This window comes from Lampetra planeri, chromosome 6, assembly GCF_965212315.1.
Source record: "Lampetra planeri chromosome 6, kcLamPlan1.2.h2, whole genome shotgun sequence".
Lineage (NCBI taxonomy): Eukaryota > Metazoa > Chordata > Hyperoartia > Petromyzontiformes > Petromyzontidae > Lampetra > Lampetra planeri.
Genome location: NC_136112.1, coordinates 13,040,996 through 13,175,241, shown reverse-complemented (window position 1 = coordinate 13,175,241; position 134,246 = coordinate 13,040,996). Strand labels below are relative to the sequence as shown.

At 47.6% G+C, this 134,246-nt stretch overlaps 2 protein-coding genes across 4 annotated transcripts; both read right to left on the bottom strand.

Annotated features, from left to right (window-relative positions):
• Positions 1 to 72,088: 72,088 nt before the first annotated feature.
• On the bottom strand, positions 72,089 to 102,273 carry SLC35E2B (solute carrier family 35 member E2B). 3 transcript variants are annotated; one of them, XM_078595582.1, is made up of 10 exons: positions 101,975 to 102,273; positions 85,254 to 85,322; positions 82,281 to 82,449; positions 80,904 to 81,024; positions 79,830 to 79,957; positions 79,115 to 79,235; positions 78,579 to 78,632; positions 76,988 to 77,060; positions 76,315 to 76,445; positions 72,089 to 75,755 (listed from the first exon to the last, which is right to left on the bottom strand). In XM_078595582.1, exons 2-10 carry the CDS (start codon positions 85,317 to 85,319, stop codon positions 75,494 to 75,496), a joined length of 1,125 nt encoding a protein of 374 aa, XP_078451708.1. In that variant the 5' UTR covers positions 85,320 to 85,322; positions 101,975 to 102,273; the 3' UTR covers positions 72,089 to 75,493. The 3 variants fall into 3 exon arrangements, with proteins under 3 accessions (XP_078451708.1, XP_078451709.1, XP_078451706.1); XM_078595583.1 differs by having other exon boundaries at positions 101,994 to 102,273; XM_078595580.1 differs by lacking the exon at positions 101,975 to 102,273 and adding an exon at positions 87,152 to 87,935.
• Positions 102,274 to 108,047: 5,774 nt separating this feature from the next.
• On the bottom strand, positions 108,048 to 133,057 carry LOC144719548 (uncharacterized). The gene is made up of 14 exons (XM_078595579.1): positions 132,740 to 133,057; positions 130,205 to 130,285; positions 129,324 to 129,435; positions 128,428 to 128,543; positions 127,029 to 127,145; positions 125,884 to 126,005; positions 122,544 to 122,889; positions 121,811 to 121,951; positions 119,586 to 119,756; positions 118,031 to 118,153; positions 114,374 to 114,535; positions 113,844 to 113,908; positions 112,525 to 112,666; positions 108,048 to 111,230 (listed from the first exon to the last, which is right to left on the bottom strand). The coding sequence occupies exons 1-14, from the start codon at positions 132,791 to 132,793 to the stop codon at positions 110,934 to 110,936; spliced, it is 2,049 nt and encodes a 682-aa protein (XP_078451705.1). The 5' UTR covers positions 132,794 to 133,057; the 3' UTR covers positions 108,048 to 110,933.
• Between the last annotated feature and the right edge of the window lie 1,189 nt (positions 133,058 to 134,246).

Genomic DNA, 134,246 nt, shown 5'->3' with positions numbered 1-134,246 from the left:
TGCGCGACCTGGTGTGGAAGATATCGGGGAGATGTGCGAGTGTGTGGGAAGTGTTGGAACGGGTTTCGCTTCTCTCACACATTCGTGTCTCTGTGTCGTGAGCTCTCTAACTGGTGCTGCAGGTTCTCTTGCTGGTGGCTGTCCTGTACGTGGCAAATAACCCAGTACTGTTATGGTCACTCAAACTTTGTTACTACCTCGTCTGCTGTGCAATATTCATTAAGCACCCTGAACTCGTTCTCTGCGATACTGATGATGTTGCTGTGTTTACGTACCACGGACCTTCCCTTGTAAAGTATCCGGTAAGTTGGCTACACGGAATCATTTGTGCAACATGAAATAAAATGATAACTCAAACAAAATTGGCTTGTATCAGAGTTACTTCCTGTTATGATAGTCTCGAGTTGATTTTCACGTGTCTCTGTTGCTGTTTGTGGTTCTGTTGTGTTGTGGTGGTTTTTTTGTATTCGGGGCATTTGAGGCTTGGTGGTGTTCATTCGGTGGTGGTGTGGTGCTGGTCTTGTTTGTGGTGGTCTAATTGTGGAACGAGTGCTGTGGTGATGTATTCGGTTTTGTGTTTCTTGTATTGGTGGTGTTGTGTAGGTGGTGATCGTTTTATATGTATGTGTCGTTCGTAGAACAGGCTGCCCGCATTCAGAGCTTTCAAATATCAGGACCCATGCCAACCATGCTAAGCTAATTCATTTGTAGTGACTTAACTCGTAGATGCTTAGACTTGGAGGCATTTCTTTTATTTAACCGAGCACCCTTTGCACAATACACATCCTACACTGGTCCACACTCTTCTGTCGCTCGCTTATACACAACTCTGTCGGTTACTAGCCTATACACAACACTAGCCATCAAACACTGACAGTGCTGAAGAACCGAGACTGCCAACTACTGTCTAGCAGCGCAATATCGAGTGAAGACGACAGCGACCATGGCGACGATCTTCAACAGCACGACGGGTATCCCACTCCAAATGACAGCCCCGAGCTCTTGCTCATGGCCCCCTTTTATGCTCCCAGCATGGCCTCGCTCTGCCCCGGCCACGCCCCCTGTCTAGAACCTACCAGCGGGTTCCCGGGGCTTCCCCCTGTGCCCCTTCTGTAACCTTTCCCCCAGATATCCCCCTCTGGTGTATCGCCTAGCCTGTTGTAAACCAAATATCCCCTTCACCGCCAGCAGCTAGCGCTGTACTGCTAAATTAATTATTCTATGCCACTACACATTGATGTCAGTATTTTGATATTTGTATTCACCTGCATACACCGATTGTACCACAATTACATTGGTGTGTGTGTGTACCTGTGCATATGCAGGTATGTTAACCAGCATTTGTATATTTTACATATTACAAATGCATGATCACAGACTTGTACAGGAATGCTTTAACAAAATAAATTAATTTAGATCCATTTGGAAATCCACTGTTGTATGAAGACCTCCCCACGCTATGTCGGCCCTAGATCACTATTCTTCACCTCGCTGGTCAATGCAGATTGAGAAAGGGTTCCCAAAGACCAGTTCAGATAACCGCTTGCCTCTGATGTCAGCCATGGCCAGAAATCGAACCAAGGTCACCAAATTAATTGCGAAGTGAACTAACCAATTTAGCATTGCCCAACTCCTTACATTTTTATATGACGTAGATACATTCATTTATCCAATGTGAGATCAAAGTGCGCAAAGAGGCATGGGGAGGCGACAGACAAATAGGAATAGATGGATCAAAGACCGACAGAAAAAGAGGCGTTTACTTTTTCGTTTTAAAGCTTTCGTGACTGCAGGGATTCATCTTCTTGGTTCTTTCGGTAAAGTCACATAGAAGGGAAGTAATAAAATAATAAAAATAAAACAATTCTCACGACACTATGGGAACCTCATTTGCCAGTAAAAATATGATAATTGTTTTTTTACCCTTCTATCTTGTTGCCAGATAGAAGGGTAAAAAACCAATTATCAATTCTCATGACGTTTCGGCCACAACGCAAGCAGCCGTCCTCAGGTGAAAACCAGGTCTGTCGAGGCGACAGCGTCTGAATGAAACAGCACACGTGCTTGGAGCATATGTAATAAAGGACTCTTCCACAGTGTCGATCTCCGTTATCCTTTATTTGGGTTTGTGTAAATCTCGCTCCCACGGCGTCCTCGCTCAGGCCCGCGTCTCCTCCGTCGAGCACTCCGCAGCCACACTGCTGCTCCGCCCTGCAGCCACCCTGCTGCGCCGCCCTGCAGCCACACTGCTGCTCCGCTCTGCAGCCACACTGCTGCTCCGCTCTGCAGCCACACTGCTGCTCCGCTCTGCAGCCACACTGCTGCTCTGCTCTGCAGCCACCCTGCTGCTCCGCTCTGCAGCCACACTGCTGCTCCGCTCCTCCTCGCTCACGGCCAGCCTTCCACAGCCCGCTAGCCCCCCTGCGCCCGGACACCGATGGCCGACGGTGCCGAGGTCTCCCAACACGTGGCGATCGCGCCACCCTCCCAATACTGCCCAGCGTGGCCTCCTCCCGTTTCACTCCGTCTTAACTCCCCGATCCCTTCCGGTTCTCTCCCTAAATCCTCTCCTCCACGTGACCCTAACTCCTCCCTCTCCTCACGTGACGCAGACTCCGCCCCTCTCAATCCTTGCTCGGATTACACATATATATAAGCTGGGTTGTAAGGGGGGAAAAGGGCGCCTTGACAAAAGAATATGCATATCAATAAGAATTTAGCATATTTATGAAAAATGCAGGTATGTGATTAGTACTACTTATGACCATGCATTATGCAGGATTAGCAGCATAAAAGGGAAGGGATATGGGAAATGCAGGTATGTGATTAGTACTACTTATGCCCGTGCATTATGCAGGATTAGCAGCATCAAAGGAAGGGGATATGGGAAATGCAGATATGTAAATAGTACTACTTATGCCCGTGCATTATGCAGGATTAGCAGCATCAAAGGGAGGGGATAGGGGTAGCATTGATAAAGGGAAGGAGTGTTAATAGTATGTAGCTGCAGTAACTAAAACCACCACGTAAACAACTAAAGTATAAACTAGACTCGTGTGATGTAAGAGAATAAAGTTTAGATGGAAGCATATATTTTTTTACGACATAGAATTGTAATGTATTCCTTACTGTTAGTAACTCAGCTTATTGTAGAGTATATTTAGTATACTGATGATACTATGTAGTTGTTTACGTGGTGGTTTTAGTTACTGCAGCTACATACTATTAACACTCCTTCCTTTTATTAATGCTACCCCTATCCCCTCCCTTTGATGCTGCTAATCCTGCATAATGCACGGGCATAAGTAGTACTATTCACATACCTGCATTTCCCATAAATATGCTAAATTCCTCTTGATATGCATATTCTTTTGTCAAGGCGCCCTTTTCCCCCCTTCCAACCCACCTTATATATATGCTCCAAGCACGTGTGCTGTTTCATTCAGACGCTGTCGCCCCGACAGACCTGGTTTTCACCTGAGGACTGCTGCTTGCGTTGTGGCCGAAACGTCGTGAGAATTGTTTTATTATGTTTTATGTTTATTATTTTATTACTTCCCTTCTACGTGACTTTACCGAAAGAACCAAGAAGGCGTTTACTTGTCAATAATAGAGTTTTGTTTATCATACCAGTTATATTCCACTTGCTTTTATCTTTATCACGTCATGAAATTAATGTACTCTCACAGAGAGCAGTGTACTCTGTTGTGTCAGAGAATAGCTGTGGAAGATGTCAAAATTTGTTCAGAATTTCCTTGAATAATGATGATCCCGTTTAGCCAGTTTCCTGGCTATTTTCCAAGGGAGATCCAGAGAGCAGTGCACAAGCACAGCAACAACAAAAACAAATACGTCAACATTAGAGAATAAGTACAGGATCCTTAAGGAATATTGCACAACTAACAATCGAGCTATTTGACTTTGGTACGCAAATCAGACGTGAATAAAAACAGTGCAACTGTAATATCACCAGTTTGATACAGGTGTAGTGTTGTACAGACGGACTCTTCAACGTCTTTTGTAGCACACACCTTTATTTGTCTTATGAACACAGTCTCTATGCACTGAGGAGTATACGGTCCCCTCACCCGTTACACTCAGAAGGTACAAGCCTCCGCACCCTACAGGCTACTTAATATCCTGCTCTTTCAGTGTCCTCTGACTGGACCTAGGGGTTGTCTCCCCGACCACTGGTTACACTGAACCCTAGCCCTTATAAGGGCTGGAGGGCTTGGTCCAGGGTCCTAGCTTCTTCCGCCGTCTTGGGTCTTCGTGTAGCCGAACTCCCTGAGAGCTCTGAGCACTCTGGCTTTATACTTGTTCGTGGCCGGGTTGTCCAATCCCCGGCCACCTTGTGGAACCCTGCGGATTGGTCGTTCCCAATCTGCTTTTGGATCCCAATTCACCCTATCTGACCCTGACCGTTTGGTCGCGCGGGAAAACCTTGTTTACGGTCAGCTCTCACAGCTTGTGAGACCCTGACCGTTAGTTTGAGCGGGAAAACCTTGTTAACGATTTGCTCCCTCAGTTTGTGAACATCGAGTAGTTAACTCTACTACATCACCCTCCCCTTCGGAAGCCTCAGCCGTCCCGGCTGTTACAAGCAGAAAAATCCCAATCAACGAACCTAATTGTGTGCCAAAACCAACAAGAACAGGAACACCCACTATAAATACCCCCCCCCCCATCAACAACGCAACATATGTACATGGTCAGAACCAATCACAAATAACGACATTCGCGACGCACAACGCATGCAGCATTCAGCTGCCGCAAAAAAATGATGGACAATCAAGAAAACCGACGCAATCTAGCCCGTGTGTATTTCGCGGGCCCGTCGTAGGGGGTGGGTGCCCTTTTCCAGGCTGCAGGCTGACCAGGTATCCTGGCAAAAATGTCAGCAGGGGCAGGAGGCCTCTCTGCGGAGACCCTTGGAGCAGACGGGTCGGGCAGCCTGGCAAACATGTTGGGCGGGTCAGGCATCCTGGCAAACATGTTGGGTGGGTCAGAAGGTCTCTTTGCAGAGACTCTTGGTGTAGACGTGTCAGGCATCCTGGCAAACATGTTGGGTGGGCCCAGAGGCCTTTTTGCAGAGACTCGTGGCTCGCCCGGCTCCCTCAGTCCCGCATCATCTGCGGGAGGAATGACACGTCTGCGCTGTGGGTTAGGTACTAACGGTGCGACATCCGGCTCGTTGGGCATATCACACGCTCGGCCCTCGTGTTTTGAGTGTGACGCAGAGCCGTGCAGAGCAACAAATGGCTTCAGACGAGAGGGGTGCACGAACCAGCGACGTCGTCCCCAACGGATTTTAACACATTGTGGGCGCATTATCTCGACCACCTCAACCGGACCCCGCCATGGTTTAAGGAGTTTAGCCGATGTGGACACTGGCACCTGGGGGCAATGAAGCCACGCCATATCACCTGGAGCCCACTGATGCACGGACGTGCGAGTGGCTTGCAACCTTGAATTAGCCCGCTGGCGGGAGGCGGAATTTTCGATCGCCGCATCACGAGCCTCAGACAGCTTTTGTAGGTTGAACCGCAAATGGTCAGTGAGCTTCGATGACCGTGGAAGCTGCTCTATCCCAAGCCGCACGTCAGCGGGTGGAATGGCCTCCCTGCCATACATTAGGAAAAATGGGGAGAACCCTGTCGCTGCATGTGGCGCCATGCGGTAAGCAGCGAGGACCCCTGGGATCTGCAGGTCCCAGTCTACGTGGGATTCGTCAACCTGATGGCATAGCATATAGGTGAGGGTTCTATGTAACCGTTCCACCATGCCATCTGTTTGGGGGTGATAGGGCGAAGTGCGCACCTTCTTAGTGCCCAACAGGCGGCATACCTCACTCAGCAGGGTACTTCAAAAAATTCTTCCCTGATCGGTCAGCAACCGTTCTGGAGCGCCCTTGTCCAGCACATAGCCTTGAACAAAGGCGTCCACCACGGCTGCTGCCGACTGGTTGGGGAGGGCCCAGGCCATAGGCCACCGTGTAAAATACTCCACCCCAACCAGAAGGTACTTGTTACCACGAGGCGTTGTAGGGAAAGGCCCCAAAATGTCGAGAGCAACCAGCTCGTTCACACGGGATACCGTGATGGGCTGCAGCGGTGGGCATGCCGGCTTCGCTGGAGGTTTACGTTGCGCACATTGGGTGCAGCCCGTCAAAATATCAGTTACGTCGCGAAGCATGCCCGGCCAGTAAAATTGTAATCTTAGCAACCCAATGGTTTTGTGCACACCCAGGTGCGACAATCGCTCGTGTGCCGTGCACACAGCCATACACCGCAAAGCCGATGGCACTACAATTTTGTACTTGCAAGAATCAGCATCCCAATGCATGAGTAGACCGCGGCGCATGGCAAAAGAGTTCGATTTACTTGAACGTGAGGACGAATCACATGCGCGACGACGCAGAGGCAACAATGACGCATCATTCATTTGGTGCCGACCCCATTCGTCCAATGTTATCCCCAGCAAGTCGTCACTCGCTGGCGGATTTTCGTGGTCCGCACCCGGCGCAGGATCGAAAGGAAGGGCAGCAGAAACCGTTTCAGGAGGTGCAACCGGGCATACTATTTGCGGTTTGCACCGGCCAGAACCCATAAAACAGGCGCATTCTTCTGACGGGAGGCGAGATAGCGCATCCGTATTATTGTGCTGTGTACCCTTACGGTAAATCACCATAAAATTGTAGTCCTGGAGGACTTCAAGCCATCGGGAGAGCTGGCCAGACGGTTGGTCAATGCGCAAAGCGTATTGTAACGCAGAGTGATCGGAGCGCACGGTAAACCGTTGACCGTACAGGTATTGTTGTATAAAGTAAACAATGGCCAGCAGCTCGCGTCGGGTTACGCAATAACGTTGCTCTGCAGGGGACAAAACCCTGCTTCCATAGGCAACCACCCTCTCAACGCCATCAACGATTTGGAACAGCACCCCGCCGATCCCGGTGTTACTGGCATCGGTGTCCAGAATAAACGGCTTTGCGAAATCGGGGTAAGCCAGGGGCGGTGCTGCTACTAGAGCGTTCCGTAAGGAGTCAAATGCGGCCTGTTCCGCGTCTCCCCAATGAAATTTCATCCCTTTCGCTGTAAGAGCGTGTAGTGGCTTGGCGATTGTAGCGAAACCAGCCACAAAGCGTCGGTAATACGACGCGAACCCGATAAAACTGCGAACATCCCCAGCAGAGGTGGGGGTAGGCCATTGGCTGACACATTTAGTCTTTTCAGGGTCTGTGGAAATACCCGAGCGGCTGACTATGTGGCCTAGATAGCGCACAAACTCACGCAGAAGGTAGCACTTCTGCGGTTTGAATTTGAGGTCCGCAGCTCGCATCTTTTCGAAAACAGCGCTCAACCGTTCAATGTGTTCGTTGAACGTGCAGCCAAAGACGATAATGTCATCAAGGTAGATAAGGCATGAGTCCCACTGGAGCCCAGCGAGGACCAGCTCCATGAGCCTCTGAAACGTCGCTGGAGCCGAGTGGAGCCCCATGGGCAATCTATTAAACTCGAAAAGGCCCTGTGGTGTCCGAAAAGCAGTTTTTGGCTTTGACGCTTCGTCGAGGGGGAGTTACCAAAACCCCGACAGAAGGTCCAAAGTGGAAAAATAACGTGCCCCTGCCAGAGCATCCAATGACTCATCCATACGTGGAAGAGGATATGCGTCAGCCACGGAAATTTTATTTAGGCGCCGAAAATCTACACAGAATCGAAGACTGCCATCGTGCTTTTTGACCAGTACTATCGGAGCACTCCAGGGGCTGTTGGAAGGAGAAATGATATCAGCCGCCAGCATGTCGTCAACTGCCCATTTAACATGCTGTTTCTCCGCAGGGCTGAGCCGAAACGGGTTTTGGCGGATAGGGGCAGCGTCACCAGTGTCAATGTGGTGACGCAGCAGCTTGGTGCAGCCAATATCAAATTGTGATTTGCTGAACACATCCGATAATTCTCGCAAAAGAGCTCGCAATTTACTCTGCTGTAACACGGATAAATCGCCGGCATCCGCGCAAAGAGCGTCAATCCATCCCTCGTCTACGTTATGAGGGCGAGGCTGTTGACTGTTCGCTACGTGTCCAACAACCCCGGTCCCCAGGGGCGCCACCGTCGCATGAGCGAGCACTGTCCCCAGACCGACATTCAAAACTTGCATAAATGGCTCCCTGTCGCCCGCTACAAGAGTCTGTGCGGCCACCAACGATAGGCTCTTAACTGCTATGTTGGAGGGTCCCAATAAAATGCCATTTACCGAGGCGGTGAGAGCGAGCGGTTTCTTTAACCACAAGGGTACGAGCATTTGTGCCCCTGGCGGAATGCGTACGGCGCAAGCCGCAAAAGCCTGTACGGAGGCATTTTCCGTCCGTGAATGTGTGGTTGCGGGTAAAAATGCCATCCGCCGGCCCGACGGAAGTTCAATACATCCCTGATCGATAAGGATTTTAATGGGCATTTTGGCAAGAAAATCGGTTCCCAGAAGGCACGGCACCGCAAGGGAAGAAGACACAAAAACAGGGCCGGCCAATTTAATATCACCAATGGCAATTTGCGCCCGAATTTGCCCGAGAATCCCTAGCGAACTTCCATTTGCGGCAAAAAACGGAACGGAAACCTTTTCCAATGATCGACATCGCACGGGCAGTATGTTGTAAATTCACTCGGAGATGATAGTGGCCGATGCACCGGTATCGACAAGCACGCGCACTTCTACCCCCTCGATCGAACCAACAACCACCGAGGAACCCGCCGTCGCTGCAACCACTCTATGGGCCAGCTCTGACCACTGCCCGGGTCGTAGTGGTCGCGAAAAGTCGCCCGAACGCCGCGCGTCATACGCCATATTCCGAGCAAAGTCAATGGTGTGTTGTGGTGTGTATGAGGACCGAGCGTGAGGGGTGGCGCGACTCGCCTGGTTATGCTGCGCCGCTCTGGAAGCTCTGTAGTCCCGGTCTCGGGATCCGGAGAAGCGGCGGCGAGGTGCACGGCAGTCGGAAGAAACGTGGCCTCGGCGGCCACAGTTGAAGCACGTCACGTCGCCGCGGGGGAAGGACCGTCCCCGCTCCCGGTCGTCGCGGCGTCCGATGCGATCCGGTGATCGATGGAGCGTCGTTTTGAACGTCGAGAAGACTCAATCTGGAGAGCGAGCGTTGTCCCTGCTGGCAAGCCCCACTGTCGTATCTGATGCGGTGATGGTCTCGTCCTGGTCGAGCATCAAGTGAGCATGAATGCTCCGGGCAGCTCGCAGTGAGCACATATCCTCATCATCCACGGCCTGGATGACAAGGCGCAGTCCCCTCGCCATCTCCAACAGCTTCTGTAGGACGAGTGCGTCGATAATCTCATCGTCCATGGGGGGGTAAGCCGCTCTTGCCATGGCGAGTAGCGCGGTGCGGAACGCCAATGGCGACTCCCTTGGCTTGCACCGTCTCTCGTAGAACTGGTGGTGAGTGGCGGAAGGAGGTCCGTAGACATCGGACAGCCGCCGAAGTGCTGCTTGTAGTGTCGCTCTTTGTCGCTTGGGAATGGAGATGAGTGCAGCGAGAGAGTCGTCGTCCAAGGTGGCTGGCAGTGCACAAAGGGCTTGTGCATCCGACCAGCCCACCATCTCCTGGTGGCTGAGGAAGCGACGCTGAAATGCCGCCCAGTCGCCCCCTGTGGACGAGAATTCGTGAAAGACAGGCAGTCGTTGCTGTAGAGCAGCTGTGTCGTCGTCTTCATCAAGGTCGGACTCGGTCCCGAACGCGGCGATCGCTTGGTCGATGACATGTACTGTACGGCGTCGCAGCCGGGATGACGTGGCGTTGCTGGAGGGTCCTGCAGAGGCAGCGTCGCGCTCTGATGACGCGGTGTGTCGTGATTGGCCCCCGGAGGTCCCAGCATGCACTTGGCTTCCGCCTCCGGCGAAACCACGTGACCCATCGGCGGGAAGGCCGACCTCCGGGCTTGCGATGGCGGAAACGCTGTCGGCCGCTCCTCTCCGCCCGCAGCCCCCAGGGTAATTTCCTCCAGGATGCCTGCTGCAGCATGCAGTAGCTGGGCGATACGGGCGTGAGCAGCCTGGATGCCGTCGTTCGCGGCGGTCGGCTGCACTGCTGGTGGTGGGACGGCTGGAGACACGCCAGCGTCTTCAGTGCCGCCCTCAGCACCCACGGATGAGTCGGAGCTTGCATCGTCGGGACTTCGCGTGCGGTTCGTTCGTCTTGTTTCCAACTTCTGACACCAAATGTAGTGTTGTACAGACGGACTCTTCAATGTCTTTTGTAGCACACACCTTTATTTGTCTTATGAACACAGTCCCTATGCACTGAGGGGTATACGGTCCCCTCACCCGTTACACTCAGAAGGTACAAGCCTCCGCACCCTACAGGCTACTTAATATCCCGCTCTTTCAGTGTCCTCTGACTGGACCTAGGGGATGTCTCCCCGACCACTGGTTACACTGAACCCTAGCCCTTATAAGGGCTGGAGGGCTTGGTCCAGGGTCCTAGGCTTCTTCCGCCGTCTTGGGTCTTCGTGTAGCCGAACTCCCTCAGAGCTCTGAGCGCTCTGGCTTTATACTTGTTCGTGGCCGGGTTGTCCAATCCCCGGCCACTTTGTAGAACCCTGCGATTGGTCGTTCCCAATCTGCTTTTGGATCCCAATTCACCCTATCTGACCCTGACCGTTTGGTCGCGTGGGAAAACCTTGTTTACGGTCAGCTCTCACAGCTTGTGAGACCCTGACCGTTAGTTTCAGCGGGAAAACCTTGTTAACGATTTGCTCTCCCAGTTTGTGAACATCGAGTAGTTAACTCTACTACACAGGTGCACACGAGCTGTATATTTTTTATTTAACAGTGATATAAACACAAATCGAAAAGAATTTATCCACATTTAATGTTTATTTTTTCGCAGTCATTGGTGACCAGGCTGATTATATTAACTCCCTAAACTCGAGGATCTAATTGAACAGTAATATCTTAATAGCTCACTCTTGAAGAGAGAACTACTCGGAGGTGCAAAGAACCACAACTGGGCAAATCAGCCACAGGGGGCGCCTCACGCCCTGCTGACACGTCTCTTCAAGGCCGCCATCCTCCGCTTCATGCGACCCCAGGGCCACGTCTTCCACCCGCTGCTTACGATGGACCGTCGACCAGGACCCGGTCGAAATCTAAAACTTTTTCATGAACGCTGCCCTGCTCATTCGGCGTCCGCTGTTCTCGACCGGTTTGCGTGTTGTGTTTATTTGTGTACATAGTGTTTATTTGTACAGGTGGGTTGGGTTATTTATTGGGGGATGTTCTGTTCGTGTTTTTGTTGTGTTATTGAGGCACACGTACTCGGTTTCGTTTTTGCAAGGTTTTTTTTATTGTTGTTATTGACAGCCGAGACGGCTGTGTGCTACGTGGGGGGGAGACGTAGCATCGGAAATACGTATGCACACACCAACCTGTGCACTTACTTGCAGTTACGGCCAGGGGTCTGTAGGGGGTGCCAGCCTGTACAAGGGGATAGAGAAAGAGCCGGGCCACAGAGAGGCCGGGGGAGGGGATGGGGGGGGGGGCCTTTCCAGGACCCCCTGGAAGGTTCCAGAAAGGGGGCGGTACCGGGGGCGGAGAGTCCCCGGGATGTGTATAAAAGGCGGCTCTCAGGTCGGCTCGGGGGAGTGCTACGAAGACTGAAGACCAGCTCTGCTAGGACCCTGGGACCCCAGGACCCGACGTCCTTATAAGGGCCGGGGCCGAGCGTGGACCAGTGGTCAGGACCCGTACCTTGGCTGGGTCGGGTCAGCCAGTCTCCCCTAGGTCACCCCTAGCCAGAGGGCTCTAGATTACCCCAAGTGATATAGGGCACGTTAGCCCAGAGGCTGTACCTCCTTAATAGCGGGGTAAAGGGGGTATCGTGTTACATTGTTATAAATAAAGTGTTGCCTCTAAGTTATGTCGCAAGTTTCCTGGAAAGCTTCAAATCAAGTTTGAACCACCTCTACGGGGAGGATATAAGTTTGTCTTCTCTCTCTGTGTGTCAATGTCAAATTTCACACTTAACTTCTGATTTATCCATCTCCGGAGAACGTAATCAACCAGGCTACGTGTTAACTGTGTATTAGCCGACTCTCTGCGTTGCATTGCATTGCATTACATTTCAAAAAAATTGCTGAGTTTGTTTTCTCAAACTGCCTATTTCTCAATCAAATTACCCAGGCTCTCATAGGTCCATTCGCTCTTTCTCTCCCCCGGCCGCTTCAGGGTGGATTTCCACACAACTCTCTCTAAAATATACCAGTCTTGACCAGACTTGCTGGGTCTTTCTCTCCCCCTGCCGCTGCGGGGTGGATTTCCACACAGCTCTCTCATTGACATGCTAATTCCTCTGCTCCAGGAGACCCACATCTCTCTGCCCCCCCCTCTCTCTATTTAAGGCCACGACACAGAGGCATTGGGTCTCTGTGTGTCTATGTTGTGTCTCTCTCTCTGTGTGTCTCGGTGTCTGTGTTTTGTCTCTCTCTCAAGTTTAGTTCTACCTGATGACGGTTGCTTGTGTTGTAATCGAAACGTATTCTATTATTTAATTTATTTTCTTTCCACGTGGCTTTACCGAAAGAACCAGAGTAATTCCTGTAGTCACGAAAGCTTCAAATAAAGTTTAATCACACTTAACTACAAATATTAACACATTTTACTTAAATGTTCACATTTTTATATTTAATATTTACGTTTTTTTATCACAAGATATACAACAATTCCCACTCACAACCAACATCAGCGTCATCGGGAATCAAGGTAAGTGAAGTTAAAACTGATTTTTCTTTCTATTTACCAGCATTTTTTTGGTATGTTATGTACAATACAATATTTATCTATATATATACAAGGGAAATTTGTGAATATATGTGTCTGTTCGAAATGTTTAGCATACTTCCCGACATGCAAATGTACAATATTTCCTATGAGTTTAACAATGTTTCCCTTTTTAAAACGGTAAAACAATTTATAGCAATGAGTTATGTGCATTTAAATATAATACATTTTTGACGACCGGCTTATAAAACCGTTCGACTTATGAACAGGTCCCAGGAATGAAATCTGTTTATAAGTCGAGGGCTGTCCATATATTTTACAATATTAAAACATTTAATCCACCTCTCCACTTCTCCCACAACCACAGACCAACTTAATAAGAGCACGCCCGAACCGACGCAATCTCTTGCGGATGGTTAGTGATTTGGATTTGGGGATCTGCATTTTTTCTGCACTGTTCATGTCACTCTGCACCATGGGTTGCTTTTGTTCAGCATCGTCAGGCTTAGAGTCTGCCTTGACCGTGCTCTCGGACTCCAGGAGAGGGTTAACAGTATAGTCTGCGTTTATAGGCAGAGACAATATGGAGCCCATGCTCGTCTCGGCTTCATTTTGGGTCGTCTCGGCTCCATTTTGGGTCGTCTCGGCTACATTTTCGGTCGTCTCGGCTCCATTTTGGGTCATCTCGGCTCCATTTTGGGTCGTCACGGCTCCATTTTGGGTCGTCTCGGCTCCATTTTGGGTCGTCTCGGCTCCATTTTGGGTCGCCTCGGCTCCATTTTGGGTCGTCTCATCGATTGCCTCAATTGAAATAGGAGATTCCTCAACATCCAGAGGCTTGATGTCCACATTCATTATGGTCTCCGACTCTGGGAGAGAGTCAGCAATTGATGCTGTAAGAGACGCAGCAGTGTTAAAATCTTCCACCTGAATGCTGCATTTTGTTGTGGATGTTGAGCTAGTGGCTGTAGGCATCTCCCATTCCAAAATGGTTTCGATCAATGACCCAATAGAGATAGAAACCAGGAAGGCGTCAGTGCTTGGCTGAATGAAGGGGATTGGAACGGCGGCTGGAGGTGGAAGGGAAATGACACTGGACACCTTAGGAGCCAAAATCGGAATTGCCACTCCGGAAAAGCTGCTGCAAAATGATGAGACTGGAATTTGTCCAGGAGAAGTAAGTTGTGGAATTGAGGGAAGGTGGCAAGGTGCTGGAGCCAGGATGGAGGAGTTATTGGGGTCCGAATCCAGGAAGCATAATTTGTAGGGGTCCATTGTCGTGGAAGTGAAGTTGTTGCAGTCCAAATTTGCGAAGGCCTTGGTTGACGGAGCCAGATGGGAATTGATCTTGCATGCTGGTGCCAGGTGAAATCCAGGTGGTGGAGCTGGAGCTGCACTCATCCATGGTTGCTTGAGAGCACTTTCCGGAGTTAGGCGGTCATCTGGGTTCCAGCTGAAAACAAAGAGACAAGTACCGATGAGAAGATCATCAAAATATACATACCCATATTACACATTATAGTGATACAATAAACTGACATCCACTTGACAAAGTAAGGGTTTGCAGGTGAGTGAAGTTTGGTATGGTAAGTCCGCGCTCAAAGTGTGCTTACACAACGCGTTATCGCTAAAATACATTGCTTCCATTTGGGAACGGGCTTTCCGAGTGGTTCACGGCAAATTACTTTCTTCAGCTGCGTGGCTGCAGCGAGATGCAGACTTGCTATACTTTGCAAAGGGGATGCGTATTTCCTTATGATATAGAAACTGACTTGAATTTGTTAAAGTTGAGGGAAAGTCAAGGAGTGGGATACTCACCATAGGATGGAGCTGATGAAGTCCAGAAACAATGGGTCTCTTGTTTTCAGAAACTCCTTGAGCGGGCAACACTGACGCGTCTCCTGCAGACATTCCTCGGTGAGTTGCCCAAAGAAGTCTGCAGTGGGTACAATCGCAAACGATGTCATGCATTAGAATATTATTCATGTGTACAAGGCTGTGTTGTATAATTAAGGCTGTGTTGTATAATTAAGGCTGTGAAGGACGTGGGGAAACAACCCAACTTTCACGTCATTGTGCAGCCAGATGAGTGATGTTATAACACCTAATCACATATTAAAAATAAAATTTTCATTACTCACGGAAATACCGATGACCGTCTGGTGCAGCGTGCAGCATCTTTAAGGGTGGTCTTCCCACAATCTGAAAATAAACGATACATTTGCTCTTATGTCACTGGAGAGTTCAGGAGTTTTTCTTTACGTATTTACATGCATGGTTTGTATCCTATTGATTCAATTATTCATAATTGAGTAAACACTTGAAGTCACGTAAAACTAAGCAGTAAGTTAACTCAAAGTAAAACGATCACTGAGGCAGTGATCATCGCCTGGCTGCGCCCTGAGTGAATAGAAAAACTCTGCATTCCTACGGCAACGGCGAATCTACTTCTATTTCAACCAATGTCGACTTCCCCAAAAAGTGGCACTCATTTTATCGACACTGGAGGGCTGAATGAACTTACAACGTTGCGATTGCGAGCCAATTACTCAACTGCTGAGCCAACATCGAACTGCAACAACCAATCAAACATGAAACACTTTCCGTAATAAAATAGTTAAATCAATTAATTACGAAACGAATCTTACCTTTGTGATCCCAGCGACCTCCTGAATCCTGTTGGTTCTTGGCAGCAGTCGTTTCCCAACAGAGATCTCGGCCAGTATGCAGCCTGCAGCCCACATGTCAACTGCTGTTCCGAACGGCAGGGCCAGCAAGACCTCGGGAGCCTGGTATCCGGCCGTCCCAAAGATATGGTCGGCTGGAGAAAAATAGGAATACAGTACAGGTCTTTCATAGCTAATGCAACTTTTAAGTCTATGTCACTCTGCAGCACAGACACTTTTTAAATGAATTCTGTCAACTTTCTCAGTTTCATTATTGGCAAAAAAACGTACATTCAGTCGTTTAAAATATCAGGTCCCGCCATAGGTGGGCATTACTAGGTCCCAAGAATAAATTGACCAGCTCTAAAGGGTTAAGTGGACGATCGGAGTCACAGTTTTACTGCAAGAATCTCCAATGTGTTCTCGCCCTGTCCTGCATGATATGTGAAAGGACGTGATTTTACACGGAAGTGGACATTCCCAATGCGCTGTTGTGAAACGGAGATCGCAAGGCATTGTAATCATACCTCGTGTGGAGCTACCATGCACAGGCAGCACTGAGTTCAGCTCTTGTAATATCACATATGTTAATTTAACATTATCATCGTTCACGCAATTTGCATGAACGATGCTATAGAAAAGAAAACATTGTTATTCCATATAACAGGATCTGTAGGAAGATTTAGAAATGCTACGGTATGTATAAATGTATATAAAGTGTAACTTACGAGGTTCATTGTCAAAAAAACTTCCTCCGAAGTCGGCCAATCGGATGGCTGCCGTGTGGTGATCTTTCACCAAGATGTTTTCCTGAAAGAAATATAAGAATGGAAGCATTTTATATATATGTTATTTAACCAGATGAGGATCCGTTAAAATGATCACTGTCTGCATAGAAAATGGCGTTCATTTTTGCACTGTCCATCTAACGTTAAAAGTGTTTATGCATTATCTATGTCTGTTTGTAATGGAGAGGGAAGCAGGGGGATCAATAACTCTCGTAAAAATGATCCAATATGAAATCTTGCAATGAAGTTGTTCATGAAAACAAGACGCTTATAATTAGAAGAATTGCCAAACGACTCTTCTCATCAGCAATAACAGAGTTTTTCCACAATGCAGGATGGTAAAAAAACTCAAATATTACTTATAAGAAGAAAAATAGGGCCACGGATCATTAGTGGTTTTATAGACTCGACAGTTCCCCATGGATAATGGGAGTCATGGGTAATATTGTCACGGATAAGAGCTCTACTGTGTGAGGCAGCTGTGATGGGAATTAAACTGGCCAGTGTATGTGCATCATGCAGTGTATGTGCATGAGGCACATAAACTGCTAACTCTGCTTAAAATATCACAGTGAAGGTGCAGCCCTGCAATTACTTGCTCGCCCCTCTACTTATAGAAAGGCCTCCGCCATAGGTAATTGAAGTGAGCCCCTCTAGATGGTTTTGGGCTACTGTTACACAGCATCAAATGTCTCGGAAGAAGGGGAAGTACCCACACTTCACCCCGCCACTCGTGACATGATTAACTGTGAAGTACCTATTTATACTGATGGGTGTACAGAGGTGGTGGGTGGGTGGAGTTGGGATTTGAGAACCTGTCCACTGTTATAATTGCCAAGCAAGAGGATCAATTTAACCAATTCCCTCTGGGTTTAAAGTCTCGTGTGAGATCCAGACACCATGACAGCGTCCCTTAGACCTGTTTAATTCCTCTAAGAGATATTAATGATAATTGGTTTTTTACCCTTCTATCTGGCAACAAAACTGACGCCTTTTTTTACAAGGAGTAAAAAAAAAGGTGTCAGTTTTGTTGCCAGATAGAAAGGTAAAAAAACAATTATCATATGTTTTTACTGGCAAATGAGGTTCCAATGGAGATATTAATGATAAACCCTTACCAGCTTGAGGTCCCCGTGGACTAAGCCGTTCTTCTTCAGGAAGGCCAGCACTTCCATCAGGGACTGGGCATATCTCTTGACGTAGGACAGAGTAAATGCTCCGTTTGCTTTCAGAACGTCAAAGAGGCTGCCCATGCTGATAACAGAAAACGAACACAGTGCAACATGGTTAAACAGCATGAAGCACAAAGGCACCAGCTCATCCACACATGCAAGTACTGGAACACTGACGGTGAGGTAAGGCATTCGACGGGTAACAATTACTTGAATACGTGCTGACTGCAGAGTTTTTTACCACTGGGCATGACTGGGTCCCGAGAATTGACAAACCAGCTATGAAATGGTTAATGCAGCTACTTGTTAACAATGCAGTGTAGCATAGCTAAGGATTGAGTACTGATGTGGATCAATCAGCTGCCAAGCTTATATTTGTATACATCCTGCAAGTGCCACGGTTGTAATGGACTTGGTGTTATTACCTGATGTAGTCCAACACGAGATAATGGTAATCTCCCACGACAAAGTCTTCCTCGAACCGGATGATGCTATTGTGCCTCAGCAGTTTGAGGAAGACAGCCTCACGATATGCTTGCACTTCCTTGATGCTGCGTGAAGAAATACAAACACTTATGAGAATGTTGGAAATTGCATCATCATTAAAACGGAAAAGTATTGCGTCTTGTCTAGGTAGGCACACGTGAGTTTCTCTGACAGGAAACTACTTTTCAGTGAAGATTGTGAAGCACATCATTACTTGGTCTCTCTCTCACCTTAATGTGATGTCAATCTTCTTGAAGGCCATCTCCTTGTGGTTCCTGTGGTCCCAGCATTTGTACACCTCGCCAAATCCTCCTTCGTCTAGTTTTTCCAAAACCGCATAACGATTGTTGAGGAGATTAGTCGCCATCTGGTCAAGAGAGAGTGTTGCAGTAAGAGCAAGATCAATAAGTACAGTGACAGTTTCGATAGTAGCTTCCTAACCCCTACTTACTCTGAGTGATACAGCAGAAGGCCTACCTCAAAATCAGTTTCAATTCATAATCAATATGAGGTTTACTCAGCCAAGCATTCCCGTAGAATTGATAAAATAGGAACCACTTTGTGAGTCGAGAGAGGTTGCCTAATGGAGAGACTGGTCTTGGCCAGAAAAATGTGGATTTGACGGCACTTGCTCATGGCCACACGTGGGGGTTTGTGAGTTTATGTGAACAGACACTTTGATTATTTAAAATAATCAAGGCCTATTAACGGGTTATGACATTAAATTGGCCAAATAAGTGCTCAAATGGTCCTGAGCAATTGTTGCACCCAGTCTAATCAATTGTAAGCAAGCACAGCCCTTCAATTGCTTGCTCAAATAGCGTATGGTGAAAGGGGCTCCACGGGAGGGATCTCTATTGGGTAGTCTATCTGCTCTTTCACGCTAATGAGACGTATTGATAAAGGTGGGAGTGGCCACATTCTACCACATCACACACGACATGCTGCCAAGCTACGAACTGTGGTGTAACATTTTCACTTCTGGGTGAACATTAAATACACCCAAGAGGAGGGCTTCCATGGAGATGGAGCAATGCAATCAGCTCGTTAGTAGATACTAGGTGGATTGTTGCATCGAATGAATTTAGGGAGATAGTAAAGGCTTATCAGACCTTCATCCACCAGTAGATTAATCATGTCTGATGATAACCTTTATTTCCTTCTTGCAAACATTCCACAAGTTCATGACATTTATCTCCCTTATCTACTTCTCTCATATCGCTAAATAGGTATATCTTACTCTTTGTTTCTTTCGGTAAAGTCACGTAGGTAGAAAAATAATAGATCACGACGTTTCGAACCAGTGGGCTTGCAAAGTACCATCGTCTTAGAGATACCAATTTCGTGTGAGCCAGCAACATTGAAATAATGAACAGCCGCGGCAGAAGTATTGGTCCTACCGTGGTTCAGATCTGCCTTATGCTCATGAAAATGGTCCGAGACATGTCGCTTAGTTTCTCCAATGTAACTGCTGCTGCAGACACAGCTTAGTTTGTAGACATATGTCAGGGATCTTGTCCTTCGAAGATGGGATAAGATCATGAATTTCATGTACTGTGTTAAAACAGACTTGGATCTTGTGTTTGTTCATGATTTTGGAAAAATGTTTGGCTACCCCTGCTATGCATGGTAAGGTGATGGTTTTGCTTTGATCCTCAGATGGCTCCTTCCTCATGGTAGGGGTGATGGCTTTGCGGATTGTGTAGTCATAGTATCCATTCGCCTTGAGAGCTTGGTGTACGTGTTTGAGTTCACTTGCTAGGTGTTCATAGTCGGAGAAACATTGAGCTCTATGGTGTAGAGTTTTGATGAGGGAATTCTTCTGGGATGGATAGTGGTGGGAGTCAGGTTTTAGGAAGGCATCAGTTTGGGTTGCTTTCCTGGAGACAGAATGGCTCATTGAGCCATCTGGTCTCTTTTTGATTAGGACATCCAAGAAAGGTAGCTTGCCATCCTTTTCTACCTCCATGGTGAATTTGATGGCTGGGTGTAGGAATTTATGTGTTTGAGGAATTGGTTCAGAGCCGATCGGCCATGTGGCCAGATGACAAACGTGTCATCCACGTACCTCTTCCGCAAGGACAGGCGTGGAGTGGATGCCTGGATGGCGTCCGTCTCAAATTTTTCCATGAAAACATTGGCTACAACTGGAGATATTTGAGAACCCATTGGGGTGCCTTCAGTTTGTTTGTAGACTGTTCCATTCCCGGTAAAGTATGTATTGGTGAGGCAGTGTCTCACCAGAGCCAGTACATCAGCATTACATTCTGGTTGGACCAAATCTTCAATATTTGCAATGGTATCAGGCACAGGAACTTTGGTGACTACATCGAAACTACATCGAAACTGACGAGCAAATCACCTGGGGACAGTGAAATGTTCTTAATTGACGATATGAGGTGAGCTGAGTTAAGTACAGAAAAGGTGGTCTAACCAGTAAATGACTGTAAGGTCTCAGACAGATATCGACCCAGTTTGTAGGTGGGTGAGCCAATGGCGGAGACGATGGGACGAAGGGGTGTAAATTCTTTATGTTTTGGTAAGCCATATAATCTGGGTGGTCTAGCAGCAGAAGGTTTTAAGGAAAAATTTTTGTTTTGTTCAACTAATGAATCTAAATCAGTGATTATACTGTTCATTTTTGTAACGAGGCTGTTGGTGAGATCTTTTAAGTTTTTGTGTAGCTTCCATCATTAAGTCATGAATTTTGTTGTTGTACACGGTTTTGTCCACTTGACTTTTTTTATATCTTCGTGACTTTACCGAAAGTACGAAAGAATATGAATTCCTGCAGTCATTAAAGTTTTAAGTCAAAAGATTCTGATAAAGTCATACCTCGGTATACGACCGCTTTGGAATAAGTTGAATTTGGTACACGTCGTGTTTTGACGAAAACAAAATGTCTTGGGATACGTCGCCTTGCTTGGGATACGACGTCTTGCTTGGGATACGACGTGCTTGCTAGAACTTGTATGGGTCGGGATGAGTCACCGCGTACCCGCGTAGACCACGTTCACGACTGAAACAAAGCGCCGCTCCTCAGTCTGCATGTACAGTAGATCTCGTTCAGTGCACAATTCTTGCTATAACTCTCTGTGAATTTTCACGTGTTTTTTGTAATTTTAACTCCACTCAGCAAGGTAAAGTGACGTAAAAAAATGATTTTTATTCCAATTTATTTGAATTTATTTATGCATTTTAGTACTAAGTAGTGTCTAAAGTATTTTATACAACCCCATTAATGTATAATATGCCATATAAAATATCATTTCATATACTCTGGAGCGGATTATTTCCTTTCCCTTTATTTCTTATGGGAAAAATTCGTTTGGTGTACGTCATTTTAGGTATAAGTCCTACCTTCTGGGACGAATTAACGACGTATACCGCGGTACCACTGTACTTGTAATTTTGGTTTATATCATAGCTTTATGTTTTCCTTAATAAATAAATACAAATATATAGTTTATTACCTTGCGTTGAGAATAAAAAATATCTTGAAGTTTGGGAGACTCGATTTTGCTGCTCGCAGCCGTCGTGGGGACCCAAACGCTCTCCAGGTTGTCGTCACCAATCAGGTTATTGACGTCAGCTGCACAGCCCCTCCCCCTTCTTGTGTAGCCCCGCCCCTCCAGCGTTAGCCCCGCCCCTCTCACGCCACTCCCCCAACACGGGCCCCGCCTCTATGGTGGCCACTGTCTCTCTCACGGGCACGGCTGCTGTACATTGGAGCCCACGTTCTCTATCCGTGTCCTCCCCACATCTATTCCATCTCCACGGAGAAGCCGGAGCCGTGCAAGAATGCTCGAGATGTCCCGTGGCGGGGTCCGTCTTCCCCCGCCTCAGCATCGCGTCCGCGGGAATCGCGTGTCCGCGCGGCCTAGTATTCCGCGGTGCCTACCGCCTTGCCTGGACTCTGCGGCCGGCCAAGGCGCGCAACCTAGTGTGGAAGATATCGGGGAGATGTGCGAGTGTGTGGGAAGTGTTGGAACGGGTTTCGCTTCTCTCACACATTCGTGTCTCTGTGTCGTGAGCTCTCTAACTGGTGCTGCAGGTTCTCTTGCTGGTGGCTGTCCTGTACGTGGCAAATAACCCAGTACTGTTATGGTCACTCAAACTTTGTTACTACCTCGTCTGCTGTGCAATATTCATTAAGCACCCTGAACTCGTTCTCTGCGATACTGATGATGTTGCTGTGTTTACGTACCACGGACCTTCCCTTGTAAAGTATCCGGTAAGTTGGCTACACGGAATCATTTGTGCAACATGAAATAAAATGATAACTCAAACAAAATTGGCTTGTATCAGAGTTACTTCCTGACAGTGATCTGTTATGATAGTCTCGAGTTGATTTTCACGTGTCTCTGTGTTGCTGTTTGTGGTTCTGTTGTGTTGTGATGGTTTTTTTTGTATTCGGGGCATTTGAGGCTTGGTGGTGTTCATTCGGTGGTGGTGTGGTGCTGGTCTTGTTCGTGGTGGTCTAATTGTGGAACGAGTGCTGTGGTGATGTATTCGGTTTTGTGTTTCTTGTATTGGTGGCGTTGTGTAGGTGGTGATCGTTTTATATGTATGTGTCGTTCGTAGAACAGGCTGCCCGCATTCAGAGCTTTCAAATATCAGGACCCATGCCAACCATGCTAAGCTAATTCATTTGTAGTGACTTAACTCGTAGATGCTTAGACTTGGAGGCATTTATTTTATTTAACCGAGCACCCTTTGCACAATACACACCCTACACTGGTCCACACTCTTCTGTCGCTCGCTTATACACAACTCTGTCGGTTGCTAGCCTATACACAACACTAGCCATCAAACATTGACAGTGCTGAACCGAGACTGCCAACTACTGTCTAGCAGCGCAATATCGAGTGAAGACGACAGCGACCATGGCGACGATCTTCAACAGCACGACGGGTATCCCACTCCAAATGACAGCCTCGAGCTCTTGCTCAGGGCCCCCTTTTATGCTCCCAGCGTGGCCTCGCTCTGCCCCGGTTACGCCCCCTGTCTAGAACCTACCAGCGGGTTCCCGGGGCTTCCCCCTGTGCCCCTTCTGTAACCTTTCCCCCAGATATCCCCCTCTGGTGTATCGCCTAGCCTGTTGTAAACCAAATATCCCCTTCACCGCCAGCAGCTAGCGCTATACTGCTAAATTAATTATTCCATGCCACTACACATTGATGTCAGTATTTTGATATTTGTATTCACCTGCATACACCGATTGTACCACAATTACATTGGTGTGTGTGTGTACCTGTGCATATGCAGGTATGTTAACCAGCATTTGTATATTTTACATATTACAAATGCATGATCACAGACTTGTACAGGAATGCTTTAACAAAATAAATTAATTTAGATCCATTTGGAATTCCACTGTTGTATGAAGACCTCCCCACGCTATGTCGGTCCTAGATCACTATTCTTCACCTCGCTGGTCAATGCAGATTGAGAAAGGGTTCCCAAAGACCAGTTCAGATAACCGCTTGCCTCTGATGTCAGCCATGGCCAGAAATCGAACCAAGGTCACCAAATTAATTGCGAAGTGAACTAACCAATTTAGCATTGCCCAACTCCTTACATTTTTATATGACGTAGATAAATTTATTTATCCAATGTGAGATCAAAGTGCGCAAAGAGGCATGTGGAGGCGACAGACAAATAGGAATAGATGGATCAAAGACCGACAGAAAAAGAGGCGTTTACTTTTTCGTTTTAAAGCTTTCGTGACTGCAGGGATTCATCTTCTTGGTTCTTTCGGTAAAGTCACATAGAAGGGAAGTAATACAATAATAAAAATGAAACATAATAAAACAATTCTCACGACGTTTCGGCCACAACGCAAGCAGCCGTCCTCAGGTGAAAACCAGGTCTGTCGAGGCGACAGCGTCTGAATGAAACAGCACATGTGCTTGGAGCATATGTAATAAAGGACTCTTCCACAGTGTCGATCTCCGTTATCTTTTATTTGGGTTCGTGTAAATCTCGCTCCCACGGCGTCCTCGCTCAGGCCCGCGTCTCCTCCGTCGAGCACTCCGCTGCCACACTGCTGCTCCGCCCTGCAGCCACACTGCTGCTCCGCTCTGCAGCCACACTGCTGCTCCGCTCTGCTGCTCCGCCCTGCAGCCACACTGCTGCTCCGCTCTGCAGCCACACTGCTGCTCTGCTCTGCAGCCACACTGCTGCTCCGCTCTACAGCCACCCTGCTGCTCCGCTCTGCAGCCACACTGCTGCTCCGCTCCACCTCGCTCACGGCCAGCCTTCCACAGCCCGCTAGCCCCCCTGCGCCCGGACACCGATGGCCGACGGTGCCGAGGTCTCCCAACACGTGGCGATCGCGCCACCCTCCCAATACTGCCCAGCGTGGCCTCCTCCCGTTTCACTCCGTCTTAACTCCCCGATCCCTTCCGGTTCTCTCCCTAAATCCTCTCCCCCACGTGACCCTAACTCCTCCCTCTCCTCACGTGACGCAGACTCCGCCCCCCTCAATCCTTGCTCGGATTACACATATAAGCTGGGTTGTAAGGGGGGAAAAGGGCGCCTTGACAAAAGAATATGCATATCAATAGGAATTTAGCATATTTATGGGAAATGCAGGTATGTGATTAGTACTACTTATGACCATGCATTATGCAGGATTAGCAGCATCAAAGGGAAGGGATATGGGAAATGCAGGTATGTGATTAGTACTACTTATGCCCGTGCATTATGCAGGATTAGCAGCATCAAAGGGAGGGGATATGGGAAATGCAGATATGTAGATAGTTCTACTTATGCCCGTGCATTATGCAGGATTAGCAGCATCAAAGGGAGGGGATAGGGGTAGCATTAATAAAGGGAAGGAGTGTTAATAGTATGTAGCTGCAGTAACTAAAACCACCACGTAAACAACTAAAGTATAAACTAGACTCGTGTGATGTAAGAGAATAAAGTTTAGATGGAAGCATATATTTTTTTTACGACGTAGAATTGTAATGTATTCCTTACTGTTAGTAACTCAGCTTATTGTAGAGTATATTTAGTATACTGATGATACTATGTAGTTGTTTACGTGGTGGTTTTAGTTACTGCAGCTACATACTATTAACACTCCTTCCTTTTATTAATGCTACCCCTATCCCCTCCCTTTGATGCTGCTAATCCTGCATAATGCACGGGCATAAGTAGTACTATTCACATACCTGCATTTCCCATAAATATGCTAAATTCCTCTTGATATGCATATTCTTTTGTCAAGGCGCCCTTTTCCCCCCTTCCAACCCACCTTATATATATGCTCCAAGCACGTGTGCTGTTTCATTCAGACGCTGTCGCCCCGACAGAACTGGTTTTCACCTGAGGACGGCAGCTTGCGTTGTGGCCGAAACGTCGTGAGAATTGTTTTATTATGTTTTATGTTTATTATTTTATTACTTCCCTTCTACGTGACTTTACCGAAAGAACCAAGAAGGCGTTTACTTGTCAATAATAGAGTTTTGTTTTTTATACCAGTTATATTCCACTTGCTTTTATCTTTATCACGTCATGAAATTAATGTACTCTCACAGAGAGCAGTGTACTCTGTTGTGTCAGAGAATAGCTGTGGAAGATGTCAAAATTTGTTCAGAATTTCCTTGAATAATGATGATCCCGTTTAGCCAGTTTCCTGGCTATTTTCCAAGGAAGATCCGTAGAGCAGTGCGCAAGCACAGCAACAACAACATGCAGCATTCAGCTGCCGCAAAAAAATGATGGACAATCAAGAAAACCGACGCGATCTAGCCCGTGTGTATTTCGCGGGCCCGTCGTAGGGGGTGGGTGCCCTTTTCCGGGCTGCAGGCTGACCAGGCATCCTGGAAAAAATGTCAGCAGGGGCAGGAGGCCTCTCTGCGGAAACCCTTGGAGCAGACGGGTCGGGCAGCCTGGCAAACATGTTGGGCGGGTCAGGCATCCTGGCAAACATGTTGGGTGGGTCAGAAGGTCTCTTTGCAGAGACTCTTGGTGTAGACGTGTCAGGCATCCTGGCAAACATGTTGGGTGGGCCCAGAGGCCTTTTTGCAGAGACTCGTGGCTCGCCCGGCTCCCTCAGTCCCGCATCATCTGCGGGAGGAATGACACGTCTGCGCTGTGGGTTAGGTACTAACGGTGCGACATCCGGCTCGTCGGGCATATCACACGCTCGGCCCTCGTGTTTTGAGTGTGACGCAGAGCTGTGCAGAGCAACAAATGGCTTCAGACGAGAGGGGTGCACGAACCAGCGACGTCGTCCCCAACGGATTTTAACACATTGTGGGCGCATTATCTCGACCACCTCAACCGGACCCCGCCATGGTTTAAGGAGTTTAGCCGATGTGGACACTGGCACCTGGGGGCAATGAAGCCACGCCATATCACCTGGAGCCCACTGATGCACGGACGTGCGAGTGGCTTGCAACCTTGAATTAGCCCGCTGGCGGGAGGCGGAATTTTCGATCGCCGCATCACGAGCCTCAGACAGCTTTTGTAGGTTGAACGGCAAATGGTCAGTGAGCTTCGATGACCGTGGAAGCTGCTCTATCCCAAGCCGCACGTCAGAGGGGGGAATGGCCTCCCTGCCATACATTAGGAAAAATGGGGAGAACCCTGTCGCTGCATGTGGCGCCATGCGGTAAGCAGCGAGGACCCCTGGGATCTGCAGGTCCCAGTCTACGTGGGATTCGTCAACCTGATGGCATAGCATAGAGGTGAGGGTTCTATGTAAACGTTCCACCATGCCATCTGTTTGGGGGTGATAGGGCGAAGTGCGCACCTTCTTAGTGCCCAACAGGCGGCATACCTCACTCAGCAGGGTACTTGAAAAATTTCTTCCCTGATCGGTCAGCAACCGTTCTGGAGCGCCCTTGTCCAGCACATAGCCTTGAACAAAGGCGTCCACCATGGCTGCTGCCGACTGGTTGGGGAGGGCCCAGGCCATAGGCCACCGTGTAAAATACTCCACCCCAACCAGAAGGTACTTGTTACCACGAGGCGTTGTAGGGAAAGGCCCCAAAATGTCGAGAGCAACCAGCTCGTTCACACGGGATACCGTGATGGGCTGCAGCGGTGGGCATGCCGGCTTCGCTGGAGGTTTACGTTGCGCACATTGGGTGCAGCCCGTCAAAATATCAGTTACGTCGCGAAGCATGCCCGGCCAGTAAAATTGTAATCTTAGCAACCCAATGGTTTTGTGCACACCCAGGTGCGACAATCGCTCGTGTGCCGTGCACACAGCCATACACCGCGAAGCCGATGGCACTACAATTTTGTACTGGCAAGAATCAGCATCCCAATGCATGAGCAGACCGCGGCGCATGGCAAAAGAGTTCGATTTACTTGAACGTGAGGACGAATCACATGCGCGACGACGCAGAGGCAACAATGACGCATCGTTCATTTGGTGCCGACCCCATTCGTCCAATGTTATCCCCAGCAAGTCGTCACTCGCTGGCGGATTTTCGTGGTCCGCACCCGGCGCAGGATCGGAAGGAAGGGCAGCAGAAACCGTTTCAGGAGGTGCAACCGGGCATACTATTTGCGGTTTGCACCGGCCAGAACCCGTAAAACAGGCGCATTCTTCTGACGGGAGGCGAGATAGCGCATCCGTATTATTGTGCTGTGTACCCTTACGGTAAATCAACAAAAAATTGTAGTCCTGGAGGACTTCAAGCCATCGGGAGAGCTGGCCAGACGGTTGGTCAATGCGCAAAGCGTATTGTAACGCAGAGTGATCGGAGCGCACGGTAAACCGTTGACCGTACAGGTATGGCCTGTATTGTTGTATAAAGTAAACAATGGCCAGCAGCTCGCGTCGGGTTATGCAATAACGTTGCTCTGCAGGGGACAAAGCCCTGCTTCCATAGGCAACCACCCTCTCAACGCCATCAACGATTTGGGACAGCACCCCGCCGATCCCGGTGTTACTGGCATCGGTGTCCAGAATAAACGGCTTTGCGAAATCGGGGTAAGCCAGGGGCGGTGCTGCTACTAGAGCGTTCCGTAAGGAGTCAAATGCGGCCTGTTCCGCGTCTCCCCAATGAAATTTCATCCCTTTCGCTGTAAGAGCGTGTAGTGGCTTGGCGATTGTAGCGAAACCAGCTACAAAGCGTCGGTAATACGACGCGAACCCGATAAAACTGCGAACATCCCCAGCAGAGGTGGGGGTAGGCCATTCGCTGACACATTTAGTCTTTTCAGGGTCTGTGGAAATACCCGAGCGGCTGACTATGTGGCCTAGATAGCGCACAGACTCACGCAGAAGGTAGCACTTCTGCAGTTTGAATTTGAGGTCCGCAGCTCGCATCTTTTCGAAAACAGCGCGCAACCGTTCAATGTGTTCGTTGAACGTGCAGCCAAAGACGATAACGTCATCAAGATAGATAAGGCATGAGTCCCACTGGAGTCCAGCGAGGACCAGCTCCATGAGCCTCTGAAACGTCGCTGGAGCCGAGTGGAGCCCCATGGGCAATTTTTTTAACTCGATAAGGCCCTGTGGTGTCCGAAAAGCAGTCTTTGGCTTTGACGCTTCGTCGAGGGGGAGTTGCCAAAACCCCGACAGAAGGTCCAAAGTGGAAAAATAACGTGCCCCTGCCAGAGCATCCAATGACTCATCCATACGTGGAAGAGGATATGCGTCAGCCACGGAAATTTTAATTAGGCGCCGAAAATCTACACAGAATCGAAAACTGCCATCGTGCTTTTTGACCAGCACTATCGGAGCACTCCAGGGGCTGTTGGAAGGAGAAATGATATCAGCCGCCAGCATGTCGTCAACTGCCCATTTAACATGCTGTTTCTCCGCAGTGCTGAGCCGAAACAGGTTTTGGCGGATAGGGGCAGCGTCACCAGTGTCAATGTGGTGACGCAGCAGCTTGGTGCAGCCAATATCAAATTGTGATTTGCTGAACACATCCGATAATTCCCGCAAAAGAGCTCGCAATTTACTCTGCTGTAACACGGATAAATCGCCGGCATCCGCGCAAAGAGCGTCAATCCATCCCTCGTCTACGTTATGAGGGTGAGGCTGTTGACTGTTCGCTACGTGTCCAACAACCCCGGTCCCCAGGGGCGCCACCGTCGCATGAGCGAGCACTGTCCCCTGCGGAATGACGGTGTCGGACAGACCGACATTCAAAACTTGCATAAATGGCTCCCTGTCGCCCGCTACAAGAGTCTGTGCGGCCACCAACGATAGGCTCTTAACTGCTGTGTTGGAGGGTCCCAATAAAATGCCATTTACCGAGGCGGTGAGAGCGAGCGGTTTCTTTAACCACAAGGGTACGAGCATTTGTGCCCCTGGCGGAATGCGTACGGCGCAAGCCGCAAAAGCCTGTACGGAGGCATTTTCCGTCCGTGAATGCGTGGTTGCGGGTAAAAATGCCATCCGCCGGCTCGACGGAAGTTCAATACATCCCTGATCTATAAGGATTTTAATGGGCATTTTGGCAAGAAAATCGGTTCCCAGAAGGCACGGCACCGCAAGGGAAGAAGACACAAAAACAGGGCCGGCCAATTTAATATCACCAATGGCAATTTGCGCCCGAATTTGCCCGAGAATCCCTAGCGAACTTCCATTTGCGGCAAAAAACGGAACGGAAACCTTTTCCAATGATCGACATCGCACGGGCAGTATGTTGTAAATTCACTCGGAGATGATAGGGGCCGATGCACCGGTATCGACAAGCACGCGCACTTCTACCCCCTCGATCGAACCAACAACCACCGAGGAACCCGCCGTCGCTGCAACCACTCTATGGGCCAGCTCTGACCACTGCCCGGGTCGTAGTGGTCGCGAAAAGTCGCCCGAACGCCGCGCGTCAAACGCCGTATTCCGAGCAAAGTCAATGGTGTGTTGTGGTGTGTATGAGGACCGAGCGTGAGGGGTGGCGCGACTCGCCTGGTTATGCTGCGCCGCTCTGGAAGCTCTGTAGTCCCGGTCTCGGGATCCGGAGAAGCGGCAGCGAGGTGCACGGCAGTCGGAAGAAACGTGGCCTCGGCGGCCACAGTTGAAGCACGTCACGTCGCCGCGGGGGAAGGACCGTCCCCGCTCCCGGTCGTCGCGGCGTCCGATGCGATCCGGTGATCGATGGAGCGTCGTTTTGAACGTCGAGAAGACTCAATCTGGAGAGCGAGCGTTGTCCCTGCTGGCAGGCCCCACTGTCGTATCTGATGCGGTGATGGTCTCGTCCTGGTCAAGCATCAAGTGAGCATGAATGCTCCGGGCAGCTCGCAGTGAGCACATATCCTCATCATCCACGGCCTGGATGACAAGGCGCAGTCCCCTCGCCATCTCCAACAGCTTCTGTAGTACGAGTGCGTCGATAGCCTCATCGTCCATGCGGGGGTAAGCCGCTCTTGCCATGGCGAGTAGCGCGGTGGGGAACGCCAATGGCGACTCCCTTGGCTTGCACCGTCTCTCGTAGAACTGGTGGCGAGTGGCGGAAGGAGGTCCGTAGACATCGGACAGCCGCCGAAGTGCTGCTTGTAGTGTCGCTCTTTGTCGCTTGGGAATGGAGATGAGTGCAGCGAGAGAGTCGTCGTCCAAGGTGGCTGGCAGTGCACTAAGGGCTTGTGCATCCGACCAGCCCACCATCTCCTGGTGGCTGAGGAAGCGACGCTGAAATGCCGCCCAGTCGCCCCCTGTGGACGAGAATTCGTGAAAGACAGGCAGTCGTTGCTGTAGCGCAGCTGTGTCGTCGTCTTCATCAACGTCGGACTCGGTCCAACGCGGCGATCGCTTGGTCGATGACATGTACTGTACGGCGTCGCAGCCATGATGACGTGGCGTTGCTGGAGGGTCCTGCAGAGGCAGCGTCGCGCTCTGATGACGCGGTGTGTCGTGATTGGCCCCCGGAGGTCCCAGCATGCACTTGGCTTCCGCCTCCGGCGAAACCACGTGACCCATTGGCGGGAAGGCCGACCTCCTCCGGGCTTGCGATGGCGGAAGCGTTCGCTGTCGACCGCTCCTCTCCGCCCGCAGCCCCCAGGGTAATTTCCTCCAGGATGCCTGCTGCAGCATGCAGTAGCTGGGCGATACGGGCGTGAGCAGCCTGGATGCCGTCGTTCGCGGCGGTCGGCTGCACTGCTGGTGGTGGGACGGCTGGAGACACGCCAGCGTCTTCAGCGCCGCCCTCAGCACCCACGGATGAGTCGGAGCTTGCATCGTCGGGACTTCGCGTGCGGTTCGTTCGTCTTGTTTCCATCTTCTGACACCAAATGTAGTTTGTACAGACGGACTCTTCAACGTCTTTTGTAGCACACACCTTTATTTGTCTTATGAACACAGTCCCTATGCACTGAGGGGTATACGGTCCCCTCATCCGTTACACTCAGAAGGTACAAGCCTCCGCACCCTACAGGCTACTTAATATCCCGCTCTTTCAGTGTCCTCTGACTGGACCTAGGGGATGTCTCCCCGACCACTGGTTACACTGAACCCTAGCCCTTATAAGGGCTGGAGGGCTTGGTCCAGGGTCCTAGGCTTCTTCCGCCGTCTTGGGTCTTCGTGTAGCCGAACTCCCTCAGAGCTCTGAGCGCTCTGGCTTTATACTTGTTCGTGGCCGGGTTGTCCAATCCCCGGCCACCTTGTGGAACCCTGCGATTGGTCGATCCCAATCTGCTTTTGGATCCCAATTCACCCTATCTGACCCTGACCGTTTGGTCGCATGGGAAAACCTTGTTTACGGTCAGCTCTCACAGCTTGTGAGACCCTGACCGTTAGTTTGAGCGGGAAAACCTTGTTAACGATTTGCTCTCCCAGTTTGTGAACATCGAGTAGTTAACTCTACTACACAGGTGCACATGAGCTGTATATTTTTTTATTTAACAGTGATATAAACACAAATCGAAAAGAATTTATCCACATTTAATGTTTATTTTTTCGCAGTCATTGGTGACCAGGCTGATTATATTAACTCCCTAAACTCGAGGATCTAATTGAACAGTAACATCTTAATAGCTCACTCTTGAAGAGAGAACTACTCGGAGGTGCGAAGAACCACAACTGGGCAAATCAGCCACAAGGGGCGCCTCACGCCCTGCTGACACGTCTCTTCAAGGCCGCCATCCTCCGCTTCATGCGACCCCAGGGCCACGTCTTCCATCCGCTGCTTACGATGGACCGTCGACCAGGACCCGGTCGAAATCTAAAACTTTTTCATGAACGCTGCCCTGCTCATTCGGCGTCCGCTGTTCTCGACCGGTTTGCGTGTTGTGTTTATTTGTGTACATAGTGTTTATTTGTACAGGTGGGTTGGGTTATTTATTGGGGGATGTTCTGTTCGTGTTTTTGTTGTGTTATTGAGGCACACGTACTCGGTTTCGTTTTTGCAAGGTTTTTTTTATTGTTGTTATTGACAGCCGAGACGGCTGTGTGCTACGTGGGGGGGAGACGTAGCATCGGAAATACGTATGCACACACCAACCTGTGCACTTACTTGCAGTTACGGCCAGGGGTCTGTAGGGGGTGCCAGCCTGTACAAGGGGATAGAGAAAGAGCCGGGCCACAGAGAGGCCGGGTGAGGGGATGGGGGGGGGCCTTTCCAGGACCCCCTGGAAGGTTCCAGAAAGGGGGCGGTAGCGGGGGCAGAGAGTCCCCGGGATGTGTATAAAAGGCGGCTCTCAGGTCGGCTCGGGGGAGTGCTACGAAGACTGAAGACCAGCTCTGCTAGGACCCTGGGACCCCGGGACCCGACGTCCTTATAAGGGCCGGGGCCGAGCGTGGACCAGTGGTCAGGACCCGTACCTTGGCTGGGTCGGGTCAGCCAGTCTCCCCTAGGTCACCCCTAGCCAGAGGGCTTTAGATTACCCCAAGTGATATAGGGCACGTTAGCCCAGAGGCTGTACCTCCTTAATAGCGGGGTAAAGGGGGTATCGTGTTACATTGTTATAAATAAAGTGTTGCCTCTAAGTTACGTCGCAAGTTTCCTGGAAAGCTTCAAATCAAGTTTGAACCACCTCTACGGGGAGGATATAAGTTTGTCTTCTCTCTCTGTGTGTCATTGTCAAATTTCACACTTAACTTCTGATTTATCCATCTCCGGAGAACGTAATCAACCAGGCTACGTGTTAACTGTGTATTAGCCGACTCTCTGCGTTGCATTGCATTACATTTCCAAAAAAATTGCTGAGTTTGTTTTCTCAAACTGCCTATTTCTCAATCAAATTACCCAGGCTCTCATAGGTCAATTCGCTCTTTCTCTCCCCCGGCCGCTTCAGGGTGGATTTCCACACAACTCTCTCTAAAATATACCAGTCTTGACCAGACTTGCTGGGTCTTTCTCTCCCCCTGCCGCTGCGGGGTGGATTTCCACACAGCTCTCTCATTGACATGCTAATTCCTCTGCTCCAGGAGACCCACATCTCTCTGCCCCCCCTCTCTCTATTTAAGGCCACGACACAGAGGCATTGGGTCTCTGTGTGTCTATGTTGTGTCTCTCTCTCTGTGTGTCTCGGTGTCTGTGTTTTGTCTCTCTCTCAAGTTTAGTTCTACCTGATGACGGTTGCTTGTGTTGTAATCAAAACGTATTCTATTATTTAATTTATTTTCTTTCTACGTGGCTTTACCGAAAGAACCAGAGTAATTCCTGTAGTCACGAAAGCTTCAAATAAAGTTTAATCACACTTAACTACAAAAATTAACACATTTTACTTAAATGTTCACATTTTTATATTTAATATTTACGTTTTTTTATCACAAAATATACAACAATTCCCACTCACAACCAACATCAGCGTCATCGGGAATCAAGGTAAGTGAAGTTAAAACTGATTTTTCTTTCTATTTACCAGCATTTTTTTGGTATGTTATGTACAATACAATATTTATCTATATATATACAAGGGAAATTTGTGAATATATGTGTCTGTTCGAAATGTTTAGCATACTTCCCGACATGCAAATGTACAATATTTCCTATGAGTTTAACAATGTTTCCCTTTTTAAAACGGTAAAACAATTTACAGCAATGAGTTATGTGCATTTAAATATAATACATTTTTGACGACCGGCTTATACAACCGTTCGACTTATGAACAGGTCCCAGGAATGAAATCTGTTTATAAGTCGAGGGCTGTCCATATATTTTACAATATTAAAACATTTAATCCACCTCTCCACTTCTCCCACAACCACAGACCAACTTAATAAGAGCACGTCCGAACCGACGCAATCTCTTGCGGATGGTTAGTGATTTGGATTTGGGGATCTGCATTTTTTCTGCACTGTTCATGTCACTCTGCACCATGGGTTGCTTTTGTTCAGCATCGTCAGGCTTAGAGTCTGCCTTGACCGTGCTCTCGGACTCCAGGAGAGGGTTAACAGTATAGTCTGCGTTTATAGGCAGAGACAATATGGAGCCCATGCTCGTCTCGGCTTCATTTTGGGTCGTCTCGGCTCCATTTTGGGTCGTCTCGGCTACATTTTGGGTCGTCTCGGCTCCATTTTGGGTCATCTCGGCTCCATTTTGGGTCGTCTCAGCTCCATTTTGGGTCGTCTCGGCTCCATTTTGGGTCGTCTCGGCTCCATTTTGGGTCGCCTCGGCTCCATTTTGGGTCGTCTCATCGATTGCCTCAATTGAAATAGGAGATTCCTCAACATCCAGAGGCTTGATGTCCACATTCATTATGGTCTTCGAATCTGGGAGAGAGTCAGCAATTGATGCTGTAAGAGACACAGCAGTGTTAAAATCTTCCACCTGAATGCTGCATTTTGTTGTGGATGTTGAGCTAGTGGCTGTAGGCATCTCCCATTCCAAAATGGTTTCGATCAATGACCCAATAGAGATAGAAACCAGGAAGGCGTCAGTGCTTGGCTGAATGAAGGGGATTGGAACGGCGGCTGGAGGTGGAAGGGAAATGACACTGGACACCTTAGGAGCCAAAATCAGAATTGCCACTCCGGAAAAGCTGCTGCAAAATGATGAGACTGGAATTTGTCCAGGAGAAGTAAGTTGTGGAATTGAGGGAAGGTGGCAAGGTGCTGGAGCCAGGATGGAGGAGTTATTGGGGTCCGAATCCAGGAAGCATAATTTGTAGGGGTCCATTGTCGTGGAAGTGAAGTTGTTGCAGTCCAAAGTTGCGAAGGCCTTGGTTGACGGAGCCAGATGGGAATTGATCTTGCATGCTGGTGCCAGGTGAAATCCAGGTGGTGGAGCTGGAGCTGCACTCATCCATGGTTGCTTGAGAGCACTTTCCGGAGTTAGGCGGTCATCTGGGTTCCAGCTGAAAACAAAGAGACAAGTACCGATGAGAAGATCAGCAAAATATACATACCCATATTACACATTATAGTGATACAATAAACTGACATCCACTTGACAAAGTAAGGGTTTGCAGGTGAGTGAAGTTAGGTATGGTAAGTCCGCGCTCAAAGTGTGCTTACACAACGCGTTATCGCAAAATACATTGCTTCCATTTGGGAACGGGCTTTCCGAGTGGTTCACGGCAAATTACTTTCTTCAGCTGCGTGGCTGCAGCGAGATGCAGACTTGCTATACTTTGCAAAGGGGATGCGTATTTCCTTATGATATAGAAACTGACTTGAATTTGTTAAAGTTGAGGGAAAGTCAAAGAGTGGGATACTCACCATAGGATGGAGCTGATGAAGTCCAGAAACAATGGGTCTCTTGTTTTCAGAAACTCCTTGAGCGGGCAACACTGACGCGTCTCCTGCAGACATTCCTCGGTGAGTTGCCCAAAGAAGTCTGCAGTGGGTACAATCGCAAACGATGTCATGCATTAGAATATTATTCATGTGTACATGGCTGTGTTGTATAATTAAGGCTGTGTTGTATAATTAAGGCTGTGAAGGACGTGGGGAAACAACCCAACTTTCACGTCATTGTGCAGCCAGATGAGTGATGTTATAACACCTAATCACATATTAAAAATAAAATTTGCATTACTCACGGAAATACCGATGACCGTCTGGTGCAGCGTGCAGCATCTTTAAGGGTGGTCTTCCCACAATCTGAAAATAAACGATACATTTGCTCTTATGTCGCTGGAGAGTTCAGGAGTTTTTCTTTACGTATTTACATGCATGGTTTGTATCCTATTGATTCAATTATTCATAATTGAGTAAACACTTGAAGTCACGTAAAACTAAGCAGTAAGTTAACTCAAAGTAAAACGATCGCTGAGGCAGTGATCATCGCCTGGCTGCGCCCTGAGTGAATAGTAAAACTCTGCATTCCTACGGCAACGGCGAATCTACTTCTATTTCAACCAATGTCGACTTCCCCAAAAAGTGGCACTCATTTTATCGACACTGGAGGGCTGAATGAACTTACAACGTTGCGATTGCGAGCCAATTACTCAACCGCTGAGCCAACATCGAACTGCAACAACCAATCAAACATGAAACACTTTCCGTAATAAAATAGTTAAATCAATTAATTACGAAACGAATCTTACCTTTGTGATCCCAGCGACCTCCTGAATCCTGTTGGTTCTTGGCAGCAGTCGTTTCCCAACAGAGATCTCGGCCAGTATGCAGCCTGCAGCCCACATGTCAACTGCTGTTCCGAACGGCAGGGCCAGCAAGACCTCGGGAGCCTGGTATCCGGCCGTCCCAAAGATATGGTCGGCTGGAGAAAAATAAGAATACAGTACAGGTCTTTCATAGCTAATGCAACTTTTAAGTCTATGTCACTCTGCAGCACAGACACTTTTTAAATGAATTCTGTCAACTTTCTCAGTTTCATTATTGGCAAAAAAACGTACATTCAGTCGTTTGAAATATCAGGTCCCGCCATAGGTGGGCATTACTAGGTCCCAAGAATAAATTGACCAGCTCTAAAGGGTTAAGTGGACGATCGGAGTCACAGTTTTACTGCAAGAATCTCCAATGTGTTCTCGCCCTGTCCTGCATGATATGTGAAAGGACGTGATTTTACACGGAAGTGGACATTCCCAATGCGCTGTTGTGAAACGGAGATCGCAAGGCATTGTAATCATACCTCGTGTGGAGCTACCATGCACAGGCAGCACTGAGTTCAGCTCTTGTAATATCACAAATGTTAATTTAACATTATCATCGTTCACGCAATTTGCATGAACGATGCTATAGAAAAGAAAACATTGTTATTCCATATAACAGGATCTGTAGGAAGATTTAGAAATGCTACGGTATGTATAAATGTATATAAAGTGTAACTTACGAGGTTCATTGTCAAAAAAACTTCCTCCGAAGTCGGCCAATCGGATGGCTGCCGTGTGGTGATCTTTCACCAAGATGTTTTCCTGAAAGAAATATAAGAATGGAAGCATTTTATATATATGTTATTTAACCAGATGAGGATCCGTTAAAATGATCACTGTCTGCATAGAAAATGGCGTTCATTTTTGCACTGTCCATCTAACGTTAAAAGTGTTTTTGCAATATCTATGTCTGTTTGTAATGGAGAGGGAAGCAGGGGGATCAATAACTCTCGTAAAAATGATCCAATATGAAATCTTGCAATGAAGTTGTTCATGAAAACAAGACGCTTATAATTAGAAGAATTGCCAAACGACTCTTCTCATCAGCAATAACAGAGTTGTTCCACAATGCAGGATGGTAAAAAAACTCTCAAATAGGGCCACGGATCATTAGTGGTTTTATAGACTAGATAGTTCCCCATGGATAATGGGAGTCATGGGTTATATTGTCACGGATAAGAGCTCCACTGTGTGAGGCAGCTGTCATGGGAATTAAACTGGCCAGTGTATGTGCATCATGCAGTGTATGTGCATGAGGCACATAAACTGCTAACTCTGCTTAAAATATCACAGTGAAGGTGCAGCCCTGCAATTACTTGCTCGCCCCTCTACTTATAGAAAGGCCTCCGCCATAGGTAATTGAAGTGAGCCCCTCTAGATGGTTTTGGGCTACTGTTACACAGCATCAAATGTCTCGGAAGAAGGGGAAGTACCCACACTTCACCCCGCCACTCGTGACATGATTAACTGTGGAGTACCTATTTATACTGATGGGTGTAGAGAGGTGGTGGGTGGGTGGAGTTGGGATTTGAGAACCTGTCCACTGTTATAATTGCCAAGCCAGAGGATCAATTTAACCAATTCCCTCTGGGTTTCAAGTCTCGTGTGAGATCCAGACACCATGACAGCGTCCCTTAGACCTGTTTAATTCCTCTAAAAGAGATATTAATGATAATTGTTTTTTTACCCTTCTATCTGGCAACAAAACTGACGCCTTTTTTTACAAGGAGTAAAAAAAAAGGTGTCAGTTTTGTTGCCAGATAGAAAGGTAAAAAAACAATTATCATATGTTTTTACTGGCAAATGAGGTTCCAATGGAGATATTAATGATAAACCCTTACCAGTTTGAGGTCCCCGTGGACTAAGCCGTTCTTCTTCAGGAAGGCCAGCACTTCCATCAGGGACTGGGCATATCTCTTGACGGAGGACAGAGTAAATGCTCCGTTCGCTTTCAGAACGTCAAAGAGGCTGCCCATGCTGATAACAGAAAACGAACACAGTGCAACATGGTTAAACAGCATGAAGCACAAAGGCACCAGCTCATCCACACATGCAAGTACTGGAACACTGACGGTGAGGTAAGGCATTCGACGGGTAACAATTACTTGAATACGTGCTGACTGCAGAGTTTTTTACCACTGGGCATGACTGGGTCCCGAGAATTGACAAACCAGCTATGAAATGGTTAATGCAGCTACTTGTTAACAATGCAGTGTAGCATAGCTAAGGATTGAGTACTGATGTGGATCAATCAGCTGCCAAGCTTATATTTGTATACATCCTGCAAGTGCCACGGTTGTAATGGACTTGGTGTTATTACCTGATGTAGTCCAACACGAGATAATGGTAATCTCCCACGACAAAGTCTTCCTCGAACCGGATGATGCTATTGTGCCTCAGCAGTTTGAGGAAGACAGCCTCACGATATGCTTGCACTTCCTTGATGCTGCGTGAAGAAATACAAACACTTATGAGAATGTTGGAAATTGCATCATCATTAAAACGGAAAAGTATTGCGTCTTGTCTAGGTAGGCACACGTGAGTTTCTCTGACAGGAAACTACTTTTCAGTGAAGATTGTGAAGCACATCATTACTTGGTCTCTCTCTCACCTTAATGTGATGTCAATCTTCTTGAAGGCCATCTCCTTGTGGTTCCTGTGGTCCCAGCATTTGTACACCTCGCCAAATCCTCCTTCGTCTAGTTTTTCCAAAACCGCATAACGATTGTTGAGGAGATTAGTCGCCATCTGGTCAAGAGAGAGTGTTGCAGTAAGAGCAAGATCAATAAGTACAGTGACAGTTTCGATAGTAGCTTCCTAACCCCTCCTTACTCTGAGTGATACAGCAGAAGGCCTACCTCAAAATCAGTTTCAATTCATAATCAATATGAGGTTTACTCAGCCAAGCATTCCCCTAGGATTGATAAAATAGGAACCACTTTGTGAGTCGAGAGAGGTTGCCTAATGGAGAGACTGGTCTTGGCCAGAAAAATGTGGATTTGACGGCACTTGCTCATGGCCACACGTGGGGGTTTGTGAGTTTATGTGAACAGACACTTTGATTATTTAAAATAATCAAGGCCTATTAACGGGTTATGACATTAAATTGGCCAAATAAGTGCTCAAATGGTCCTGAGCAATTGTTGCACCCAGTCTAATCAATTGTAAGCAAGCACAGTCCTTCAATTGCTTGCTCAAACAGCTTATGGTGAAAGGGGCTCCACGGGAGGGATCTCTATCGGGTAGTCTATCTGCTCTTTCACGCTAATGAGACGTATTGATAAAGGTGGGAGTGGCCACATTCTACCACATCACACACGACATGCTGCCAAACTACGAACTGTGGTGTAACATTTTCACTTCTGGGTGAACATTAAATACACCCAAGAGGAGGCCTTCCATGGAGATGGAGCAATGAAATCAGCTCGTTAGTAGATACTAGGTGGATTGTTGCATCGAATGACTTTAGGGAGATAGTAAAGGCTTATCAGACCTTCATCCACCAGTAGATTAATCATGTCTGATGATAACCTTTATTTCCTTCTTGCAAACATTCCACAAGTTCATGACATTTATCTCCCTTATCTACTTCTCTCATATCGCTAAATAGGTATATCTTACTCTTTGTTTCTTTCGGTAAAGTCACGTAGGTAGAAAAATAATAGATCACGACGTTTCGAACCAGTGGGCTTGCAAAGTACCATCGTCTTAGAGATACCAATTTCGTGTGAGCCAGCAACATTGAAATAATGAACAGCCGCGGCAGAAGTATTGGTCCTACCGTGGTTCAGATCTGCCTTATGCTCATGAAAATGGTCCGAGACATGTCGCTTAGTTTCTCCAATGTAACTGCTGCTGCAGACACAGCTTAGTTTGTAGACATATGTCAGGGATCTTGTCCTTCGAAGATGGGATAAGATCATGAATTTCATGTACTGTGTTAAAACAGACTTGGATCTTGTGTTTGTTCATGATTTTGGAAAAATGTTTGGCTACCCCTGCTATGTATGGTAAGGTGATGGTTTTGCTTTGATCCTAAGATGGCTCCTTCCTCATGGTAGGGGTGATGGCTTTGCGGATTGTGTAGTCATAGTATCCATTCGCCTTGAGAGCTTGGTGTACGTGTTTGAGTTCACTTGCTAGGTGTTCATAGTTGGAGAAACATTGAGCTCTATGGTGTAGAGTTTTGATGAGGGAATTCTTCTGGGATGGATAGTGGTTGGAGTCAGGTTTTAGGAAGGCATCAGTTTGGGTTGCTTTCCTGGAGACAGAATGGCTCATTGAGCCATCTGGTCTCTTTTGGATTAGGACATCCAAGAAAGGTAGCTTGCCATCCTTTTCTACCTCCATGGTGAATTTGATGGCTGGGTGTAGGAATTTATGTGTTTGAGGAATTGGTTCAGAGCCGATCGGCCATGTGGCCAGATGACAAACGTGTCATCCACGTACCTCTTCCGCAAGGACAGGCGTGGAGTGGATGCCTGGATGGCGTCCGTCTCAAATTTTTCCATGAAAACATTGGCTACAACTGGAGATATTTGAGAACCCATTGGGGTGCCTTCAGTTTGTTTGTAGAATGTTCCATTCCCGGTAAAGTATGTATTGGTGAGGCAGTGTCTCACCAGAGCCAGTACATCAGCATTACATTCTGGTTGGACCAAATCTTCAATATTTGCAATGGTATCAGGCACAGGAACTTTGGTGACTACATCGAAACTACATCGAAACTGACGAGCAAATCACCTGGGGACAGTGAAATGTTCTTAATTGACGATATGAGGTGAGCTGAGTTAAGTACAGAAGAGGTGGTCTAACCAGTAAATGACTGTAAGGTCTCAGAAAGATATCGACCCAGTTTGTAGGTGGGTGAGCCAATGGTGGAGACGATGGGACGAAGGGGTGTAAATTCTTTATGGATTTTGGTAAGCCATATAATCTGGGTGGTCTAGCAGCAGAAGGTTTTAAGGAAAAATTTTTGTTTTGTTCAACTAATGAATCTGAATCAGTGATTATACTGTTCATTTTTGTAACGAGGCTGTTGGTGAGATCTTTTAAGTTTTTGTGTAGCTTCCATCATTAAGTCATGAATTTTGTTGTTGTACACGGTTTTGTCCACTTGACTTTTTTTCTATCTTCGTGACTTTACCGAAAGTACGAAAGAATATGAATTCCTGCAGTCATTAAAGTTTTAAGTCAAAAGATTCTGATAAAGTCATACCTCGGTATACGACCGCTTTGGAATAAGTTGAATTTGGTACACGTCGTGTTTTGACGAAAACAAAATGTCTTGGGATACGACGTCTTGCTTGGGATACGACGTGCTTGCTAGAACTTGTATGGGTCGGGATGAGTCACCGCGTACCCGCGTAGACCACGTTCACGACTGAAACAAAGCGCCGCTCCTCAGTCTGCATGTACAGTAGATCTCGTTCAGTGCACAATTCTTGCTATAACTCTCTGTGAATTTTCACGTGTTTTTTGTAATTTTAACTCCACTCAGCAAGGTAAAGTGACGTAAAAAAATGATTTTTATTCCAATTTATTTGAATTTATTTATGCATTTTAGTACTAAGTAGTGTCTAAAGTATTTTATACAACCCCATTAATGTATAATATGCCATATAAAATATCATTTCATATACTCTGGAGCGGATTATTTCCTTTCCCTTTATTTCTTATGGGAAAAATTCGTTTGGTGTACGTCATTTTAGGTATAAGTCCTACCTTCTGGGACGAATTAACGACGTATACCGCGGTACCACTGTACTTGTAATTTTGGTTTATATCATAGCTTTATGTTTTCCTTAATAAATAAATACAAATATATAGTTTATTACCTTGCGTTGAGAATAAAAAATATCTTGAAGTTTGGGAGACTCGATTTTGCTGCTCGCAGCCGTCGTGGGGACCCAAACGCTCTCCAGGTTGTCGTCACCAATCAGGTTATTGACGTCAGCTGCACAGCCCCTCCCCCTTCTTGTGTAGCCCCGCCCCTCCAGCGTTAGCCCCGCCCCTCTCACGCCACTCCCCCAACACGGGCCCCGCCTCTATGGTGGCCACTGTCTCTCTCACGGGCACGGCTGCTGTACATTGGAGCCCACGTTCTCTATCCGTGTCCTCCCCACATCTATTCCATCTCCACGGAGAAGCCGGAGCCGTGCAAGAATGCTCGAGATGTCCCGTGGCGGGGTCCGTCTTCCCCCGCCTCAGCATCGCGTCCGCGGGAATCGCGTGTCCGCGCGGCCTAGTATTCCGCGGTGCCTACCGCCTTGCCTGGACTCTGCGGCCGGCCAAGGCGCGCAACCTAGTGTGGAAGATATCGGGGAGATGTGCGAGTGTGTGGGAAGTGTTGGAACGGGTTTCGCTTCTCTCACACATTCGTGTCTCTGTGTCGTGAGCTCTCTAACTGGTGCTGCAGGTTCTGTTGCTGGTGGCTGTCCTGTACGTGGCAAATAACCCAGTACTGTTATGGTCACTCAAACTTTGTTACTACCTCGTCTGCTGTGCAATATTCATTAAGCACCCTGAACTCGTTCTCTGCGATACTGATGATGTTGCTGTGTTTACGTACCACGGACCTTCCCTTGTAAAGTATCCGGTAAGTTGGCTACACGGAATCATTTGTGCAACATGAAATAAAATGATAACTCAAACAAAATTGGCTTGTATCAGAGTTACTTCCTGACAGTGATCTGTTATGATAATCTCGAGTTGATTTTCACGTGTCTCTGTGTTGCTGTTTGTGGTTCTGTTGTGTTGTGGTGGTTTTCTTGTATTCGGGGCATTTGACGCTTGGTGGTGTTCATTCGGTGGTGGTGTGCTGGTCTTGTTCGTGGTGGTCTAATTGTGGAACGAGTGCTGTGGTGATGTATTCGGTTTTGTGTTTCTTGTATTGGTGGTGTTGTGTAGGTGGTGATCGTTTTATATGTATGTGTCGTTCGTAGAACAGGCTGCCCGCATTCAGAGCTTTCAAATATCAGGACCCATGCCAACCATGCTAAGCTAATTCATTTGTAGTGACTTAACTCGTAGATGCTTAGACTTGGAGGCATTTCTTTTATTTAACCGAGCACCCTTTGCACAATACACACCCTACACTGGTCCACACTCTTCTGTCGCTCGCTTATACACAACTCTGTCGGTTGCTAGCCTATACACAACACTAGCCATCAAACACTGACAGTGCTGAACCGAGACTGCCAACTACTGTCTAGCAGCGCAATATCGAGTGAAGACGACAGCGACCATGGCGACGATCTTCAACAGCACGACGGGTATCCCACTCCAAATGACAGCCCCGAGCTCTTGCTCAGGGCCCCCTTTTATGCTCCCAGCGTGGCCTCGCTCTGCCCCGGCCACGCCCCCTGTCTAGAACCTACCAGCGGGTTCCCGGGGCTTCCCCCTGTGCCCCTTCTGTAACCTTTCCCCCAGATATCCCCCTCTTGTGTATCCCCTTCACCGCCAGCAGCTAGCGCTATACTGCTAAATTAATTTTTCCATGCAACTACACATTGATGTCAGTATTTTGTTATTTGTTTTCACCTGCATACACCGATTGTACCACAATTACATTGGTGTATGTGTACCTGTGCATATGCAGGTATGTTAACCAGCATTTGTATATTTTACATATTACAAATGCATGATCACAGACTTGTACAGGAATGCTTTAACAAAATAAACTAATTAAGATCCATTTGGAAATCCACTGTTGTATGAAGACCTCCCCACGCTATGTCTGCCCTAGATCACTATACTTCACCTCGCTGGTCAATGCAGATTGAGAAAGGGTTCCCAAAGACCAGTTCAGATAACCGCTTGCCTCTGATGTCAGCCATGGCCAGAAATCGAACCAAGGTCACCAAATTAATTGCGAAGTGAACTAACCAATTTAGCACAGCCCAACTCCTTACATTTCTATATGACGTAGATAACTTTATTTATCCAATGTGAGATCAAAGTGCGCAAATAGGCACGGGGAGGCGACAGACAAATAGGAATAGATGGATCAAAGACCGACATAGAAAAAGAGGCGTGTACTTTTCGATTTAAAGCTTTCGTGACTGCAGGGATTCATCTTCTTGGTTCTTTCGGTAAAGTCACGTAGAAGGGAAGTAATAAAATAATAAAAATAAAACATAATAAAACAATTCTCACGACGTTTCGGCCATAACGCACCCAGCCGTCCTCAGGTGAAAACCAGGTCTGTCGAGGCGACAGCGTCTGAATGAAACAGCACACGTGCTTGGAGCATATGTAATAAAGGACTCTTCCACAGTGTCGATCTCCGTTGTCCTTTATTTGGGTTCGTGTAAATCTCGCTCCCATGGCGTCCTCGCTCAGGCCCGCGTCTCCTCCGTCGAGCACTCCGCAGCCACACTGCTGCTCCGCCCTGCAGCCACCCTGCTGCTCCGCTCTGCAGCCACACTGCTGCTCCGCTCTGCAGCCACCCTGCTGCTCCGCTCTGCAGCCACACTGCTGCTCCGCTCCTCCTCGCTCACGGCCAGCCTTCCACAGCCCGCTAGCCCCCCTGCGCCCGGACACCGATGGCCGACGGTGCCGAGGTCTCCCAACACGTGGCGATCGCGCCACCCTCCCAGTACTTCCCAGCGTGGCCTCCCGTTTCACTCCTTCTTAACTCCCCGATCCCTTCCGGTTCTCTCCCTAAATCCTCTCCCCCAGTGACCCTAACTCCTCCCTCTCCTCACGTGACCCAGACTCCGCCCCCCTCAATCCTTGCTCGCATTACATGACCCCCCCCCCCCCCCCGATGAAAAACCCAGCCGTCCCCGGCTGCAACAGAACAAAATAATGCGAGCAACTTTCAATCATCGGGCATCACCGGACAACGGAGATTATAACAAGACGATAACAAAGAACAACAAGAACAAGGAAAACAATCAACGAAAGGAAAGGGATTTGGAACGCGTGCGGGTCGCCGGCCCGTCCCAAACGGGCGGCGGCCCCCCCACAGGCCGAGAACGCAACGGGGTTTTAAGAGCGACGGGATTAGAACCGCCCGCCGCTGTTGGAGGCCCGTCAACGCCAAGGTCCCATTCCCCAGAGAGACCCGAGTCCTGGGTCTCCCGCAACCGTGTCTTTGGTGGAGTTGGAGGGGCAGCGGGGTCAAGTGTCCCCGTCGCCGTGGTAGGCCCACCCAGAGCAGGATTCGCAGCATCCGCCTGTGTCACGGCCGGTTCGTCTGTAGAAGGCACGACAGGCGCGCTTGCAGGGTTAACATGCAAAGGCAGAGGTGCGTCGGATGCAACAGACACCGGCAAGGCAACATCAGTAGATGACGTATCCGTCAGCGGGGCCACGTCGGGTTTCAACCGAGACGTATGGACGTACCAGCACCGCGATCCGAACCGAACACGCGCGGACTGCGGGTTAGGAACCTCAATAAGCTTAACCGGCCCCTGCCATGGTTTGTGCAGCTTAGGGGAGGTCCCCGCCCGCACCTGCGGGCAGTGCAGCCAGGCCATGTCCCCCACTCGCCAGGGGCATTTCCCATTCGAGCGCCGAGCGCAGCGTTCGTTCCGGGCCTGGGTCTTGGCAGTAGCCAATCGGGCCCCCTCCCGTGCCTAGGTGATGCGTCGAACAGTGTCTTGAATGTACTCGGGGAGAGGCTTAACAGGACCCTTCACCCCCGTACCCAGCTGTACGTCCACCGGCGGCACATTCTCGCGGCCGAATGTGTCCGACGACATCCGTCGTCATGCCGTGCCAGAAGTAGTCTCGCTGCAACGTCAACAAGGTCTTCTGCACCCCGAGATGTAATAGAGTGTCGGAGTGCAGAGTCCGAACCAATTCGTACCGTAACGACGACGGTACAACCAGACGCCCGTGATCGTGCAACCCCTCCCTCCACATCAGCAACCCATCCCGGAGAGCGGCTCCCGGCGTCCCACTGGACAGCAGTCCCCCCGTACCCTTCGCAGCCCGACTCCGCAAGGCCCCCAGTGAGTCATCAAGCAATTGCTCGTGAATCCATACCGAGCGCGGCAGGTTCAGAACCCCATCGGCCGGTCCTGAGCACACGGGAGCCTCGGGCCCCTCGACAGCTGACACGACAGGCCGAGGGGGTTGCAGAACCGGCGTACACCTATTCGTACCCGAAGCGCAAGCGCAAGGGGACCCCTGCGGCAATCTGGAGAGCGCGTCGGCGTTCGCGTGACGCGACCCCTTCCGATACTGAATTTCGAAGGAAAATTGCTGCAGGGTTTCCAACCATCGTGCCAGTTGGCCAGATGGTTGGTCAACTCTCAGGGCATATTGCAAAACCGCATGGTCCGTGTGCACAATAAATGAACGGCCGTATAGATACGGCCGATATTGGCGGAGAAAGTAGACAATAGCCAGTAGTTCGCGGCGAGTAACGCAGTAGCGGGTCTCTGCCGGAGACAGCACGCGGCTACCGTAGGCTACCACGCGTTCCACGCCGCCCTTGGACTGTGGCAGAACGGCCCCGATCCCAGTGTCACTAGCATCCGTATCCAGAATAAAAGGGCGATCAAAATCCGGATAGTCCAATGTCAGCGCCGTCGCCAAACGATTGCGTAGGCCTTCAAACGCTGCTTCCTCCGGCGGGCCCCAACTGAACCTCCGACCCTTCCCCGTAAGGAGGTGCAGGGGCCTAGCAATCGTAGCAAAGTTCGGAACGAACCTGCGATAATATGAAGCAAACCCAAGGAAGCGACGTACGTCCCCTGCTGAGGCCGGGGTTGGCCAGTTGCGAACGCACGCCGTCTTCTCCGGGTCCGTGGCCACCCCGTCCGCATTGACTGTGTCCCAAGTAGCGCACGGATCGTTGCAGTAGGTGACACTTTTTGGGTTTAAATTTCAAATTGGCGGAGCGCATCCTAGCAAACACCGCTTCAAATCTCTGTAGATGTTCATCAAACGTGCGGCTAAAGACGATAACATCGTCTAAATATATCAAACATGTCTCCCACTGCAGACCCGGTAACACCAGCTCCATCAACCGCTGAAAAGTGGCGGGGGCAGCATTCAAGCCCATAGGAAGACAATTAAACTGAAATAAGCCCTGCGGCGTACGGAAAGCCGTCTTTTCCCTCGAGGACTCATCCAGGGGAAGCTGCCAGAATCTCGTGGAGAGATCAAGCGTAGAAAAAAATTTCGCCCCGGACAAGGCATCGAGGGAATCATCCATACGCGGCAGGGGGTACGCGTCTGCCACGGACACTTTGTTTAATTTGCGAAAATCGACACAAAACCGCAATTTCCCATCCTTTATCTTCACAAGGACCACCGGCGCGCCCCACGGACTGTTAGACGGGGAAATTATGTCAGCAGCCAGCATGTCCTCCACTGCGCCACGAACATGATCCCGCTCCGTCGGGCTCAACCGATGCGGGTTCATCCGAATTGGAGCGGCATCCCCCGTATCAATGTGGTGGGAAAGCAAGGAGGTGCGTCCCAAGTCAAAATCATCCGAGCTGAAAACGTCGGAATAGCTTAGCAACAGCGCGCGAAGCGCGGACCGTTGTTCCCCACTCGGCAACCCAGCGATCATCCTGCCCCGTGGGGCCCGAAACCCCCCCTACCAGGTCCCGGCAGCCCAGGTCATCATGGGCCGTGAAAGCAGTCGTGGCGTGAGCCAAAACCGTTCCGGCCGGTATGCTAACATTATCCACACTCCCATTCAGCACTTGTAAAAACGGTGGCTGACCCGGCCGGACAATCGTCTGTGCCCCGACCAGCGCCAAGCCGGCCGTTATAGCCGTGGACGGCGATAACAAAACACCCGCCGCTCCCTCAACGCCAAGCACTGGTTTCCGATACCTCAACAGAATAAGCATCTGCGAACCAGGTGGAATATCAACAGATACCTTGGACAGCACCTGCACCTGGCAGACAGGGGCAGATTGGCCCCAGGGCGACGGCAAGAACGAAATATTCCTACCCCCCGGCAATTCAATGCCATTTTGATTCACCCTTATTTGAATGGGCATTTTTGCCAGGATATCGGTCCCCAACAAACAGGGCACCGCGAGGGACCTGGAAATCAACACGGTTCCTGAAGCCGACACCCCCCCGATCGATATGTTGGCATCCACCTGGCCCACAATGCCCATACTTCCCCCGTTCGCCGCTATGCAAGAGTCATAAACCGGTCGCACCCTTCCTGGCGGAATGCCTAAGAGATAAAAAATGACGTCTGAGATAATGGTCGCGGACGCACCTGAGTCCACCAAAATGCGCACCTCGACCCTCTTTGATGCTGCTAATCCTGCATAATGCACGGGCATAAGTAGTACTATTCACATACCTGCATTTCCCATATCCCCTCCCTTTGATGCTGCTAATCCTGCATAATGCACGGGCATAAGTAGTACTAATCACATACCTGCATTTCCCATATCCCTTCCCTTTGATGCTGCTAATCCTGCATAATGCACGGTCATAAGTAGTACTAATCACATACCTGCATTTCCCATAAATATGTAATAAAGGACTCTTTCACTGGGTCTGTCTCCGTTGTCCTTTATTGGGTTCTTTACACTTGTCCCACACGGCCCTCGCTCAGAGCCTCCCCGCTTGGCAGCTCGACAGCTGCCGTCGCTCCCGTAGCCTTTCTCCACTCCGATGCAGCTCCGCTGCAGCTTCCCTTTGTGCAGTCCTCCGGCTGCTCTCACTGCAGCTCCACCGCTGCTCCCCGTTCCTCCGTGCTCGGTCACCGCTGGCCGACGGTGCCGAGTCTCACTGTGTGGCGATCTCGCCACTCTCCACTCTTTGCCCTGCGTGGCCTCTCTCTGTCTCTATTCCCATACTCTCTCCCGTTTCTTCCGGTTCTCTCCCTTAAGACCTCACCCCTCTCTCTCACGTGACCTAACCCCTCCCCCCGTGACGTCATATCTGCGAGGCCGTTTACGCCCGCATTACACCACCCTCCCCCGTAGAGAAAATTCCAGCCGACCTCGGCTGAACAACAACAACAACAAGTAATGCGAGCGAAACACAACCATCACACATGCAAGGACAACGAAGCATACAATAAATATAACAATAACAACAAGAATACAACAGTAAAAATCAACGAAATGTAAGGGACTTCGACTGCGTGCGGGTCGCCGGTCCGTCCCGGACGGGCGGCGGCCCTCCTGCAGACCGGGAACGTGACGGGGTTTTAAGAGCGACAGGATGAAGTCCTCCTGTCGCTATTGGAGGCCCGCCAACGTCCCGGTCCCGTATCCCTGAAGGCCCAGAGTCGGGGGTGTCCCGCAATCGTGTCTGCAGCGGGGTCGGAAGGGCGGCGGGGCTCGGAGTCCCCGCAGCCGTGGTAGGCACACCCCGAGCAGAGTCCCCTGTCTCCTGCAGTGTCACGGCCGGCTTGTCTGTAAAAGGCACGACAGGCGCTCTTGCAGGGTCAACAGGCACAGGCAAGGGTGAGTCGGCAGCAACAGACCCCGGCAAGGCAACATCAGGAGATGACGCATCAGTTCGAGGGGCCACATATGGTTTCAAGCGAGACGTGTGAACGAACCAACGCCGAGATCCAAACCGAACACGTGCAGACTGTGGGTTAGGAACCTCGATGAGGCGAACCGGCCCTTGCCATGGTTTATGTAATTTAGGAGAGGTACCTGGCTGCACCTGTGGGCAATGGAGCCAGGCCATGTCCCCCACCTTCCAGGGCCACTCCCCCTTAGAGCGTCGAGCACGCGTTCGTTCCGGGCCTGGGCTTTGGCCGTAGCCATGCGGGCCCCTTCCCGCGCCTCAGTAACACGGCGAACGGTATCCTGAATGTAATCAGGAAGAGGCTTAGCAGGTCCTCTCACTCCTGTTCCCAACTGCACATCCATCGGCGGCACGTTTTCGCGACCGTACATAAGGAAAAACGGCGAATATCCTGTAGCCACATGCGGCGTCATCCGGTATGCCGAAAGTACCCCAGGGATATGCAAATCCCAATCTGATTGTTTTTCACTCACCGTGTGACACAGCATGGCGGACAAAGTCCGATTTAGCCGTTCGACCATACCATCTGTTTGTGGGTGGTAGGGAGATGTCCGTATCTTTTTAGTTCCAAGAGCCGCGCACACTTCCCCCAACAATTTAGAAGAAAAATTCCGGCCTTGATCTGTGAGGAGCCTCTCCGGCGCCCCCTTGTCCATAACGTACCCAAATAGAAAGGCGTCTGTAATGGACGCCGCTGACTGGTCGGGTAACGGCCAGGCCATCGGCCAGTGGGAGAGGTACTCCACCCCAACCAGCAAGTATTAATTACCTTTAGCGGATGGCGGGAAGGGTCCCAAAATATCTAACGCCACCAATTCATTAACTTGAGACACCTGAATAGACTGTATCGGCGGCACATATGGGGGCTTAGGTGGCTTCCGCCGGGCACAATCGGGACACGCGCGAACGTGACCGACGACATCTGTTGTCATGCCGTGCCAAAAGTAATCTCGCTGCAACGTCAATAGGGTCTTCTGCACCCCCAGATGTAAGAGCGTGTCGCAATGCAGAGTCCTAATCAATTCGTACCGCAAGGATGCCGGTACAACCAGACGCCAGCGTTCCTGTAACCCTTCCCTCCACATCAGCAGACCATCGCGGAGAGCGGTTTCTGCTTCGCAGGCCGATTCCGTAAGGTCAACAATGAATCGTCCAGCATTTGTTCCCGAATCCACACAGCCCTTGGAAGATTCAAAATCCCATCAGCCGGTCCCGGCTCCATTGGAGCTTCAGGCACCTCGACCACCAACGCAACAGGCTGAGGGGGATGCTGGATCGGCGCACATCTATGCGTCCCAGACGCGCACGCGCAAGGGGATCGCTGCGGCAACCTAGAAAGCGCGTCCGCATTCGCGTGACGCACTCCCTTCCGATGGTGAATTTGAAAGGAAAATTCTTGCAGCGTGTCCAACCATCGCGCCAGCTGGCCGGATGGTTGGTCCATCTTGAGAGCATACTGCAAGGCCGCATGATCCGTGCGTACAATAAACGAACGACCGTAGAGATACGGTCGAAATTGGCGGAGAAAGTAAACAATAGCCACAAGTTCCCTGCGAGTGACGCAGTAGCGGGTTTCTGCGGGAGACAAAACCCGGCTACCGTACGCCACCACGCGCTCCACACCACCTTTGGACTGAGACAACACGGCCCCATGCCCGTGTCACTCGCGTCCATATCCAGAATGAAGGGGTGATCAAAATCTGGATAATCCAACGTCGGCGCCGTAGCCAACCGATCGCGCAGGCCTTGAAACGCCGCTTCTTCTGGCGGTCCCCAAGCAAATTTTCCGTCCTTTACCCGTAAGGAGGTGCAAGGGCCTCGCGATCGTCGCAAAATTCAGAACAAATCTGCGATAATGAGGCAAACCCCAAAAACCGACGCACATCCCCCACCGTGGCCGGGGTTGGCCAGTCACGGACGCACGCTGTCTTGTCCGGATCCGTGGCCACCCCGACCGCACTAACGATATGCCCCAAACAGCGCACGGACCGTTGCAGTAGGTGACATTTCTTAGGCTTGAATTTCAAATTAGCGGAACGCATCCTGGCGAACACAGCCTCCAACCTCAGTAAATGCTCGTCAAATGTGCGGCTGAAGACGATAATATCGTCTAAATATATCAGACATGTCTCCCACTGCAACCCCGTTAATACCAGCTCCATCAACCTTTGAAATGTGGCAGGGGCAGCATTCAACCCCATCGGAAGACAATTAAATTGAAATAACCCCTGCGGCGTACGGAAAGCAGTCTTTTCCCGCATGGGCTCGTCAAGGGGAAGCTGCCAGAATCCCGAAGAGAGATCTAGCGTTGAAAAGAACTTCGTCCCCGACAAGGCATCGAGGGAGTCGTCCATACGCGGCAGGGGGTACGCATCTGCCACGGACACTTTATTTAATTTCCGAAAATCTACACAAAATCGCAATTTGCCGTCTTTCTTTTTAACCAAAACAACAGGTGCGCCCCATGGGCTGTTAGATGGAGATATTATGTCCGCAGCCAACATGTCATCCACTGCCCCTCGAACATGATCTTTGCTCCGCCGGACTCATCCGATGCGAGTTTAACCGAATAGGGGCAGCGTCCCCTGTGTCAATATGATGGGAAAGCAATGAGGTGCGTCCCAAGTCCAAATCATTGGAGCTAAACACGTCAGAATAACTCAACAATAACTTACGAAGTGCGCAACATTGTTCCCCGGAAAGGGAAGGATTTTCCCCACACAATTCGGCGATCCAGCGATTATCTGCGGCCCCAGGGCCCGAAACACCACCAACCATGACCTGGCTGCCCAGATAATCCTGTGCCGTAAACGCCGTAGCGGCATGTGCCACAACCGTACCAGCCGGCACACACACATTTTCGGTACTTCCATTAAGCACCTGCAGAAATGGCTGCTGGTCCGGCCGAACAATAGTTTGCGCCCCGACGAGCGCCGATCCGCCCGTTATGGTGGCGGACGGCGACAACAAAACCCCAATTGCACCTTGACGACCAGGCACAGGTTTCCGATATCGCAAGGGGATAAGCATCTGTGAGCCAGGTGGAATGTCCACAGATACCTCGGACAGCGCCTGCACTTGGCCGACCGGAGCAGGTCGCCCCCAGGGCGACGGCAGAAATGTAATTTTACGACCCCCCGGTAATTCAATGCAGTTTTCATTAATTCTAATTAGAATGGGCATCTTGGCCAGAAAATCAGTTCCCAACAAACAAGGAACTGCAAGGGACCTCGAAATTAACACAATTCCCAAGGCCGACACTCCCCCGATAGATATATTGGCGTCCACCTGGCCCACAATGCCCATGCTACCCCCGTTCGCAGCGACGCAGGAATCGTAAACCGGACGCACGGCCTCTGGAGGGATGCCCAACAGATGGAAAATTACATCCGATATAATGGTCGCGGACGCTCCGGAATCCACTAAAATACGCACGTCAACCCCCTGTATAGAACCAGGTACAGTGGACGAACCAGTAGCGCCGCGACGACCCGCCGTGCCAATTTACGCCACTGCGTTACCGAGCGACATGGCCCAGTCGATGGCCTTTCGTTATTAACAACACCCGGATCGCACGACAACGGTGATGAGTGAGGTGTCAAGCCTTGCCGGGTGTCTGGTGCGCACCGACTTGCCTGTCCTGGAGGATCCTTCCGCGGCGCGTCTGCTGTCGAGGCCTCCTGCTGGGGCGGACCTGGGACACGGGCCCAGCAGTCCCTGGCGTAATGGCCCTTACGACCGCAGCGGAAGCAGTCGATGTCGTTGCGCCGCACCGCAGGCCCCCCGTCCCGACGCTCCCGTGTCAGCGGCGCAGATCGCGGCCCCGGCCTACTGCGGGCCAACCACTGAGCAGAGGCGGCTGTCAGCTCCTGCGGGCCCCCCCCATCAGGAACGTACACCGCCTTCTTGGGATCCCAACCCACGGCACCTCCTTCGACGATGGGCCCCCCCGTCCACGCCGTGACTTGCTTCCAACGGCGCAGGTTGAACTGGGCATCCAGACATTTAGCAGCTGCCCGGGATGTCAGCTTTTCGTGGCCACACACCGGCATAGGGATCCCCAAATCCCGGGACAACTAGAGCATTTTTCCCAAAATGAGAGGTTCGAGCAGGTCAGGCTCCGTCTCCGGGTATGCGGCCATGGCCAACTCCAAGACAGCACCCCTGTATGCCACCGGCGACTCCTCGGGTGCTCGCTGGCGTTGAACAAACCGGTGATGAGCATCATCCGGTGGCTCGTATGCATCTGCCATCTCGTCGAAAACTCCTCTCAACGTTTTCTTCTTCTCGGCCTTTATAGAACGGAAGAATCTCACCGACTCGTCGTCGAGAAGAGTCGGTAGAACCTCCAATGCCTCAGCGTCAGTCCACCTTGCAGAGCGTACCGCCGCCAAAAATCTGCAGGCGAAAGCACTCCAATCGCCACCGATGGAGAATTCTTTAACGGTTGTGAGATGACGACTGCGACTCCTTGTTGCGCCGTCCTCAGCCGATGACTCATCACGCGGCATATTCAAAATGGCGTCGCATCGCAACGTGTCCAAGATGGCAGCCTCCCGCCGCGGAGAGCGCAAGATGGCGGCTTCCCGCCGATCTTCCCCTGCCACGCCCAAGATGGCGTCTTCGTGCCGCATGGCAGATGGCGCCGACAGCGCAGGCAAGGCGGCGGCCTGCAGACCACTATCGGCCCTCCCCAACGCCGTCCTCGGCGTGACGAGCTCGCACAATTGCGCCAGCACAATTTTCAAGGTCTCCAGCTGTGCCGCCATCTGTCTCCATCGTAAGTCCGCGTCCTCCGGCGCAGACGGGTCCACCAACGCAGCGACATCTTGGACTCCCGGACCCGTACTCGTTCCCGCACGGACCTCCTCCTCCATCACAGGCAGGTCCACCGCCTGAGGAAGGTCGTCGTCGTCGGATGATGTAGCAGATGATGGCGCAGGAATATTATTTCTTCTGAGCTGTTTTGACATGCCGTTTCACTTCTGACACCAGTGTAATAAAGCACTATTTCACTGGGTCTGTCTCCGTTGTCTTTTATTGGGTTCTTTACACTTGTCCCACACGGCCCTCGTTCAGAGCCTCCCCGCTTGGCAGCTCGACAGCTGCCGTCGCTCCCGTAGCCTTTCTCCACTCCGATGCAGCTCCGCTGCAGCTTCCCTTTGTGCAGTCCTCCGGCTGCTCTCACTGCAGCTCCACCGCTGCTCCCCGTTCCTCCGTGCTCGGTCACCGCTGGCCGACGGTGCCGAGTCTCACTGTGTGGCGATCTCGCCACTCTCCACTCTTTGCCCTGCGTGGCCTCTCTCTGTCTCTATTCCCATACTCTCTCCCGTTTCTTCCGGTTCTCTCCCTTAAGACCTCACCCCTCTCTCTCACGTGACCTAACCCCTCCCCCCGTGACGTCATATCTGCGAGGCCGTTTACGCCCGCATTACAAATATGCTAAATTCCTCTTGATATGCATGTTCTTTTGTCAAGGCGCCCTTTTCTCCCCTTCCAACCCAGCTTATATATATATGCTCCAAGCACGTGTGCTGTTTCATTCAGACGCTGTCGCCCCGACAGACCTGGTTTTCACCTGAGGACGGCTGCTTGCGTTGTGGCCGAAACGTCGTGAGAATTGTTTTATTATGTTTTATTTTTATTATTTTATTACTTCCCTTCTACGTGACTTTACCGAAAGAACCAAGAAGGCGTTTACTTGTCAATAATAGAGTTTTGTTTTTCATACCAGTTATATTCCACTTGCTTTTATCTTTATCACGTCATAAAATTAATGTACTCTCACAGAGAGCAGTGTACTCTGTTGTGTCAGAGAATAGCTGTGGAAGATGTCAAAATTTGTTCAGAATTTCCTTGAATAATGATGATCCCGTTTAGCCAGTTTCCTGGCTAATTTCCAAGGGAGATCCATAGAGCAGTGCGCAAGCACAGCAACAACAAAAACAAATACGTTAACATTACAGAGAATAAGTACAGGATCCTTAAGGAATATTGCACAACTAACAATTCGAGCTATTTGACTTTGGTACGCAAATCAGACGTGACTGTAATATCACAAGTTTGATACAGGTGCACATAACCTCTATATCTTCTTGGTTCTTTCGGTAAAGTCACGTAGAAGGGAAGTAATAAAATAATAAAAATAAAACAATAAAATTATTCTCACGACGTTTCGGCCACAACGCTAGCAGCCGTCCTCAGATGAAAACCAGGTCCGTCGAGGCGACAGAGTCTGAATGAAACAGCACACGAGCTTGGAGCATATATATAAGCTGGGCGCCTTGACAAAGGAATTTGCATATCAAGAGGAATTTAGCATATTTATGGGAAATGCAGGAATGTGATTAGTAATGCATATGCATGTGCATTATGCAGGATTAACAGCATCAAAGGGAGCTGCAGTTGCTGCTGCTGCAGTTGCTGCTGCTGCAATTGCTGCTGCTGCAGTTGCTGCTGCTGCAGTTGCTGCTGCTGCAGTTGCTGCTGCTGCAGTTGCTGCTGCTGCTGCTGCAGTTGCTGCTGCTGCTGCAGTTGCTGCTGCTGCAGTTGCTGCTGCTGCTGCAGTTGCTGCTGCTGCTGCAGTTGCTGCCTTATCCATTTTAATATAACACTATGTATTATTCTACCTACCCTAATGTGTATCACACTGCTATATATTTACTATACAATTACGACACCATGCATTACTCTGCACACTGCACCATGCCAGTGAGTGGAACGCGGTCTGAAAGTCACCGTAAACGTGAACACAATCAGTTAAGATCCGAAATGGTTTATTACGTTCTTCCAATGATTGCTAAGCCAGAATCCATCTTCTCGATTGAAATTGTCTCTGTGTTTGTATATGTGGATCGCCTCATGAAAGAATCTCTCATGATAGCCAGATGGCTTGCAGAGAACCTCTGTCTTGGAGAAGTCAATGTCATGTGAGCCCACTGAATTGTAACAGTGATCTGCCACGGCTGAGGTGTTTGTCCTACCGTGTTTCAGGTCTGCTTTATGTTCACGGATGCCGTCTGAGACATGTCGTTTGGTTTCTCCAATTTAACTGCTACCACAGAGGCAACTTAGTTTGTAGACGCCAGGGTACTGTATGTCTGGAACCACATCTTTTACAGACGGGACCAGATCACGGATTTTATGTACTGTGTTGAATCGGACCTGGATCTTGTGTTTAATCAGGATTTTGGAGATCTTTTTTGTGACCCCAGCAATGTAGGGTAAGGTGATGATGGTCTTGAAAGGCTCCTCAACAGGATCCTTCTTGATGGTTGGAGTGATGGCCTTGCGGATTGTGTAGTCGGAGTAACCATTAGCCTTAAGAGCTTGGCGTACGTGTTTGAGTTCACTGCCAATGTGTTCCTGGTCGGAAATGCATTGGGCTCTATGGTATAGAGTCTTGATGAGGGAATTCTTCTGGGATGGATGGTGGTGGGAATCCGGTTTTAGGTAAGCATGGAGAAACCAAACGACATGGACCGCATCCGTGAACATAAAGCAGACCTGAAACACGGTAGGACAAACACCTCAGCCGTGGCAGATCACTGTTACAATTCAGTGGGCTCACATGACATTGACTTCTCAAAGACAGAGGTTCTCTGCAAGCCATCTGGCTATCATGAGAGATTCGTTCATGAGGCGATCCACATATACAAACACAGAGACAATTTCAACCGAGAAGATGAATTCTGGCTTAGCAATAATTGGAAGGACGTAATAAACCATTTCGGATCTTAACTGATTGTGTTCACGTTTATGGTGACTTTCAGACCGCATTCCACTCACTGGCATGGTGCAGTGTGCAGAGTAATGTATGGTGTCGTAATTGTATAGTAAATATATAGCAGTGTGATACACATTAGGGTGGGTAGTGTTATATTAAAATGGATAAGGCAGCAACTGCAGCAGCAGCAGCAACTGCAGCAGCAGCAGCAACTGCAGCAGCAACTGCAGCAGCAGCAGCAACTGCAGCAGCAGCAGCAACTGCAGCAGCAGCAGCAACTGCAGCAGCAGCAGCAGCAACTGCAGCAGCAGCAGCAACTGCAGCAGCAGCAGCAGCAACTGCAGCAGCAGCAGCAGCAACTGCAGCAGCAGCAGCAGCAGCAACTGCAGCAGCAGCAGCAGCAACTGCAGCAGCAGCAGCAACTGCAGCAGCAGCAGCAACTGCAGCAGCAGCAGCAACTGCAGCAGCAGCAGCAACTGCAGCAGCAGCAACTGCAGCAGCAGCAACTGCAGCAGCAGCAACTGCAGCAGCAGCAACTGCAGCAGCAGCAACTGCAGCAGCAGCAGCAACTGCAGCTCCCTTTGATGCTGTTAATACTGCATAATTCACATGCATATGTAGTACTAATCACATTCCTGCATTTCCCATAAATATGCTAAATTCCTCTTGATATGCAAATTCCTTTGTCAAGGCGCCCAGCTTATATATATGCTCCAAGCTCGTGTGCTGTTTCATTCAGACTCTGTCGCCTCGACGGACCTGGTTTTCACCTGAGGACGGCTGCTTGCGTTGTGGCCGAAACGTCGTGAGAATAATTTTATTATGTTTTATTTTTATTATTTTATTACTTCCCTTCTACGTGACTTTACCGAAAGAACCAAGAAGATGAATCCCTGCAGTCACGAAAGCTTTTAATCAAAATATAACCTCTATATTTTCATTTAACAGTGATATAAACACAAATCGAAAAGGGTTTATCCACATTTAATGTTTATTTTTTCGCAGTCATTGGTGACCATGCTGATTATATTAACTCCCTAAACTCGAGGATCTAATTGAACAGTAATATCTTAATAGCTCACTCTTGAAGAGAGAACTACTCGGAGATGCGAAGAACCACAACTGGGCAAATCAGCCACAGGGGGCACCTCTCGCCCTGCTGACACGTCTCTTCAAGGCCGCCATCCTCCGCTTCATGCGACCCCAGGGCCACGTCTTCCACCCGCTGCTTACGATGGACCGTCGACCAGGACCCGGTAGAAATCTAAAACTTTTTCATGAACGCTGCCCTGCTCATTCGGCGTCTGCTCTTCTCGGCCGGTTTGCGTGTTGTGTATATTTGTGTCAATAGTGAAAATTTGTACAGGTGGGTTTGGGTTATTTATTGGGGGGTGTTCTGTTCGTGTTCTTGTTGTTGTGTTATTGAGGCACACGTACTCGGTTTCGTTCTTGCAAGTATATTTTTTATTGTTGTTATTGACTGCCGAGTTGGCTGTGTGCTACGGGGGGGGGGGGGGGCGGGTGATGTAGTATCGGAAATAAGTATGCACACACCGCCTGTACACTTACTTGCAGTTACGGCCAGGGGTCTGTAGGGGGTGCCAGCCTGTACAAGGGGATAGAGAGAGAGGACCACAGATAGGCTGGGTTCCCCCCAGGTGAGGGGATGGGGGGGGGGCTTTCCAGGACCCCCTGGAAGGTTCCAGAAAGGGGGCGGTACCGGGGGCGGAGAGTCCCCGGGATGTGTATAAAAGGCGGCTCTCAGGTCAGCTCGGGGGAGTGCTACGAAGACTGAAGACCAGCTCTGCTAGGACCCTGGAACCCCGGTACCCAACGTGGACCAGTGGTCAGGACCCGTACCTTGGCTGGGTCGGGTCAGTCAGTCTCCCCTAGGTCACCCCTAGCCAGAGGGCTCTATATTACCCCAAGTGATATAGGGCACGTTAGCCCGGAGGCTGTACCTCCTTAATGAGCGGGGTAAAGGGGGTATTGTGTTACATTGTTATAAATAAAGTGTTGCCTCTAAGTTACGTCGCAAGTCTCCTGGAAAGCTTCAAATCAAGTTTGAACCACCTCTACGGGGAGGATATAAGTTTGTCTTCTCTCTCTGTGTCAATGTCAAATTTCACACTTAACTTCTGATTTATCCATCTCCGGAGAACGTAATCAACCAGGCTACGTGTTAACTGTGTGTTAGCCGACTGTCTGCGTTGCATTACATTACATTTCCAAAAAAATTGCTGAGTTTGTTTTCTCAAACTGCCTATTTCTCAATCAAATTACCCAGGCTCTCATAGGTTCATTCGCTCTTTCTCTCCCCCGGCCGCTTCGGGGTGGATTTCCACACAACTCTCTCTAAAATATACCAGTCTTGACCAGACTTGCTGGGTCTTTCTCTCCCTCTGCCGCTGCGGGGTGGATTTCCACACAGCTCTCTCATTGACATGCTAATTCCTCTGCTCCAGGAGACCCACATCTCTCTGCCCCCCCTCTCTCTATTTAAGGCCACGACACAGAGGCATTGGGTCTCTGTGTGTCTATGTTGTGTCTCTCTCTGTGTCTCGGTGTCTGTGTTTTGTCTCTCTCTCAAGTTTAGTTCTACATGATGACGGTTGCTTGTGTTGTAATCGAAACGTATTCTATTATTTAATTTATTTTCTTTCTACGTGGCTTTACCGATAGAACCAGAGTAATTCCTGCAGTCACGAAAGCTTCAAATCAAGTTTAATCACATTTTATTACAAATATTAACACATTTTACATAAATGTTCACATTTTTATATTTAATATTTACGTTTTTTTATCACAAGATATACAACAATTCCCACTCACAACCAACATCAGCGTCATCTGGTATCAAGGCAATTGAAGTTAAAACTAATGTTTCTTTCTATTTACCAGCATTTTTTTGGTATGTTATGTACAATACAATATTATCTATATATATAAAAGGGAAAGTTGTGAATATGTGTCTGTTCGAAATGTTTAGCATACTTACCGACATGCAAATGTACAATATTTCCTATGAGTTTAACAATGTTTCCCTTTTTAAAACGGTAAAACAATTTATAGCAATGAGTTATGTGCATTTAAATATAATACATTTTTGACGACCGACTTATAAAACCGTTCGACTTATGAACAGGTCCCAGGAATGAAATCTGTTTATAAGTCGAGGGCTGCCCATATATTTTACAATATTAAAACATTTAATCCACCTCTCCACTTCTCCCACAACCACAGACCAACTCAATAAGAGCACGTCCGAACCGACGCAATCTCTTGCGGATGGTTAGTGATTTGGATTTAGGGATCTGCATTTTTTCTGCACTGTTCATGTCACTCTGCACCATGGCTTGCTTTTGTTCAGCATCGTGAGGCTTAAAGTCTGCCTTGACCGTGCTCTCGGACTCCAGGAGAGGGTTAACAGTGTAGTCTGCGTTTATAGGCGGAGACAATATGGAGCCCATGCTCGTCTCGGCTTCATTTTGGGTCGTCTCGGCTCCATTTTGGGTCGTCTCATCGATTGCCTCAATTGAAATAGGAAATTCCTCAACATCCTGAGGCTTGATGTCCATATTAATTATGGTCTCCGACTCTGGGAGAGAGTCAGCAATTGATGCTGTAAGAGACACAGCAGTGTTCAAATCTTCCACCTGAATGCTGCATTTTGTGGTGGATGTTGAGCTAGTGGCTGTAGGCATCTCCCGTTCCAAAATGGTTTCGATGAATGACCCAATAGAGACAGAAGCCAGGAAGGCGTCAGTGCTTGGCTGAATGAAGGGGATTGGAATGGCGGCTGGAGGTGGAAGTGAAATGACACTGGACACCTTTGGAGCCAAAATGGGAATTGCCACTCCGGAAGAGCTGCTGCTCTTCCGGACTGGCAATGGATGAGCTGCACTCATCCATGGTTGCTTGAGAGCACTTTCCGGAGTTAGGCGGTCATCTGGGTTCCAGCTGAAAACAAAGAGACAAGTACCGATGAGAAGATCAGCAAAATATACATACCCATATTACACATTATGGTGATGCAATGAACTGACATCCACTTGACAAAGTAAGGGTTTGCAGGTAAGTGAAGTTAGGTATGGTAAGTCCTCGCTCAAAGTGTGCTTACACAACGCGTTATCGCGAAAATACATTGCTTCCATTTGGAAACGGGCTTTCCGAGTGGTTCACGGCAAATCACTTTCTTCAGCTGCGTGGCTGCAGAGAGATGCAGACTTGCTATACTTTGCAAAGGGGATGCGTATTTCCTTATGATATAGAAACTGACTTGAATTTGTTAAAGTTGAGGGAAAGTCAAAGAGTGGGATACTCACCATAGGATGGAGCTGATGAAGTCCAGGAACAATGGGTCTCTTGTTTTCAGAAACTCCTTGAGCGGGCAACACTGAGGGGTCTCCTGCAGACATTCCTCGGTGAGTTGCCCAAAGAAGTCTGCAATGGGTACAATCGCAAACGATGTCATGCATTAGAATATTATTCATGTGTACAAGGCTGTGTTGTATAATTAAGGCTGTGAAGGACGTGGGGAAACAACCCAACTTTCACGTCATTGTGCAGCCAGATGAATGATGTTATAACACCTAATCACATATTAAAAATAAATTTGCATTACTCACGGAAATACCGATGACCGTCTGGTGCAGCGTGCAGCATCTTTAAGGGTGGTGTTCCCAGAATCTGAAAATAAGCGATACATTTGCTCTTATGTCACTGGATAGTTGAGGAGTTTTTCTTTACGTATTTACATGCATGGTTTGTATCCTATTGATTCAATTATTCATAATTGAGTAAACACTTGAAGTCACGTAAAACTAAGCAGTAAGTTATCTCAAAGTAAAACGATCACCGAGGCAGTGATCATCGCCTGGCTGCGCCCTGAGTCAATAGCAAAACTCTGCATTCCTACGGCAACGGCGAATCTACTTCTATGTCAACCAATGTCGACTTCCCCAAAAAGTGGCACTCATTTTATCGACACTGGAGGGCTGAATAAACCCCCAATCAGATGTAAACTCACAACGTTGCGATTGCGAGCAAATTACTCAACCGCTGAGCAAACATAGAACTGCAACAACCAATCAAACATGAAACACTTTCCGTAATAAAATAGTTAAATCAATTAATTTCGAAACGAATCTTACCTTTGTGATCCCAGCGACCTCCTGAATCGTGCTGGTTATTGGCAGGAGTCGTTTCCCAACAGAGATCTCGGCCAGTAAGCAGCCAGCAGCCCACATGTCAACTGCTGTTCCGAACGGCAGGGCCAGCAAGACCTCAGGAGCCTGGTATCCGGCCGTCCCAAAGAAATGGTCCGCTGGAGAAAAATAAGAATACAGTACAGGTCTTTCATAGCTAATGCAATTTTTAAGTCTATGTCACTCTGCAGCACAGACACTTGAAATTAATTGTCAACCTTCTCAGTTTTATTATTGGCAACAAAAAAACGAAAATTCAGTCATTTGAAATATCAGGTCCCGCCATAGGTGGGCATTACTAGGTCCCAAGAATAAATGGACCAGCTCTAAAGGGTTAAGTGGACGATCGGAGTCACAGTTTTACTGCAAGAATCTCCAATGTGTTCTCGCCCTGTCCTGCATGATATGTGAAAGGACGTGATTTTACACGGAAGTGAACATTCCCAATGCGCTGTTGTGAAACGGAGATCGCAAGGTGTTGTAATCATACCTCGTGTAGAGCTACCATTCACACTGAGCACTGTGTTAAGCTCTTGTAATATCACATATGTTAATTTAACATTATCATCGTTTACGCAATTTGCATGAACGATGCTATAGAAAGCAAAATGTTATTGTTCCATATAACAGGATCTATAGGAAGATTTAGAAATGCTACGGTATGTATAAATGCATATAAAGTGAAACTTACGAGGTTCATTGTCAAAAAAACTTCCTCCGAAGTCGGCCAATCGGATAGCTGCCGTGTGGTGACCTTGCACCAAGATGTTTTCCTGAAAGAAATATAAGAATGGAAGCATTTTATATATATGTTATTTAACCAGACGAGGATCTGTTAAAATGATCACTGTCTGCATAGAAAATGGCGTTCATTTTTGCACTGTCCATCTAACGTTATAAGTGTTTATGCATTATCTATGTCCATTTGTAATGGAGAGGGAAGCAGGGGGATCAATAACTCTCCTAAAAATGATCCAATATGAAATCTTGCAATGAAGTTGTTCATGAAAACAAGACGCTTATAATGAGAAGAATTGCCAAAGCGACTCTTCTCATCAGCAATAACAGAGTTGTTCCACAATGCAGGATGGTAAAAAAAACCTCAATAATTATGTATAAAAAGAAAAATAGGGCCACAGAACATTGGTGGTTTTATAGACTCGACAGTTCCCATGGATAATGGGAGTCATGGGTAATATTGTCACGGATAAGAGCTCCACTGTATGAGGCAGCTGCTGTGATGGGAATTAAACTGGCCAGTGTATGTGCATCATGCAGTGTATGTGCATGAGGCACATACACTGCTAAATCTGCTTAAAAGATCACGGTGAAGGTGCAGCCCTGCAATTACTTGCTCACCCCTCTACTTCTAGAAAGGCCTCCACCATAGAGAGCTGAAGAGAGCCCCTCTAGATGGTTTTGGGCTACTGTTACACAGCGTCAAATGTCTCGGAAGAAGGAGAAGTACCCACACTTCACCCCGCCACTCGTGACATGATTAACTGTGGCGTACCTGTTTATACTGATGGGTGTACAGAGGTGGTGGGTGGGTGGGGTTGGGATTTGAGAACCTGTCCACTGTTATAATTGCCAAGACGGAGGATCAATTTAACCAATTCCCTCTGGGTTTCAAGTCTAGTGTGCGATCCATGACACCATATGAGCGTCCCTTAGACCTGTTTAATTCCTCAAAGAGATATTAATGATAAACCCTTACCAGCTTGAGGTCCCCGTGGACTATGCCGTTCGTCTTCAGGAAGGCCAGCACTTCCATCAGGGACTGGGCATATCTCTTGACGGAGGACAGAATAAATGCTCCGTTCGCTTTCAGAACGTCAAAGAGGCTGCCCATGCTGATAACAGAAAACGAACACAGTGCAACATGGTTAAACAGCATGAAGCACAAAGGCACCAGCTCATCCACACATGCAAGTACTGGAACACTGAGGGTGAGGTAAGGCATTCGACGGGTAACAATTACTTGAATACGTGCTGACTGCAGAGTTTTTTACCACTGGGCCATGACTGGGTCCCGAGAATTGACAAACCAGCTATGAAATGGTTAATGCAGCTACTTGTTAACAATGCAGTGTAGCATAGCTAAGGATTGTGTACTGATGTGGATCAATCAGCTGCCAAGCTTATATTTGTATACATCCTGCAAGTGCCACGGTTGTAATGGACTTGGTGTTATTACCTGATGTAGTCCAACACGAGATAATGGTAATCTCCCACGACAAAGTCTTCCTCGAACCGGATGATGCTATTGTGTCTCAGCACTTTGAGGAAGACAGCCTCGCGATATGCTTGCACTTCCTTGATGCTGCGTGAAGAAATACAAACACTTATGAGAATGTTGGAAATTGCATCATCATTAAAATAGAAAACGTATTGCGTCTTGTCTAGGTAAGCACACGTCAGTTTCTCTGACAGGAAGCTACTTTTCAGTGAAGATTGTGAAGCACATCATTACTTGGTCTCTCACCTTAATGTGATGTCAGTCTTCTTGAAGGCCATCTCCTTGTGGTCCCTGTGGTCCCAGCATTTGTACACCTCGCCAAATCCTCCATCGTCTAGTTTTTCCAAAACCGTATAACGATTGTTGAGGAGATTAGTCGCCATCTGGTCAAGAGAGAGTGTTGCAGTAACAGCAAGATCAATAAGTACAGTGACAGTTTCGATAGTAGCTTCCTAACCCATCATTACTCTGAGTGATACAGCAGAAGGCCTACCTCAAAATCAGTTTTAATTTATAATCAATATGAGGTTTGCTCAGCCAAGCATTCCCCTAGGGTTGATCAAATAGGAACCACTTTATGAGTCGAGAGAGGTTGCCTAATGGAGAGACTGGTCCTGGCTAGAGAAATGTGGATTTGACGGCACTTGCTCATGGCCACACGTGGGGGTTTGTGAGTTTATTTGAACAAACACTTTGATTATTTAAAATAATCAGGGCCTATTAACGGGCTATGACATTAATTTGGCGAAATAAGTGCTCAAATAGTCCTGAGCAATTGTTGCACCCAGTCTGATCAATTGTAAGCAAGCACAGCCCTTCAATTGCATGCTCAAATAGCTTATGGTGAAAGGGGCTCCACGGGAGGGATCTCTATCGAGTAGTCTACCTGCTCTTTCACGCTAATGAGACGTATTGATAAAGGTGGGAGTGGCCACATTCTACCACATCACACACAACTTGCCAAACTCCGAACTGTGGTGTAACATTTTCACTTCTGGGTGAACATTAAATACACCCAAGATGAGGGCCTCCGTGGAGATGGATCAATGAAATCAGCTCGTTTGTAGTTACTAGATGGATCATTGCATCGAAGGACTTGTGGGAGATGGTAAAGGCTTATCAGACCTTCATCCACCAGTGAATTGATCATGTTTGATTATAACCTTTATTTCCTTCTTGCATACATTCCGTAAGTTCATGACATTTCTCTCCCTTATCTACTTCTCTCATATCGCTAAATAGGTATCTCTTACTCTTTGGTTATTTCGGTAAAGTCACGTAGGTATAAAAATAATAGATCACGACGTTTCAATCGCAACACAAGCAATTGTCATCAGGTGGGACAACCACAGCAAGAAAAAGGTATCTCTTGTTTGTATGTTTTGTCAACTCCCTTTTCATTTGTTTCGTGCCTATTTATCTCATTCATACTATGTATCTTTTCTACAACTCATATGTAGGCTCTAAATCTTATTTGTATCTCGTTTATCTAATTTCACGACTTATTTTTGTCTGCATCTCATATCATATCCCTACATGTCTATCTCTTGCATGTGTTTAATTTCATGTCACTGCATCACTGAATTTGTATCAGGATGGTGCTGCTGCATTGGGATGTTTGAGAAAATTCCATTAGTGAGAGGTTCACTTCGTATTGGGATGAAACCAGACAATCCATAGAAAAAGCACATCGTGGGTATAACACGAACAAGCTCTACACTGATGGATTAATTCCACGAGTCTCTGAACCAAAATCTCTCCCATTTTCCTATCTACTGGCAAAGCACAGACCTCCCTGCAAATATGTGCCTGTGCATATATCAAATTGCTTGCTCATATCGCTTATGGTGAAATGGGCTCCATGAGACGTATTGATAGAGGTGGGAGTCGCCACACTCTACCACATCACACACAACATTCTGCCAAACTATGACCTGTGGTGTAATATTTTCACTGCTGGGTGAAAATTAAATACACTCAAAGGGAGGGCATCCGTGGAGATGGAGCAATGAAATCAGATCGTTTTTAGATACTACATTGGAGTGTTACATCGAAGGACTTCTGGGAGATGGTAAAGGCTTATCAGGCCTTCATCCACCAGTGAATTGATCATGTCTGATGATAGCCTTTATTTCCAGCTTGCATACATTCCACAAGTTTCTAGACATTTCTCTCCCTTATCTACTTCTCTCATATCGCTAAATAGGTATCTTAAGTTTGGATATTTTGTCAACTCTCTTTTTAGTTATTTCTTGCCTATATATCTCATTCATGCTATGTCTCTTGTCTACAACTCGTATGTAGGATCCTTACACCTCTAAATCTTATTTGTATCTCGTTTATCTATTTTTACGACTTAATTTTGTCTGTATCTCATATATCCCTACATGTCTTTCTCTTGTTTGTGTCTAATTTCATCTCACTGCGTCACCCATGTAGGTGTGATACACACGTGATAAAGCTAAAGCACAGGCATAGGAATGCAGTACAGACAGGACATGAATACATCTGTCCACCATCTCCACTCTTCAGTTTTCTCTTCCCCTCTTCGTCATCCCAGTTATTTCACCCAGGAAAGCATCACTGACTTTTTCTCAGGATTGTGCTGCTGCATTGGGATGTTTGAGCAAATTCTATGAATGAGACTCTTAGGTCTTTTCGGTAAAGTCACGTAGGTAACAATAAAAATAAATAATAATAAAATACAAATAATAGAAATAATAATAGAAATAAAATAATAAATCACGACGTTTTGGGAGCAACACAAGCGTCTGTCATCAGGTGGGACAACCACAGCAAGAAACAAATGCTGAAGTGGGCAAAAGAGCTGCTGTAACAAGAGGCTATAATATAGGTAAGAGACGGGGTAGGGGGAGCGCTGCTCTAGCCTAGAGCAGCGTTCCCCCTACCCCACACCTCCTCCTCTATTTCTCCTCCCTGGCTCCTCCCCCGTCTCTTACCTATATAGCCTCTTGTTACAGCAGCTCTTTTGCCCACTTCAGCATTTGTTTCTTGCTGTGGTTGTCCCACCTGATGACGGACGCTTGTGTTGCGCCCGAAACGTCGTGATTTATTATTTTATTTCTATATATTTTTATTAATTTATATTTATTTTTACCTACGCGACTTTACCGAAAAAACCTAAGAGTATGAATCCTTACAGTCATGAAAGCTTCAAATCTAGAATCCATTATTGAAAGTTTTGCTTCGTATTGGAATGAAACCAGAGACTCGAGAGAAAAAACACATCGTGGAGATAACATTTACAAGCTCCACACTGATGGGTTAATTCCCCGAGTCTCTGAACCAAACTCTGTCCGGCGTTCCTATCCACTGGCAAAGCGCAGACCTCCCGTGCATATGTGTGCCCGTGCATATTTCAAATTGCGGTCTATATCATTTGCTAGATGTTTTCATAAAAAAAACGTTAGTTTAGTTTTTATTTATTTATTGAGAGTGATTTATTATCTTTCCTATAATTTGCACTCCGATCGTTGCTTTTGCACCGCGTGTTGTTGTAACTTTCTGACCCGCCCCTACTGGACGGCTGCGAAAAAGAGCTTCATAGCTCATCGGATTTCTCCAGCGTAAATAAAGATTCTGATACATGTAATTTTGGTATAAATCAAAGCTTTTTGTTTTCCTTAATAAATAAATAAATCGGTTATTACCTTGCGTTGAGAAGAAACAATCTCTTGTGAAGTTTGGGAGACTCGATACTGCTGCTCGCAGCCGTCGTGTGGATCCAAACGCTTTCAAGGTTGTCGTCACCAATCAGGTTAGTGACGTCAGCTGCACAGCCCCTCCCCCTTCTGGCGTAGCCACGCCCCTCCAGCTGTAGCCCCGCCCCTCCAACTGTAGCCCCGCCCCTCCAGCTGTAGCCCCGCCCCTCCAACTGTAGCCCCGCTAGGCCTCGGCAAGGTAAGCTAATTTACCCTATTCTTAGGTTTTTTTCGGTAAAGTCAAGTAGGTAAAAAATTAAAATTAATCAAAGTAAAATAAAAAAATATTTTTTTATTTTAATTTTTTACCTACGTGACTTTACCGAAAAAACCTAAGAATATGAATCCTTGCAGTCACGAAAGCTTCAAACCTAGAATTAATTTACCCTTTTTACCGAGTAAAAGGGTAAAGGTAAAGGGTAAAGGTGTCGACATGCCAAGGGGTAAGGTAAAGGGTAGGTAGGGTAAAGGTATCTCGGAAGAATTACCCGGTAGGGTAAAGCTATCGCAAAGCATTACCCGGTAAATACGGTACCTTGTTTACCGCTAAAAGCTCCGTGGCGCAGTCCGTGGCCTCCATTTAGCAAGTAATATTTAAACAAACTTTATTAAAAACATTCCTTTATAAAATGTATTAGTAATGGAAGAACTCCACGACTCCAGCAAGTGGCCCCCAAGCTTGCCATAACGTAAGGGGCCGTGGCCAATTACAGCCAACGTCAGTTGACGGTGGACAACTAGACCCAAGCCGAAACATTACATATAAAAATAATGTTTAAAACATATATTTTTTTATGATATAATATAGTGAGTGTTGTCATCTGTATGACCTAAGTATAACAAGTTTGCAGTCGATACCACATTAGGAAGTGGGTAAAAATCGAGTTTCAAGATTAGAGGATACAACAACAATAACACAACAACGACAACAATGACGACAACAATAACGACAATAACGACAACAACAACAGACAGAGTGAGTTTAAAGAAAGCGTGTAAAATTGGAATCATCGAGAGTATTCTATATGATTAAAGCGCTCTACCCAGCATTTACCGTTATAAACCTTGTTCATGTGTAGTAGTTCCCTAGTAATTACCCTGTAATCGGGTAATTTGTATGGGGTAAGGGTAAAAGGTAGGGTAAAGGTAAGCTCGTTGCTTTTTATCTTTTAACTTTTACCTTGCAGAGGCCTAAGCCCCGCCCCTCTCAGGCCACTCCCCCAACACGGGCCCCGCCTCTATGGTGGCCACTGTCTCTCCCACGGGCACGGCTGCTGTACATTGACGCCCACGTTCTCTATCCGTGTCCTCCCCACATCTATTCCATCTCCATGGAGAAGCCGGAGCCGTGCAAGAAAGCTCGAGGTGGCCCGTGGCGGGGTACGTCTCCCCCCGCCTCAGCATCGCGTCCGCGGGAATCGCGTGCGCGCGGCCTAGTATTCCGCGGTGCCTACCGCCTTGCCTGGACTCTGCTGCCGGCCAAGGCGCGCGACCTGGTGTGGAAGATATCGGGGAGATGTGCGAGTGTGTGGGGAAGTGTTGGAACAACAAAAACAAAGACGTCAATATTACTTAGAATAAGTACAGGGTCATTAAGTAATATTGCACAACAAACGATCGAGGTATTTGACTTTGGTACGCGAAACAGACGTGAATAAATACTGCAACTGTAATATGACAAGTTTGATACAGGTGCACATAAGCTCTATATTTTCATTTAACAGTGATATAAACACACATCTAAAAAGGTTTATCCATATAAGGGATACTGTGTTAATACCGAAAAAAGTAGTAATTGCTTGTCGGTAATATTGTTTAAATTTGTCTGTTCAATTAAAATGGATTAAGTGAACATTTAATGTTTATTTTTGCGCAGTCATTGGTGACCAGGCTGATTATATTAACTCCCTAAACTTGAGGATCTAATTGAACAGTAATATCTTAATAGCTCACTCTTGAAGAGAGAACTACTTGGAGGTGCGACGAACCACAACTGGGCCAATCAGCCAGCTGGTCAGCCAGTGGGAAATCCCTTCCCCCCCCATCCAAGCTCTGCAGTCCCCTATATATGAAGGTGTTATCGTCCAATTCATGAGTCGTTACGTAAGAAAACCCATACGTGGGAGCCAAGCCTGGTGTCTCGAACGCAGCACCCAACCCCATGGTCCATTAAACCACATTGTCTGTGTAACAACTCCAGGAGACTGACTTTTGATGGTTCTTTATTGAAGACACATTCACTTGACAGCGAAGACCCCGACTCCAGCAGCAGCCCCGAGCCTCTCCTGTCGACCTCTTTTATCCTCAGCGTGGCCATCCCTTGACCCTTGGCCACGCACCTACTCTTGAACCCTCTCGCTGGCTCTCGATCCTTCTCGTAGACCCCAGATCATTCCCTTGCCTGTCCCTTAACCTGTCATTACCCCCTGTAGCCCCGAGTCTCATCCTTTGCGAATTCCCCTGTCATTACCCCCTGTGACTGCTCGTCCCCTGTACTGCCTTTACACCTGTAAAATAAACTCATGTCATGAACAGAATCTTTGTCTCTATCTTCCCTCTCTTTACCTCTCACTCTTTTTGTCTCTTGCTCATATACATTTCTTAGTTTTCCTGTATTTTTCTCACCCCGTCTCTCCCTCTGACTCACCACTTTCTTTTCCCCTTTGTCTCTCACCTTCCTTAAGTTACGTGTCTTCTCTCGTGTTGTGTCTCACCCTCTCTGAGTGTGTATCTTGCTGTGTTCTGTTCTATTCTGATTAATCTCACTCTTTCACTCTGTTCTTAGATGGCAGAAGATAATGTGTGGCCCACACTAAAAAACCTACAGCTACGTGAAATATCAGGATCGGCCACAAGAGGGCATTGCCAGGTCTTAAGACTAAATAGACCAGCTCTAAGCGTTAAGTGCATTGTCGGAGTTGATTTCACTGTAAAAGATAGAAATTTCCAATGGGATATTGAGAGATCACAAGAAGTTGTAATAATATCCTTACCTCACGTAGAGTTACCATGCACATGTATCACTGAGCACAGGTAATATTACGTATGTTAATTTAATTAGCACAACACATTCCTGGAATTTTATTGTGAATATAGCTTACATTTGGCTTATGCATGAGGTTGGTGATGGAATGGCAGCCTAAGAAGAGAACGTGTTCAAAATTGACCACTGTGGAGATGCAGCAATGACATCGGTTGATGTGGAGTGAGATGGAAGGTAGCAGGGTTGGACCATGTGGGATGGTGATGTGGACAATGGATGATGCAAAAATGTAATTTCGCATGTATTCTCTATCACCACAATGCAGAACCCCATAGACCATTCAAGGAAACTCGGGAATTATTTATAATAAAACAAGCTTTTATTTCAACTCAAACATTGCAGTTTTACAGACATTACAAAACCACTACTGCCAATACATGTAGTGAAGACTGCCCATCTCTACAGGCTCACTCCTCAACCTTCAAACCTAGAGGTTGGGTTAACGGACCACACAGGGATGGGAGTCTGAATGACGAGGTCTAGCATCAAGAGCTGCGGTGATGCTGGTGTATGTGCATCAGATGCCCATAATCTGTGGACGTGCAATCCAGCGAGTGGGTGCTGAATCTGGGTCCCATGTAAGCAGGTGCGCATACCATCCTAGTTTCTTTGTTTCATGAACCTTAAACCAAAGTGAGAAACTACATGGGTGCTTGTCATTACTTGTAAACTCTTTAGATTTATACAATACAGATTTATGAAACAGCAAAGAAATCTGTGCCCATTTTCTCATGATATCCAGCTACATGGCACGATTGCCAGAGGATATCACTCACAATATATCCAGGTTTGAAATCAACCCAGCCGTTCATCATATCTCCAGGGCCAACAAAATGAGGACTCATTTTGTGGGAAGTTATAGTGGTCATTCTACAAGGAAACTGGTCTCCACCATGGGAATGTGTAATTTCCACAACTCATTCAAGGATGTCAAATGAGATTATATTATCACCACAAACATGCTTATTTGGGAGTGCCTCATATAACCTTGCAGGTGCCTGACCATATTTATATTCTGTAAGATTGACACTGCACAACATATCATCTGTAAAATATGGTACTGTACACCGCACGCTTGAATAAATTCTGCTTAACATAGGACACGATGGCCCATCTGCTTTGTGCCCTTTTGATTCATCAGCCATAACAAAAAAACACAATAATCACTTTATACATTTGTAACGTAATAAACCAACATTGTAATGCAAAACATGTTTTGGCATTATCAAATAATTACAATTCGTACACCCACGTTGGCAATGTAATGAAGCAATTGCAAACAATAGGATATTTGAAAAGAACGCAGCTTGGAAAATTATTGGATTATGTTTTTACACCTTTACTTGCATGTGTATGTTTTTCTTCTTCAAATCAAGTTCCTGCATTTTTCGTTTTAACACGTGGTCCCACAAAGCACAGGTTGATATTAAAATTAACGTTCAGTATGTGACTGGGCGGCTTTGAATGGCTGCGGCCAAAGGCACTCAACCAATATCGTTTCAGCCACCAGTTATTGAAGCAGGTTGTTACCAGGTTGTTACCGGGGGTATCAAGTTTTCTGTTGGTCTGTGTCTCAAGTGTAGGGAGCAATACAAGCAATCGTCATCAGTTATGATCTAAACGTGATATTTTGATTATTTTTTATTCACTTTATTTAAATTTTGATTATTTTATTGTTCTATCTACACAACTTTACCGAAAGACCCAAAGAATATGAATTCCTGCAGTCACGAAAGCTTTAAGTCAAGATTTTGTATGGAGTTGGTCTAAGTCTGGTTACCAGTTATTGCACACACAAATAAAATTCAGCTTTGTAACACATGAAAAAGCTATTACACGTTCACCAGAAAAGTATGAACACAACTAAAATTATAGAATTAAGAAAGACAAGTTTGTCGCAAAGTTACAACAGGAAACGTGGATGCATTTCTGAAGAAGCTAGTCCCTGAATTAAGATTGATGCTTAATTGAGATGTTAAAGTGGTGTAGCTGTAATGCAGCAAGCACACAGTTCAGACAAAGTTGTGTTAACGTAACACAATATTCTATTTCCTTAAGACTTGTTTTTTTAATTCTCTTCACACCTTAACGAGACTTGTGCATAAGTACTTTGTGATTATATATATTACATTTTAGAATAAGTGACAGCTAAACGCACTTGCCCCGACTGCAAGGTAAAATCTTTACAATGTATGATATATTCATATTAATATATGCAATCACACACACACAGACAGCTCGGGTTCAATTCCTGGCAGTTTCACACATCAGTGGAGAATTGGTATGTGAATACGGGATGGACCACCCCTTCCCTAGGTCACCACAGCCTGAAATGAAAAGCAACTCTTTGTTGCTGATGTTGATGATCCCAACACCACAGCAGGTACAGTACTCGTTAAAGACTGAGTCAACCTAGAGGAAGCCAAGGACAGTTTTCAAATCCCCATGCCACTGGTGTCAATTATGGCTCGGATTCAAATTCGAGTTGCAAGGATTAGGGTGTGGTGAGCGAACCACGATGTTACTACTTCCCATGCACACACGCACGCACACACACATTAATACTGACATTTACAACAAAGGTGCCGATTCTACAGGGTGGGGCGTTATATCATTCCACAAGGCCAAGGCTCTTAAACCACATTAGCACCGATGTATAACTCACATTTACTGTCATGAAGACACATATACAAACACATACATTGGGGGATGTTAGTTTTGACAGGTACAGTATATACTTTCCCATGACCTTCAGTTTTTTTTACTGCTAAAGCTGCAGTATTTCTTTCAATCTCAGGGATGTAGGTGAATTGTTTGAACCCTGTTCTCAAACTCATGATTGTGTGAAGTTGCCACTCGTGAAGACCATCTGTAAAATGTCACTGCCAGGTCCTAAGAATCGTACCCCACACTTTTTCTGGCGTGGTGTTTTGACATGTGCTCACAAACCATATAGAGGTATCTTCAAATTATGTACTAAAAAAAATCGCTATTGTATGTACATCAATCAGCCAGCACAGTAGTTAGTGTGTCCAATTCACAAGCAGGTTTCCGAGCTAGAATCGTGTGGTAAAGTGTCAAGTCAATCCATCATCCTGCCATGGTCAGTAAACTTCGTACAATCCTGCAGGAACTCAACAGTGGTGGTTGTCCCATGAGAACGCGACTTGCGTAACAGAAATGTGAAATTTCCACCAACAACCCAGGGTCATCAGAGACGAGGGTGGCTCCAAATTACTCCAAGAGATATTTTGATTCGCTGACGTATCAATATTATACACATGACACGGATGGATAGCCTACCAGTGAATCAGACTCCTGGGATTTAATGACTTGTGTCTCACTGTGACACAATAACTGGAAGGAAAATGGTCAAACTTCCAGGCACTTCCATTCATTCAAACACTCTGTTGTGTTCCACAATAGGGACCCAAGTATTAAAGACTTGTGGGAGCCCCTCCTTGCTTAGCCAATAGCTGTGTCGTCGGCAGAGGCGTGGCTACTATAGGTAGATATGGCCACTAGCAAAAAGGCTTTTGCCTCCAGCGCGTGGCCAGTAAAAGCGAGGTGTCCATAACCTTCTCTCTGCCTACGCCTGACCAAAATTTCCCATCGTCTTATCGTGTTGATCCCCAAGCTCACCGTGGGATCATAAGGAGGGCATCACTGCCAGGAAATGGAAGGGCCTACTGCTGGCCCCGATCACAACGCGTGTGTGTGTGTTTGCGTCTGCACGTTAATCTGCTTGCAAGCGTTGCTGGGAGTGCCGTGCGTTCCTTGCGTCCCGTGTGTCGCGTGCGTGGCCGCCGTGGCACCGTGCCCCCCGTGAGCACGAGCGTGGCTGTAGAGCGCGACCCCACCCACGACGAGGGCGCTGCCCGCGGCGGAGACGACGCTCACGGGGTTCCCGAACACGAGCACGCTGAGCCAGATGGAAAGCGCGTGCTTCGTGGTGCTCGCAACGCTGCTCGCGGGAACATGCGTGGATGCACGGGGAAAACACAGGGAGACGCGATCAACGACAGGCATACGTACACATGGCTAAACAGGGGCACACCGATTACACACATCTACACATTGATGTACACGGAAACACGCGTATATTGATACACAGGGAAACACGCGTATATTGATACACAGAGTACACAGATACACTTCGACACACATGGTTACACACGGATGTACCCATATAAAAACAGGTACACAAAGACGCATTTGCAAGGGCACACAGATCCACACAGGTACACAATTAGGTACACAAATAAATGAGTGCATGGACATGCAGATACAACACGGGCATGGGCAAACGCATTGACATGGGTGGATGTGCTTTTGCGAATTGTGTGTTGGTGGTCAGGGAAGGTCTGTGTATCGTGTGGGCAGTGTGTTGTGTCGTGTTGTGTGCTTTATGTGTGTGGTGTGCGTTGTATGTGAGTTACGTGGCATGTGTGGTGTGTGATGTATGTGTTGGTGCAGTACGGTGTGTGATGCATGTGTGCGGGGTATGTCCATGTTGAGCCTACCTGAACGTGACGGGGGAGATGTATCCCATGAGAGCGAACGCGCACACGCTCTGTGCATGGAAGAGAGCTCCGTCAGTCACGAGTAGGCCAGCCAGGTCTGGCGTGATGGGCACGGCTAGCCACACCATGTCCTGCACACACCACATATACGTAGTTCCTAATACATAACACCCACCATACCACACTCCACGCTGTCCTGCAGACAAACACATTGAATACATCACACCATGTCCTGCACACACCAAAGATCCCCTGTGTAGCCTTCAGCAGAATGTGGAGGCAAGCGCCGTTAGCGAGCACCTACGAAGGCCGCCACGGCACACAAAGGTGGGTGGTCAGCATCATTCCCAGCCGCACTTTATCTCCCCAGTGGCGATGTTTACACACCACACCAGGTACTCATTTGAGGTAAAGTCGACCTAGTGGAGGCCCAGGACCGGTTCAGAAAATTGTCAGCGGGAATCTAACTCGGGTCGCCGGGTTCGTACCACAGGGCTCTAAGCGCTGCTCTACCGCTCGCAACATGTCCTGCACACGCACGCACGCACCGAATAACTTCCCGTATATTACACACCACAGCGCACATCATACCACACCATGTCCTGCACACACCACATACACCCACATGCGCCCCACACGCAGACTCTGGGTGGAGAGAACATGAGTGCTGTACCGTCATGAGCAACCAGGCAGGGATCATCATCAACACGGCGGCTCCACTCGTATAGAACTGCAACTCCGCAGGCCTGCACACACACACACCCACACGATGAGACAAAGATCCTCCGTGTAGCCTTTTAGCAGAATTGAGGAAAATGCCGTTCGCAAGCACGTATGAAGGCTGACACGGCACACGAGGGGGGCGAGTGGCCAGCCTTTGTCTCCCCGGTACTCGTGTTTGTACACCGCAACAGGGACCCATTTGAGGCTGAGTCGATCTAGGGGAAGGCATAGGACTGGTTCAGATATTCGTCTGAACCGGTCCAGACGTCTTGGAAAAGGTCGAATTACCCACACTTGACTCCACCGTACGCAACCTGCTAATCAACTAACTGTGGTGTGCCCAGTTGCACTGCTGAGTAGACAGAGGTGGGGTTTACGAAACTTGTCCCGTTGTTTCAACTGCCGCACCGGGAGATCGAACTGGTGACTTCTGCATTGGAAGTCCAGTGTGCAGACCATTACACGTGTCAATTCGGCACATGCTCGTTACATGAAAGTGTGCTTGTGTAACTGTACGTATGTATGTGGCTGCGTTGGCTGGGTCATGTAACCTGCATGCCCAGCCACCTCTTTCCCAAGCGGTTTCTGTTGGGCCGGATAGAGGGGGCTAAACGATGTATGGCACTGGCTAGAGAACAGATAGGCTGATGTGGTACAGGAGAATGTGGAGCCGAGTGGACTTGCTGAAGACTGGTACCAGCAGTGTCAAGATCTGCCTCATGGAGGAGGCTCGTGAAGTACGTTACTGTGCAGTCGGAGGCAGTCGTCCTCCAACGAGAGGAGCGGCGATGCTCATGTAATAATCCTTCTTGAGACGGCTTCGGAATCAGTCCTTTTTATTTCCACTTCCACAAATACACTTTACTCACACACTCTCCGTTGCTGGCAGACAACGGAGAGAGGGCAGACTTCACACCAAGTCCCCACCGCGCACGTGGCACCCAGAGCCCCCGTACGCGCGTGACCCTGCTCTTGTCGTTCCCAAGTCTGCTCCCGATCATTCCCTCTCTCTCTCTCTTAATCCCTTCGTCACGTGGTACCCCCCAGCCAATCCTCCATGGACAGCCTTGACCGTTCTCGATGGTTTCCTGTCAATCCCGGGACCACGCCTCTGATCCGGCTCCCCATTAGCTGGGGCCCCGAATGGCCAGGCCAATCACCCCTGCTGACATGCCGTGATCACGCCGGGGCCATGCTCCCTGTCTCAACCCTTATTGGCTACAAAGCAGGACCGGCAAGCCAATCCCCACGTGAACCCTCTATGGCTGTTATTACACTCACAACAACAAGCAGAGCGCTGGACTGCTAAAAAGCAGAAAGTTAGTACAGTGGGGTGGACGTCCGTCAGTCATGTCAGTCATGTCAGTCAACCCTTGGCAACTGGGTCTGTGCCGTGACCTCCTGCCAGTTAGCCTTCGACACTTAACGTGAGCTAAAAGTACACCTAGCCTGGCACAAGTAGAATGGTGGTTGTTGTGAATATGTGCGTGCATGTGCATGCTCGTGTGAATGGCGTGGGTTTGAGCATGTGTGCTACTCACGTAAATCGATATTTGTCACCACTCAGAAGCTTCTTGGAGAACACGTTCTGTAAACTGCACACAGATGCACATGTGAAACACCGTTAGCAACTTTCCCATTCCCACTATACACACACACACTAACTCAATGTCAAAAAGCGGCCAGGTGTAGCGCTGGATGACCAGCGCTACACCTGCACGCTATGCGTCTTGCCTGCGCTATCCCAGCGCTCACCAAGCCCCACTAGGGCTGGTACTACACACACAACGGGGTGTACGAGATGACGGTGCATCGCACGCCACGGCCCTTCCGGGCCGGCACCATACAGTGACATCCCCAATGTCACTACACTTGCACCGGGACTCGTGCCCACCACATTTCGCCACTGCACCCCCGGGAGCCGGTGGCATTGACGAAGTGTAGGTGGTGTGAGAGATGTGAGAGGTGGGTGATAGGTGTGGAAAGTGGGAGAGAGGTGTGTGAGGTTGGAGAGGTGTGTGAAGAGAGAGAGGCAGGAGCAAGAGAGGGGGGAGAGTGAGACAGGAGAGAGAGGTACCAGTCAACGATGTTGGTGGAGAGGGCAGCACTGAAACCCAGCGAGCTGAATCCGACCTCGGTGGCTGTGCACATGGACAGGCCCAGCATGACGGGCATGAGCGACGCGGACACACGCCAACCTGCACGCATAAAGATCACCCGTATAGACTTAACAGACTGTAGGAGCAAGTGCCGTTAGCGAGAACTTACGAAGACCAGCACGGCACACCAGGGGTTGGGTGGTCAGCACCATTCCCGGCCGCGTTTGGCTTTTGGTAATGTTTTCACGTAGCCTTGAAGTGCACCTGGCCTGGCACAGGCGCCATGGTGACCTCACCGCCACTTAGGGGTGAGGATCCAGTTGTCAACCGCCCCCTGTGGTTAAACCATGGAGATTTAACTGCACATCTTTGTGTTCATGTTTCTGTTGCGTTGGGTTTCTCTTCAGTTACAGGTCTGAATGATCATCCCCTTAGAATTATTGTTCCCTCCGTAGTGTAAAGGTTAAAGCCCTCTCCATATATGTGGCTCCCAGAGGCATGTGGGATCAGTAAACATTTATGGCCGTGCCGTGCTGAGTAATTAATGGACTCATCCTGGTTCCTGCTTACTGCACAAAACATATGTGCAGTGAGCGCAGGGTGTGTACTCGTGTGCATGGTGTGTAGGGTGTGCATGGGTGTGCAGAGTGTGTATGGGTGTGCAGGGAGTGTCTGGGTATCCAGGGTGTGTACCGGTGTGCTCTCCAAGGATGAAGCGTGACATGAGAACGGTGAAGATCGGTGCGGAACTTTTCACCGTCTCAGCGAACGACACCGCCACGTTCTTGAGGCAAACAAGGCCCAGCACCACCGTGGCACACCTACAACCACAACAACGCACTTACTCACAACCACAACAACAAGCAACAACCACAATACACTCACAACAACAGCCATAGTGATCGTCATCACCATCATCACTACTTTTGAGAACCAGGACAACCGTGACACAACTACAGCCCCAATGACCACAACAAACTGACCAGCAACACTGCAACAACACACTTGTATCAACAACAACAACACAATAGTCACAATGATCATCATCATCACCAGCACTGCCTCTGATGACTGGAACGATAAGGGAACATTACTGCACCCACATTTAACTTTGTATGTTGTCTTGGTGTGGTCTGGGACTGTTTTTGTTGTTGTTTTGCTGCCTGGCCCAAGCTTGCATTGAGTGTTGAAAAATCAGCAGGAATGTATGTACTTACGTAATTTGTATTTTAATACTTTGTGTTTATTATTTTTCGTGATTTGCTTAGCTTTTCTCTATTTTGCACTTCTATCGATTTTTTTTTGGGATTGTTCATTGTTTGTTGTTGTAACCTGCTGACCTGCCCCGACTGGACATATGTGAAAAAAAAATTCACGTCGTCGAGATGTTAACTACCTCGCCTGGTATGCAGGTGGTATGAAGGAGGTAGTGGGTATGATCCCGACCCTGACGTCAAGATATTTGAAGTTTGCATGTTCTCCCTGTGGTCGCGTGTAATTTTTCTCCGGGTCCTCCGGTTTTTCCCCCCACATTTAGAATCAACATCACGGCGTTTAGAGAATTTGGCTGTTATACATTTACACACGAGAAGCCACCTCCGTGAGTTATCATTGTGGCCAGGTCACTTCTGAAACAGAGCTATATAGCCGAGTGGGCCTTACCTGGTAATACATTTTAAAAAATTTGGCTTCATCAGATTCTTCCTTCAGTCAAAATACAGATTCTAAATTCTGAGACCGAACGCACTGCCCCACGATGTGCTGCACCTCATGCCGCCCATGAGCGTCATGGCGGAGACGAAGTTGGGGGGGAAGTCCTTGTGGGAAGACTTCCGGAGGCACATCTGTATCAAGCCGATGACCGACGTGGAGACCATCTGCACCGCTCCTACACACACCCACAAAAGTATGATACACACAGTACATGTCAGCACTACTCCTACAAAGACCAAGAGCCCCGTATAGCATTTAGCAGACTGTTGGGGCGAGTGCTGTTTGCGAGCACCTATGAAGGCCGGCACGGCACACAATGTGGTGGATGACCAGCACTACACCTGGCGCGCCTTTGTCTCCCGAGTAGTAATATCTACACACCGCCCCAGGTACTCATTTGAGGCAAAGTCGACCTAGGGGAGGCTCAGGACCAGTTCTGATAATCGTCAACAGTGATGACCGTGAGCAGGAATCGAACTCAGGTCACTGGATTCGTAATTCAGCACAATAGCTGCTGCACAACCACACACAAAACCACACACATAAAAATCTCGGACAAAATTCCCTTTTGAGCCGAGACAGAATCTTGAGGCAAGTGTTGTTAGCGAGCGCCTATTCAAGTCAGCACTCGAGACGCACGAGTGGGGAAGACGACCTGGTTGTGTCTACATTGGGAATCTGACCTCGACCCCCCTGCAACGTCACACGACGGGGTGGTGTGGCCATCACCACGCCTGGCCCCTTTGTCTCCCCAATGTTGATGTTAGCACACTGCACCGAGGATTTATTTAAGGCTTAATCGACCAGGAGGAGGCGCGGGACCGGTTCAGATCTCTCGCCATTGATGGTAGGCATGGCCAGGAGTCAAACTGAGGGAACCGGGTGAGTCGCATAGTGCGCCAACCACTGCACCGCCACAAATGCCCCCACCTCCAACAACAGCCGCCGTTCGCTACTCAGTAGCGGTGACGTCTCCACGGCGCTTGTGCTAGCCGAGGTGCATGATGAGGCTTGAAGTGTTGATGGCTCACTCGCAGAAGGTTACAGGTATCATGGGTTGACTGAGATGACTGGCAGATGCACCACCTGTCCTCCCCAATATGCCAACTGCCTGCGTTTTAGTCACTCCGGCACTGCGCTCATCATTGTGAGCATCGCTCCTCTGCCCCCCACTGTTGTTGGAGGCCGACTGCTTCCAACTTCCCAGGAGCGTCCTTCACGAGCCTCCTCCACAGAGGCCGATCTGAACACTGCTGGTACCAGTCAACAGCAAGTCCACTCAGTCCTACATCCTTCTGTTCCCACAGCAGCCAATCTCTTCTCCAGCACGTACCGCGATCGTTTAGCCCCCCCCTATCCAGCCACTCGCGCACAAACACAGTGCATCCTCGCCCATGTCCGCATGCGGTGCGTGCGTGTGTCTGTACGTACCAAGCGTGGCGGGCTCGCCGCCCAGCAGCGAGAGGATGTACTTGTTGAGCACCAGCGTGCAGAAGCTGAGCCCGTACCACAGGCACAGGTAGGTGAAGGCATGGCCGCCCCACAGCCCTGATCCGTGCTCCAGCTCTACTGTCTCCTGCAGGGTCACCCGGACCGAGCCCTGATGCGGGTTATGGGGTCACGGGGTAACAGGGGACATGGGGGGGTAATGGGTAACGGTGGCCACGGGGGTCACGGGGCTAATGTGTAATGGGTAACAATGGTCAGAGAGGTAATGGGTAATGGTTAGCGGGGGTGATGGGAGTCGTGGGTAATGAATGGGTCACAGTGGTTATGGGGGACATGGAGGTAATGACCCTGTGGGTATAGGTGACCAGGCTGAGACCATCAGCTCGCTAAATTTGAGAACCCAGTTTAATCACAGGTGGCGAAAACTCTTGATATGAACCAAGTGGTGGTGGCAGTTCAGGATCTCTTAACCCTGAACCATTCGGCCACTTCACTCAAATCAGAGATATCCATTGTAATTTATATGACCCCTCTCTGGTCTTCGCACCTGATTGGTTCACAGTGACGACATCATATTTACCCCTGTACTTAAGACCGAAAAAGGAGGATTTCTCCATAATTCTGGTTGTCGCCTAATGAGGCTTGTAATTACCAGCGAAGCATCGTACTCGAATTGTTAATGTTGTGGGTTTACTCTCCAACACACCGGTGTGCTGAACAAGTAACTGATTGGCATGTTTTGTTTAGGTGAAAAACCTTACTAATTGGCTGTGTCCTGTGGTGGCGGGTTTAAAGAAATACTTATATTTACGTGATCTAACCCAAAAAAACTCTATTATGGACACCTCACTCTGTTCTGTTTAACAGATGTAATGCAGAGACAGGTACGGTTAAAAGTTACAGAGCCTCCCGCTCAAACGGGTGGCGAGCGGATGGCGACTTTCGGATGGCCAGTGGTGGAAATTCTACATTACTATGGTAAAGTTATACTTGATCTAATAGATGGGCTATTGATACTGGGTTCATCAAGTGTACCCTCAATTGAAATTTGAACTTGTGACTTTATGACTTCTGGTTGAGTACTCTAACCACAGCGCCACCTGGGCAGATGGGACACGTTGGAGGTAACACGGGAAGTGGAGGCAACACGGAACAGTGGGGATAATACAAAGTGGGGTTACCAGGCAACACGTATGTGAATCAGTGTGTGGCCACATACGCGTGTGCATGTTAATGTGGGGGGGCAGTGGTGCAGTGGTTATTGCACTCTGCTACGAACCTGACGACCTGGGTTCTATTGCCAGTCACGGCTAACATCAGGTGATCATAGAACCAAAACGTTGGGCAGTTCACGAGCATTGGTTCAAGCAAGCCTGACTGCGAATGATACGGTGAATGTTTAAAATCGGTCCAGAGTTTGCGAGTCAGGAACCAATGCTGTTTATAGGATACACTCCCAGAAGGCCGTACGGCAAATGGGATTTGTCAAAATATGTTTTCATGTGGAGAGACAAATATGTGATGGAGGCATTATTTTATTTTGCTATTTCATGTTTAGGTTAACCAACCTCAAATAATGCTGGTTACACCACACTCAAGTAAACCATTCTGGCATTAATAGGTTCTCACTAACAGCACTTTCCATAAATATTTATGCAGACTATAAAGGTCATACTCTTTGGCAATCTTTGGAAGAACATAATCAACCAGGTACGGTGTTGACTGTTGTGTTAGCCGACTCTCTGTGTTGTATTGTATTATATTTCTAAGTTTACTAGGTTTGTTTTCTACCTGATGACGATTGCTTGTGTTGCAATCAAAACGTCGCATTCTATTATTTAATTTATTTTCTTTCTATGTGACTTTACCGAAAGAACCAAAGAGTAATGCCTGCAGTCACGAAAGCTTCAAATCAAGTTTATAAAGGTCATGTTTGTCTTTACTAGTGTTAATGTATTGGTGCATGTGACTGTGTATGCATACACGTATACTAGGCAGGTATGGATGCATCTATTAATCAATTCAATTTTATTATCTCACTCACGAAACATGCACAGAATTGTGCCTGTGTGAATAAATTATGTACAGTTCATGCCAATTTATCATGTTTTTGTATTGTTTGTTGTTGTAATGTTCTTACTCGCTCCTACTGGACATTTGTGAAAAAGAGCTCATTGGATTCCTCCAGTATAAATATTCTGATTCTTATATGCATATACAAATAATGTTGCATTTAGGCTAATGGGGCCAACAAAACTGAATAAACGAGAAATAATAAATTACGACATAAAAATCGAGGCAACAAAGAATCGATCATTGAATCAAATCACGACCCCACGTCGTGACATTTCATCAAACCTCTGGGCTGGGGGGAGAGGGTCACTTATTACATGTACATTATGTTACTCTACATGCATTTGTGAATGTTAATGGCGAAACACATGGGCAACAATGGAGGGAAGAGAAGCGACGCTCACAACAATGAGCGCAGCGCCAGGCAACTAAGATGCAGGGAGTTGGCACAGTGGGCACCACAAAGGGGGGCATCTGCCAGTCATCTCAGTTAGCCAACCCATGGCACCTCAGTCTGTCCCGTGACGGCGAGCCTTCCGCACTTCAAGTGACAACCTCAAAGTGACCCTTAGTCATGTCACCGCTACCGAATGGCGATTGGTGACTGTTCATGCGACTGTGTATATGAAGCGGTAGTGCAGTGGTTAGCACGCTGCTCTATAAACCCGGGGACCCGATTTCGATTCCTGCTCATGGCCAACGCCAGTGACGATTTTGTGAACCGGTCCTGGGCCTCCCCTAGGTCGACTCAGCCTCAAATGAAGTCCTGGTGCGGTGTGTAAACATCGCCACTAGGAAAACTAATGTGGCCGGGCGCGGTGCTGGCCACCCAACCCCTCGTGTGCTGTGCTGGCATTCATAAGTGCGGATGTGTGTGTCTACCTCTGCAACTTTGTCAGGTGTCAGAGATGGTGGTAATAGAACTTCTTTCTCCTCCGGTCGCTCCATTATCTACACAGTGCCACAAGAGGAGACAATGACCATTCAGTCAGCAAGCGCTTGCAAAGGCTGGCATGGTGCACGAAGGGCTCGTGCGACCAGCACCACCTATCCAAGCCACCTTTGCATTCCCTGTGAAGATGCACACGAATCATATTGGGTACGTACGTGAAGTTGAGTCAACCTAGCGGTAGCCCGCAATTAATTCTAGTACCTCATTAACTGATAGTGATGATTTGTAACATAGCCATGAAGTCGGGGTCAAAGTGTAGTGCATTAAACATTACAGCACCATTGCAAAATCCCCCGTTATCGCCTTTAATAGGCCATTAGGGCAAGTGCTGTTAGCGAATATCACCGATAAAGGCCGGCACAACACGCAAGGAGGTGGTGTGGCTGACACCACACCCGGCCGCCTTTGTCTCCCGAGTGCTGATGTTTACACACCACACCAGGTATTCATTTTAGGCTGAGTCACCCTAAGGGTCCTAGACTGGTTCGGATATTCGCCACCAATGTTGGACGTGGCTCGGATATTTGATGTGGTGGAAGGCTTTTGACCTACTTACAAAGTGAAAGCATACACAAGTGGAAACACACAACAAAATCACACACACAACAAAAGCACACACACAATCCCGCATATAACAGCACGTTCATGTGCCAGTGCCACGTCATCCGTACACTAAAATCGACATAGAATTAACATCATTAACTCTTCATGCACGTGTTAACACCAATAAGGTACAGTACAACGAATCCGGGTAGGGGGAGTCGTGGCGCTAAAGTTGCCGCCTATGAAATACAAAAAACCCGGACGCATTTGTGTGAACTAGAATATCTGAGAATAACAGCAGAGCGGAGAGCTACGTGTCAACACGTGGTCTTGAGTGGTGCATTATTATTATTATTGACTACACGACTGGTAAAAGCCAGTACCTTGATTTCCTGGGAAGACTAACAGATGTCCAAGGACAGCAGCTGCCTCAAAAAAAGGGTTTTGAATGTCCTGGGAAAACCACCTCAGGTCGCAGCCTGAAGCAGCAGAGTGGTTAGTGCACTGCTGTGCTATGAACCCTGGCCAATTCAGTTAAATTCCCGGCCACAGCTAAAAACCAGTGGCGAGTGATAGCTGAACAGGTCCTACCCGCCCCCCCCACAACACCCTCCCTCCCCGCTTCACCAACACACACTGACCAGCGTGGTGAAGTATGCCCAAACAACTCCCCACGATCGACACAGCGTGGGGGGGGAGCCTTCTTGCAATAAAAAAGGCTGCAAATAATGACAACCGATTGAACCGACATTTTATTTGTGGTTTCAAACATGGGCACGCGATGCAAAAACTCAAACGCAACACAAATTTCCGTCGCGCCAAACCGAAAGGGATTTGCCGCGCCTGCCGCCCGGTGGGTCTCAACACCAAACATACCGCCATCGCGAAACCCTTTTGCGCAAACAAATAAGTAATATTTAAGAAAACTTTTTTAAACACGCTTTAATGAAATGTACCCAACTAGCAATGGAAGAACTCCACGACTCCAGCAAGTGGCCCCGAAGCTTGCCATAACGAAAGGGGCCGTGGTGATTTACAGCCAACGTCAGTTGAGCGTGGACAATTAGAGCCAAGCCGAAACATAACATATAAAAAAGAATGTTTAAAAATATATGTTTTTTTTTTCGTGATAAAATATTGTATTGTCATCGGTATGACATAAGTATACCAAGTTTGCAGTCGATACCACATTGGGAAGTGGATAAAAATTGAGTTACAAGATTTGAGGATACAACAGACAAAGTGAGTTAATAAAAAGCGTGTAATAATAAAAAAATCCCCGTACCTTCACTGTGGAGTTGACGAAACAAAACATCCTGTAAGTGTACATCCTGGCCACCCTGTAGGAGGGCATGACTTGCGTACGCAAGTGCATGAACGAGACGGTCCCCGCAAGCTTTGAGGGGGCCCTCAGCGAAAGACTTCTCCCCTAAGTACGACGACGTCGAAAAGAAAATGTAAAAAATAAAATTTCCCGCAAGTTAGTGTTAACAGTCTCCTGAAACGATGGCGCTGTGCAAGAGAGGGATAACGAGAAGCGCAAGATGAGAGCCCCCGCCGCCCTAAGTTGCGCGTGAATGTCGACTGGGCTCTCTCCTGGGGCAAATGTCAAAAGAGACCAGAGAGCTGAAACATTTCTTGGCATGTGCCTTCAATATAAAGTGACCGAAAACCCCCTACAGATAACCACGTGACTGACACACCCTCTCACAATCACAAAAACACTGCTGACCTGAGCTCGCACTCAAAATGCACATAGGTGCTTTATAGTGTGCAAACATTTGCACACACACACACATGCGCCAAAGCACACACACATATACACACTAAATCAAGAGACAAACACACAAATCCCCCTCAAATACTTTTGGAGCAAGAACCGACAAGCTTTAGGCGAGAGCGTGGCACAAGAGGGGCTGGTTTGGTCATCACCGCACAACAAACACATGGCATTTTGTTTTATTCTGGCTAAGGGGCTTTCAGGGGAGGTATTGTTACAGAGCACCTATTAAGGAAAGCACAATGGCATAAGTAATGACATTGCAACAGCAAACACCTATACAATTATATTATGATGTGGCACACAAATCAAAATGACACTGCCGCGCTGATTACATTTTAAGGGACATGCAATGACTTGATTTTCACACACACAAGTGCAGTTATATAATTTTAAGACGCATAGGACATACACAAAGTATTGGCGCAGTGGGTTTGCACAATGCAGTCCGAATTCAGTGACGAGAGTTCGATTCCTGGCCACGGCCAAAACTAGTGACGATTATATGAACTGGTCCTGGGCCTCCCCTAGGTCGACTCAGCCTCAAACGAGTACCTGGTGCGATGTGTAAACATCACCACTAGGGAGACAAAGGCGGTCGGACGTGGTGTTGGCCACCCACCCCCACGTGTGCTGTGCTGGCCTTCATAGGTGCTCGCTAACAGCATTTTCCCCAACAGTCTGTTAAGGCTATAAAGGGGATCTTTGTCTTTGCATCGGAGCATAAGGATGATGTCCACATTGGTTATTGATACGCTACCAATGCATGAGTCTATTACTGTGTATGTGTTGTGCCATACCAAGGCGCCGTATGCGGCCTTACCTGTCGCCACGATCACGGCTAACAAAAGTGGCTAGTGATATCTGAATTGGTCATGGGGATCCTCCTCTCGGTCTATTCCGCCTTAAACGAGGACATCTGTAAAAAAGAGCTTCATAGCTCATCCAATTCCACCAGGATAAATAAAGATTCTGATAAACACCAGCAGTGGGCTGATAAAGGGCTGTCAAATACCATTATTATTATAATTCCACATTCACACACTCAAAAACACGTACAACCAAACGCACACGCAAACAGAAGGAAATGTGCTAACTTGGCACAACCTTGAAAAAAATACACCTTCCGTAATACACGTGCAAAGACAAAGACGATATTTACACATCGCACCAGGTACACTATTGAGGCCGAGTCGACCTCAGGGAGGCCCAGGACCGATTAGAATAATCGTCACTGGTGTTGTGCCATGAGCGGGACTCGAACTCGGGTCGCCGGGTTTGTAGCGCGGTGCACTAACCATTACACTACCGCTCCCCACGAATACACGTACACACGCACGCGCGCACAAGGAGCAATAACTGCGCCTGAGCGAAAACACCTGAGCGTACCCACCCCCTTCTATATCCGCCACACCTCCAGGCAAAAGAAAAACACGCTGAACGTAGTGTCGCCTGTTTCTTCTCCCCCCCGGCCCACCCCCGATGAGAACACGGAGTTCACGCCCGGTGAACGCGCAGCTTGCAGGGGGGAGACGGCGGTGGTCGCGTGACAGCAAAAAAAATAAGCAGCAACAAAAACACGCACAAGAGAGAATAACGACCGCGCGCGTGGAGACGGAGCGATGAGACCGGTTCCCGTGCAGCAGTGAGACGCAGTTGTGGACCTCACAACGACGTCTTCGCATTGGGAGTGTACAAGAAAGCCTGGTGTGGGTTTGCGCAAAACGATGGTTGTACCGGACGTTACTTCACAATAACAAATAGGCAGATGTTAAAGGTGACGATTACATGAACCGGTCCTGGGCAGGTTCGCATAATCATGTATCATTAACACATTCATGCATTCCGCACCCCTGATTAGCATTATTGGCTACGTATGGTTCCAAAGAAGTTCAACATACAAGTGTAATTACGTATGACCGCAATGCCGTGCCGGGATATCTTGTAAACTAGATCTTCAAGAGTGCCCTTCCTGGATGAATGTTTAATAAATAAACAAAAAAAATCAAAATCAAAAAAGGACGTGCATTTGTCTAAGTGGGCTTGGGCAGGAAACATCGCGAGAAGGGTCGATGGCCAATGGGTGAGGCTTGGTGATGGAACGACAGCCAAAGGAGAAAGAAAGAGCGTTGGCTGAGAGGGGTGACCACCGTGGAGACGGAGCGATGAGATCAGTCCGTGTGCAGCAGCGAGATGGCCGGTAGCAGCACTGGACTGTGAGCGACGGCGATAGCTTGGGGTGGCCTTTATCTAGCAGTGGATAGGCAATGGCTGATGAACGTACAGTTCTTGAAATATTGTGGGCGGATATACGTGTCTCATATGTCAGGGGACTTCTTTGGGCTACCCATAACAATTTAACACGAATGAAAACAAACTGAACATTGCACTCACATAGCTCACAAAGCATAAAATATCCAAGGCAGCCAACTTGTTGATCGGCAAGTCCTCACGGCGCACAGAAAGGTCATTGGCTGGGCAGTCCCAGCTTCCGACTGTACCCTACGGCAGCCAAACTCTGGCAATTGCATTGTCTCATCCAAAATTGGATGACTATTTTTGGTTGGTGGTTTTATTTTGACCTTTCTTTTACACTGGTCTACACATTTTGTAAAATATTGTAGAGATATTTAAAAAAATGCTATTTAGATATCACTCGAAGGTGTAAATGCACACACTTTGGCCTTCATGGAAACGGTGGGGTTTTAAGCAGAGCCCGGTATTTTGAAGACACACTGTGCTGTGTACACGCCACATCAGTGGCAACGCGTGCGGTATGGAACAGAGCTCACAGTGACGAGGTCACGAGTTTACATTCCAGTCGGGGTCACTGACGACCACCAACAGCATCATCACTATCATCTTAATCGCAAATATCTTCAGAATCATTAGCTGCATTGTAGTTGTCATTATCATTATTAATGCATCAACAGCACTGCCACAAGCATCATCCTTCTCCTTAATTCGAGCATGGTCAACATTATCACCATCTTCATCATCTCGACCAGCATGGTCAGCACTGTCACCATGACTACCAGCATTGTGAGCATTAACACAAGTATCATCATATCTGCATTATTGTAGCCATGATCACTATCCCCAGCACCTCTAGCAGCAGCATGGCTGTCATCATCATCTCCTGCATCATCAGTAGCAACGTCGTCACATAGATCATCAACACTACTACATGCAGCAGTATCATCATATCAGACGCACTGTTGCCATCATCAACATCATCACCAGCATTGGCAATATCATCATCAGGCCTCCCAGATCGGTAAACAATCACCACTCGATGCAGATAATTCCACAGTGATTGCTGTATTAGGTGAGGACGCACCTGCCCTTGCCAGAACAATGTGGAATATCCATCACTGGTTCAGGACCAGAAAATCGAGTCGGGCATCCTAAGAGTATCAACCATCCTGCCCATCCCACCCATCTCCTGGTGTGATACCGTCGACACCATGGCCTTGAATGCTGTCGACCTAGTCACCTTTACAGCGGTGTTGGCAGCATGGTTAACCAAGAAAGCCCTTTAAATGGCAGTGGCATAAAAACCACACTGAACCAGTTAGTTCACTTACACAACGGCTGTTGACAACTCGTGAATCACTTAAAGCAAATTTACAGAATCAAATGGGTCTATTCTCTTCAATTAAATAATTAAATGTACGCACTGCAAACCCGCTGCACACGATGTCAATCAATGACTGGATTATGGCCTCATCACGCCGAGTCGGTCGTTGAGATTGTTTGACCATACCGCACCACGCTGGTCGGCGCAGGTTGGTGAAAATGCTCTCAATTTTAGGGGCGATTTAACGATAGATCCATTCGTTCGTTCATTCGTATCGATACAGTCCTTGCAACTCAAGAGTTCCTTCTCATAGCTCATGATACCTACACAGTTAGATGCAATGTGTTTTGGACCGACCAAACAGTATGCTGACGTTACACAACTGTACAAACCGAGGCAGAATAAAAACGCCGCAAAGGAGACGGTGAGAACGAGGTGGTAAAACAAACAACAGTAAAAAAAAAATTCATCAATAACATTGTGCCCTTAAAAATATATATGTAATAGGCAACGTTTTGGGCAATGGCCCTTCTTCACAGCAGAGGGGCCAGAGAAGTTATGTGCTGTGATGTGCTGTGAAGAGGGCAGTTGCCCGAAACGTCGTCTATTATATACCCATTATATATTTTAGGGCAATGTCATTGACGAACGTGTCGATTTTTGTATGTGCCATGTGTGCTTCTGCACCACTGCCAATGCGCCATCATGAAATAATTTGTTCAAATAAAGATTAGATTCTTGAAACCGATCGCAACTCCCTAAATATAAATAAATCACCGAATCGTCAGGGATGGGCCATTATCATCCTGTTGTACGTATTTATTTTTTAAAATTTATTTTGTCCTTAATATTTGTAAATTAAAATTGCCCAAAATTTCTACCAGTGCTGTCAGGGGATTGCATTTTAAAATGCATTATCAACTTAAACTAAATAAATTCTGAGTCTTCAGTCTCAATCAAGCACGGGTGCAGTGGTAACCTCTGTCCGCATTTCTGAGCCAGTGGAGATAATTCCACATTTTTATGGAAGAGACCAGTCCATCCATAGCACAACCTCTACTTTACTTCCACCTAAAGTGCGAATATTGTGCCGAGCTGACTCAACCGGGATATGAACTCACAAGCTTCTGATAGATATTAAGTCATGCACTCGAACTACAACCACCACCAGGCTAAATTGCTATTATTGCACAGGAATTACGCCATTCACACAGCAACGATCAAGGCACAAGTACTGGCCCTTTGTCAATGCACGAATTGACAAAGACCTCAGCACACCACCGCCGTTTCCAACGGTCCTACAATGGAATAAACCATCTCACTCCTGCACACGAACTGATCTCATTGCTCCATCTCCGCGGTGGTCATCCTCTCAGCCATGGTCTCTCCTTCGGGCATAATTCCATCACCTGTCTCATCCATCGGCCATCATCCCTTCCAGTGATGTCCTGCTCAAGCCCACTTAGGCAAAACCACGTCCTTGTTTTGTTGTTTAGTTAACACATTCCTGCGGAGGGAGCTGGTAGGAACGTTGGGTTGCTCGGTCAATGGCCAGGGTCAACGGCGGCGTGGTGTATTCCGCAAAAATAGCCGACTGTGAGGGTGGGCACCACGGGGTGACCAGCCACTTCCTACCCAGCCCCACCCCTCCCACCCCCCACCCCCCACCCAGCCCCACCCTCCCCACCCAGCCCCTCTCCACCCAGCCCCTCCCCACCCTCCCTACCCAGCCCCTCCCCACCCTCCCCACCCAACCCCTCCCTGCACGACGGACACAATAATCCCCTGTGGGCTGGTGTAACCAGGAGGTTCCTACCAGTATTAAATATTTATCCAGGAAGGCTCTCTTGGAACATATAGTTTACAAGATGTCTCGGTACTGTGGTCATAAGTACATGTGTAAGAATGACGCATGAATGACTCTTATTTGAAATGCACCTTGAACGTCTGGCCCTTGTTATTGTTAAGTAACATCCAATACAACATTGCATGATTTGTTTTTGACAAGTTCACAATCTGTCCTGTACACTGTAAAGATAATATGCTGTCTTGTGATCTATAACCTTTTTATTCATACTGTTGAATAAAGGTTATGTGTACACATTCACGGACAGACGCACTGGTTACATGTACAGTTGCAATAATACACATATATACTTACAAAAAGAATAACACACACACTCATGTACAATATCCGTAGACACATGCTATAAGACAAAGATACCCCGTATAGCCTTAAAAAATGTTTGAGGCAACCGCTGTTAGTGAGCACCTATGAAGGCCGGCACGGAACATGAAGTGTTGGATGTCCAGCACCATGCCTGGCAGCCTTTGTCTCCCAAGTAGAAATGTTTACACACATCACCAGGTACTCATTGGAGGCTGAGTAAACCAAGGGAAGGTCCAATATCGGTTCAGTTAATAGTCATTGGTGTTGGTGGCCTTGAGCGGGAATTGAACTCGGGTTGCCCGGTTTGTAGCCAAGTGCGTGAACAACAACACTACCGCTCCCCACATGCAAAAATACATACACACGTATACATATGGATGCTATGTTATACATAACAGACACCTCCTCGGCATTGGTATTATAATACAAACCCTTACACATATCCTCCTCATGTGATATGGTGTTTTTCTTACTTCGTTGCTGTACTTTGTTTTGTTTGTTTTTGATTGTGTCATTTTGGTGACTCAGCTCAATCTGGCAGATTCATCTCTCTTGAGTGCTCACCTGGTTTAACAAAGTAAACTTGAACTCGAAACGCTTATACACACATTAAGGTACAAAGAGGCGACACCCGTCAACAACAAAAAAAAACAAGACCCCCTTATAGCTTTAACAGACTGTTGGGACAAGTGCTGTTAGCGAGCACCTATGAAAGCCAGCACAGTGCATGAAGTGGTGAGTGGCCAGAACCATGCCTTAGTCTCCCCAGTGGTGATGTTTACACACCCCACCAGGTACGCATTTGAGGCTGAGTCGACCTAGGCGAGGCCCAGGACCGATTCAGATAATCGTCACTGGTGTTGACTGTGAGCGGGAATCGAATTCGGGTCCCCAGGTTCGAAGCGCAGAGCACTAACCGCTACACTCCCACACCTCCTAGAGCACGGTTGGCTATGTATAGTTCGAAATAAGTTCAACATACATACTCTACCGCTCCCCAACAACAAGAACAACCGCCATTCGCCACTACGTGGCGGTGACGTCACCATGGCGCTTGTGCCAGGCTATGTGCACGTTAGGCCGCGTGAAGTGTCGAACGCTCGCTGGCAGGAGGTCACGGGGGCAGATCCAGGTGCCACGGGTCGACGGACAGATGACTGGCCAATGCACTACTGTTCCAACTTGCTGTGCTTTAGCCACCCGGCGCTCCGCTCGTTGTTGTGAGCGTCGCTCCTCCGCCCTCCGTTGTTGTTTGAGGGCGACTGCCTCCAACTGCCCAGTCGCATCCTTCACGAGCCCCCTCCACAGAGGCCGATCTTGACACCGCTGGTACCAGTCATCAGCAAGTCCACTCAGCTCCACATCCTCTTGTACCACATTACTCCATCTCTTCCCTAGTCCGTGCCGTGCCTATTTAGCCCCCCGGCCGAACAAAACCTGTTTAGGCATGCGGTGGCTGGGCATGCAGGCTACATGACCCAGCCAATGTAGCCTTACCTGCCGGAGGAGCTCACTGATGTGACTTTGTCCAGATCGTCCAAGGATTCGTGAGCTCCTCACACAATCCAGCCTGGTTAAGCCCAGAATGGATCGTAGGCAGGCCAGCCTAAATGTTTATAACCGGCGAAGATGTTCCATTAGGGGGGGTCCACGTTTCGCAAGCGAAGAGAAGGGAGGGCATGGCCGAGAAGACCTGAAGCTTCGTGTGGAGTGACAGACCAGGTAGCTTCCACACAGCATTACGCAACCGATGATAAGATGCCACTCGACTGATTCAGAGTGAGACCTCTGCTGTCAAACCAGAGCCGGTCATGAGCACACTGCCCGGGTATGGGAAACTCTCCACTCCTGCCCCATCACCAATTGGGAGTTTTGGGGGTGGAGTGTCTGATGGTACAAAATACCCAGGCAGGTGCTCAGTTTTGGTGGGGCTGATGGTAAGGCCCCACCTCTTAGTGGCACGCTCCAGGTTCAGCAGCAGCACCTCCAACTCCTCTTCTGAGTGAGCAGCAATTACCAGATCATCGGCATACGTAACATTGTTGACCAATAGGGAGCCATCCCTTGACCGCACCCAGGCATCGATCAGCCTCCCATTGTATCTGTACCAGATGGAAATTCCTCTGGTACAGCCATCGAAGGCTTCACGAACTACGTGGTCGATATAGATGTTAAATAATGTGGGAGCCAGAGGACATCCCTGTCACACCCCAAGGTGAACAGGGAATGGCTCCGACTCCCAGCCACGTAGTTTTACCCGGGCCCACTTACCATCATGAAGCTCCTTAATGATCGTAAGCAGAGAGTCAGGGACTCCGAAAGCACGAAGAAGAACCCAGAGCCCAGACCTACTGATGGTATCATAGGCCTTGGCCAGTTCAATAAAGTAGAGTTGGAGGTCTTGTTGGAATTCCCTATATCTCTGCTGTAGCAGACGGACAGAAAATTTGGCATCTGTGCAGGACCACCCTTTCCTGAAACCATATTGGGGCTTGCTCCCCACACCTGTAAACACACACACAGGGGAAAGCACATACACACGAGGTGCATTGACGAGCACCCTTTACTATTCTGCCCAACACCAAACACCTGTATTAGGCGAACAGCTTGATGTGAATTTGAGGCTGAATAGTAAAGTGTATTCAAATGTGATTAAGTAAATTAGAACAGAGAGATGTATGTATAAGGGTGCCACAGTGGCAAGAAGTTAACTACCTCGTCTGATATACATGAGGTCATGGGTTCGACCCCGACCCTGACGCCTATATATGTGGAGTTTGCATGTTTTCCCTGTGGTGCCGTGGAATTTTCTCCGGGTCATCCGTTTTCCCTTCAAATTTAGAAACATGCGTTTAGAGCAGGGGTCGGCAACCAAAATAACAAGAAGAGCCATTTCTTTCCAATTCGGTACAAAATTCAGTATTTCAAGAGCCGCAATGCATCTGAGTACATACTGTACATACGTACATATCGTCAAGAAGCAGCCCGTAAAGAGCCGCATGCGGCTCCGGAGCCGTAGGTTTCCGACTCCTGGTTTAGAGTATTTGGCTACAATACTTTTCCACGTGATAAGACACTTCGTTGAGCTATCATTTGCGGCAAGGTCGCTTCTAAAAAAAACAGCGATACAACTTAGTGGGCCTTACCGAGTAAAATAAAAAGTTGTATAGTATGTTGAACTTCTTTCGCACTATACGTACCCAACCATGCTAATCAATGGTGCGGGGGAACGACAACAAACTAAACACAAAACGCAGATTTCAAGAAATTCGTTTTCTATTCAGAACGAAATGAGTTTTCAATTTAGAGAAGGTGCTATGAACAGCATAGCAGAGAACATAAATGGGAGCTGTGATGATGCATCCATTTCATTATTCATTAACGAAACATTGCAATTGACCAGTTTTTTTGCCGTAAGATTATTTAGGCCCTCTTAAAATTGCGGCTGTGCCTGCATCCTGCCTCCTGAAGACAGGAAACCCCCGAGAGGACCCATCATGGTTGACTATTATTACTGAAGGATCCACCGACACACCCAGTGCAATATGGACATACGCATTTTTCTGATAAATTCCTAACATACAATATAAGACACCTAGAAGAGAGAGATGCAAACAAGATAGAGGTGTAATTCGAAATGATAGCAAAAGATGCAGACAGGAGACCCATTTAGTAAGACAACAGAGAATTAGCCAAGAGATGCATAAGGATGTATGTGTTAGACATGAGCTGTATGCAAGGAGATGAGGAAGATACAGATGAGATATACATGTATAAAAGCAACAATATGAGATGATAGTGTAGGAGATGTACATATGACACAAGATGATAAACGATTGATATGCATTCCGAATGGTCACACCCAGGATGGAACACAGGGAGGCTATCCTGAATGTTTCAAGCTGTTGCAGGTCTTCCAGTAAGCAGGTTTCACTTTTTGTAAATATAGAAAGAGAGCGCATGATCGTTTTTGCAAAGCCCCAGAGCTTTGTGTCTAGCAACAGGCTTGTCGCTACGCACACAGCCAGTGCAAATATAATGCTGCTTTACTCATTTGGGGTGAAACTTCCACTGTTGTGGTCACACTGCCCAAGTATGGAAACCTGTCCATAACCACCCCATGACCACCCCCGTGACCCATGGAGAGTTGGGGTAGTGGGGTGTTTGATAACACAAAATGTACCCAGGCAGGTGGCAAGTTCCAGGGTGAGCAGCAATCTCTGAGTCCTTAGAGCGAGCAGAAAATATTAGATCGTTGACCAGTAGTGATCAACGCCTTAACTGCACCCGAGCATCGATTCGCCTGCCATGGCATCTGTATTAGATGGGGATTTCACAAGTACAGCCATGGAAAGCTTTTCAAGCTACGTGGTCGAAAAATATATGTGTGTGATGTGGCCAGAGGTTATTCTTGTCAAAGGTGAACGGAATGGCTCCGACTCCTAGCCATGTAGCTTTACCCAAGCGTGCCCACTATGGTTAAGTTTCCGAAGGCCGGTACCGCACACGAGGGGTGGTTGGCCAACACGACACCCGACTGCCTTTGTCTCCCTAGTGGCAATGTTTACACACCTGACCAGATACTCATTTGAGGTTGAATCGACCTAGGGGAGGTCCAGAACCGGTTCAGATATTTGTCACCGATCCGATGGTGGTCATGAGCGGGAATTCAACTCGGGTCGCTAGGTTCGTAACGCAGCGCGCTAACCGCTACCCTACCGCTCTCACATACACGTTCTACTTCAGCTGTTACCTGTTGTTGACTGTAATGGCGCAGCAAAATTATAATCTCATAAACACACATTATGGCACAAGGCTTAATACACATGCACACAAATAAAACTACACATCGTACACGCACGCCCTAACCACTCATAATACGCATAGCATACATTGTACACAAACAGTATAAATGCACGATCTCCCTCTCTGTGCCTGTGTTACTCTCTCTCTATGTATCTTGGTGATATCTGTCTGCTTATATGTCTGTCTATAGTTTTCTGGTTAGATTTTTTGTTGCTATTTCATTTATACCTGATGATGATTGCTTGTGTTGCAATCGAAACGTCGTATGCTATTATTTAATTTATTATTTTATCTTTATACGTGACTTTACCGAAAGAACCAAAAAGTATAAATGCACACAAGCCTACTCAGACACCTACACATACAGGTATACACAACGACCCTTGCATCGTCATACTTGCACACACTTGAATGCCTTCTCATTCACATGTAAAATCACACATGCTGCCCATACATACTTCTACACACATGTATACAGCCATTATGTCAATCCACCGCTGGACGAGGGTCTCCCCATGTGGGTGATTGGGGTTATTTGACTATACTTCAGCATGATGGTCAGTGCGGGTTGGTCAAGGTGGGGAGCATAGACGTGGGAGCATAGTAAAGTACAATAATGGATGTTGCTGCACTGCCGAGCACGCAGCCCCTTCACCTGCCTATGGCAACGTGGCACACACACACATATACAATACAACAACCGACGTCACCACAGCGCTTGTGCCAGTCTATGTGCACTTTAAGGGCACGTGAAGTGTCGAACGCCCGCTGGCAGGTCACGCGACAGACCCAGGTGCTATGGGTTGACTGAGACTGGCCAATGCACCACTTCCCTACTGTGCCAACTACATGTGTTTTAGGCACCCAGTTATCTGCTCATTGTTGAGCGTCGCTCCCTCTGCCATCCGTTGTTGCTGGAGGGCGTCTGCCTCCAACTGCCCAGTAGCATCCTTCACGAGCTTCCTCCACAGAGGCCAATCTTGACACCGCTGGTAACAGTTATTGGCAAGTCCACTCAGCTCCATATCCTGTCGTGCCACATCATTCCATCTCTTTTCTAGCTCGTGCCGTGCCTGTTTAGTCACCTCTATCCAGCCGAACAAAAGCTGTTTGGGAATGCAGTGGCTGGGTATGTGGGCTACATGACCCAGCCAACACAGCTTTGCCTGCCGGAGGAGCTCACCGATGTGACTGTGTCCATATCTTACGAGGATTTATGAGCTCCTCACATAATCAGCCTGGTAAAACCCAGGATGGATCATAGGCAGGCCAGCCTGAATGTTTCTAACACATGTTCCATTCGGGGGTCCACGTTTCGCAAGCATAGAGAGGGCATGATTGTGGCCCACAAGACCCGAAGCTTCGTGTGCAGCGACAGACCAGGTAGCTTCCACACAGCATTAGGCAGCTGATGATAAGATAATGCCGCTCAACTGATTTGGAGTAAGACCTCTGCTGCCAAACCAGAGCTGGTCATAAGCACACTGCCCAGGTATGAAAACCTCTCCACTCCACAACTACCCCACCAATGGGGTAGTTGGGGTAGTTGAGGGAGTGGAGTGGTTGATCACATAAAATACCCAGGCAGGTGCTTCGTTTTGGTGGGGCTGATGGTAAGGCCCCACATTGTAGTGGCACGCTCCAATATATAATACATATACAGTACTCCACAGACAGTGGTTACTTCATGAGATGTGACGTGTGGAATTTTCCTAAGATATTATTTTATTTATAAAGAGATCAGCACACAATTCCTCAACTAGCTTTAACATTCTGCTTCAATTAAACGTCATGGTACGGTCTTAACAAAACAAAAAAAAGCCCATTTTCCAATCCAACAGTCTAGATGGTCCTTTTTGCTCCCACTCTTCATTATGGCATCTTACGTCACTTTAATGCAGTTTTCTCCGATTTCAAATCTCTTTCCTTGGCAGTGTAAAAGAAAGCTACGCTCCCCCACAAATTACCTGGTGTCTTTTCTTGGATTTTCTGTTTGCACTTAGTCACATATTCACTTTAAGATGTTTTTTGTTCATGTTTTTGTTTTTTGTTTGTTGCGGTTGCACCCGATTCAAGAGCTGAATGGCTCACAGGGCTATACCTAATAAATGAACTTGAACTTGAAGATCCCACACCTCCGATTAGCACGGTCGCCTACGAAATAAGGTGAACATATATATTTAAGTGGAAACGGCTGTTGATACCAAATTAGCAGACCGTTTTAATTATATGTTTGCAGAGACGTGAAATGACTCAATGGTGGAATAATTATTCGGTAAAAAAAAAAGATCAGACAAAAATGGTTTCAAGGATTAGACCCATTCACATCTTGTTCCTACGATGCCAGTGAACGGAATGTGAATAGTTCAGAACATAATTCAACTAACCACATGGGCAACTACACCCTCGAAAAGCCAAACAAACGAGCGTCAAAAACATAAATTGTGCCAGGCTTTTATCGACAACGGAAAGGCATTTAATTCGGTGGAAACAAAATCAGTCGTACCATGCTCCCTCAAATGAAGGTCATTATATATCTTTTGCAAATAAAAAAAAGTCAACAAATAATTTACAAAGAACCGCTACATAGAACATAGTAATACAACATAGGATAGGAAGTTTCGATTTAAAGCTTTCGTGACTGCAGGGATTCATCTTCTTGGTTCTTTCGGTAAAGTCACGTAGAAGGGAAATAATAAAAATAAAACATAATAAAATAATTCTCACGACGTTTCGGCCACAACGCAAGCAGCCGTCCTCAGGTGAAGAAACAGGTCTGTCGAGAAGAGGACGGCTGCTTGCGTTGTGGCCGAAACGTCGTGAGAATGGTATTTAATAATGTTTTATTTAATTATTTTATTATTTACCTTCTACGTGACTTTACCGAAAGAACCAAGAAGATAGGATAGGAAGATTTGAGAGTGGCTTTCGAGAGCTCCCTCCAGTGGCAGACCTTCCGCCAGCTGTAGCGTGAGCAGGCAATTGCAGGGCTACCCCTCTAGCCCTTCTACATGCTACATACAACATGCGAGTCCACACACAAGTACCACGAGGACCGAATAAGACAAGGGGCTGGAGCGGTGGTGCAGTGGTTTTTCGTGACCTAACGCACTATGAACTCTGGCCCCAACCTGAGTTCGATTCCCCGGGCGCGGCTATCAAAGCTGTCAACCCACACGGCTTACCCCGTATTCTTGTACAGGGAAATTGAGTTTTCAGGTCCATACGACGTACTGCCGTTTCAATATGGGCAACAACAACAACCAAAATGTGTATTTGTGTGTTTCTCCCTTGTGATGTGACTTTGTAGGACGAACGTTGAGATGTATAAATGACACGGGGTGACCGATAAGGTTTGAATTGTTCTGTAATAAGGTAGGGGCACTGATGAGGGATTCACGGTGATGGGCTATCATCTCCCCCCTGACTAACGTGAAGGTAAAAAACAACCTGACGGCCGAAACGGCGTGGGCCTTCAACCAGCAGTGGACCGTGCAATAATAACAACAATTACTGTCATTGACACAGCAATGCACAAACACTACATTCTTACACGGCACGACTCTGTCTGCCGTATGCATGAAGACCATCAATTATGTACTTACACACACACACGCGTTAACCACCGCGAAAGCATTAAAGCGCAGATCACGGTTTTAAGCAGCGAAATAACTCAAGCGAAATAACCCGCACTTCATAAAAGACCATCAATGATGTACTTACACACGAACACCCTTAAACACAGAAGGAGAAATAACAAAAATTCACTTACACGTAGCGGCCGTACTTGCCTGGATTCCCCGCCGCAGCCCGGCGCTGGGCCCCTCGCCAAGGAGCTGCGGTGCGGGGTGGGGGGTCGTCACCCTTCAGCTACACCGCTGGTAACAAAACCAACCATGCAAACTTCTACCGCGTTTGTCATTTACAACGACAACAACGACAACACATTAAGACAAAAAGGAAAAACATCCGTCGGTGGGAAGCTACGGCGTTCCTTATGTACGGTGGTCATGTAACAAGCGGCCGGTCAATGTGTGAGAGCGACTCCTACTGACGATGGTGATGATGCCAGGGGGCTGTCACCCACCACGGCCACCCCAAAACCGTGTGGTCCCAACTCTCATCCACCGATATTACCTCGCTACCTGTGCCCCAACTTGTTCCGGCGCCTCTTACTCCCACTTGTATTATTAGATTATTGACTATTATTTTTTTTTATTTGATCAGCTAAGGCCCCATTGAGGTGTGTAGCTATTTTTTTTAGGAGCGACTTGGCCATAAATGATATCTCAATGAGGTGGCTTATCATGTGGAAATGTATAGCAGCCAAATGTTCCAAACGCGCGTTTCTAAACGTGGAGCGAAACTAAATTAAAGTATATATTTTTTCTACCAGGTAAGGCCAACTGATCTGTGTAGCTATTTTCAGAAGCGACCTGGCCACAGATTATAGCTCAACGAGGTAACTTATAATGTGGTCATTTATAGCGGCCAAATGCTCTAAACGCGCGTTTCTAAACGTGGGGGGAAGGACCGTATGACCACGGGGAGAACACAAACTCCAAACATACAAGCGTCAGAGGGTCGGGATCGAACCCACGACCTCCTGCATACCACGACTAAAATATTAAAGCAAATACTTGCATATGTACCGAACTCTTTCATGTTACACGTGCACTGTTTTTGACTCGCGCGTCTTTCGTTTACGACCGTTAAATGCCTCGTTTGTTAATTGTGCAATATTCCTGAAGGACTCTGTACTCGACCCCTGCAATGTGAACTTTTTAAAATTGTTTTATTGTTGCTGCTGTGCTCAGGCAATGCATCGCGGATCTCCTGTGTAAAATAGCCGGGAAGCTAAACGTTATCTATTATCAAAAATAACAATTATACGTAAACATTTTAAAGTTACAATTGTTTATTATCATCATTAAAAATGCCTCCAGATAGGATAGTTTCGCGAACTATGACCCCCACATCGAACAGAGGGGAGGGTCCTTGTCTATAACTATTTGCCCCAGTAAACGTGCCAACGTTGTTGGGCCAATTGTTGGACCCAACGTTGACTCAACGTTCCATGTTTACTGGGTGGCAGTTAACCGTCATGGATTTAAGCAAGCCTTACTCTCGCTGGTGAGACAGTGAATGTTGAAATCTGTCCCAGAGGTTTGCTTTTGTTGAACTCATGCGGCTGAAAATTATACACTTCCGGAATCCAAATGTAAAAAGTGTTTGTTTCCTTGCAAGCAATTTATAAAATGAGCTGGTTAGTCCAAATTATTTGATGATGCTGCTGCATTGGCAGCGGTGTACAAGCGTAAATCACATACCACTTTAAACACATTCGTCAATAACACTGCCTTGAAAAAAAGGCAACGTTTCGGGCAATGGCTATTGGTTTTATGAAGAAGGGCCATTGCACGAAACGTCGCATATTGCATATATTATTTCCCTTTTACGTCAGTATTATTGACGAATGTGATGCGTTGTTGGTTAGTCCACCAGCCTATGAAAAAGCTTTCCACGCAAATGTTTTCCAGCTGCATTTGTTTGAGCAGCAGTGGGGATGTTGGCCCATTGGGGGCTCAATGCAGACATTATTTTTTTAGGTGGGCATCCCCATCGCAATGTAAAAAGTCCGAGTGAGCTAACAGAAGATATATCCAAAATTGTTTTTTGGGTTATTTCGTGTAAATATAAGTGTGCCATTAAACCCACCACCACCCGAAACAGCCAATTAGTAAGGTTTTTCACGTAAATAATAAAACATGCCAATTCGTTACTAGTTCAGCAACTGGTGTATTTGAGAGTAAACTCACAACATTTACAATTTGAGTACGATGTTTCGCCGGTAATTACAACCAACATCATCAGACAACAGCCAGAATTGTGGGGAAAGCCTCCTGTTTCGATCTTAGATTATGACAAGAAACATTGTCATAATCTATATGACAAGAAACATAGATGTAGTAAGATATGAGTATTGTGGACAAACATCGAGATGTAGTGAGATGAGAGGAAAGAGATCAGAGAATAATTCACTTTTTAAATTTAATGATGCTCATGTTTATTCGGAGGTGATTTTGAACTGATGTTTTGCTGGTATGCTTCTAGATTTGAAGTGTTCGTGACTGCAAGGATCCATACTCTTTCGTTCTTTCGGTAAAGTCATGTAGGTGAAAAATAAGAGTAATAAAATACAAATGTAGTTATTTTAATTTGTATTTTTTTCACCTACGTGACTTTACCGAAAGAACCAAAGAGTATGATATGCTTCTGCCTAGCGCCACCACTATTTTTCAGAACAGTCTCGACCATATTCTCAGGTTTTTTTTCGGTAAAGTCACGTAGGTAAAACATTAAAAGTAATGAAAGTAAAATAAAACAAAACAAAAATAAAAATAAAATTCACGACGTTTCGGAGGCAACACAAGTCTCCGTCATCAGGTGGGACCGTCACAGCCAGATTAGCTGCATCAAGTGAAGCAAGGATTCAAGATGTAATCCCTTATAAGCAAGTTGAAGGGGGGGAGGAGAGGGGGGGGGGAGTTCATCAGAATGTGGTAGCCAATGAATGGAACGTATCGGGAGGGAGGGGGGTGGGAGGGGGAGGGAGCCAACAAAACATTTGGCGACGGCTTGGACGCGGCTGCTGCGCACGCCAACACAATGGGCAGAAAAGGGGGGAGGGGAGGTCTGATACACATGATAGAACAAAGGAACGAAAATGCCCATGTTTATACCAATGCAGGCTGAAAAATGAAGAGAGTACTGTTAAAAATAACTGGGGATGTTAACACTCGGTGAAGTAAATTAAAATAGTGCCTGTCAGATAAGATGGTCCAAAAAGTGTAATTAAGTCTTTTTTGCGTGGTTAATAACATCTTTCCAGTGATTACTGAGTTTGTACCCATCATCACGGTTGAAATTATGTCTGTGTTTGTATATTTGTATGGCTTCGTGTACAAACCTTTGATGGTAGCCAGGAGGCTTGCAGAGAACCTTGGTCTCGGAAAAGACAATATCATGAGAGCCCGCCGAGTTGTAGCAATGATCGGCAACGGCCGAAGAATCAGTTCTGCCGTGTTTCAGATCTGACTTGTGCTCGCGGACACGATCAGCAACATGACGTTTTGTTTCTCCAATGTAGCAATCACCACAAATGCAACTCAATTTGTAGACTCCAGGATACTGTAAGTCAGGAACGACATCCTTCACAGATGGAATCAGATCACGGATTTTATGCACTGTGCTGAATCGGACTTGGATCTTATGTTTGTTTAGAATTTTGGAGATCTTTTTGGTCACGCCTGCTATGTATGGTAACGTGATAGTTTTGGTCGGAGTTTCATGTGGTTGTTTCTGTGTGGTGGGAGAGACAGCTTGGCGGATAGTACGGTCAGAGTATCCGTTCATCCTGAGGGCCCGATGTACATGTCTTAATTCATCAGTCAGGTGGTGTTGGTCAGAAATGCCATGGGCTCTGTGGTATAGCGTTTTGATGAGAGAATTCTTTTGAGATGGGTGGTGGTGGGAATCCGGTTTCAGGTAGGAATCTGTGTGGGTGGCTTTCCTGTAGACAGAATGTCCCAAGGATCCGTCAAGCCTCCTCTTAAACAGAATATCCAAGAATGGTAGTTTACCGTCTTTCTCCACTTCCATGGTGAATCTGATAGATGGGTGTCTTTACCTACGTGACTTTACCGAAAAAAAACCTGAGAATATGAATCATTGCAGTCACGAAAGCTTCAAATCTAGTCTCGACCAGTTTCGACTTTCAGTTTCTTTAGCAGCGTGGCCTTAAAACCCCCAATGTTGGGCTGGTTTATATTATTTATTATCTGCATCTCATCAGTAGAGTGTAGCCTCGTAAATATGAGGGTTTTTTTTGCAAGAAAACTCGTGCAAGAAATGTAAGTCTGTAATGAGTCCCTCGCCCAATTTACCCTCCACTTTTCAGCCTGGCTACTGGGTCCTTCCATGCATGCTATATAGGTTTATCAGTAGTGTCCACTGACTCAGACGCAGAGGATTGTGAGAGTGTAAGCCCATCATTACTATCACTCCTCCCAGGTCAGTTAAATACGTATTGTCTTGTTGGAAGGCAACACAACAGTGTTTGTTTCATGGTTAGATTGATACCATTGCCATGGGAATGTGGAATTTCAACCATTGGCTACGGGGTACCCGACTGGAGATGAGCACCACCTGATTGCTCGTTTATATCGTAGCAAGTTAAATTGAGCCTAGTTGCATAAAAACTCCTTAGCATTAACGTTGCACATTTTACAGTAGTTTGTTATTTAAGAGGGAATCACTTGCACAGTGATTAGCGCACTGCATGACATTCGGTGTATCCCAAATGTAATACTGGTAGGAACCTCCTGGTTACACCAGCCCACAGGGGATTATTGTGTCCGTCCGTCGTGCAGGGAGGGGCTGGGTGGGGAGTGGAAGGTGGTTAGGGGCTGGGTGGGGAGGGTGGGGCTGGGTGGAGAGGGGAGGGTGGGGAGGGGCTGGGTGGGGAGGGTGGGGAGGGGCTGGGTGGGGAGGGTGGGGTTGGGTTGGGGGGTAGGAGGGGTGGGGCTGGGTGGGGAGGGGCTGGTCATCCCGTGGTGCCCTTATAAAACTCAACGTTTAACCTACTCACGCCGGCTTGTGCCCGCCTTCACAGTCGGCCATATTCGCGGAATACACCACGCCGCCGTTGACCCTGGCCATTGACCGAGCAACCCAACGTTCCTACCAGCTCCCTCCGCAGGAATGTGTTCCCGGGCCATGGCTAACATCAATGGCGCTTGATATCTGAACCGATCCTTAGCGCTGCCTTCTCTAAACCCACACTGACCAATGTTGAAAGTACCATCCAGTACGTGTATAGTCAAATAAACAACACGAGTCACACAGCATTGGAGGGCCTTTATCCATCAGTGGGTTGGCAAAGGGCTGTGAATTATGAATGCTATGTAATGGAGTATAAGCTGAAGTTTGAGTGTAGCACACTTCCTGGTCAATTGCACGATTTCTAAGGTACCTTTTGGGATGAAATTAGATTTAAGGGGTAATTATGGGATTACTCTATTTAAAAAAGTTGTGCTAACATTTTTAAATGAGCTATTTCACATAATTGTAAAAATGTCCTTATGTATATATTGTACATTTTAAATGAATGGGTGGTTCATATTGGCTGTCAGGTCACTCGGTGAGTGAAGTACCATTGATATCTTGGATGTCATTCCCTGAAGATGTGTGTCTTTCCCAGGAGGATCATGAGAGTTGACAAGGCACCGAGCTAGCTTGACTCAAGCCATGGGTTTAACTCAGGGAATGGGTGTATGTCAGGAGGCTGTGTTGTTTCAAGACATGAAACCAGCGCATTCGAATCACACGTTTAAGCCGTCTGTCTATTTTAAGTGGCTTTAAATTACTATGATCAAATAACCGAGAATGTACCAGAACTTCAAGCCAAAAATGTTAATCCTGGATTATAATTGGATGGGCGACCACACATCAGGTTGTCTTAGGCGGCTGTATGGCAGTGCATCACATCTGAGTCCAAGGGATTTAGTGCAAGGCTGTTGACTTTAGGAGTACCAAAATAACATATTCATATTCTTTGGGTCATTTGGTATGTCGTGAACTGAACATATTCAGTTCACGACATAACTCTGCTAGCACAACTTGGATACAAGCTGCGATTGTCAAATTGAAATGCCATGTCACCTCATATTGTATAGTAATTATTTAAAACACTATTACAGGCTTAAGCCATTTTACATGCCACACACATACACAATGGAAATGTAACTGTTTTGTTAAGAGTTTAAGAAAGCATACGCACAACATAGTGTACAATACATTTATTTAGCAAAAATATAAACGTGCGTACATTTGCAAAATCTTCACATGTGAAAGAAAAATGAGTGGCAAGAACATGCGACGGTCAAAACACAAGTTATTGTTCAACACATACGTAACAGCAACCATGCATAAATAACAAAGCATAAATACACTGGGTGTAGTTTTGCGGCGCACGCATGGAATACATGGGATTGGAGATGGGGTTGGTGGATCATGTATTGACGAGACACCCACATGTAGGGTCAGTGATACCTTGTAGAAGGCAGGACTGCAACGAGGTTCCAGCTGGCATCTGTGTGCATGATTTATTTGTACCGCGATCTTGTGGTATTGTGTTGAACTTCATGACAGTACACTACACAATTTTAACAGAAGTAGGCTGACTGAGATATTTGTCCGGGTTTGTTCTGTGGAAAAAGTGGCACCTTACCGTGCAGTAACATTTGAGTGTTCTCCAATCACACATTGTTTTTTTATCCAAAGTAACTACCCAGTGGAGTGTGCAAATTAAGGGCAGTTCAGGTGTAATGTCAGATTCGGTATTGATATACCAGACTGAACGTCTAATGCAGAATTCAGGAGTGAACTGTACCTATAGGTGCTTGCTTATAGCATGTTCATTAACATTTCACGAAGCGAGACAATAAATGTTTGTCTTTTGTAAAAAAAAAAGTGTCTGGGTGGGTACATGTATAGACAGTGGAGTCTCCTTTAAAGGCCTTGAAATACGAGGTTAATTAATTGTCTTGAAGCACGATTCTCAAACACAGCAATGACGCAAAAGAGCGAGGCGTGCACCACGGATAAATTAGTCGCAGAAGGGCAGACAGAAGACTGCGCACACAGCAGACAAGGGAGTGCAGCTGTACGCAGAGCAGACAGCGGGTTATGCTTGTGTGGGGGAGAGGGGGCTTAGCGGTTAGCATGCTGCGCTACAAATCCGGCGACCTGCGCCCGATTCCCACTCAACACTGGTGATGATTATCTGAACCGGTCCTGGGCCTCCCCTAAGTCGACTGAGCCTCAAATAATGAGTACCTGGTGCGGTGTTATAAATATCACCATTGGGAAGACAAAAGTGGCCAGGCGTGGTGATTGCCACCAACACCATGTGTACCGTGCCGGCCTCCAGAGGTGTTAGCGAACAGCACTTGCCCTAACAGTCTGTTAAAGGGGGATCTTTGGAGTGGAGAGAGGTGCAATTGTGGTTCGTGCAATGCACTCAAATCTCACTGACCTAGGTTTAATTCCTGGCAAGAGCAGCATGTTGAAAATGGTTTCTGAACCTGGCTTGTCTCCTCTAGATAAAATCAGACTAAAATCAGTAAATCATGCAATGGAGATATGGCTATTAACATGAACACAGGAGACGCAAAGACCATCATTTAGTTTGCAATGCTATCCCTAATAGGTGCTTGCTGACATTGGTATAGGCACTTACTCCGAAAGCTTAAACCTAAACTGTACGATGATTGTCTTTGCATGTGATTGTGTGGATCTGTGGGTTAGAGTTTGTGCATGTGTGTAGGAACTGGTCCCGGGCCTTCCCAAGGTAAATTCAGCCCTAAATGAGTACTTGGTGTGGTGTATAAATAACAGCACTGGCAAGTCTTCTTGGTTCTTTCGGTAAAGTCACGTAGAAGGGAAATAATAACAATAATAAAAATAAAACATCATAAAATACAATTCTCACGACGTTTCGGCCACAACACAAGCAGCCGTCCTCAGGTGAAGAAACAGCTGTCGGAAAGACAGCATCCCAATGAACACCGCCAAGCTTGGCAGCGTATATTTAAGCTGGGTCGGGGGGAGGAGAGCACTGGCAAGATAAAGGTAAATGGGTGTGGTGCTGATCACACCACCCCATCGTGCCCTGTGTCGGCCTTATTAGGTGCTTTATAAAACCACTTGCCCAAAGATCAAACGCCCCACCTGCTCTCTCCACTGACACAATGAAGAGCATAGGTGGTGCATCTGCCAGTAATCTCAATTAGTTAACCCATAATACCTGGATTATCCCCATGACCCCCTGTCAGCTAGCCTTCCACACTTCAAGTGGCCACATATTGCACCTAACCAGGCACAAACGCCTTGGTGACATCACCACCACTTAGTGGTGAAAGACAATTGTGTGAGTATGTGTGTGCTGGCGTGTGAGTGAGTGTGCGTGTGTCAGTGAGACGGAGTGTGCCTGTGTGCCACGTGTTAGTGTATTCTAGGCTCCGCGAGAAGAAGCTTCCTCAATCGTTCCCCTTCCTCTTCCAGAAGCTGAACCCTGTGCACAAGGCAAATGAAACACACACACATGTAAACAACACAAATACCCGGCAACAACTTGAATATAAACATTAGCAAATGTCTGGATTTGTGAGTGTATACCTTTGTGGTGTGTGAGTGAGCAGATTAATGCTTGAATGTTTGTGGGAGTAACTGTAAAGCTTTTAAATGGTGGATACATTTTCATTTGTATAGGTAGGTGTATGTGGATATGGTGCTGTTAGGGTGGCACATGTGTCGTGGTGACGTCACCGCCACTTAGTGGCGAATGGCGGTTGTTGTTGTTAGGGTGTATGTGTGTGTATGAGTGTTTTTGGTGCTCACAAACAGCACTTGCCCGAACAGTATGTTAAGTATATACACGGGGGATCTTTGTGTATGAGTGTCTGGTGAATGATTGTGTGTAAGTGTATGAATGGATGTGTGTGTAGATATGAGGTGGTGTATGGGTGTGTATGTAAGTGGGGAATGGTAGTGTAGTGGTTCATGCACTGTATTACAAACCTGGCAACCTGAGTTTGATTCCTGATCACGCCCCACACCAGTGACTATTATCTGAACTGGTCCTGGGCCTCCCCTAGGTCGACTCAGCCTCAACTGAGTACCTGGTGCGGTGTGTAAAATATCAGCACTGGGGAGACAGCTGGGCGTGGTGCTGGCCACCCACCCCCTCGTGTGCCGTGTCGGCTTTCATAGGTGCTCGCTATGAAAGCTAAGAGTAGAGGTGTGTGTATCGGTGTGTTGTGCCGTTGCCTGTGCTGCGCGTGCTGGGTGAGCCTCGTCTGCTCGCGCAAGGAGAACTTTAGGTCGGCGACTTCTTGGGTGAGGTCACGTACGGACGCCAAAGACACGTGGAGCTCCTGCACCACTCGCTCCCTCCACGTGCGTTCCTATACAAAGACAAATATCCCCTTTATAGCCTTAACAGACTGTTGGACAAGTGCTGTTAGCGAGCACCTATGAAGGCCGGCACAGCACACGAGGGCGTGTGTGGCCAACACACTCCCATACACACACACAAAGATGCCTCGTGCAGCCTACATCGACAGGCCAAGTGCTGTTAGCGAGCACCTATGAAGGCCGGCACAGCACACGAGGGCGTGTGTGGCCAACACACTCCCATACACATACACAAAGATGTCTTGTGCAGCCTACATCGACAGGCCAAGTGTTGTTAGCGAGCACCTATGAAGGCCGACATGGTACACGACTGTGTCATGTAGCCAGTGCCACTCCCCACCTTGTTTGTGTCCCCAGTGCTGATGTTTACACACCGCACCAGGTACTCATTTTAGGCTGAGTCACCCTCAGGGCCCTGGACAAATTCGTATATTCGCCACCGATGTTGGAAGTGTTTGGGATATTTGATGTGGTTCAAGGGTTCGTAGCGTAGTGCATTAACCACTTGCAGGACAAGTGATGTCAGTTCGCCAATAGAAATGCTGATCCAATACACAAAAGGGTTGGGTGTGGCCAGAACCACGCATGTCCAGCTCTCTTTCCCCACCCTTGTACAGATGTCCAAAGTGAACTCGGGGAGAGGGCTGCATCAAGTTCAGATACCACTTGTCACTGACGGACTTCATGGTTGAGAACTGAAACGCAGGTCATCAGGAATGTGGTGCAACACACAGACCATGGTAGACATACACACATATAGAGCATTATATGTGCACTCAACACAAGGAATTCCCTTTCAGCCTATATGATTATGGGACTGGTGCTGTTAGCAAGCACCTAGTAAAGGTGGTGCAGCGATACAAGAATATAGATCGCCCCACAGAAGTGCAGTGCGCTAATCACTGCAACGCCACTCCCAAAACATGCATACGACACACACCAAACATAATCTCCGTGTAATGTAACTGTGGCATCTGTGCCTGCTTACGTTCTTGGCAAGATAAACCCATCGAATTGTGTGTAAAAATATATGATTTATAATTTGAACATACTGCAATTAGATCAGGTTAAGCCCTGCATTCAACAGAGATTCTACACTCGTCACCAAGGCAGAAAAAAATTAAAATTTTGAATTGAACCGCAAAGCCCCAAAGTGTGACATTTAATTGAACCGTTATGTGCCTATTAGGTTCACTCTGAGACAATGCAGAGTCTCGCTAACAGAAGGTCCGGGGGATAAAGAGACCCAAGCAAATTTCTCTGGAGAGGTGAAGTCTCGCTGACCTTGCTGGCTGAGCTCTGCGCCAGCTTCAGGTCATGCGAGATGGTGGCCACAGCCTTATCCCGCGCTGACAGCTCTCCCAGGAAGGCGTCCCGGGCGCAGCGCAGGCGGGTGTGCCAGCAAACACGGCCAGCGTTGTATCGCCTTTGGGGGGGGTGGGGGTAAGGGAAATATGGGGCAGACAAGAAGCGGGGCCTCTCTGCACGAGTTCATTAAGTTACTCCAAAGCTGGGTGACTCAGAGGTGAGAGCACTGAGCTGGCACAGCAGAGATCCTGGGTTCGAATTTGCACAACCACCTATGGTTAAAGCAGGTTCTCAAGTACCGTTTCTTGATGGTCTCAGCCCTGCCACCATTTATGCACTGTATGCTGAACTTCTTTCGCATTGTAGGTAGCCAACTGTGTTCATCGGAGGTGCGGGGGAAGGAAAATGACCGCCCAAAACAAATCATTTTAAATGTTGGTTCTGCACTTAATTTGGACAAATTTCAGCTGGAGGCATAAAATATTGGTTTGAATGTCATGTCAGAAATACTTCTTGTAGTGGCAGAGCAAGTGGGAAAATGTGGCTCCTTACTGTGGAAAATAGAGTTCACTTCAGGGGAACTGAGAGGTAGCTCTGTAATATCTGCTTCTGTGGATCGTTCTCTAACAAATAGATCTGTTGTCTCATGACAAGACACCGAAAGCACAACCTGGATTAAATTGGAGAAATGTCGAAAAAAGAAATAATAATGTATGTGAGAGGAGAGAATGAGATTGAGAGAGAAAAAGATTGGAGAGAGATGGCCAGTGGGAGAGAGGGAAGGGGGAGGAGTGAGAGTGTAATAGTCCAGGATAAGGGGGCGAAGAGAGAGGGCGAGAGAGAGGAGGGGAGTGCAGGGCATGAATGGAAGAGGATGAAGTGAGAGTGAGCTGGTAAAAGTGAGACAGAATGTGAATATCAGCTGGTGAGGGTATACGCAGGACAGAAACATCTAATGTGGACAGAGAGAGATTGAGGGAAGATAGAAAGGACAGGAAGATGCATGAGGGAAGGTGATGTAAAGGAAAGGGAGAGAGTGACAGAGTAAAAAAAACCGGCAGATCGTGAGCACGCAAGCAACCCAGCGAGGAAGGACTAGAATCTGACAGAAACAAACTCGAAAAAATCTACACGAAATGGGACTGTGGGTCGTTTGGATTTTAGAACAGTTCATATTCTGCTATTACTCCCTCTGCTGGCCACTCAAGTAAAGTCAATTACAATGCAGATTTACAAACATTTCGGATTTCCGACATTAGGGCTATTGACGGTCTGCAGCATATCGCAAAACGCACCTCATGTATTTGTCTGTTCTCTGTAGGGCTCGCTCCAACTCCATGCGTAAACCAGCCTCCTGGCCCTAAACGCGTACACGCACGTTAAACACATTCAAGGAGCATACACAGTCTTGTAGACCGCCAGTAGCAAGCAGCAATTAAATCCGATGAACAACCAAAAGAAAAGAGCAAGTGCCAAAAATGAGTTGACTTAGAAGAAGAGTGTCTAGACTAGAGACAATACGAACTAAAGCAATAAGATAATGACACAGTGTATCCAAACGAGACAACTCCAGTGGTTTGGATACATGTCTATAATGGATCCAGAATGGATACCACACGTGGCGTTCCACACTGAAGCACACAGAACAAGAAATAGAAGAGATGCGGCGAGTTGACGGGGTGAAAAATCAATCCCCACTACCTGCACGGTACGTGGGGAGGCCCTCACCCAGCAGTGGAGTGGCAAGGGGCTGTACGTGTACATGTGCACACGTGAATTCTATACACATGGACAGATGTAATAATAAGTTGCAGCACACACACACCTGGGAGAGAAGCTGATCAGGTGCGTCTTGCAGTTTTGATTGGTCAGGTGGGCTGTCTTGATTTGGTTTCTTCTGCACAGCTGATCTGTCTTCCCGTTCCACAAGACGAAGCCTTAGCTCCTTCAGCTCCTCCTCCTGATTCCTGACCCTCTCCTTCAGCATCTGACATGCACGTGCATGCACACACGCGAACACATATAACTAGACATGCAATAACAACTTCAGCATCCGTAATTCACCACCAAATGAAGCCTCAGTGGAAGGTGCACTGACATGAGGTCATGGGTAAACCGAGCCAGTTCCTGTGAGTGAAGAGATGAAAGATCAAGAATGGGATATCATAGATAAGACTGCGCTGCAATACCTTAGCATGCTGGAGTGACCAGCAATTGTGCGAACTAAACCAAAACATTTTCAATTTGCTTTGTTTAATCTACCGTGGTGTAATGGTTAGCACAATGGACTTGGAATCTGAAACTCGCTAAGTCGATCTCCTAGTGAGGCAAGTTTCTTAAATCCCACTGCCTCTATCTACCCAAAAATATAGATGGGTACACCAGTTCGTTGATTGGCAGGTCACATGTGATATAAAGTGTAGATACTCCCACTTCTTCCAAGATGTACGGCTATTGTAGAAGAGTCAGCCGCAATAAGCTCTAGAGGTGCTCTCTCGCGCGCCCTCTAGAGGAAATCCTTCCACCAATAGTGGTGTGAGCAAGGAATTGCAGGGCTGCACCTTTACCTATCTCCTCAATACACCAGAGGCCCCGTAGAACCTAACATGAGCCTCCTCCATATAGGCTGTCTCATGCACCGCTAGACCAACTAGCAACAAGTCCGCTCAACCCCAGATCCTACCCTTTACCTATCACATTTTTCTCTAGCCCATCTCATGTGGTTGTAAAATTATAATTTTCATAACCGGCTCTTTGTTCACAAATGAGCCAGTGCAGTGCGAAATAAGTTCAACATACATACATGGTGACAATGGTCTTATGTCAGGAAATGTAACATATTTCACGTAACAATGGCTGCATATAATTATATTTATCTACTCCTAAGCCAGTCATTTAAATAGCACATTGTTAATTGAGACCACTTAATGTGTTCGTCTTTTGGCTGTGCATGTCTGATAACCAGTATCTGTTAATGGATAACTGCCCATGTAAATTCAACACTGTTCACATATCTACTTTCTTCAATGTTTGTTTTCAAGCACCACAATATAATGTAAAATCTGCAACTATAATAAGTCAGTCAATCACTTCAATTGCTTTACTCTCTCTCTACCCTGATACAGGCCAATCTGTGAAACTTTAGTCTATGATACACGTTTATACTGGTAGGAACCTCCTGGTTACACCAGCCCACATGGGATTATTGTGTTCGTCCGTCCGTCGTGCAGGGAGGGGCTGGGTGGGGAGGGGAGGGTGGGGAGGGGCTGGGTCGGGAGGGTGGAGCTGGGTGGGGGGTGGGAGGGGTGGGGCTGGGTGGGGAGGGGAGGGGCTGGGTGGAGAGGGGAGGGTGGGGAGGGGCTGGGTAGGGGGTGGGAGGGGTGGGGCTGGGTGGGGAGGGGCTGGTCATCCCGTGGTACCCTTATAAAACTCAACGTTTAACTTACTCACGCCGGCTTATGCCCGCCCTCACAGTCGGGCATATTTGTGGAATACACCACGCCGCCGTTGACCCTGACCATTGACCGAGCAACCCAATGTTCCTACCAGCTCCCTCCGCAGGAATGTGTTATATAGTAGTGTTCATGACAAAAGTGGAAAGCTTTGATCAGTGCAGTTCCTTATCGTTTAAATTCATAATCGTAACCATGGCTTCACTACGAGTCAACACAGTGGACTTCATGGCCTCCTGCTGTCGACTCCCTGCCCCTGTTCAGGTCCAAGACATTCCTTTTTTACCTTTATGACTGACTGCCTCTCTCTATAAAATAAATCTGCCCATCTCAGGGCAGAGATGAGAGAGCAATTAAAGCAATTGACTGACTTATTATATCTTGATTTGACGCTTTCGTGACTGCAGCAATCCATACTCTTTGGTTCTTTCGGTAAAGTCACGTAGGTATAAAATAAAATAAATCACGACGTTTGGGGCGCAACACAAGCGTCCGTCATCAGGTGGGGAAAGCGTGACGGACCCTTGTGTTGCGCCCGAAACGTCGTGATTTATTTTATACCTACGTGACTTTACCGAAAGAACCAAAGAGTATGACTTATTATAATTGGAGATTTTGTTTCTGTGCGGCGTGCTGTGTACAGAAACAGTGAGCATATTGACTTCATATAGGCGCCACGGTGGCGAGATGTTATCTACCTCGCCTGGTATACAGGAGGTCGTGGATTCGATCCCGACCCTGACACCTGTACATCTGGAGTTTCATGTCCTCCCCATGGTTGCGTGGATTTTTCTCAGGGTCCTCTGGTTTTTCCCTCCACATTTAGAAACATGCGTTTAGAGTATTTTGTTGCTATACATTTCCACATGATAAGACATTTCATTGAGCTGTCATTTGTGGCCAGGTGATTTCTCAAAAAATATATAACTCAGTGGGCCTTATCTTGTCAAATAAAATGTTTAACAGTTTAAATAGAGGTGCGATGACATTGAGATGCTCTAATCTCCTTCTAAGGTAAAGGTACCATCTTTGCCTGGGCTTGGCTGCTTGGGATATTCTTTCCCCACGCACTTTTCCTTTGTGCCTCTTCTCCTGTCGCACTCACTTTACTTATAGTTCATTCCACCATTGGAACCTCCTTTGCCAGTAGCAAAATATGATAATAGTTGTTTTACCCTTTTATCTGGCAACAAAACTGATATCTTTTTTACAAGCAGTCATGTTTGCATTGACCACAATACCTGCGGTCAGAATGCAAACAAAAAACACAAGTCTGATAATGTATGACTGCAGGTATTGTGGTCAATGCAAACATGACTCCTTGTAAAAAGGTGTCAGTTTTGTTGCCAGATAAAAGGGTAAAAAACCAATTATCATATTTTGCTACTGGCAAAGGAGGTTCCAATGGTGTAAATGCTTACCCCGAGCTCTCATACTCTGATGGTGCATTGTCTTTGAGTTGTGCGCCTTTTGGCGTCATCTGGTCCAACACCATGTGAGACTAGGCTCTAAGGAAAGCTGTCTCGGGTGTGGACCAATGAATTTCAAGGACAGTACATACATTATCAGAGTCATGTTTTTTTTGTTTGCATTCTGACCGCAGGTATTGTGGTCAATGCAAACATGACTCCTTGTAAAAAAGGTGTCAGTTTTGTTGCCAGATAAAAGGGTAAAAAAACAATTATCATATAGTTTATTCGTCGTTTAAAGCAAATAGAACATGGAAGGTGAATGATGTAGATATGATTTGAGGTTGCGCATAGTAGGACGTGTGTGCAGCATGAGGGAGGGCCAATTACAGAAACAGGCAATGGAATAGTCCTGACAAGTTTGGCAACCAAGAGGAAAAATTCAGACCAAATGGGGGGGTCCCTGTTACGGCAGAGGTTGAGAAGTGTTGGAGGTCAGATGCATGGTGGAGGGTAGAAAGCGTTGGCGAGGCATGGTAGCATCAGCGACTTTAGCCGTGACGACATCTTGATCTTTATCTCTGCAAGGGCCTCGCTCGGTCCGGATGGAGTGTGCGTTACCGTGCGACGCGCGTGTCCCTGCTGCAGCTCCGCCTGCAGCTGCAGCTGCTGGTGGTGCCACTGCAGCTTGTGCTCCTGCAGCTCCAAGCGCAGCTTACTCAGCTCCTTCTCCAGGGCAGACACCTTCAACGGGACAGCAGTGGGAATACAACATGAGGCACGACTACACCAACGATAGAACAATACTCACGATGGCAGTAACGATACAGCAAAACGTACCAAAGCCAGACTCATTTTGGGCAGAGCTTCGACAGTTATAAGGGATGTCCGTAAAACTGAAAACAAGTAAAATTCACATTTTAATTATAGTTTCATCCGAGTCACTTACCCACCGCCATGTGCAGACGTTGACCATGGAAATATGTGGAAGACTGCACAGATATCCTGATGGCCTTCAATAATTATATATAATCTTGCATATTTATAAGACAAAAATGGAATAAATGTTAAAAAAATTAGAGTGAGTACTAATAGAGCGTGTCGGATGAGCATGGTGCCAAAAACCAAGGTTTGCACAATTACATGCAACAAATAAGTACAACGCATAGCTTTAGAATTGCTATTGCACATACGCACATTATCTCCTACTATGAGCAATGTAATTCGCGTGTAAACAGTGTTCTGAGTGAAGTTATTACTTATTTATTTTGTATGTTATTTTATTTATAGTTATTTAGTTATTATACGCAACCTAGCTTTTACAGGCTTACTCCAAATTCTGATCAACTTGAATCTGGTTTCGAGAGGTTTTACCGTACAACAAATTCACGATCACGTGACTTCCCAATTCAACAATGCAACCTCTATCGGTCACAACGCACTAAAGCTGATCACAGTGACAACAAAACCATTATTATACAACTGATGTTACACTTGTATTGAAAAGCCTAAAAAACCCTGTCAAACCACAAACGCAAATACAAAACTATCAAAATAACCACAAACTGCTGGTCCATTAGCGACACGGATGAAGTGTAAAGTGTCAACAACATAATTGGGTCCGCTATATAGCTCATCATGCAGGTTCTCCAGCTCTGAGGAGCGGTGGCGCAGTGGTTAGCACGCTGCCCTACAAATCCGGTGACCCGAATTCCATTCCCGTTCACAACCAACAACACCACTGACAATTCGCTGTACCAGTCCTGGGCCTCCTTTAAGTCGACTAAGCCTCAAAGGAGTACTTGATGCCGTGTGTAAACATCGCCACTGGGGAGACCAAGGTAGTCGGACGTGTTGCTGGCCACCCACCTCCTTGTGCATCAAGGGCCTGCAGTAAAGGAGGTAAGTGTATCGGCATTTTCTGTTGTTGTGTGTGTATCGGTGTATCAGTCGACCCGTGGCACCTGGGTCTGCCCCGTGACCTCCTGCCAGCGGGCGTTCGACACTACACATGGCCTCAAGGTGCACATAGCCTGGCACAAGCGTCGTGGTGACGTCACGGCCACTTAGTGGCGAATGGCGGTTGTTGTTGTTGTTGTTGCCTGTGCTGCACGTGCTGGGTGAGGGTCGTCTGTTCAGGGCTATGTGGGGGATCTTTGTCTCATCTTGTGTTCACCTGTGCCACTTGTTCTGCGTCTCCAGCACGCTTGTGCCCTGCGGTGCCATGCATCTCCTCGTGCTGACTCTCGAGCTGGCGCTGTAGGCTCTCCACGCGCCCGTGCTGCCGCTCTGCCTCCTGCTCCCCGCGTAGCAGCCGCTCCTCCCACTGCCGCTCACACTCCGCCGCCTGTGCCGTGCCGGCGGTTTCAGCGACACCGGTCAACACGGCAATAGCGCACGTGTGTGTGTGTGTCTGTGTGCGTGTGTCTGTATCGTGGTGTGGAGCAGTTGTGCAGTGGTTACTGGACTGCGCTACAAACCCGACGACCCGAGTTCAATTCCCGCTCACGACCAAATAACAGTGGCGAATATTTTAATCCCAAAAGTCTGTTAAGGCTATACGGGGGATCTTTGCCTTTATTGGTGTATATGTGAGTGTGTCTGTTGGTACATGTATTTCTTTGTGTGTTTATAACTGCATGTATTCATGTGTATGTCTGTGTGTGTATGTGATTGTGTGTGTGCATCTCTAAGTAGCGGGGAGCGATAGTGTAGCGGTTTTCACGCCGCGCTACAAACCCGGCAACCCGAGTTCGATTCCCGCTCACGGCCAACACCAGTGATGATTATCTGAACCAGTCCCGGGCCTCCCCTGGGTCGACTCGGCCTCAAATGAGTACCTAGTGTGGTGTGTAAACATTGCTACTAGGGAGAAAAAAGCGGCTGGGAGTGGTGTTGGCCACCCACCCCTCATGTGCCGTGCTGGCCTTCATAGGTGCTCACTACCAGCACTTGCCCCAACAATCTGATAAAGCTATACGGGGGACCTTTGTCTTTTGCATCTCTAAGTCAGATTAGCCCAGCGCTACTGATCTGTCCACTGACGATTGGCTTGTCGTCTGTAAGATATGCCTGCCCTACATCTATGCTGGAGGTGGGCGTCCACCTTGGACCCCATTCAAACCCATATTAGCTTGATATCAGTCAGCTGTTTAAAGTTTAAAGCAGGAAAAAATTATCCCGTTATTTGCAGTTAGGTGGCATCTTCCCCACCTCTTGCTGGGCTCACAGAACATGGGTAAGTTTCAGAACTATGGCTCTGCTGTGTACCCGGTTCACATTTCCCTAAAGCCCTAGCTGTTCCAGCTGAGAGAAAGCGGTGGGCCCATTCTCACCATCTGAACCCACGGATCACTTGTCAACCCTCAAAAATTGTTCACGGACCACATGGTGTTTTGTGAAAAAATGTGTATCTACCACAGACTCGTGGACCATATCCCATGGCCTTGTAAACCACCAGTGATCTATGGACCGCTGGTCTACAGTATCCCACAACTAAGGCTGAGGAGGCAGCCTACGCTTGGAAGTTTGTTGAGCCGTTCAGCACTACAAGGATGAGTGGTGGTCGCCGATTGCTAAGATGATCACAAATGAATCTAGAAATGCATTTAAAAAATAGTTTGCAGCACCACCCAATTTCCATCCCTAAGGGCAATGATGGTGACTTCAAAGATCATGTTTGCAGAATTGATGGGCATTTCCATGATGTTTTGTAGGAGGGGGAACCCCTCAATCCAAACAGCGTGAGGCACAGTGGGGTTGACTCTGCTAGGGCTCACAGACCACAAAGGTTGCAGGAACCCAACTGGATTATTTTAAAACAAACTGGGCTACATGAGCAGCTCGGAGATCCTTGCAAGAGCTGGACATGGTCCCATCAGTAAAGTCCTCCAACAGCGATAATTCATTAGCTGGGTCATGTGGCCCGCATGCTCACCCACCACATGCTTGAGTGGCTGCTCTTTGGGCAGATAGAGGGGCCTAAAATGGCATGGGCTAGCGAAGCGATGGGGTGGTGTGGTATGTGGGACTGGAGAAGAGTGGACTTGCCAATGAATGAAATTAGCAGTGTCAAGATTAGCCTCTGTGGGGGTGCTTAATGAAGGATGCTACCGAGCAGAAGGAGGCATCTACTTATTATTTTGAAAGACACAGTACAGCAAGCTGGCACAACACGCACCACGGGGGTACATCTGCTAGTCATCTCAGTCAGTTAACCCGTAGTATCTGGATTTGTCCGGTGAACTACTGCCAGCGTGCCTTTGACAACTACACTTGGCCTCAAAGTGCACCTAGCCTGGCGCTAGAGCTGTGATGACATCGTCGCCACTCAGTAACACATGGCTGCTGCTGTCGCTGTCGCTCTTGTGGGTGGTGTGAGCGAGCGTGTTTGTGCCGCACCTTGTCCAGGAGCTGCGTGTTCTGCATCTGCAGCTGCCGCACGGTCATGTTAAGCGCGTCCCTCTCGCCCTCCACCACCGAGAGGCGCTCGGCCAGCACGGACGGGTGTGTGAGTACACGGTGTGTGCACGCGCCCAGTAGCTGAGTACGCGCACACACAGAGACAAAGATCACTGTACATAGCCAACCGTGCTAATTGGAGGTGCGTGGGTAGGACAACAAACAAAACACAAAAGGCAGTTCTAAAGAAATGACTTTCAATCCAGATTTAAAAGTGCATAGCTCCAGTGGCTTCCAGATTTAAAAGGCCGCAGAAGCGCATCTGAAAGGCTAGTGTTGTTCGCGAGCACCTATGAAGGCCAGCACGGCATACAAGGGGGTGGATGACCTACACCACTCCCAGCCGCCTTTGTCTCCCCAGTACTGATGTTTACGCACCGAAACAAGTACTGATTTAAGGCTGAGTCGACCTAGGAGAGGCCCAGGACTGGTTCAAATATTCGCCAAAGTTATTGGTCACGAGTGAGAATCGAACTCGGATCGCCAGGTTCATAGCGCAGGGAGGTAACCACTGTACTGCCGCACTCATACACATACATGTACGCGTACAAAAACACACAAGCACGTGCACATACGCACATACACACATTCACACATTCACAAGTCACACGCGAGACAGACCCAGGCACTGTGGATGCAGGGGTGAAAGTCTCACTCAACCCAAACAACTCACCTCCTTCTGCAGCAGCTGCGACTTCTCCTCCACCTCCGTCTCCGCCTCCCTCTCATCTCCCACGTTGACTACCTCCTCCTTTGCTTCTCGTGCCACCACGGGGGCGCCGCCCTCCCTGCGGCTGTCCCCATCTTCCCCGGAGCTGTCGCTGTCCTCGCTGGTGCTGTTGCTGTCTTCCCCATCGCCATGCCTCTCCCCGTCTCGCTCGCGTGCCTGCAGCTCAGCGAGCAGCGCCTCGACCTCCTCGTTGCGCTCGCCCAGCTCCTCACGCGACACCTCGGCACTGCGTAGCTTCCGCGCCAGCTCTGCGTTCTGCCGGTGGAGCTCCTCGATCTGCGCATGACAGCTGCAGGGAGGAGGACGGAAACCCCCTCGACGTGACCAAAACGTGCCAATTAGTTACTACTTCAGCACACCGGTGTGTTGGAGAGTAAACCCACATTTACAATTTGAGTAGGACGTTTGGCTGGTGATTACAACCAGCTTCATCAGGCGATTTGCCTGAATTGTGTTCACCAGCCGACACAAACTTGACTAATTGGCTGTGTCAGATGGTGGTGGGTTAATGACACATTTATATTTACGTGATCTAACCAAAATAACATTTATTATGAATAATGGTCGTAAAAGCCTTTGTGTTAAAGTGCCATCAGAGCTAACTTTCACCATGACGACACTCACAACACCTTACGCTCAGAGATATATATATAGTTTTGATTTACTACCTGGAGAAGAATGCTTCCAATACGGGCATGGGGCATGTTGCCTGTTATAATATATGGATCAAAAGCATGAAAACTAACAAAGACAATAAAACGAAATCATGAAAAGTACGTAAAGAAGCATGGAGAGCTGCATGCTTGGAATTATACTGAGACAGAAGGAGGAAGACATGAATCAGGGAACAAACACAAATTAGAGACATCATATTAACTGCAACATATGGGCATCAGGGATGAAAAAAAATAAAAGACGTTCAATTGTACGCGACTCCATGAAACAGCATTACAACAGCAATAAAAACCCACCTCTAAAACGCGTAAATCCTGTCCGTACTGTTGTATGGCTCAGAGATGTGGTCAATGGCAGCTACTCTCTGTGCAGGAAACTGGATGCATTCGACCGGTGGTGTCTGCGATGGATACTCCGCATCCACTTCAGCGAGCGCATCACCAACGCTGAGGTCCATTATCAAAAAGTATCTCCTCTGGCAGTGACGGAAATGGTCAGGGTCAGGAGACTTCACCTCTTCGGACACACGCTGCCCCAGGCGGACACCTCAGCTGATCATACCAAAGCACTGCGTGGGCCATCATCATCAGCCGACCGAGGAACTAGAGCCGACCTCGGGGCAGACCATGGTTGAGGCCGATATCAAACATCATGGGTCTTGGACTGTGCTCAGCTTGGCGGCGTGCTCAGGATAGGGGTTGCCTGGCAGCCAGGACACAGCGCTGTAAGGGATGATGGCCGATAGATGAAACCGGTGATGGAATGGCAGCCAAAGAGAGACAGCAAAATCTCCTATTGAGCAAAAGTTGACCAGAAGCAATTGACAGAAGAACACGAATACACGGGGCCACCATCTAGATACTTGTGATAACAATGCATCCTGTAGTATTCTAAATATGACATGTTATTTGTTACATGTGTAGTGACATAGCGCAGACTGTTGTACAACAGCTGCAACTGCAGGTGGGCACTTAGCGCACACGCCGTTGAGCATATACACAGGTGTGCCGGCAGGGCGGAGGAACTGGGGCAAGGGTCACGGTAGACCTCGTGGGGAAGCCCCTAGAACCCTCTGGTGGGTTCGAGAAGGGAGGCGCGGCTAGGGCAGAGCCAAGCCGCGCCGAGGGGAATATAAGCAGCAGAGAGTGAGAGATCCAGGCTGCCAGTTCTGGGAGTGGACTCGTCTCATCGTCGCTGTCGTCATCACCGCCTTCGTCACTGCCGCCTTTCTCACTACCGCCTTCGCCTGATCATTGCGTGGCCGGACAGTAGTTGGCTGTCTCGGTCGATGCCGTCGGTGCAACGTGGACAGGGTCGTGTCTGGGCCGGGTCATGCGGCAGCGTGGTCGTGAGAGAGAGGGGGCCCGAGTTGGTGGCGTGAACTCAACAACAACCTCGTCTCCAACTGAGTGTGTGTGCGACCCATGCCACCCGCACACACACACAAGCCTTGAGCAAGAAGCAAGAAAAGACCTACGACAGTACACATGTATTGCTTTGATTTAAATACAATACATCAAAACCACAAACACACACTCACCACATGAATAATGGTCATCTTCTGTATATAGCCCTGAGCCAGGAGTGGGAATTCCACATTCTTCTGGCAGAGCAAACTAAAGTTAAAATTTCGAGTTGAGACTTAAGAAAACATTTTTATTTCTTTGGTCTAGTTCTATCTCATTTGTATTGTCGTGTCTCATTTGTAAAGTCTTCTTGACTCCATTAGCCTAAATTTTAAATTAGTCAAGTTCTTGTAATATTGCTCAATTCAAGCATCGTATCTATTACACCCTCAATAGTGCTGTTTGTTGCTGGCTACTTGGCACTTTTGGCCTGTGCTCAGCAACCGTTGTTTGACATAAAAAAAACATGGCACGTATTTTATTGATCACGAGAGGATGAAGGGCTGAGTCGACCAGGACTTGAACTGTCAAGATTTTGATTTAAATATCACACTCTAACCACAGGACCACCCATTTGGATAAATTAAGAAAACAGGGGCCACATGTATCTTTGCATATGTGAAGAGAGTACAGGGGAGTAGCGGCCACAGGGAGTAATGACATGAGAATTAGCATGGGAAGAGACTAGGGGCCATAAAGGGTAATGACAGGTTAATGGACAGACAGGGTGAATGATCTGGGGTCTACGGGAAGGATCGAGAATAGGGATGTGGCCAAGTGACAGAAGGGAGCAGGTGTGGATCAGGGACCGAGAGCCATCGAGAAGGTTCTAGAAAGGGGGCGTGGCCATGGGTAAAGGGGTGGCCACGCATAGATAAAAGGGGTCGAGACGAGAGGCTGCTGGAGTCGGGGTCTTCGCTTGTCAAGTGTTCGTGACTTCAATAAAGATCACCGACAAGAAACGGTCTTCTGGGGTCATTACACATGATACATGCAGGGACTGTTATGCAGTAGCTATTAAGACTGGCATGGCCCACAAAGGGGTGGTGAATTCAGCACAAAGCTTGTCCAGATGCCTTTGTGTTTCTCCATGGTTGATAACCCCAGACTACAATAGGAGCTCACTTAAGTCTGACTTGATTTAGAGAGAGAAGGCCCAGTTCACGCACACGCATGCATGGAAAACACTGACGAGGGGACACCGTTTGTGAGGGTGGCTGCCGTTGCTGCTGCTGTTGCTGTTGAGCATCTCCAGCTCCTGTTCCTGCAGCTGCAGCCTCAGCGTGAGCGCGCTCCTCTCATCCGACAGCAGCTGCCGAGATTTCTGCATGCCCACCAGTGCAGCACACGCACACACACAAGCAGCCACGGGAACGATTCACCGCTGAGTGGCGGTAACATCACCGTGACACTTACTGCCAAGCTGTGCACTTTGAGGTCACGTGGAGTGACGAAGACTCACTGGCAGATCACAGAAGAGGCCCATGTATTCGCATTTACTTGTACGGCCCCTTTGTCAATTCACTGTTGGATGAGGGCCTCTGCACACATGTGCAAATTATGTGTTTTTCTTTTACCATTCTTCACCATACTGGGAAATGCAGGTTTGTAGAGGCAAGGAGCATACACATGGAAGCATAGAAACACAGTAAAACAAATAATATATCTACATTGCCCACAAGGTAGCTCCACAGCCGCACGACGTGTTTCGTGAATGGTCACCCAACCAAGCACTAACCAGGCTCAAACCTACTCGGCTTCGAGATCTGCCAAAATCAGGTGGATTCTGGGTGATTTGATTATGGGCCCATGAGTTCATGGTTGACCTATTGGGGCAACTGGCAGGTGCACCACCCATGCCAACTCACTGTGTTTTATCTGTCCAATTTTCTGCTTGTTGTTATAAGCATCGCACCTCAATTATTTTGCATCAATTGGAGGAGAGCTGCCATCAACTACCGATTAACATCTTTCACAAGTATTCTACACACGCAAGCTGATAATGAGCTTCTGGTACCAGTCCTTGGCAAGTCCACTCAGCTCCAGGTCCTCCTGTACCCACATTAGCCGATTTATTTTCCAGCCCAAGCTCCACTTATATAGCCTCCTCTAGCCAGACAAAACTGGCTTGGCATGCACTCTACATGACCAGCCAATGCAGCCTAGTCTGCCCAGGAAGACCACTAATAGGACTCTAGTTATAGTATCTATGAGCACCTTACACGATCTAACCTTCATTAATACTGAATGCATGAATCCATATGTGTTCCTGTAAGGGAGACCATGTTTTGCAACCTTACACATTTGCACTTTGCTGACAGTGACCGTTTATGCTGTGTGTTAGTACCTCTGCCTTGTGGTAGAGGTTTTTGTATTTTTCCACTTTGTCACCGATCGTCATGATGTCTGAGGTCTGCGGTGGCGTCTTCCAGGAGCAACCCAACACCTCATGCTGGGACTTAAGCTGCAAACAGAGAGGCACACAAACGCAAATATATACACACACACACAAAGGCAAAATCCCCCGTATAGCCTTTAATAGGCTGTTGTGGTAGGTGCTGTAAGCAGACACGTATTTTGTCTGGAACTGCACACAAGGGAGTGGTTGGCCAGGACCACGTCCGGCCGTCTTTGTCTCCCCAGTGCTGATGATTAATACACACAGCACCAGGTATTAATTTAAGACTGAATTGACCTAGGAGAGGCCCAGTACCAGTTCAGATATTCTTTACTGATGTTGGCTGTGAGCGGGAATTAAATTTGGCTCACTGGGTTAGTAGAGCAGTGCACTATCCACAACACTATCGCTCTCCACACACACACACAACGACAAAGGTCCCCCATAGAACCTCTTATAGACTGTTGGGGAAAGTTAGCAAGTACCGATTTGGGAGTGGGGTGGTCAACACCATCACCGGCCACCTATATAAAGATACAGACACACACGTGTGCACAAACAAGTATGTACGCGCATAAAGATGTCGCCACACATACACATGAAGGCATGAAAAATATACACAAAATGACTGACAGAACACACACATGCAAGCACAGACATGCAACCAAAGGCACACACAAGAACACATACACATGCACAAAAAAAGACCAAGGCAAGCATACAATCATGTGCACGCAGAGGCACAAAAACACATGCTCACAAAAAACACACAGACACACAGATGCACACACAGGCATGCACATACAGGCATGCACACACAGACGCACACACAGGCATGCACACACAGACGCACACACAGGCATGCACACACAGACGCACACACAGGCATGCACACACAGACGCACACACAGTCATGCACAAATGCGTACACACCGGGCTTGGTGGCGATCGCTTGTAATCCAGAAAAATGTGTAGGCAGGGTTGATGGATCACACAAAGACCATCATGCTAGTGATTAATGGAGAGTGATGGTCATATCAAGTGAGTAATAATCATGGCGATGATGATGATTCCGTGTTGTGGGCAGCAGACGGCAATGCAACAAAATTGTTGGATTGTCCTCCTAAGCTTCTGCATCTATTATTCCCACCTTTAACCTGCACTGACTAGCATTGTGGAGTATGGTCAAATGACCCCCACTACCGACATGGTGAGGGGAGACCCTGATCCAGCAATCGATTGACAAAATGGTTCTAAATGTACATGACAACTGTAATGAATATGAGTCTGAAGCAGAGGGTGATAGTGATAACCGAATGATATCAATGACAGTTGCGATGAAGATTACCAGCAGACAAGCTCTCTCGACGAGAAGAAAGGCCACCTGCTCACTGGGAGAGGCCCCAATAATCTCTTCCATGCCCTGTCGTCTCAACATCTCCACGATCTCCTTGCGTTCAGTGTCTGCTCATACACACGCACATCATGTCACAAGATGAAGCATCCATTCAGATCTCTCTCGTAAGAGTGTAACCCTTCCAATTGGAGAATGCCCCACAGAAGTCTATAGCGAATAGCTATCTCTTGAGATTCATACAAGTGACCTCTGTTTCACACAGTAGCAGGCAGCACTTACCCTGCTAAATGTTTGTCATGACAGTCAAACTGATATTTTAATTCTCAGAGATTAAGAGCAGAAACAAATGTAATCTCATGTTTTATTTTTTCAGTCCAGGATGAGTCAATCATCTCACTGCATTTGAGTAGCCCTAAAAAGTGTAAAGGTAATTCTGTTAGATACAGATAGTATGTGGCCAGCAACATTCTCAGCCACCTTTGCATCTCCAGTGACCTCACACATTGTGCCATGTATTAATGTAAGATTGAATCAAACAAGAGCATGTGCTATTGATGTTACATTCAGTCAGGAATCAAACTCAGGTTATTGATATTGTAGAACAGTGTACGAACCATTGGTCCTCACTTATGCCGTGCATATACACAATGACAACAGCAACCATTTGCCACTAAGTGGCGGTGATGTGGCCATGATGCTTATGCCAGGCTAGCATTGAAGGCTCGTTGCTAGGTCACGTGACAGATCCAGATGTGAGGATTTAAATGACTGGCCAATGCACCACCTGTGCTGTCCTCTGTCCCAACACCTCTGATTAGCATGGTTGGCTACGCACGTTGCAAAATATGTTCAACATACATACAACACACACGCACAAACACACGCACCCATCTGTGCGTGCATGGCCTCCAGTTCCTGCTTAAGAGTTTCATTCTCGGCCTCCAGTCCCATCTCCCGGTCTTCTGTCAGGGAGCGCACGTGGTCAACATATCGCTCCACCTGCATAGGGGCACAGACACACGAACACATGTGGACATGGGCAAATGAATACACAGGGTGATAGATACACCAACACACAGGGATATGAACGCAAGGAAATACTAACACATGAACACAGAGGGACATGGATACACGAACACCCAAGGAGACGAACACACGGGGACCAGGAGTGGACAGTAGGCAATGGATGGTATTGAGTTTGTAATGGCAACAAGTTGAATTCCTGGGTGGAAGTTCACTCAGACTATCATTCCTCTGGGGATGACAAAATAGGTACTAATTAGTGCAAAGTCTAACACTGCTCAGGGCCACCAATGGAGATGGGCACCACCTCCCAAGCTCGTCTAAGAGACACATTGACTTTTTAAGGAGGATGATGTCGAGTGTTCTGTGCATTGAGTAGCCTGCGTATAAATAGTGTAAGAAGCATTCATCATCAGCTGTAATCGATCCACTGCTGGACGGGGGCCTCCCAAGCCGTTGCCATCGCTCACGGTCTCGCAATGTTACAATACACATAGTTCCTGCACACACATTATTTCATCACTCCATTTCTCCACAGTGGACATCCTCTCAGGCAAGTTACCTTCTCTGTTTTTTGTCCTTTGACTGCCAGTCCGTTGTTAGTCTCAACCACCCTGCTGTTATACCTTTGAGTGATATATCCTGCCTCTAACTTGTGTAAGTTCTCTGATCCTCGTGTTTCTTTTTCTGAGTAGAGAATAAGCTGTGCCTGTGTGTGTAGATCTGTGTGATGCTACATTAATACCTCCTGCATGTCGCTCGCCTGCTGCAGTTTTAGCCTCTCCAGCTCCTGCAGGGTAAGGCGGTACAGGTGCCACCCTTGCCCCTGCACACAGTCACAAAGAAAAAGATCCTCCACATAACTTTAACGGACTGTGGGGTCAAGTGTACCTATTCGCAGATATTATCAAGGCTGGCACAACCCATGAGGTTGCGGTTTTATCAGCACCACGCCCGGCCACCTTTGTCTTCGCAGTGTTGATGTTCACACACCGCACAAGATAATTATGGTTGAATCGACCTAAGGGAGGCACAGGAAAGGTTCAGGTCCAATGTGCCACTGATGTTCACCGTAAAAAGAAAACAAACCCAAGTTTTCATATTCTTGGTTCTTTCGGTAAAGTCACGTAGAAGGGAAAACAATAAAATAATAAAAAACAATTCTTGCTGTGGTTTTCATACCTGATGATGATCGCTTGTGTTGCAATCAAAACGTCGTGAGAATTGTATTGTTAAACCCAAGTTTCTCAAGTTTGTGCGGGAATTGGTGGCACATCGTTCCCCACAGACAACATACACACCCAGACACCATCTATTGCCTTCCTTCTTAATCTACCTTAAACGTCTCATTCATTTATACCACTCCACTCTGTTTTCCCTTGATGCCCCCTATATAACTCATCATTGTGACTTATACATTAACTCAAATCTGTCTCCCCTGGATTTCTGGAGAGACCATCACTGGGCTGTCTTTATTCTAAAGGTCCTCATAAACAAATCTGACAATTACCTGTAGGACCACTTAGTTCCACAAACTCCTTCTTTTAGCCCCAGAAGTTCCTCCTTATTCCTAATCAAATTCAATTTTCTTAAACTGTTTAGTAAAAAAGTCTTCCCGCGTTGCTGCTCCACATTTATGGAATACCCTTACTGCGTATCTACATCTCAGTTCTCCGACTTCACTCCCCCTCTTAATTTCCCTATTAAACCTAAACAAAGAGCATACTTGCACCTGTACCTAACCTTTTTCTGGCACCTCTTGCACTCACCTCGTTTGTTGTGCAATATCCCTTAAGGATCCTGTATTCGTACTCTGCAATCATATTTCATCTCTGTTTTCGCTGTGCTCACGAACCATGGATCTCCCTGGCTAAACGGGACTATCTGTGTAACAAATAAAATAAACTCAAACTAAACTCAAATAGGACATACACACTGCATTTATAGATTCTCAGCATTGGGCAGTGCCGGGCATCTTCTGAGCCGATGATGGAAAATCCACATGCAATCGTTCCACGTGGATGCTGGTAGTGCTACCTGCACGTGTTATCATTTCGAGTGGTCCCTCGATTAGGAGTGATCACTTTATTTAACCAAGTGACAACTTCAATAACCGAATGGAAATTTGAAAAATCAAGTAACCATTTTCAACAAGTACTCACTCCACCTCAGAATGAGGGCCTCCACCTCCCCCCACCGCCTACACTGTGCGGATCATATGGGTTATTTGACCATACTTCACCACGCTGGCCAGTGAGGCTTGATGAACAAGTGGAAATAAATTGGTCACAGGCAGCTATTATCATCCACCCAAGATAATCCACTCCGCACCAGGGGAGCTCCTGCTGAGAGCTACACCCAGTCGTAAATGTATATGTCTCTTTTTCAGAAGCGACCTGGCCACAAATGATAGCCCAGCTAAGTGGCTTATCACGTGGAAATGTATAGAAGCCAAATACTCTCAACGTGTGATGTTGATTCTAAATGTGAAGGGAAAAAAGCGGAGGAACAGGAGACAACTCCACGCGACCAAGGGGAGAGACACCGCAAACTCCAAATAAACAGCACGCGTCAGTCACGGGGGTCGGGATCTAACCCACGACCTCCTGTATACCAGGAGAGGTAGTTAACATCTCGCCACCGTGGCGCCCCTCGAGCAACACTCGTCGACTCGTGGTTTAAATTCCAAATTTCTGTGCCAGCGGACCAATAGATCCACAGGAATGAAAAAAAACCCACCGTGTTGATAGAATAATCAATAATCAAGCTAAAGTAAATTCCAGTTTAAATAAGCTAAGTTGAAATTCTCATCTCCGCTCATGGTCCAGAGCCTGCGTTGCCAATTCCACATTGACATGGCAAAGACCAGTCCATCCATACTAGTCCATGGCAACCAGTCTATGAATGGACTTTCTTGTACAACAACCTTCTACCGAGTGCTGAATGGAATTTACGCCACAGTAATTACGAATAGTGAATAATTATAATCGTCTCCAGCTCTTTCGTCAATCCACTGCTGGATGAGGGCATTACTTCACCAAGCTGATTAGTGCGGATTGTTGAAAGACGGTGAGCATAGTATCGTACACCAAATTATTGTGCTGTACTGCCCTCTGCTGCCCAACTCATACACACGTTATCAATAACGTATTGCAATGATTAACCTTTATATTACAGATTAACGATTAAGATTGAACCCACGAGCGCATCCTAAATCCCCGTAATAATTGCGATCTCCCGCCAACACACCACCACCAAACATCATCATCATCATCATCACCTCCTTGTCCTCTTCATCTTCATCATCCTCCTCTTCACGCCCCGGCTCCTGCATCGCTACAGCAGCCTCATATACAACATCAACATGAACCACAACAGCAACAACAACAACAACAACCAAACAACAACTAACGCAACAAGTACAGCTATTCGGACAACCACCGGTTTTCACTGAGCAGAGGCTGGGTCAAACCACTATCGACATAGGGGGCTTCTATAATTTAGTTAAAAAATAATAATTTCCGTAAATTAACAAGGTATATTTCTATAACTTACGTAATATATTTTTAATTATTTCTCATGGTAATAACAGATATATATTTAGTTTGGAATAGCTTTCCACGTAGGTGTAAATTTTCATAATTTAAACCCCCCAATTGTGACTTGGTAGGGTCCGCATGACCCCGGATGTGAATTCCTTTGGCGTGACGAGTTACCATGGCAACGGGAGACTCCAAAGATGGAGGGGGGGGGGGTCATTTCCGGGGGATGCAGGGGGGTCATTTCCAGGGGGTGCAGGGGGGGGTTAGAGCACGTGATGCAGTCCACGTGTTGTAGTGCAGCATGCAACACCGTCCAGTAGCGCAGTCATGTCGTGTACAATGCATAGAGATGACTTTACACTATGAGACCTCCTTTACCGGTAGCAAAATATAGTAATAGGTTTTTACCCTTTCATCTGGTACAAAAAACTGACACCTTTATACAAGGGGTCATGTTTGCAATAACCACAACACAAGCAGTCAAAATGCAAACAATAAGTATAACCCGTAAAAACAAAGTTTTTCGCTATAAATCCTTTATATGCGTGGCGGCTAGAGTCCTCTCTTTCTCTGACTTGAGATGGCTGCCACCTATGGGTCAGGTGATTGCATTGCAACATTAAGCAATTGGTAATTCAATATAATATTTTTGTCCTAAAAAGTGTAAAATTTTGGAAAAAAATTTTCACGAACATTAATTGTCACGCACAACGAGTCTGTGTGGAAAATGTCAGCTCGATTGGATCACGGGAAGTGGGTTAAAAAACGACCGAAAGATTTGCACGGTCCTAAGCAAGCAAGCGAACTTAATATAAAGGATTTAAAAAGAAACAACTCTGATGATGATAATATGCACTGTCCTTGAAGTTGATTGGTCCACACCCGAGACAGCTTTTCTTAGAGCCTAGTCTCCATTGGTGTTGGACCAGATGACGCCAAAAGCGTACAACACAAAAACAGCGCACTATCAGAGTATTGAGAGCTCGGGGTAAGAATTTACACTATGAGACCTCCTTTACCAGTAGCAAAATTGTGTAAAGGTGTCAGTTTTTGTACCAGGTGAAAGGGTAAAAACGTATTACTACCAATGCATAGATGAGCAATGTGTAACGTTGCAGCATAATGCAACGCAAGGCAGAGGTTCAATGTGTAACAGGGCAGTGAAATGCATAGGTGTGCATTGTGCAACATTAAAGTGTAATTGAATGCACAGATGTGCATTGTATAATCTAAACTGTCGACCTA

Coding starts and splice junctions, on each gene's coding strand:
- SLC35E2B (XM_078595580.1), bottom strand. CDS start 87,241: ATGCACTTGCGTACGCAAGTCATGCCCTCCTACAGGGTGGCCAGGATG. Junction 79,236..79,829: donor CATCCTTGGAGAGCACACCG/GTACACACCCTG, acceptor TTATGCGTGCAG/GTTGGCGTGTGTCCGCGTCG. Junction 77,061..78,578: donor GGTGACAAATATCGATTTAC/GTGAGTAGCACA, acceptor GTGTGTGTGCAG/GCCTGCGGAGTTGCAGTTCT.
- LOC144719548 (XM_078595579.1), bottom strand. CDS start 132,793: ATGCAGGAGCCGGGGCGTGAAGAGGAGGATGATGAAGATGAAGAGGAC. Junction 122,890..125,883: donor GGCAGCCACCCTCACAAACG/GTGTCCCCTCGT, acceptor TCCTCCCTGCAG/CTGTCATGCGCAGATCGAGG. Junction 111,231..112,524: donor CGCAGAGCTCAGCCAGCAAG/GTCAGCGAGACT, acceptor GTCTTTGTATAG/GAACGCACGTGGAGGGAGCG.